Below are 144,179 nucleotides of genomic sequence, written 5' to 3' on the forward strand. Positions count from 1 at the left end.
ATCAGGAAGCTCTATGCTCAGTCACTCATAACCCGGGTACCTCCCATATGGATTTTTGTACTGTGGTCTACATGGAACTGCCCTTGAAGAGCATGTGGAAGCTTCAGACGCAGTCACTATTTATTTACTTACTTATTATTTGTTTCCTGCCTTTATTATTTTTATAACCAATCCAAGGCAGTGAACATATCCAATACATCTTCCTCCTCCTACAGAGCCAACTGAAAGGGCATTTGCAGGTCCTATCTACAAATGAATGTCATTTGGCAGGACCCAGAAGGAAAGTCTTTTCTACCTCAAAACCACCCTTTGCAACACCATGCCCTCAGGATGAGATTGGCCTCAAACTTGTTGTCCTACCAAAAGAGCTTGAAGACATGGCTTTGCCATCCGGCATTGAGATCTAGTGACATTGGTGAAGAGCCTCCTAACTCGCTATATTTCTAGGAAAATGACTAGTGCTCTCCCACAGCACATTCTGGTTATAGACCTATTGCAAGGCTTCTGTCCTATTACAATGCATTAAACACTGAAACTAAGCATGTCATGTAAAAGAAACCATAATGCTAAGTCAAAATGTAATTTGGTTTTGCTTCTTAGTTGTTTGAATATAGCCAGTGTGGTTAAACACTCTTCAAAAGCACATTTGAATCAAAGTGACTTAATATGCAGTATGCAGAATATGCAGTAAGCTTAGAGCTTTTGTTTTATTTTAAATAAAAAACCAAACTCTCATAATTTATTTTTTTCAAAAGAGCTCAACAGGCAGAACACAAACAAAAATGTTTTTAAATGAAGTGCGGTTTCAGCTACCAAGAAAATAAATAAACAAATATATATATAGTTATAGTTATAGTTATATATACATATATGGTTATATATATATATATATATATGGTTATATATATATATTAGATAGTGTGCCTTAATCTTGCTTTCAGAGTTTGTCCAAAAGATATTTAAAAAACCCAAAATGTTGAAATTATTCCAGAAGGAATGTGTTAATTGTCATGGCAACAACTTGATATGTGTCTGAGGTGACTGTGCATACAGCAAATTCACTGTGTTACCTTGCTTTCACCTATCTGAACATGCAGAGCAGTCTAGTCAATTGCAGTTCCACTGATTCATATTACCAGTATTACTATTCATCAGTATTAGCTGTCTTAGCTCATCAGTTTTCTTGGCAAATCTATTGGAGATGTAAATAGGAGATTCTGAATCAGCATCTCAGTCTCTTCCCCTAATTTGGCTTGCTTTGTTTTGTTACTTTTATCTACAGTAGTAGATTTTCAAAGCTGAGAAGACAGAGTTCAATCCACCCTGGATTCATCAAGTGGGTCCCAGAAATTGACTAATCTCTAAAGTACAGGAAGTGATTACAGCCTGGAAGATGTAAGAATCAGACCATTTGTCTACATTGCCTCCCTCTTCATTCCGCACCATGGTGCAAGATCAGAATAAGTGCCACAATGAAATCACTCCAGAGAATTAAACCCATTATACATTAACTCCAGGGAGACTGAGCCAAAGAACATAATTGCAAAAACTCTACTGTGTTTTGTGCTCAGTGTGAACCCATCTTAACCATTTGCTTTGCATATGTGACACAAAAATCTATTGAGTGACTTTTTCATGAATTACAAGGCGAGCAAGAATTTCAGCTGCTCGAAAAAAAGAAAAGGAAAAGAAAATATGGGTTCCTCTCCATTGCCTTCCAGGTTTCTTTTTTAATGTTTTAACTATAATGCCTTTAATAGTTCCAAGGCAAACTTAGACACAGAACAGGATATGCTGTAGGGTATCTCTACTACCACAGACTTCAGCGTTCCTTCCAGTTCCTTTCTCCTCGTTGATCTTGGCAACAGATCATACATCTCAATATAAACTGTGTCCATTGTTAACTTGGCCTAATATTTCTTCATGGCTAGAACAAGACTTCTCTTCCCTGCCACAAACACCTTCAGCCAAACTGTTGCTATACCTCTCAAAAGTTGTCAGCTATTTCTCTTTTCTCTGTATGTCTCTCTCTGTGTGTTTCTACATACAAGCACGTTCATGCGCACACCCACCCATGTGTATATCTGCATACCTCCTTCTCCTCTTACCCTTCCTCCTCTGCCTCGTTCTCTCCCCTCCTCATCCTCCCTCCCTTCCTTCCCTCTTCTTTCTTCTTCTTCACTATCATCTATCCTCATCATCTCTGTCTATCTAAAACCAGGCAATGTGATGGGAAATCGGCAGGATCACTGTAAAGATGACAATAGGAATGAAAAATTCTGAGTTTGTGGGGGTGGATTTGCTTGTTTTGAAAAACTGTGAATCCTATTTTGGGATTTATATTATAATTCATGAGTCCCCCAACAAGGGAAACTGTACCACCATATTTCAACAATGCAATCACAGTTTGTCTATGAGCAAGGGATGAAATTTTGGAATTTAAAGGTCTCTGAAATTGAGTATTTGATGAGCCCAACATGTGGCATTTGGTAAACACAATTGGGTGCTCCTACAATAAAAATGTGATAGGAATATTTATTATGTATTTATGTATTAAATGTATATCTTGCCTTTTCTCAGGAATTCATAAGGTTCTCCCTTTTTGTCCCCACAACAATTTTCCAGTGAGGTAGATTGACTGTCCCTAAATCACTCAGTGGGTTTCCATGGTAGAAGGTGGATTTATACCCGAGTCTCTCCAGTTTTATCCTCTCATTTTAACTAATATACACTGCTCAAAAAAATTTAGGGAACACAAAAAAAGAAGACATCCTAGATCTGAATGAATGAAATATTCTTATTAAATACTTTGTTCATTACATAGTTGAATGTGCTGACAACAAAATCACACAAAAATGATCAATGGAAATGGATTTCCGGTTTGCAAGGCTGTGGAGGCGGCAGGAATCTGCGATCGTGCGCGGTTCCTGCTGCGCTCACTGCCGAAGTGCCTCCGATCCAGCTGGATCTGGAGGATATGGTTGCCCCGTAGAGGCAACCGAAGAGAGAGGAGATCCGGGTAGGGGTTTGGAGGTATCACAAACCCCCTCCTCAGCCAGCTAAACTCCTTTTTCCCAAGGCGGTGGAACTTCGGTCAGCAATGGCCGCCACAAAGAAGCCTGCAGCTGGGTAAGATTGTGCAGGAGGAAGTTGGAGAAAGTGAAAGTTTTCTGGCTGAACTGGGACAACAAGGAACTTTTAAACACCCTGGAATTTTAATTGCTTGAATGATACATTGTTTCCTAAGAAGACTGGAAAGCGGCGGAAGAAAATCGAAAGGGAAAGTAATTTTTTCTCACTCTCCCTCCCCATGGAAATAGCTGATGGAAATCGGAAAAACCTGCTTGAGCACAGAAGGTAACTAAACTTGAAATTTAAAGCCAAGGGGATAAAAGATTTCTGAACATTGGAATTAAAAACTAAAACCTTTTTTGCTATAAGTGGGAGGGAAGAGGTAAAGAACTTATTTTAAGATTGTATTGAAGGAGACTGCTTGGAGTTTATAAGACCAGAAATAAATGGCAATAAGACTTCTAAAAAATTACTTTGGAACTGTGTAATTGAACTCTACCCCAGGAAGAGAAAATATAAAAAGAAGAAAGTACTAAATGAAACAATTTGTTCTGATTTGGATTGCTTTGTGACTTTGGGATTTTTGGGAACTATTTCTTGAAAGATTAAAAACATTCAGGTTGTTCTTAAGAAAAAAAATGGCATTATCTGTTGAAGAATTGCAAATGGAATTTCAAAAGCTAAAAGAAGAGGAACAAGAAGGCAAGGGCTCTTCTGGATCTATTTTTCACTTTTTAGAAATGGTGATTTCTACCTACCAAGAAATACAACAACAAGAAGGCTGGGATGAAGGAGAAGAAGCCATCTTTAATGGACAGATAATCTCACTTGAGGAAGAAAAGAGAAAGGGGGGAAAGAAAATGGAGAATTAAGAACTTAAAAAAGCAACCAAGAAAGGGAAAAATAAGATGAAAAATCGATACAATGTCAGAAAGCAACAGAAAAGAGAAATACAACAGAGAGGGAAGATTAAGAGAGTGGAGTTTGAGAGGGGGGCAAAAAGGCTAGAATTGATAAGAAAGGAAGGGAAAAAGGAAAGAGAAGTCATAAAGGTTTAAAACAAGATGTTAAAAAACAGGTTTTTTTCAGAGACAAAGGGTAAATTATAATTTTAAAAATGATTCTGCAAAAGTACATAAGATTGTATTGTAGATATTAGTATTTGAAATAGAGTTAGAAAACTGAAATATTATATGAGTTAATAATGCATTAAAGGGAATGTATAAAAATGTTTAAGATTTAATAATAGAGTTTAACTTTCTATGGAATATTGTTTTTACTATCTTATAAACTTAATTCTCTCTTTTTTAAAAAAATTATTCTAAAATGTGATACTTAGAATGCACTAAGCAGAATCAGTATGGAAAGTATGTATTATTTTAAGTGTTAAATTTAGGGGAAAGATAAAAAGTTGTCATACTTCAGCCAGTGATTACAGGAGAAATATTGTATTAGAAAGAAAAGATAAATAGATAATTGAAAGAGAACGGACAAAAGATGCAAGTATAATTATCTAAACTGAGATGAAATAAATAAAATAGAATTAAGAGAGTGAATGAAGAGAGAAAATATATAGAAAATATAGAATGCTAAATAAGATATGAAATAGTATATTAAGTGAGCATGAATTTGATTTATGTCTGTACAAAAAGATGTAACCTGGGGTAATCCGCTTTCCAAAAAGAAGTTTTATGTATTTATGTTTTGTGTCTTGTTTGTTTATGTTTGAATTAACAAAACGCTAGAAGAATGTTGGAAGAGAATAATGAAATTGTAAATAAGACAGATGGATACAATGAATATATACAATTCAAGGCAAAAGAAATATAATTGAATAGAAGGAAAGGGAGAAATAAAGAGAAGTTGGGAAAAGATATGAAGTTGAACAGGTAAGATAAATATACATATTAAACTGTGTTTGTATAGAAATGTGATAATTTGGAATTATCCTCTCTTTAAATAAGATGTTTTATTCGTTTTTCAGAAAAGATGTCCTATGTTATTATATTCTATGTTTTGTTTGTTTGTGTATTGTTTTTAAAATTAATAAAATTTGTTTTTTAAAAAAAATCAATGGAAATCAAATTTAGCAACCCATGGAGGTCTGGATTTGGAGTTAGACTCAAAATTAAAGTGGAAAAAAACACTATAGGCTGATCCAACTTTGATGTAATGTCCTTAAAACAAGTCAAAATGAGGCTCAGTAGTGTGTGTGGCCTCCAAGTGCCTGTATGACTTCCCTACAACACCTGGGCATGCTCCTGATGAGGTGGCGGATGGTCTCCTGAGGGATCTCCTCCCACACTAAAGCATCCCCCAACTCCTGGACAGTCTGTGGTGCAATGTGGCGTTGGTGGATGGAGCGAGACATGATGTCCCAGATGTGCTCAATTGGATTCAGGTCTGAGGAACGGGCGGGCCAATCCATAGCATCAATGCCTTCAACTTGCAGGAACTGCTGACACACTCCAGCCACATGAGGTCTTATGCAATGATAAGGTTTAATCCTTCTACCTTTTAAAATTGAAGATAACACTTGATCTTTCATAGTTTTTGGATGTAAAAAGGGCAATGTTGTCTTTTTTATCTTAAAGCATAAACATAGCTTTTAAAAATTGCAGCCAAGAGGTCTGATCCAGGTACAAAGCTGTTGGTGTGTGTGTTGGAGTGTGTGTGTGTGTGTGAGAGAGAGAGAGAGAGAGAGAGAGGGAGGGAGGGAGGGAGAGAGAGAGAGAGAGAAATGTGAAAGAACAAAATCTTGAATATTAGAGCATAACAGAGAATATTAGAGCATAACAGAGATTATTGGTCATTCTGAATTTCTGTTGAGAATATCCGCAGAACTGAGGAACCAAATGTAGTAATGCAAGTTGGATGCTACCTGAGGAGTCCAAGGCCACAATTCTCTTTGTTCTCCAGCCTGAAAGCCATATGCTCTCTGCACTCTCTGCCTACCCCCGCTCACTCATTCCCGGTTGCTGCTTCTCCTCCATCAGCACTAATGAATAATGGAGGAGGAAGAACAGTTTATAGCTAAAACAGATGAGCCTCCCAAGATCTTTAAAAGCTTAGTGATAATGACTTTGCAGAGAAATTGAACATAGACTTCTATAAGCTTGTTTTGTAACTAATTTCTTAAACAGACGTCTATATACGCTGAACTAGCAGAGATTTCAGTGCAACTTGCCTTGCTGAGCAGATTTCTTAGACTTAACAAATAGGTATGTTTTCCAATGTTGAATTAGTTTACAAATAGCATTGGAAGGATACATTTTCCAAATACTAAATACTATTTGTCTTGATCACTTATACCACTCAGCCAACTCTCAATTCCATTTGTAACTCCTTGGTCTCCCTTTCATTTGGAAAACATCTCCAATAACTAGCATAACTTCCTTAATGTGATGATCTCTTATTCATTTTCCATAATTCTTACCTAGAAAAGGCCTTCTGGTTGAGGAATATAGATACTGAAGACCAAAACATGTAATTATTGCTACACCTGGTGCATTTCTAATTACAAATCCATAAAGTATCTGGTTACGCATATTCCTAATTATGTAGCATCTTAATATGCATTTTGTACATCATTGTTAGAGTTAAATACTTTAATTTCAAAAGATAGGCATGAATTAAAAATACAAAAATAAGCCCCTGTAGGCAGAGAAACATCATTTTAGAGATTTTTCTAAAAGAAAAAAAAGAAATCAAGATGCACAAATAACTTTATTTGTTAAAAGCTGTGCTTTGGAGTCAGTCTCCAAAAGATTATTTGGAACATGTGGGATTGCATCCAGAACACCTTTTGCAGATCATTAAAATAGCTATGTTTCTTTATGCTACATCTTTTGGTGATAAAATCAGAAGCACTGCAGAGAAGAGTTCCATTATTTTAACTTTGAATAAAACGATTCTGAATAATATTGTCCCTGCCTCCACCCTCCCCATCTGTAAATTTGATCATAATGTTTACAAGTATTAATTTATATATGTTTATGTATAATTTTTTATGGTTAGGGTGGTAAGATGGGCAGCCAATAAATTTTATAAACAAAATAAATATTCAACATGAAAACCAAAACATTAGAAAAAATAAAACAAAACAAAATGCTTCATAAATTGTACAAAATATAATCGGCAAGATGGGCTGTATAGCAGTTTAATAATTGAAAGATGGTTTTGTTTGTTGTTTTTGTTATAAAAATACAAAACTTTTTCAAAAAAGTTTAATAATGGATTTTTAAAAAATGTGCAACTATTGATTGTTTAATGATAAAAGATAATACTTCGTATCAAATATTAGCCCTTATGTTTCATATATACATCAGTGTTGTTTTCCTGGCAACGTGGAAGAATGTGACTACTGATTTCTAGGATTTTTTTAAACTTTCTATTTTAGTATATGAATCTGTTAGCTTTTTAAGATAAACCAAAGCGTTGTATCAAATCTAAGTATTTCAGTAAAGTTAAGTTTTCTGAAATAAGAACATGTCTCAAAGGTGCTTTTTCAAAAGACAACTGGATTGTGCTTTTTTTTTTTTTACTTGGGGAAGAAGAATAAGACATTTCACTTCTCATCCAAGAAGCTTCATCAGTTTTGACTGGATGGGATATGTATGGAAGGAATCTTTGCACCACCGTCCAGTCAGAACTAATGAAGCTCCTTGGATGAGAAGTGAAACTTCTTCCTCAAGGAAATAACACAGTTCAGTTGCCTTTTGAAAAAGCACCTTTGAGACAACCATGACCTAGCTGACTCAGAATCTCCATAGAAATAAGAGTATCTTTTGTATTCTAAAAGAATATTTACCCAGTTTTCCTTTGAAAAAAATCAAAGTTTATATAATACAATTAGAGATCTGTTGGGTTGCTAACTGATTTATTAATATACAATTTCAAAGAAAAACTTTAAAATCAGTGAACTTTCAAATATTCCCCATGTAATTCTTTTTAAAAGGTCTTTTATCCCACCTTTATCATTTTTATAAATAACTCAAGGTGGCAAATATACATTTCTTCCTCACAATTTTTCCCACAACCACCTTGTGATATGAATTGGGCTGTAAGAAAGTGACTGGCCCAAAGTCACTCAGCCATCTTTCATGCATAAGACAGGACTAGTACTCACAGTCCTGGTTTCTAGCCTGGTGCCTTAATCAGTAGATCCAACTGGTTCTCTTTTTGTGTTCTTAAGTGGACATCGCAATATTCTAGTAATGTTCTCTGTGCATGTACAGGAAACTCAAGAAGAAAATTAAATGTTCTTTGGATGGATTTATATAGCATACAAGGTCATAAAGTAGTTTGTTTGGTCTTGATAATGTTGTGCAACCCAGTTATTATAGTACACTGTATAAGCTTTAGTTAAGCTGCTGTCTTTCTTGTTGCATGAGTAGTTCATGTAACTTTCCTAATATTTTACATTCTCAGAATGAGCAGCTTATTGAAATGTGCTATGTCCCTAATATACTAGCTGAAAAGTGTTGCAGAAATTGGTGAGAAGCTATTCTGTCAGGCTGCCTCATCTGTAGATCACTCCAGGTGCACAATTGTTATTTTTACATCATGAAGTTGCTGGTTTGCCCTATGTGACTGTGAAGAACCTTCACTTCAGCCCTTTAGCGAAGTGATACTGAAAAAAGAGATGAAACTCTCCAGAGGCTGAAACATCTAAAGTGCATCTGTGTATGATGAGACCCACAAGGAGATAAAAGTGCACTATATGCCACCATAGGTGCCATTAAAACTAAGCAGATCTGCCACAGTATCTCTGAGCTTCTCTGCCTAAATTTGGACAACAGACAATGTCAATTTCTGATCAAATATACCCTTGCACTTAGTTGCCTCTGCTAAAGCAAGACTGTTCTTCCAGAAGCAGAACTATGAAGCCATTTAAAGAAAGAGATTTGGCAAAATACAAGCGATAGCTAGATGTTAGCGCAGGATAAGATGCCACTGTTCTTTGGTCTTTTTGAAGACCACTGTAAAACTGACTCAAATTGGCCTATGGGTGGTCTTGGGAAATTGGATGCAGGTTCCAAGTCAACTATAAACAATCCCTTCTCATTCAAATATTAAATATTGTTTGTTTGTTTGGTCAATGATCAATATTAAACAATATAGATAAAATTGTGTCCAGTTTTCCTAGCCAATTAGTTTTTTAAATTAAGTGGATGACTAGCTACTAAGTTATTGTAAAGTGTATCAGTCTTATAATACTAGGATCACATAACATTTTAGTTTCCATATAAACATATCATCCCTCCTTTGTTAAAGAAATTATGGGGGTTGATCCACGTAGTCTGAAAAAGTACATTGTACACCCCTTTAGGATCACATTTTTCAGAAAACAGATTGAAGTAGTCATGGGGAAGATAGTGGTGATTGAGACTGTAGTTTAAATTATGAAAAACTTCATATTTTAATATTGCTCTGATGTTTGGTTGCTTCTTGAATAAGATACAAGGTACAATGCATTTTCTGTGGTATAGATATCCTATACATTATACCAGTTCATGTATTTGGATTCTATATGTACATTTCTGTAAAGAAATGCTAGCCTGTTTTATTCCAAGATACTTTGGTGGGACATTTGGTGCAACTTCTCAAATATTTCTGATTGATATGTCACCTTCCATCAGTCCTTTAAAAAAAGTATGCTCCAGTTGGAATTTGATTGCCCATATTTTGCTAAGAACAACTTCCATAAGACTGGCAGAACAGAATGGCTGCCAGATTAGTTTACCTGCATAAATTTGACTGCCTCTCCCTAAGCAGTGTGAGCAACTGAGCAAAGAGATCACAGTGCACAGTTCAGGGGAGTCAAGCAAAATCAAAGATTTAGAAATGTGATTCTAATAGAGGAGGGCAGGAAATACATGCTCTTTAGTGGTAAGTTTGGGTTACTTCTTGAATATCTGGCCATAGTTAACAAGCAAGCTTTATGTATATTATATATTTGTAAATAATCAAATTTTAGTTCCCAGATCCCTAAATTTAAGAGAACATTAACTCTACCCTCCTTTTAATGTATTAAATGTAAATGTTGCTAGTTAATGACAAAATAAGGGACTTCTACTACAGATCTCCTGTGATAAGTTATGATTGTTTCTTAAATGTCTGACTATAATTAATTTGAACAAATACATTGTTTTAAATCAAAAAGTCTATTCAGTTCTGTGCAATAAGTAAATTATCCAGATATTGAGATGGTTTTAAAAACAATGAGGTACATTTTAAAATCACTGTAGGGTTTTTTGTTCGTTTTAGTAGTAATAATGATAGTGATAGTAATAGCAGCAGTAGTAGGAGAGTTCCCATCCCAAGATAAACTGCAGGAGAATAATAGTTTTGTTAGCATTCCTCATTTTGGATATTTGCTCTTCTAGTAATCCTGTTCCTCCTGGTTTTGTAAGCTCTTCAATGTAGCATTCCTAAACCAGTTCTTGCTCAAACTTGTCTTAAAATACCAAAACGTGGGAGAAAAAGATATAGTCAAAATCTATTGTATTCAGAATTCAAGAAAATGAAGCTTTCATTTAGCAATGATATCCCAGATTCCACTTCACAATTAAGAGGATCATGAAATAACCTATCATACCAAAGGACCAAGGAACATGGAAGGCTACTTTACATTGCATGCAATTTAGCCCGCTACCGTCTCTGACACATTTGATTTTATTAAGCAGAAACCTTAAAATATATGCTTGAGTTCTGAGGTGAAGTTCATCCCCCCATTAGTTTAAAAATCCTGCTGGCTACATAATCCTTCATCCTATACAGTATAAATCCTCTCAACTGAGAAAAGCAGAAAACAATTGGAACTACGTAAGCTTTAAGCGTGAATGTATTATCCTGGTAACTGGAGGCTGTGAGGGTCTGGATGGGGAACAACAGGCTTCAGTTGAATCCTGGCAAGACTGAGTGGCTTTGGATTTTCAGGCCCACTGGTTTCAAAACTATGCCATATTTGGTGCTGCCTGGGGTGGCATTGCCATAGACCCGGTGGGCAGTTGGGGAGCACATCTCCTGCACAGTGAGCAGGTGGCAATCATGGCTAGGAGGGCCTTTGTACACTTGTCTGCCAGTTACACATTATTGGATCAGCAGGCCATTCTCACAATCACTCATGCCCCAATTACCTCCAATTTGGTCTAGTGTAATATGCTCCACATGGGGTTGCCCTTGAAGAATATCTGGAAGCTTCAGCTGGTACAGAATATAGTGGCACAGGTGGTTATGGGTGCTTATAGTATTACTGTAAGTTGCATTGGCTGCTAATTTGCTTCTGGGTCCATTTCAAGGTACTGGTTTAACCTTTAAACCTTTTCATGGCAGAGGTCCATTTCTCCCCAATTGCATTATACCTTATTAGATCTGACAGGGCATGTTGTGTATACCATCAACTAGGGATGTACATTTGGCAACAGGCCTTCTCTTATGGAACATTCTTCTCCGTGAACTAAGATTAATTCCATCCCTTTTGACAATCCTCAAGCCCCTCAAGATCTGATTATACCACCAGGCCGGGGACTCCCTGGCAACTGGACATGTCCAGATGTTTTCATTGCTGAGGTAGATACTTTCATTCTCTATTTTTGCCTGTGTATTTTACTTTTAATAATATTTATCTTTTAATACTGAGTCTTACATTTTTACACTGTTTATATATATCAGATTGCTATATGCCACCCAGAATAACTTTTTGTGAGATAGAAAATTTGGTTAATAAATAAATGAGTTTTTTTTAAAAAGGTATTATATTGCACACAAGAGGCACAGGTGTCTGGTGAGGGTGAGAAATATCTGAATGGATCCAAACACTAAATGCCTACAGTAATTCTTTGGGCTCTAAGAAAACATGCTGTTATGCAATTTATTTGTTGATACAGACATGGCTCTGGAGTCCTAGTCTGGAAGTGAAGAATCTAGCAGATTTGGGGCACTGAAAATCAATTGGTGTAGAAATTGTGTTATTACTATTAATTCAGTTTTTGATAGGATTTATCTTTAAAGCTGGTGGAGGCTTCATAGCAAACCTGTATCTACCCAAGGAGGTAAAGTTTCAGGAATATTAAAACCAGGAGAAGGCCTACAATACATAAGAATCCTTCTAATCAAAGCAGAAAGGTTTTCAAAGATTCATTAATAGTACTGAAGTCTATTGCTCTCCTGAGGGTTAATTAATCTGGTTGATGAAAGTACATAAACATACACAGAGAACAACAAAAGGCCAAAAGGAAGACAATGTATCTAAGTTGATTGGGGAATGGATTTACTATACCTAATGGGAAAACAATTTGGACTGGATTTTGGGGGAGAGGGGGAGATAGATCGACAGCATAAGTTTGTGATTCTGGAGAATAAGATATAATTGCTGGGAAAATTCTGAACTAAGAAGTCTGTAATAAGTTTTCTTTTTGTTTTTAAGTTCTGAATCCAGATTACTAAAATTTCTTTGCATTCAAGAAAAAAACTTCATTTATATTTGACATGAAGGCTCAGATTCCTTCCGTTTTTCCCCTTGTCCTTCCAAACCTAAAACACCACAGGTGATAAGGAAGACATTTGAAAAGCACTGTTTCAAATGTTATATATATCTATAATGAGGGAAATAGTTTCATTAGGCTTTGGAAGAAAGCAGTATTGCAATACAAAATAAAATTACAATGGCAACAAAATTGAATTTTGAGAAAACTCTTTTAAGTTGCATAGAAAAAAGACACTGCAGCTGTGGGAGTAGAAAGTTGGGTGTGATTAGAGATTCCAAAGCATTCTGAATACTTAAGCAGAGTCAGGGCAAAAATTTCAACTACTAACATTGTTATAAAATGCTTTAATAAATAGTTTTCGTCTGAAAACTACACAAGAACATGTCAAACAAAATGTACTGCACAGAAGTTTCTGCAAAACAATTTCTGCGTTCATGTATAAAAAAGTGGTTCCAAAATGGCCAAGACATTGAAATATTTGTATCCTTTGCAATTATAGGATAGCCCACTTAACATAGGGTTTTATCAGTAATTAAAAAGGTATAGCTCATTTCTTTAATAATAAAGCCTTTTTTAAAAAAGAAAAGAACCCCACAAATGATGCATAAGCTTTCTATTAAGAATAACAATTTCTCCTGAGATTTTCCATCGTGTAAGATGGAACCAGATGTTACAACCAACATAAAGCTGAGTAGAGCAGGCCTCTATTCTCTCCACATGCATCTAGCGACCCCAAACACATGACATGATGCTGCTGTGCTGTGGGTTTACCTGCCTCCACAAGTAGCAGCTAGTGAAGTGACACAGAGACAGGAAACACAATTCAGTGGCATCACCCCATCAAACTTGAAGAAACACTAGTTATCAGGGATAAAGGAAAGAATCCCAGAGCTAATTGATAATTGGCAGGTTTCTGCTGCACCACCTAGATCCAGCATGTTTGCCAACATGTTTTCTAGCATGAATAAGCATAACAAACAAAAAAATGAGAAGAATATTGTTCCCTTCATTAGGCCTGTATTTTAAAAAATGCAAAAAAGCAATACCACATGTAATAGAGACATTCACAAGAAAAAGAATATTGTCCTGTCATCTTTATGCTGTACAGGATACTTACTCTGTGTTCTTGAGATGCGAGGAAACACCTTGGATCTATTTACATGTGAAATGGTTGCGATACATTGAAAAAAAGTACAAAAAGTGACCAACAGTTTCCCAACATTAATTATAGTAACATCATTTTCTAATATGAACATAATACCAAAATAAGGTTTTTGTATCTTTTTTAGAAACTGCCATAAAACTTCCCTTTCTGAGACATAAATTAAAAAGGAATGACATTTAAAAAGATCAAAAATATTTTTAAGTTATTAACTCAAATATACAGAAGTGATTCATTTAAATATATACATATTTACAAAAATGCACTTGCACAATCTGAAAATAAACTGTATCAGTCCGAGAGAACCAAATATCTTCTTGTGGTAAACTTAGATGGGCATGGCAGTCTTTGACAGTTGCTATTGAGACAGAAAGATGATATTTCAAGGCACTTGGTATGTGCTTCAATACTGCATTTCTAAAGTAATTAAACCAAATTGACAGATTAAATTAAAAAGGCCACCTTTTCTAACCAATCACAGTTTGAAAGATCTCTATAGATTTTTTTTTTTGTTCAGAGAATAAGGCAATCTTTTTTTCAAGGGGACAAACTTGTAGAGAGAAGTTTTTAGTAAATATTAACAAGAACACTTCATGTTTTCTTCCTTAAGTTCAGCAACGTCCTCAACCAGGAGGATTCCAAGTCACTGTTGTACAAGTAAAGAAAAGCAAAACAAAACAGAACAACCCTCTCTCTGTTTTGTAAACAGTGTTGAGCATTCTGTGATAAACCTTATGAATTGAAAATACAAACTTCTCTCCTCTGCCTTACAAGTGTATTCTAAGTAAAATTTACAAAAATAGCAACTATCAAAGATTACTCTATCATCTGACAGTCATTGAATAATTTATACAGGGCTAAAAGAAACAAAGTTTTTATTTTATTATTTTAATTTTTTTATTCAAAATAAAGTAACTATGAATATTTGACTTCAGACAGTTAAGTCCTTTATGCACAATGGAGATGCCAATTTCTCCTTTTTTTAAAAACGTAAGTAATATAGTCATGGTCCAAACACAGATTTAGTCTCTTCTACCTTCAAGATTTTTTGTGTTCACATTTTTTACAGATCTGTTGTCCATTTTGGTTGTCTGAAGAGTGTTCTTAACAGGACTATTCTCTAATGAGTCCACTGCTACCTTTGTTGTCAAAGGTTTAGAGAGTTTTTGAGAGAGGAATTTGTCCATTTCCATAACCTCTTTTTCTTCTTCTTCTTCTTCCTCCTCCTCCTCCTCATACTCTGTGTACTCCTCTACCCCATCGTAAGTTCTTTTTTGAGGAGATATAAAATTTTTCTGTTCATAATGAATGCCTTTATGACTGTAAGGTCTATCTATAGGATTCCAAATAGGATTTAGAGGTGCCCACTGATTATTTGTAGCCTCTTCTCTGGATGGGCGATTTCTTTCTCTCTCTTTTCTTCTTTTTCGTGTCCACCACACACAAATTATTATGCAGGTTATCCATACAATACTAAAAACTGCACAAAGGATTGGAACCAGATAATCTAGAAAGCAAACCAAACACAACTTAGAAAAGGAATCCTGAAACTACATGGAGTGCAAATGAAATCTTTAAAAGGCATCGTAAACGCCATTTGCAGTGAAGCCATTCAATTAAAGAATTGTTTTGTAAAACTAACGAGTCAGGACATAGAAAGCAACTATTATATTTATATTGAATTTTTTAATAAGGACTGCTTTGAGATGGCATTAAATGTGTTTCAATTTATCAACAGTCACAAAACATCTATCATTATCTGAACAAATACAGTATAAAATAGAAGAGCACATAGAACTTCTTAATGGTCAAGATGTTATTTAAAAAAAGAAAATGGAAATCTGTATTACACTATGTATCTAATTTGTTTGTCATTTGAAATACCTGTGTCAGTCATTTATGACACAGCGATTTTAAACACATTTGAACATAGAACAGTCTTTCAATGCAATATATTGGGATTATTTTTTTGAACCAACCCCCTTTCCCCCCCACCAAGAAGAGTGGCTGGAATGTTATTCCTGTCACTGCTCCTTGCAGAACAGGAGTGAAATAATTATGATTTGGGGGAGGGGGGCATTCTTCACTTCTACAACATAATACAACCAATAAATTTAAAGTGGAAAGTTATCTGGCTAAACATGTGGAAAAGGCATTTATTTTAGTACTTAGACAATTTCCTATTTATAATTTATTCCTTCTTTCTTTTGGCAAGTACAGAAGGAATATGGGTAAACACATTTCAATAAAAAAGGAAAGATGTAAATAAGCATCACTACTATAGAACATAAAAAAAATCAAAACCAAATCTCAGTGCTTAAAAGATGTCCAAACAAAAACTAAACACAATAGCCAATTTTTATTTTACATTCTATGTAAATATTTTTGTTTTTTGTTTTTAATGAGAAACAATTTGCAAGTACAGATAGTCCTTATTTAATGACCACAATTGAAACTGACAAGTTGGTTAAGGGAAGTGGTTGCTAAGTGAAACCATGATTATGCTGACAACGTTACTTCAATTTTCCTTTGCCTTACTGACCTGCAAAGGTTGTAAATGCAAGGGTTAGTCATAAAATTACTTTTCCATTACCATTGTAACTGCAAACAGTAGCTAAACAAAGCAGTTGCTAAACAAGTAGTACCTATACTATGAAATCAGTATATTCTGAGATAGGCACTCTGTCTCAAATGCATATTTTTATCTTACCTGATGAAGAAGAATTCCCAACTACTATGGTCTCTACTTTGACTTCTGTTACTGCAAGCATAACTGTGCTGTTTTGCCGCCTTGTAATCGCATTTACTATAGTATTGGCAGCATTCTGTATGAGACTATTATCCGTCTCATCCTGATGCAAGATGAAAGACTAGAAAGAAAAGACAACAGAAAACTTAAATTTAAAAGTAGCGACTTTCTTGAGATTGATGATGATGGAATTCTTGAGAATTCCAGTTGGCTGCTATATCATGAAGATTGGTTTCAAGCCAAAATGAAAGTAAGGTAAAAGGTAAAAGTTTCCCTCTCCAGTCGTGTCCAACTCTAGGGTGTGGTTCTTATGTGTTTTTTGGCCGAGGGAGCCGGTGTTGCTTGAAGACATTTTCGTCATATGGCCAGCATGGCTATACACCAAAGGCCAACAACCTTCCCAACAAAGAAGTACTTATTGATTTACTTGCATTTGCATTCTTTCAAACTGCTAGGTGGGCAGTTATAATATGGAAGTATTATACTGATATAATACTTATAAGTATAGTACTATACTTAGGTATATTCTTATACTAATAATCATATTCATTCATTCATTCATTCATTCAACCAGTCAATTTCTATAGTAGCCTCACTGACTCAATTGGTTACATATTGAAGTTTTCTTATTTGCACAGCAAGTTAAACTGAATTAACATTTAAAAGCTTTTGATGTATTATCTAGCTAGATAGTTGCATTAATGATATAATCTGATACATATATAACACAAACTTTCTTCACACTATAATAGATGCAACCATACTTGAAGTGGGCAACTTAGCTAAGAATGATCAACCAATATTCGGCCAAAACAATGTCATCAAGCAGTCTTCAGTGCCTTCAAACCACTTTTCCTAGTTTCTAGACCAAACTAATCTTATTACCTTTCTGGTATTCAAGGCACTTTAGTTCATCCAGAAAAGAAAAATCTGATTCATATAGCTTCCCATCTTGCAAATGTTATTCTGGTCAGTTAACAGAATTTTAAAAGGCACAATAAATGAAATAAAAAGCAGCAAAAGGAAAGGATAGACAACATATAACTGAGAAAACCAGCAACCAATCCAGCTAGGCTCAGTTAACTTCCCAACCCCCATGTCTGGAAAAATAGCTAGGGCTCAACAGCTTTCAAAAAGGCTAACAGGGTCAAGGCTAGCCTAATATGTAGTAAGGTGTCCCACAGAGCTGGCTCAACAGAAAAAAATATGCTTCATGGTAAGGGTGGGCTGCTGCGGGTTTGCATGGGTTTAGGCGATCTTCTAGCTAAGATTCTGCACAGTTCAGCGAACCCGCAAATCCCACCCCCACGCGGCCTGTTTCGGATGCCAGGTAAGTACAGGGCCTGAGTCCCCACACAGCCTGTTTCGGATGCCAGGTAAGTACAGGGCCTGCGTGGAGGCTTGGGGAGGGCGAAAAATGGGCCCATTTCCGGAGGCCATTTTGGCCCTCCCAAAGGCTTGAGAAAAACCTCCAGAGCCTGGGGAGGGTGAAAACACCATGGGGCAGGAGGCTGACTAGACCACACCCACCCAGCAACCAGGCAGAGAACCAGTTGCTAAAATTTTTGCAGCCCATCCCTGCTTCATGGGTTGCACACAATGCTATTATCTTATCAATATGGCCTGGAACATCTCTCCTGGCAGATTTGGGACAGACAGAGGCAACTGGAAAAGGGTAGAACACAACTGTATACCATGAAAGCTTTATAGACCAAACAGTGCATTCTGAATTGCACTAAGAAGCCTACTGGAAGCTCCTGCAGTTGCAAAGTGAAAATATAACATGGCCATATTTAATTACTAATTGCTTATACTGCTGAATTCTGGATCAACTGCAACTCCTGGATGTTCTTCAAGGACATCCCTATGTAGATCACACTGCAGTAATTCATATGGGAGGTGACCAAAGCATGAGTGACTATGTGCAGTGCTTCTCCAGAGATCATCCATCAGCATGATTAATGCTGTCTCAGTCCCACACTAGGGACTAAAACATGAAAGAGGTCTAGATAATCCACTTCCTCAAGGTTATGCTCTGAAGCTGCAGCACAACCAACCTATGAACAATTTTCTCTAAAAAGGGAAGACTGGAGATGGGATGAACACTATCCAAAATAATGGACAAATGGCAATCTGTTTTTTTTTTAGTAGATACTTTTTGGAAAGGAAACTTCTCAAGTGTCATTGGAATTTTCACTTACCCTCTAGTCTTGTACACTGACTAACCTAGTGGAACCCAGTGGAAAGGTCAGCCTGCCATTGTATTTTATTAATTAAAAGCAAATCGAACTTCTCCTATATTGCTCAAGTAGTAAATAGAAACACAGTTTAGCAGAGAAGCATCTAGCTGGTTTATGAGTACCCTATGATATTATAAGAACCTTGCTTTTCCATTGTCTTAGCCATGAAAGGACCAAGTTTTGATACACTAAGTTCTTTGTGTTATTTTATTATTCCAATTATGGTATTCAATTCTATTACAAGTAGTGCTCAACTTATGACCCGTTACTTAACGACTATTCTAAGTTACAATAGATCTCCCCATATCTACCTAACAATATATTCCCAATTGTTTTATGGTGAAATTTAGAATAATTTTTATAAATGCTAAAAATACTTCCATTTCTATCTTTTGGCCTTGAACAAAAGGTATATAAAGCAGGTTAGCACCAAAATTAGTTAAAAACAGGTGACAAATAATTAAAATAGCAAAGAGTCATGCTGCAAGCAAATCTAACACCCACACAATCTCTGCATTTTCTTTCATCTCTTAAACTGAATCACACTCAATTTCTATTTGCATAAGTCACACATCTGCCTTCAATAACTGAATGAACATTCACTTTACATGAATCTGAGGGATTCTCTCTCACTGAAGCAAGAGTTCCTTTCTCCTTCTGGGTCATACCAACACTTACATTCTTTCTTTGTTCAACGTTCTGCCCTTTTCTTGGACAGGTTCACTCATAACAATATGATATATATTATATAATAATAATAATCAGCTTATTATCCAAATTTTGGGTAACTCTACTATATCTACAAAGCAAAATACAGCCTGGCATTACCCAGAAAGGATATTCATTTTAATTTAACAAAAATGTAATACTTACAACAGCAACTTCCATTGCATTCTCGATGGAGTAGGATAAGTCACACAACACTAACAATATTCTTTCACGAGAAACAGATCTAGTTGCTGGTAAATATCTTATTTCAGAGCATACATTTTCAACAGTAGTGCCCTGTGAGGAGAAAAATGTAACAACAAGAAATAAAAATTAAAGTGCATGACATTTTGACAAATGCATTCTATTTTCCCTATCTGTGTAACAAAAAGGAGACATAGTGGCCAGAAATGAGGTTCTGGTAGTCATCTGAAGAAGATGTACCCTTTTCCCTTTTCCCAGAAAACAAAATATTAGTGGTTAAAGATGCGGGCCTAGAAAGCAGGAGATTGTGAGATGTAATCTAGAAAACTGGCTGGGTGATTTGGGGCTAGTCATCTTCTTTCAGACCAATCCACCTCACAGGGTTGTTGTGGGGTAAAAAGGAGGAAGGAGTATTGTGTTCACCATTGTATTAACACATTTTGTTAATAAAAGTGGGATGAAAATCAAATCAGACCAGATCAAATTATAAATAAAGAAGTGTAGATGGTGGAGATTCTGAAAGTAAAGTTTGCTGAACTGGAGGCAAAGCATAATTCTTATAACTAATTCCCTTAAAATAAATACTTTCCAAATAATACAGGTAATCCTCAACTTACAACAGTTCATTTAGTGACCATTCAAAGATACAATGGCCTGGAAAAAAGTGATTTATGACCACTGCAGCATTCCCATGGTCAGGTGATCAAAATTCAGATGCTTGACAACTGACTCACATTTATGATTGTTGCAGTGTCCCAGGGCCACATGATTCCCCCCTTTTGCAACCTTCTGACAAGCAAAGTCAATGGGGAAGCCAGATTTACTTAACAACCATGTGACTAATTTAAGAACTGCAGAGATTCACTTAACAAATATGGAGAGAAAAATTCTAAAATGGAGCAAATTCAGTTAACAAATTTCTCACTTAACAACATAAATTTTGGGCTCAGTTGTGGTCGTAAGTTGAGGACTACTTGTAGTGTGAATGCCACTACTTCTCATACACAGCACAGTAATATGAAATCTTCAATTTCAACAAAGGAAGAGAATGAAGATAGCTGGCAAAGTTGCTATCACAAAGAAAATTAATATGAAACAGAATAGCCTTGGTAACCATTTTCAACCTCCTTTGAAGATGCTTTTAAAAACAAGAGCAAGCTACAAAAGCTATAATTTTGTCATATGATTCAGGTGGACTGAATCTTTACTACCAATCACCAAGAAGAGTAAAAGAAAGGAGATGATTCTAAACTATTCCTTCTGACACATATACTATCTGCCAGATGCCCAAATCCAAAATGCAAGAGAGTGCATTAGACCTGACACTTACTGATCCTTCTTACTTATCCATGTGAGCACAGAAAAGGCAACACTTCCAGCATTTCAAAAGTGAGTTCATGGCTTTGAGGAATATTAAGTATTAGTGAAAAAAAATATAGGACACGCATAAGAAGAAGGGATTCATGGCTTGAAAATGGAAAAAAAAAACTTGTGTGTTGGTCAGCAACAAGCCAACTGCAACTAATGGAAGTTTTAGGCTGCATTAGAAGAAAGACTATTATCAGATACATAAAGGTCTTATTCTCTTCTATTCTGCATTGGTGAGATCAAATCCAGAATACTATGTACAGTACAATACGGGGTACTGCATTTCCAGTATACTGATGAGTCAGTACACGTTCAGAGGATGGTGACAGACATGTCATTTCCTCTATAAGGGCAAGAGGAAGAAATTTAGGCTGTTGCATTTGAAGAAAAGAAGACTGTGGGAAGACTTTATATCAATGTGTAGGTACATTAAAAATGGCACAGGAAGATAGTCAGGAAGTTGTTTCCATTATCACAGAATCAGGATGTTGATTAAATTGATCAAAATCGGCATATATGAAAAATGCCAGAATTCTCAATCACAGTATTTTCCTCACTAAAGGATTCCAATTATTCAACAAAGAAAATATTTTCAAGAAATGCACCTGTCACAGAGTTTTGCCTTCTACTCTCTTGAGTATCACAAGAAATTCAATTATTAAGAAATTGGATTATCTATAAAGTAATTCCACCCAAAATGTACTCAGTGACCATGGTGGGCATGGATGGGAAAATGTGATGAAAGAATAAATTGTGATGAGGGTGGAATCCAAAATCTTTGTAAAATTGGGCCTGCTTCCAAAATTGATGCATTTCCTTTCCAACTTATACAGATGGAATGGTAGCACAAGGAAGCTACACCAGCTGACCAAATAGAACCTATCCTGCCAAAAAGCTCATTCTACAAAAGGCCAAATAGCAGGCAATTTTTGAAAAGATGTGCAAGTAAGGTCATTCCCAGTAGATTTCTGGAAATTTTGAAGTCCTGATATATTCCAGGAAGACTATATAAATAATTTCCCAATACTTGCAGCAGAAGCAAAATTGGAACTGATTATATATTTACTATTTTTCCACACATCAAATTTTTTATATTAAAAACTGGTAGCAACCTTAAATAAGACACATGGAATCCTTCACACATAGAAAAAATGATTTTATAAAGGGAGCTGATCTATATTAACATTCCACATAACCAAACAGGAATATTTTCCTAAGAAAAAGATCAGTAGACAATACCAACAGACTTCATAATAAAATAAAACTTTCTCTCTCATTGCCTCCAAAGCAGAGAACTGTAAACAGAAATGATGAAAGTGATATATACCAATTAATAACTATTAGGATTTTGCTAGCAATGTGATTAATTATAAAATAAAACGCTGTGTGAAACACTAGCAAAATCTAACAAAACTTAAATATATTACCTGGGGTACTTTATCTCTGTTAAAAATCAGAGTAATTCTTGCACAGCTGTTGTCCAAGTGGCCTGAATTAGGGAAGCACTTGATGTTAACAGGTAGAGGTTCTGATTCACTGCATTCTCCCCAGTCAGTGCAAGGTGGTTGGAAGCATTTGATGTATGAATTTTCTTGGCATTCTTGGCCTCTAGGACATTGGTAACTAGAACGGCCCCCATGTTTAGTAAGCAAACAAGATTTCTTTCCACACCATACCTAGAATTTAATACATACTTATTGATTTCAATGGACTATAAAAGGAAACACTAAAGGAGATTTACAATTAATTCCTATCACTGTCTGTTCATGTCATTCAAACAAGTTTTTCTAGGGTTATACTCTTACCTTTTCCTTGTTTCTTATCTACATGCAATCCTCAGTTAATAATGGTAATTGCAATTGAAATGGTGCATAGGCGGGCTGGTGACATATGGCTCCAACCCAGTTGGGGTAGCTCTGCTGGGCAGGGGAAGGGAAGGTGCACGAGCAGTGGTGAAGTATGGTATGGTTGCTGCTGGGCAAGTGAAAGTGTGTGGGTGGCTGACAAAGTGCAGGTTGAGTGTGGTGGCGCTGGCTGTTGCTGGGCAGGGGATGTGTCAGTGGTCATTGTGGCATGAATACAGTGGGGTTGTTGCTGGGCAAGGAGAGTGTATAGGTGGATGGTGAGGCAAGGCTGGAGGTGGCTGCTGCCAGTTGGGGGAGAGTGCAAGTGATTTGCCAGTACCTGCAACTTTGCCTGCTGGCTTCCCCATTGCTTGTGGGAAGCTTACAGAGAAAGTTAAAAATGATGTTGCAATTTTCATAAGTGTGAGTCAGTTGCCAAGTGTCCAAACATGACTACATGACTGCAGGGGTACTGGGATAGCTGATCACAAGTACCACTTTTTCAGTGCCATTGTAACTTTGAATGATGGATGAATGATACTTGTTAAACTAGGACTACCTATATGATGAAACCAGAAGCTTTTTTTTGTGATCCAACAGCTAGAAAAAAGCCTTGGAATTTTGTTTTTATATATGACAACCACAGTGAGATTACCATATGCTCAAAAGTAGAAAGATCTGACATTACCACAATAAAGGAATGATTAGTGAAAATGATGGAACTTGAAGACATGGCTAGACTGACTTCTTTGATTACAGAAAACACAGTGTGTACATTTATGGCTGACTGGAAACCCCTAATAGAATTTTGTGCAGGAAACTAAGAAATTCAGTTATGACTAATTTGATGATTAGAAAAAAATAGTTGTGGTATTTTTTGTAATCATAAAGCAAGAGATACCTTTGTAGGCATTCTTATATTTGCTACAAAGGAAATTGGAAGGTCTTTTTTCCTTCCTCTTTTTTCTTTCTATCCGTCTCTTTCTTTTCTGTATTCGTCGGTGTTAGTTTTTATGTTCTCTTTAAACTTTTAATAATACAATTATTAAACATATAACACAATCAATAGAACTACAGTATTATGATTTAAGGACCCAAACAGATGGAATGAAAGTGTGGTTCTGTACCCAGACAGGGCATATTCCTATTTTCACATTTGAGGTAGGGCTGCAGCCTGCTCTTCCTTATTTGCCTGCCTTAGCCCTAGCTATGATGGCACCTTGATGTAGTCTTACAAATGTAGCAATCCTTCTACCAACCCTGTTCAGGTACAAAACAATTTCATCTCAGCATGAGGGAGGATCCACAGGGCCAAGTAAGCTGCTGCTATACTTCTGGCAATCACATATTTTTGCTGTTTGGGTGGCAAGCTGAAATTATTTTGTCTATGTCCATCTAGCTTGCTCCCATTTTATTTGCAACACCCACTGAAATTGACAGGTAAGAAGTAGTTTAGTCCTTGCAATAAGGAGATGCATACCCCATATACAGCTTGCTTTCTCCTAAACAATGTTGCTAGTGATAGAATATGGTTTAGAGGCTTGCACTGTGGTCCAAGAGCCATGAATTTAAGATCTCAATTTTAAAGTATCGTTTCATCAGCCCTAGCCAAAAATCTCTGGCCATTGAAAGAGTTCTCACTTTAAAAACATTCCGAGGAAGGTTGCCATAAGGATCAATAAATTCATTTGTCATTGTTTAAAGTGGGAGAAGAATTCACTGCAAATTTACCTTGGTACAATCAATGTGGCCATCCAGACAATGGCAACTGTTGCATTCTTGATCCCATCTACTCCTGTGAGGAAAGGACTTTCCTTTAAACCAGCAAGATTTTCCAGAACCTATAACTAAGGAGAAAGAAGGGAAGGGAAGGCAACAATTTAAGAACAGGTAACTTTAACATAGGAAGAAAATGCCAAGTTCAATTTGTAGATCATGTCTGGCAATCACTGATATGCAAGTTGTAAACTTCAATATCTAATTTCTTATTTTAGTTTACAGCTTTAAATTACCTTCTTGGCATCTTGTTCCAGCTCGCCCAGCAGGACAAGTACACCTGTAACCATTTATTTCATCAATGCAAGTAGCACCATAAGCACAAGGAGAGGACTGGCATTCATCAATATCTAAAGAAAAGAAAAATTCAAGGGATTTAGAAAAAAACAAGTGCTCAGTGCATGAGTGGTTACTGATATTAGCAACTTTTACTAGAATGTATTCAGATATTGTATTAGCAGCTGTTTTCAAAACTTATGGCTTTGAGATGCATTGAATTAGATTGAGCCAGCATGACTTAGTTATAGTGCCTGAAGAAGATGGGTGCCACAATCCACTATATATAGAGATCTGATGCTAAGAAACTTTTATTTTTTTAAATGCCTCTTTATATTTTGTTCCTCCCATCATTTATCTTCTTTCACCATTATAAAATTTCTTTCTCAGGTAAATTTCTCAGCAGGCATCCATTTTCTTTGAGACTATCTTACTAAGGCAGAAAATGTGAAAGTTGGTTTTACTTAGTTAACCACCTCCTCCACATGGAATCCAACTATTTGTAAGTATTACAAAGTACTGAAAATCCAACTCCTAAGAAAATCAGTAGGGTTTCAATTATGGCAAAGAATAAATCTCTGAGAACCCTAACCTGCTTTCTTTTGAAACCAGTACTCTTAGGTACAAAAAGAGAGATAATTAAAGTGTGAGAGAGTGAGAGACAGAACAGTATTTACCAATCACTAAATTTTCAGAAATCTGTACTGTGCTATTTCAAAATTTGAATATAAGAATAAGAATGTTGTGTGCCAACCCACATTGCTTCTAAGTATAAATTTTACAACATCTCTCATTGTTTATTCAGCTCCTCTTTCCTAGACACTTTTTAGCATCAGATTGTCACTGAATTTTCTCTAATCTTAATTAATTTCAAACTCTTAAAAAACTTCTCTAATTCCCTATTCAGTTTTTGAATGCAACTATACTCATTCTTGCTGTGCTTTTAAAGTTAACTGATCTTAATTATTTGTAAATATTGGAATATATAAATTTATAAATTATTAGTACTGTCTCAAGTGAGTAATATTTACTCAGACTCTGGGACTTAAAAGCCTAATTAAGAAAAGTCAGAATTATTTTTAACTGTAAAGAAAGTTCAGAGACTTTTTGTTCAAACACAAATAAAAACAGGTTGCCAGAAATTCTTATATAATGCAGTAATATTGCTGAGCATTCCAGAAAGAGCATTCTGTTCAAAATATAATCTCTCTCCAAATGGGATCAAACTTTAATTATAGTCATAGAAGTTGGTCATCTGTGAATGCATAAATACAGAATACACAGAACCCCATTTGTATCCACCTGGAATTAAGATTTCTGTCTGTACTTTTTAATTTAGTAAGCCTTGGCCAAGGTATCTCCAAACACAGTCTATCATTTCTGCCTCATAGGGAGTCTAGAGTAAATGGGACTAAAAATCCTAGGAATTAGTTTTGTCTGATTTGGGACAAAACAAGTATTTTATGCATTAGAAAGCTTAAGTTTAAAACAAAAATAAAACATGTTTGCTGGTAATAGGTTAAGAGGCAATCACCCCAATCTATAAAAAAAAAGAAAGGAACCCAAAATTATTAGCTCTATCTACTCCAATTTATTATGTTACTCGCCACATCCATGTTAATCCCTGACACGGTAGGAGGAAACATGATTTCCAAGCAAATAATTGTTATTCATCTCTGCTCTAAGATATTCTACCCACTATTTCCTCTTCAGTTACGAAACTATGGATCTGAAAGTGAAATAATTGTGATACCAACTGATACCTAATAGGATATATTATTTGTATTCATAAATAATGAAAGAACCCATTATATCAAACAACTATTCTTTATAATGGTGTCACTGATTCATAGATATTAGAGTACTTAATTAATTACTTCAAGGAGAGCAAAAGGAGAGCAAAAGATTCTGTGAGATTATTTGAACTGCTCTATTAAAAGAAGCTCACAAATCAGGTTAATGATGAGGGATGAATGATATTTGCCAGATGAAGGTTTCTGAATTCTATCAAGAACACAACCCCCCTTTAGATTAAATAGACCTTTGCCACTGCAGTTTCCATATACATTTGAACCATTCAGGCAAAATAAAAAGCACTCAAGACCACCATTAGCTCTAATTGAAAATGACAAGCAGTTTCAAATAGTTGCACTTCATCCCAATATACTTTTGCATTTAATACATTTGCCAGGTTTCTTTTACATTTCAGAAAGTGAATAAAAAATAACACTACTTTCAAAGAAATAATGCTTGGCCATAAAATAGGCCTTCTTCTTGCCTACTACACTTTCTGTCTTTCTAATCCCAAAAAGCTGAATTTTGTTTTAAACATTAAGAATTTTCTATGATGATAAAATGGAGAGAAAGGTGCTTAAGAGGAAAACCCAATCAACCTCTTGAATCCCAGAGAGCTTCTCCACCTTTGGGAGACGGGTATCATGGATGGAAACTTGGATTCTGTACCTTTGTGCATAAGTATGATGTTTCCTTGAATCTAACATGGGCTGGACCAGATGCCACCACCAGGTCATCTAGAACTTCTTAGAACTCAAAATTCTAGATTACTTGGTGGTGGCAGATTCTGTAAATCAAGGGTTCCCAACATGTGGGGCCACTATTTGATTGCGACCTGCTGGCCACCAGGCTGTGTGAGTGTCTGGTCAATGCTCATGTGTACCCCTCCCATTTGCGCTAGCATGTGTGCGTAAAGGCACCTGCCCCTCCGCCTCTGGACTGCCAACCCAGAAAAGTTGGGGAACTCTGCTGTAAATCAGAGATCTGCTACCTTGAGTGGGGATCCCAAAGGAGTACACAGTTGTGGAGTTTGTTGGTGCAATTAAGAGCTCTCTCTTTGTCTTACTAATTTAACAGGTTGTAATTATTCTTACCTTCTTGAAAACATTTATAACTTTTAATTAAAAAAAATTCTAAGATTCTAACATTTTAATTTTTATATATTTTATATTTTGATGCTTTATTGTACACGGCCCACAACCCCTCTTTGAGGGAGATGGGCAGTTCAGAAATGTAAAATATAAGTAAGTAAAATAAAAAACAAAAAGACCTGATACCTCCTCAGCAGCTATCAACACACAGATAAACAGGGATTAACAACTAAACAAACAAGCAATGAACCCAAATCAAGAAACAACCATTCAGGCTAACAATCAAGCAGTAAACAAAAAAAAAAACCTGCCAAGAAGAAAACAATACCTCCACCAACGTTGACAAGGAAAGCTATTGTATAAAAACAGATACAAAAACTCACTCCCTTCTAGCACTGAAGGTGTTACCTAGTCAGTTAATCCCAAAGGTGCTGTTCAAAAGGCAACTGGGCTTTGTTGTTTTTCCTTGAAAACTTTTCACTACTCATCCAAGAAGCTTCTTCAATTCTTGGATCAGAAGTGAAACATTTTCAAGAAATTTCAAGAAAAAAACAATCAAGGAAGTCCAGCTGCTTTTTGAAAAGTACCTTTGGGACAACCATAGTCAGATAATGAAATGTCTGTAACAGAGCGCCAAGGATTCCACAATTCTAAGCTGAGCTACATATATTCTCTTCTATAGTTAATATAGTATGCTGGCAAGAAATGACAAGTGAAATGATAAGTGCTAATAGTCATACTTGATGTAAAATACAGTGTAGCAATTTAAAGTAATATTTCATGATTGGTGTGTTACTAAAAGATCAGGGCTTCTCAAGACCTTAGTAAGGCCATAAACAAGTTTTTAGAGTAGAAGCTATCTGAAGCTTTTGGTCCCAAAACAGGGGAGAAATATTTTAAGAGGTGTGTATCCCAATATAAACACAGAAAGGACAGCTGAGAGAAAATTGTAATTAGTAAAAAAAAAATGGAAAGATTTGAACTGCAAATAACATATGGTCATTACTATGGAAGTTGAAAAATAATTTAAAAGAAACAGAATTTAAATTAAGAACAGGAAAAGGTTCTGACCATCTTAATTCTGGAATATTCTGAATGGTCTTTGCAGAGGTTCATAATCCATGTATAAGTCATAAATACCATAGTGAAGAAATATATAGAGAAATCTACAGTAATAATAAACAATTATATAAACAACATACTTGAGTTGAATATAGAAATTATCTTTTAAAGTTTCTGAATGGATATACTAGTATCATACATTTGTTTAGAAATAGCAGATAAATACAATTTAAACCACTTTATTTACAATTGCATTTATAAAATATATATTATAATTTATCAAAGGTTATTTATAAAAGGATTCTTTCTAATAACTAAGGGAACACCATTTTGTAAGATAAACATCAGCATCAATGAATTCAATTGGTTGCTGCTTCATTATTTGAGATATAGCTGACTTAATGTCTGGGTAAGGGTAAGATATGACACGTGTGAATTTTTCAGTCTTTTCCTATACAGATACTTACTAATTCTGCAGTCAGGACCAGCAAACCCAGGTGCACATTCACAACGAAACCAATTCACACCATCAACACAGATGCCTCCATTGTAACTGTAAAAATGATAAATCTATCATCGCAATGAAGGCTGTCAACAGTTTTTCAAGTTGAGAGAACATTAGTTTTTGTATAAAATAATGTGCTGAAATTCAAATTTATTTCTATCCATAGTCACTGTATTATTAGTCAACATTGCAAAATTCAAGTAGTATAGTTGATGTACAATGTATGCCTATTTAATAAAACATTTGTGTTTTCTTAATTTGTTAATTTAAACTTAGTTAATTAAATCTTCAATCACACTGAGCAAAGGACATAGGAGCATATAAAGAATGTTAATAATGGGTAATAACAACTTTGATTTAAACTCCCTAAATTCTATTAAAGTGGAGGAAAAAAATAGGCAAGTACATTACATTTTATAGGAATATATATTTTTTTATTATTTCAAATGTAAAAGACATTTTAGTAATGTGACTATATAATTCAATGGTAACTAATCCAGTCACATGATTTAGATTACTTCAAAGGATATGAAGTTTTAAAATTTAATGACTTAACAAACAGAATGTTTTGAATGCAATTATATTAAATTGTACAATTTAGTAAATTCTGTAACCTCAAGGAACTGAGAAAGGTATGAAAAAGCCGTTTAAAAAGTGTTCATTTTTGTGGTTAGGGTTAGTGTTGACAATGACTTAATGGCACACAATCAAGAGTACTGACCCATAACGGGACATTGGGGAACTCTAATAATGAAGATGCAAGTAAGAAATATTTTCTCAAAAATCTGGAAAAATACTGCATGTAAAGCTATGTAGATAAAGCTGGAAGAAAATGTTCAATTATGTATTTAAGCATTTAATGCTGATGGAGAAAACCAGAAAAGTTAAAAAGGAAATTTGCAAAGAGGCAAGCTAATACTGAGGTAGAACTATGATAAATACATTACTATATACACAACCCAAATTATTATAAATAAACATGAAATCCAAAGAGACTTATCAAACAGAACACTTTTTTCAGAGTAAGCTTAATACTGTGTGATAGTAGAAAAAGCAAATGTATTGCCCTCATTTATATATACAATTATTTACAATTTTATCAGTTCCTTTGTAAGTGGCCATAGAAGGATGGATGTTCCAAAAGGTAGAATAGAAACTGAATGAAAAATTGAACACATGATAAACCCATACCTAGGACTATTTACACTCACATGCTTGCACTTATATCTCTCTTCAAAACCAATATTATATAAAAGGTATAAACAATGGCCTGCGCTTCTTGCCTTAAAAGCTAATGAATCAAGATTCACAATCTTTTTATGTTATTTGCAGCAAGGGTACCTACTCTAGTCTTTTACACTGTGTGAAATACATAAGCTTGTTTTTTAATTGTAGAAAATTTAGACATGAAAAATCTTGCTTGCTTTCTCGTCATGTATAAGCAAGCTATCGCTTCACTGAATTATACAAATGTAACCTATAGCTTCAAACAGAGAAAATAAAATTTATTTAAATGACTATAGATCCTTTTTGGGTTCTAAATCAATGGTTAGATCAAAATGGATATAAGAATTTTTGGAACAATTTAGAATAACCTCCCTAACTTGATTACTTCCAATTAAATTAAATTACAATTCCCTGATAACTTTAACAAATAATATAATAATATATTAATAATATAATTGCATTCCAAATATAATTGGAAGCTGCATTCAACATATCTGGAATTATCAGTGTCTGAGGGAGTGAAATACTACGTTAGGTTTTCACAGATACAGGTAGTTTGCAACTTATGACTGGTCATTTAACTATTTTCCAATAGTTATTTATGTTTTTGAAGTTATGACTGTCGCACACTATCCCCATGGTCATACGATTGAATTTTTGGCACTTGGCAATTGGCCCACCTTTATGGCTATTTGTAGTAGCCCAGAGTCAGCTGTTTTTTTGCCAGTTTCCAGTGATTACTTCTGGTTTCCGGTAAAAAATGCCCATTGGGGAAAACGGAATTGGTGAATAGCCACAGCTTCACTTAACAATTACTACAAAGTATTATGGTCATAAGTCGCAGACTATATGTATTATAAAAATCTGCACTGGTATTATATCAATATTTATCACTACTAAGATTGTTATCTTTCTTTAATTTATAGCATGTTCTGTTGTGGATAGGTACACAAAGTACGGTAGTTAATAAAATTAAAAAAATAAAAATTGCAAAGTTAGAAATGCAAGCTTAAAATAATAATTAAATAAGTACTAAAATAAACTGATAATTAAAATCTGGAATGAAGGGTGCCTTAAAGATTTCATATTCAACAGAAAGGTTAAGTGACTGGGGGAAGAAGGGAAGTCAAGCCCAAGTTTCAAGGGATCATATTCCAGAGGTAGGAACAACAATTACCTTTTTCCTACTTCCTCTTCCATTCTAAATCTGGGCATCGAATAACTAGATCCAAATAATTCTATTTTAAATTGGGTTGTCTATTGAGCTAATTTGCCTTCACAAAAAATTTGCAGCTACCAATCTAATAAAACAGATTTCTTAGAAGTAGAAATCAGTTAGTAAATAAGTATAGGAAAGTTCATTTGGTAACCTCAGCACAATTGCTTAAGATGGATGAGAAGATTTTAAATCAAGATAATTAATTTTTATTGCTGTATTAGGGTATTTTGAAAAAGAATGATCACTGAATACTCACCATGGGTGTGGATTGCAATCATTAATATCTAAAAAGAGAAAAGTGAAATAATTATGCATCTGAAGTCTATAAATGGTATTAAATGTAGACTATATCTAAGCAATTTCATCTAATTTTTGTGCATGTACAAAAGTTTTTGTACAGTATGTACAAAAAATTTCCCCCCAACAACCTATGATAGTAATGGCAATTCTATGCCTATAGGCCAATTTATTTTTATATGTAATCACAGTAGTATCAATTCTAAAGCTACAAGAAAGTGTTCTGATGAAATAATACCAGTGCATTGTTAAATATAGAAACAGGAAATTCTTTTTCATATTGAAACATAAAACTGGATGATGGGAGTTAAAACCCTTGTTTGCTAGATTTATATTCCAATTTTTCTCTGGGGACTCTAAGTTGATTCTCTCTTTCTTAACCTAGAAATAAGGTGAAACTTTCTTACAGTGAGAACAATCAACCAATGGAACAGCTTGCCCTTGGAAGTTGTGGGAGCGTCATCACTTGAGACTTTCAAGAAGAGATTGGACTGCCATTTGTCAGAAATGGTGTAGGGTCTCCTGCTTGGGCGGGGGGTTGGACTAGATGACCTACAAGGCCCCTTCCAACTCTTATTATCTGTTATCTTCATTACAAGAGGCGAAGGATGTTGGCTTAAGAGTTTGTTACTGGTCCAAGTTAGTTTCACAGTTAAAGAGGGACTTGAGTCTGGGTCTGCTCAGTCTCAGGCCAATATATGAGCTTATGTAAAACTCATTTCTTCCCAAGCCTCATTCTTTGCCTCTAGTTGGACTTGTTTTCAATATCAGAATTTAGAAAAAAGTAGTTTTAGAAGTTAAACATTTTAATATTATTAATAAATAAAGATTTCAACCCTCAAAGTAGATTTTCTAGCCCTACTTTATAGATACAGTACATACAAAAATTTTACAAGAAATCCAAGTTTGTTTTTGACCTTAGCACACTGGCCACAAAAGTATTTGAGATGACTTCTAGAGGTTTTTAATCAGTTCTTCCACAACTGGGATTCTTCAAATGCTCCCTTTGCTTATGAGCCCTGCCCAGCATATTTATTCAACATAGTAGATAGAAATGATGAGATATGACAAAATGAGAAAGTATTGACTTGGGGAAGCAGATCTAAGTGTACATCAGACTATTCATACCATTAAGGTAGGAATATTCTCTTGTTGCTTTCCAATAAATAACTGGCAGAGATTATGGTACCTTTATCTTTGCACCAATTAGCATAACAAAATGTTATGCCACAATGAAGAACCACAGTACAATATAATTCATAACGAAGTCAACTCTCTTATCTACCATTTACATTGAATAATGCTAACAATCATCACTGTTCCTACTTTACAAAAAAAAACCCAAATCAACAGTTTATTAAAATAATTTCAATGCAAAATTAGAAGATTTAGACCAAGATATAAAATTTTAAGCAAGTTTTGTCTTGAGTCAAAAACAAGCTCAACCACTCCTAAAAAACCTCAGTACGAGGTATCAAAATGCTAATAAAATACTCAAATATAATATTCAACTAAGCTTTTTTCATAAAATGTTTAATTCAATATGTAAAAAACTTTGAGTACAAAACTCTACTCTTTAACATCCATCATAATAAATTATCTTGAGTAAGCTACAAGACTAAGAACATTAATACAAACAATATTTACACTTACTCTGGGTACATGTGCGTCCTTCCCAACCTTCTTTACAAATGCAAGAAAAGGAATCTCCACTGCCAACACAAGTTCCACCATTCAAACAAGGATTAGGAATACAGCTGCTGTTCTTAGCTATAATAGATTTTTTTTTAAAAAAGGTTTTTTTCTAATCACAGGGACTTTCATTCATAATATAAACTGACATGCCAAATAAGAATCTACATTGTTACAATCATTTTAATCTAATCTCTCTGTGTATGTTGCGTTTGTTTTTAAAAACTGTTAGACCCTATTTTAGAACTTTTCTTTTTTTTTCTCCTCCCTCCCTCCCTCCCTTCCTCCCTTCCTTCCTTCCTTCCTTCCTTCCCTCCCTCCCTCCCTCCCTCCCTCCCTCCCTCTATATTTATATATTTGGCACCCATCCAATTCTGGGAGGCTGAAAGCATAAAAATATGAAAAACTTCAATTAGAAAATAATGAAGCAAATAAAATAAAATAATTAAGACAAGATGGAGTTGGATTTTTATACATTTCCTGCCTCAAAATAGTAAGAAATGATACCTTTCATTTGGAATAATGACAATTAAAAGAGCTTTGGAGCCACAAAAAAGGATTGGTATCCTTACGACTGATTATTCAATTCTACCTTAATGGAGGATAACCAGCTCAATTTCCGCTCCCCCCCTTCATTTTTATATCAAAACAGCCCCTCAAATATAATCAACACTAGTACACTGTTCTACATAACAAGACTTTTTCTAGATCACAGAAAGAATAGATGATTTATATTAGCGTCTCAGCCAATTCATTCTCTCGATTTAGAGACAATATAAGATTAAACACTTACCAATATTGCAAGTGCTTCCTTTCCATTCTGGAGGACAAGAGCATCGAAAAGTGTCACCATCATCATAACATGTTCCTCCATTTGTACAAGTATTTGCATCACACTGGTACTTACCTAAAATATTACAGAAACAAATTAAAGCAGCCTATCAAATATACTATAGAATTTATTGTTATAGAAGGTAGGGATATTTTTTGTTACATGGGATTATGTACACTATTAGACCTATTAGAATTCAACTAAACTTTCTATTTCAGGGGTGCAGTGCTTCACACATTCAAAGAAAAGAACACCTCTCTTCTTGGGATGATGCTGTAGCTATGTATGGCAGCTGCATAATCCCAGGAAAATATGGAACTGTTTTAAGGAGCTGCAGAGAGGTGCTAGTCAAGTGCTCCTACTATATGAAGCACTATTTTGTGATTAACTGATGTGAAGCACTATTACGCTGCATTGCCCTTTCTAAATAAAATAATCTGTGAAAATCATTTCAAATGGCATTATTTTATAAATTTTAATTTTAAATGATGACTATATAGAAGCTATAATTTATAATTTGGTATTTTATTATACTCTTCCCTATATTCAGATTGTTTCATTTGTTAGACTTAATTGTAGATTACTTTTTTATCACAATTTTTTTGTAATTCTTAAAAATTTTCAACTTTTGAATATTTTAAGCAGCAAACTACCTACAACACACTTACTTGAATGGCATGTTTTCCCCTTCCAGCCATTTTTGCATGCACAATAGAAGTCATTCTCTAAATCAATGCACTGGCCTCCGTTGTGACATGGATTTGGTGAGCAGTCATTAAAATCTGCAAAATTCATAAAGAATTGAACAAAAAATATTTGTGAAAAGAATCTTCATAAATAAAGAACAATCCATTAAATGAAACTTAATCTAATCTCATTAATGCTATAGATCCCTGGATAACTTTGAGTAAATTAATGTGGGTAACAACTTAATCTGTATGATGCAACTCCAAATTCTGTTAATTAAACTGCACTGAACAAATAACAACTGCTGGATTTGTAAAGTATATTAAGTTAAAACCAAACTGAAATACTTATATCTTTATAGTATAAAGATACTGGATGAGAGCGAAAAAGGACCAGTTTCAAGTCCTCACTATTCACATGGTTATTCAAAGCCAACTACTCTATACAACAAAAGTTCACAAAATAAACAGCCTATTATAAAAAAGACTGAGTGAAGATTCGCAACAAAATGCTATCATTTTTATTGATGCAAAATTTATTTGAAATTTCTATTTTGAGAATTGTTGACTTGAGACAAGTATATTAGTCACAAACTCAGGGGTGTGATTCAACCAGTGTAACAACTGGTTTGATGAGTGCGCGCTTTGCAGAATAGGCAGGGGCAGATGGGCGGGGTCAAATCATCGCTTGTAACTATCAGTTCGCCCAAACAGGGCTGAACTGGTAGAATCCCATCCCTGCACAAACTAATCAGAACAAGAACATATAACCATCCAAAATTTAAGTTTTGCTTAGTGTGAGATTTTAAAATATCAAACTCTGTCTGACTGGTTTTCAACATAAGATTGACTGTCTCAGATTAACTAGAAATTCTTGTCAGCTTTGTTTGATAATTTTTTTTATTTTGGTTGACTTTTATTGATCTTTAACTTTAATAAATGTTTTAAAGCATGTTTGATACATGATTATTTTTAGGATATATAATCATATAATAGACGAATGGTTTTTCTTCTTAAAAATGCACATTCTTATCTAATTTTTATAGTCTTTAAATCCTTCTTTATATTTCTTCCCCCAGTTGTTCTTACGCATCTTTAAATATAAACTAAACTAGTTATAACATATCATGACATGTGCTTGAAAATTAAGAATACAAACCCAAATTTTTTTTTCACTATCATAAATAAAATCCCTAAATACTACAAGGGATGAAAAGATTTCAATGGCTAACTTAAATATATTAATATTCAGCTATACTCACTAATGTCACACAATTTTCCTTCCCAGCCATTCCGACAGAAACATCTGAAATCATTGACTTCGTCTATGCAAGTTCCACCATTCTTGCAGGGTTTTTCAAGACAGTCATCAATATCTAAAGTACAATAATACAAAATTACTAGATTACTATCTGTTTGTTTTACAGTGACTGTTTGGAAGAAACAGAAACACCTTAAACAAAATTCTTCAATAATCGCTCAAAATTAATAGGCATAAAACAAACATGAAATTAATGTGAGGAACAAATGTTCCATTAGTTTCAAATAATATTGTACCCCAAAAGATCCTTTCTAAATTAATCTGGTGCTTAACTGAGATCAATGTGTTGAGTTTTGCTTTTCTACTCCAATGAGATAAGTCTGACTTGATTTCTTTTTCTTTCAGTCAAAAAGCTATCATGTAACAATGTTTATTTAAACAGTCTAAAAACTAGCTACGTTTAAGATGCTATATAAGTGGGCTCTTGCTTTGTGAAATCTTTATTACTTTGTGGGTTTTTTAATAATCTGAAAAATGTTAGTTTGTTACAGAACAAGAATCAGATTATAAATGCTATTTTTGTCTCTTAAAAGTGTTACTACAAAACTTATTTATCATATGTGGCCAAGTATAAAATAGCAGGTCGTGGGCCAGGAAACCAGATACCAAGCTGCTCTGTTTCTTATTTCACTCTGAGCTCTCTTCATTCAGGAAGGATTTTATCATTGCTGCTGTAAAGCCAAGACAAGCTGGAAATTCTGGCCAAAAATCAACCAGAAGATTCTGATCTATTCATAAACATTGGAGATCTTATATACAGAGTAGTATAGATCTACAATTTTCTGTGCCTATTCATCTATATCCTATATCCATGCAATGTACATTTCACTACATAGTGCTTTTTTGAACAAAACCTTGGTATCACTGAGAAAGAACAAGAGTGAGCTATTTGTGCAGAGACACCTGCCCATCTCCCTATTCATAGAAATAGTCATTCATGATCAAGTCTTCAACTTAAATCCTCTAAATCCTATTATGAATCATTTTAAACAGTTAAGAAATAATGTTTTCTAAATTAAGCCCAAGTACTTGAGCAATGTTTTTTAATAATATTTTTTACATACTTTCATGACAGTATGCTCCAGTAAAGCCTTTTTCACAGGCACATGTAAAATTTCCTCCTGGTTGACTGATGCAGCGTCCATGAGGCCCACATACACTGGACGAGATTAAACGAATGCCATTCTGAGTAGCATTTGTGAAGACTTCTATTGTGCAGCTGTCTATTACTAAAAATAAGAGAAATTATGCATATAAGCTACTCTCTAGGAGAGAAGGCCATCATAAACCTGTGGTTTCTTAATTCTGACACAAAATATTTCATTGTCTTCATATTTAAGTTGCACTAATATTTAGCAGAAAACCAACAAAAAAGTCTCTTTGTGACACATCCTTGCATGGATTAGAGAGCAGATAAGATTCTAAATATTATTTGCTAGTACTAAGTATATGACATATAATGCTCTTATAAAATAGTAATTGGCTAACCATTGTCATATGAAGGAACTTTGAACTGTATCAGAATTTACTCTATGTATGAGCTTTTAAATCTGCTCTAAATAGTTCCCAGTTTTCTGAGGCTAGCAAAAAACAGAGAATGTGATTCACTACTATTGTCTATTTCACTGACACTCAAAACAAAATTCAATATACTGCTAGGAACCAAGTTTGATAATGCAAAAAAGGTAAGAACAAGTTACCTCAATTTTATCTAAGAAAAAATGATCTACAGATCCTTTATGGATAAGTAAAATAATTCATGTTCAGCTTGTACAGTATATTTACTTTCTGTGGAAGGACTAAGGCTTATTATTTCCCTTTCTTCTTCTATTGATTTTATTTTAAAAAAATCAAATTTACATGGATTTAAGTTTGTCCTTCATATTGTTAAAATCTGTAATACTAATTAAGAAAAATCACTGAACATGATTTTTCCTGAAAGAATTCTATTATTGTAAGATTTTGTACATTTGGCTACACAATCAACATTTCACAGGACAAAACAGTACCTTTACAAGAGTTATTTTTACAGTGATCCTTGAGGTGAGAGCAGTTCTTTCCATCGTAATCATCAGAGCAAGCACAATAATAGTCTTCTCTCAGATCATAACACTGAGCTCCATTTTGGCAAGGGTTAGGTTTACAGAGATCTATATCAATCTACAAAAGATTTAAACTGCATTATTAGTTTTGCAACAATATTCCACAAGATACTCTAATTTTTACAGTTTAGTTATGGACTTAAGTGGTATATGACTGAAATTAAATTCTAATTTATATCAAGTATTCAATCTCTAGGTAAATATCCTGACAACTGGAACTCAAAGTGATTTAAATGGGGATCTCCCTTCATTGTATTGGCATAATAAACTTGTGGATTAAGTTTGGCAGAGTGTGAATGAGAGATCCAAAATGTTGGAGCATATTTTCATGGCTAAAGGCAGTCTTGAACCTGTATCTTTTCAATCCTAATCCAGTTTATTAATGATTAAAGCACACTGATTGAATGCACTACTTTTGCTAAGAATTTCAGTTCAATAGATTAATGTTATTAATCTATTTCTCTAACATACAATCTCTGATACACCTTTTTTAATGCATCAAACTAAGCCTAAATTCTAAAACATAGATAGGTAGACCCTAATTCTTACCTGAAAGGCTTCTTATAGAATTCCAGCTAAAATGCATCTCACACTTAAGATGTATTTGGTAGTTGAGCTGATTTATGTATGGCTTGACTGCTATGCATTTGAAACCACTACAAAGCTAATTTGTTTTTATAAAATCTGAAGCTCTGTGGAGTTTGTGGGGCCATTTGCAGAAATTCATTTACATCCTATTTCTCATGTGGCAGCTAGCAAGTTTTCCAAGGAGAAAGGTAGCTTGATTGCTTTTCAATCTGTCTCCTCAAAAGAACTGCTTGGATTATTTTTTGTAGAAACAATTGTTCTCAAACTGCTATGAGATTCTGGGGGGTGAAAAAGGTGCAGAAAATATTATAGGGGGTGGTGGTTCTTTGAAAATATTTGATTTCCAAGCTAACCATTTTAATTACTTTCTGCCAAACAGATGTAAATTTGAAATTTATTTTGCTCATGAGAGATGGACAAGCCCTGTTACTCAATTGACAGTTCATCTAGCATTGGGGTAGAAATATGTTATTTATCCTTGTTGTAAATGAGAAGCAAAAGTTTGTTTAATTACATTATGTATATATTTAAAGCATCTTGATTTGTTACTCTCATGATGAAGGTGGCAAATTTTAAAAATCCTGCAACTACAAAAATTATAGAATTACACTTATAAATCATTCTAAGGAATTGTAATCTGAATGTCATCTACAACTGTTTTAAATAAGCATCTATTTGCTTTTTCACAAATGTTACCTGTTAATCAAACACATAAAACACAACAAAACCATATTATAGCATTAAAACAGTTAAATAGCTGGATAATGGAGATATGTTTTTTCCACTAAAAGATGTGGGAACTTGGATCAAGCTTAGCTGTATGGCACAATGTCTTCCAATCTGAGATAGATACTAGTTGTTTAGGCATACCTGAAAAAATGGTCTCTAAAAATGAAGGTGACCTCTTCTACAGTTCTTAATAAGCCAGGCGTTATTTTAGTACTAATGTTACAAACCAGCCGAAAGCAATATAAAGATAAATAATCTAGCACCATTTCTCATTTATGTCAATAAAAGCAGACTCAATTCCTCAACAAAAAGGAAACCAATCTAGAACACATAGCAGCATAGCCATATTAGAATGTACATTATCCAGTTATAAGACAATACACAACAATTCCTTTCCTCCTACACCAAATGAGTACTATAGGATTTTCTCAGAAAAAAAATACCTTGGCCTGCTATGTACCAATATATTAATTGAAACAGAGTGACTGGCGTAATGGTATTAGATGCCCAGATTTTTGCATGAAACAATTCCTTTGCCAGACAAGAGACTGGTCCTAGCAGTTCATTAGCCTGTACAATTTTGAAGCAGATTATGACCTCCTCCCCGGCAATAGAATTTAGATCAATACTTCCAATCAATAACTCTATTCCTGATTGTACTGGAGTGAAATACAATGAGCACTGATGTACAAATCTGCACTTCAATAATGCCCATTAAACACTGGATTCATAATTTGATTTGTAGTCTGTAACAGTGGTGGTAGAAAATATGAAAAAGAAAAAAGGGGAGGAAGGAAAGGCAAGAGGAGAAGGAAAGAAAGAATCAATATTTATTGTTGTATATTTTAAATATTCTACTACTTAAAAAATAGTGCTCTCGGGAGGGAAAGATGACAGCTTGAGAGTATCCTGAAGAAGTGTCCCTCCAAGTACTTCCTTTCCTCAATTGTAACAATAATTAACTTCTATGCTGTAGGTGACATATGCTATGAAGCAAAATCACTTAATTGGGATCTAGAAGAATTTGAGGGAAATGAAAGGACAGCTTTCTGTTGTATCCAAAAAGAAAAAAGAAAAAACAAAAAGGAAAAAGAAAATAAAAATAAAAATAGTGATGGTGAACTCTTAATGGGCTCTTTCTTTTATGTGTCCCACTATGCTTAAATGGTAAGACTTTTTTCCACCAAATTTGCCGTTCCTCTGGGGCAGTAAATGAACTGTTCCATTCATCCATAACAACAAGCACTCAAGTTCCTTTAGAATTCAGACCATCCAAGTATTCTAACAAGTCTAAAGTATCCTTCACCTCACAGAATTCTCCTGAGAAACCATGAGGGCAAAGACAATGGAATCCATTGACGAGGTTAGTACAGTGACCTGTATTCTGACATGGGTTGCTCATGCAGTCATCAACTTTTTTTTCACAGTTCTTGCCTATGAAAGCAGGAGGACATATGCAATGATAGCCATTCACTTCGTCCTACATGAACAAATTGAAAAAAAATATACGATCATTTATAGAAGATACCAGAAAAGTCTTAATGGAAAAATATTACAATTTTTAAAAAATTCCACAAGTTTACTAAAAAGAATGACTGGGACAATGGATCCTCTAGGCTGATTCTCTTATAACTTTAAATCAGGGCCCATGGATTAAAATACTCTAATGTCTACTTGACTATGAAAGTAAAGTTCTGTCTTTGTTTTTAAAAACAAAGCTGATAAAACACATCTGTTTAAAGAAGAAACTATTAGACCCACAAGAAAATTGTTTGGGATGAGTGTGCTAAGCAATTCAATGCCATTAAAGTTTGATGTCTAGAAAGAAGTAATTTAATGGCTTCCTTTATACTTCGGATTCATTGTTTTGAGTATTAGGCTTATTTATTATTTTAAAACAACGGTTATGGGTTTTTTTTAGAAAAAAAGGTGCCCATCTGAATATTTCTGTTTTACTTTATAGAGACTATGACACACAAAAGGCACAGAAGGAAGTTAAGTTGCCCAATAATTTTGCATCTGAATTTTTAGAATTAGTATACAAATGCTTCATAGTCAGTTTGCTCTAACACTATCTAATGAATATTTTAGTAAGATTATTCCTAGTTAACCTCTTAATGTTCACTTATGGATTTGAACTGAGTTTCCTTTTTAACAGTTTTTAAATCTTTATTTGCATTTCTACTTTGTAGTGTCATAAACATTAGGAATACATACCTGAACTTTTCTGAAGTACTTCAGAACTCTTCCTTATGGTCTTATTTACATTGTGAGGATAATGTAATCCTCAAAATGTAAATAATCCTCTTATTTATAAAAAGGGGCAATTTAAGAGTCAGACAGTATCCTATACTACTACTTTTGGTATACCTAGTCCACATTATCAAAAACTTGGATTTAAAGTATCCCTTTACCTCCTTGATTTCACTGGATGAATTTATTTATTTATATGACTCCTTATGGCTGCTTATCTGATACAGGTAGCCCTTGCTGAACAAATATTTGTTCAACAACTGTTTGAAACTATGATGGTACTTAATGAAGGGACTTACAACCTGTGTCCTACTGCACCATCAGTTTGTGACTGGGTGGTCCTCTCTCAATAACTGATGGGATTCAGTAATCAATAGCAATAGAGACTGTGATTTCACTTAGTGATGGAAATTCAAGTCCCAATTACTGTCACAATTCAAGGACTACCTGTACATTACTGAAAGTATATTCTTGAATGGCTGCCAACTATCCATTTGAATCTTGAACTTTATACTGTATTGTCCATACATGAACAATTGGTACAGCGCTATCTGTCTACAAAGATATAAAGAATTAAAAGGGTGAAATTAAGACAAATGCTGTCAGGATCCAATTATGACCGTCCTAATAAATTTTAAAGGTTGCTCAAAAGAATCATAAAATAACACAAATTACCTTGCAAGTCCCTCCATTTTGGCACTGCCCATGACAATAATTAACATCTAGGGATAAAATAGGAAAATCATTAAAATAATGGAAATAATAGACTGAAGGATAATTAATGATATTTGTTGATTTCAAATAGTCAAACTGATGTTTTCCAGAGGAAAGGAAATAAGAATTTTATAAGTGATGCAAATTTGAAGGAGTCCAAATCATAAAGCAAAGCTATGTTTAAAACAAATAATTTGAATAATTTCTCAGAAACTTTCAGTTAGTTCATTCCACAAATCAAAAGCTAAGGCTTTAGATGCAAGGAAGTATGTGATAAAAAGTGTCACCGTAAAGACTTGTAGAAAAGTTAGGTTTGGAAATGATCCATAAGCATTAATTTAAGATTGTCAGCTTTTAGTCCATAAATAAGAGACCCTTAGGCTCAAGTGTATACACTAAATATTAAATACTGACTGATATGACAATTTACTCCTTTCCATCCTGGAATGCAGTCACAATAATATCCACCAATAAGATTTTTGCAAGAATGAGCATTAAGACAGGGTTTCCCTTCACACTCATTAGCATCTGTGAAAGAAGAGAAGAAAAGCAGAGAGTGAAGAACAAACCCAGAAAGAGACTGCCCTTGCACCAAAGCAAAGCTTCCATGCTTTCCAAATATCAGCTACATTTCATTCACTACTTTGATACTGTTTGCTGATATTCGCAATATGATGCTGCATTCTTTGCCCTAGGAAAGCCTCAGTGACTGTTTAAAAAAAATCCAGGGAAATAACTGTAATAAAAATTATCTGAAAGATTACTTCCAACTTTTTCAAAAAAACAAACTAAATCAAACCAAAGCACATCACCCTTCTGGAAGCTGCATTAGGAAATTTTCAATTAACAACTTAATTGTGGATTAGATGCAGAATAGCCAACAATGTGGACACCTGGGATAATGTATGGCTATGCAGCCTTTTTAAAGAAAGGTTAGATATCAGCATCTATTCTGCTTCTTACGCAACTATTCAATCACTTGTTCAACAGAAAATTGATTATAATATCTGGGGCATTAAGATCAGATTAAGATCTGATTCTCCTCTAATGCTATTACCTATTTCCCTGGCAAAACAGTAATTGTGGGGTTGGTTTTTTTTTGTTAACTCCAGGCTGAACTATGCATTCAAAAAGAATCTGCCCAAACATATGTACAGAAAGCTCCATGTTTCTGAGTAATCCTGCAGCATGCACACACCACAATCATAAAATGAGTCAAGCAAATGAAGCAATAAGGAAAACTGAATGGCCACACATCAGGAACAAAAAACTTTCTGCAGTGAAACACAGTAGCTTAAACATTTACACATGCCTAATTTAACCACTATTGTTTTGCCAAAAATAATTATCTATAGCAGGAAGGAATGCTACAGATGAATTTTGATTAAATGTAGTACAGTATATGGCTCCTGCATTCAAAAGATAGTAATGTTTTACAACCTGTTTCATAAAGTGATATGAGCAGTAGCGAAATAATAATTCAGCAAAGATGACAGTAAAATCTTTTAAAAATATTTTTGAAGTAATAATTTGAGATACTTCTAAATGTTAAGACTTACCAAGATGGCAGGTTGCCCCAATCCACTGCTGTGGACATATACATTCAAACCCATTAATGCGATCAACACAAGTACCACCACTAGCACAAGGATTAGATGCACATTCATCAATATCTGGGGAAGGAAACAGTTGTCCGAGATAACTTTAGAACTATAAAATATCTTTCAAGTAAAGAAAGATGGTAACTTAATTTGACATATAATTTTAGAACTATCTACAATTGTCAAAACTGGCAATAAAGTAAAAAATAAAAATAAAAAGAGGTTCAAATCCTAAAACAGGATTAATGTAAGTTTAAAAACAAGCATCTCAATCAAATCAGAAAAGGGAAAATACTGGCCTGTTCATGCATGTGCGAAGTTCCACACATTTTGCATCTTTGTTTTATCTATTGTGGTTCTCCCCTTCATCATTACTACTCATTCTCTGATAAACTATTTTATTACACACATTTTTTTTAAAAAAATATATTGCATCCAAACGTTTTGAACTTATGGGCATATTTAGAATTTTGTTAAGGACTGTATAATGCAACTTCATATACTGCCATTGGGAAAAGAAATTAACTAATTCAGAAAAAGGCTGTATGCAGGGGTGAGATGCTACTGGTTCTGCTCGGTTCTATAGAGCCAGTAGCTCTGAAGAGCAGCAGGCACTGAACTGGTTCTGTGTTTGCTGTTGTTTGGCCCACCTGCCTGCACTTTTACCTGTCCTTTATTTCCTGCTTTTTCAACCTCAGCTGCTTTGCACAGCACAGCTGAGGTTGAAAAAACAGGGAAAAAGAGGCTTTTCAAATGCCATGCACCTGCGTGCAGCGCTTTTCAGCTGTCTGGGCGGCACAGCCTAAGGTTGTTTTACATGCGTGCACAGTGTAAAACTTAGTCACCAAACCAGTAGTAACACCGGCTGAATCCCACTCCTGATTGTATGTTGAGCATTACAGTATTTTCTAGTAAATAAACTGATGAGAATCCTTCCTATCAATCCTAAAATCACTTCTTTCTCTCATTCTCTCTCTCTCGGATAGATTGCTACCATTATTATGCACTGTATTGTAGCCACATACCATAATAATTTTAAGGCCATTAAATTTCTGGGTGGAATTTTAGTTAGTTTTAATTGGAAGAATCTAAAAGAAAATGATATGGATAAGAATGGCAAAGGAGGGAGTCCATCTGTGAACTACAGAAACAGGCACTTCCTTCAAGATATCTCTAAGAGAATGGCAATTGAGTTGCAAGAAATTTTTGAGCACCAAAATGAGTTTTTCATCAGCAAGGTACAAATATTATGACTTAGACAGTACCTACCAATTGCACATGTTGGTCCACTCCATCCTTTAGGACACTGACATTTAAACCCAGATGAAATTTCATGGCAAATTCCACCATTAGCACAAGGATTTGAAACACAAGCATGCTCAGCTAATGAGAAAAAAAAAAAAGTTTTAAAATCCAGACTGAAACCCTATTTATAGTTTCTCTGTAAGAAGTCACCATTAAATTTTCTACATTTAGGGCACAGGTGTCAAGCTCGCCGCATCACATTGCCATCATGTGATGCTTCATGACATTTTCCCCATTTGCGGAGCCGGGATGGACGTGGCCTGCATGTGACGCATCTGGCTCGCAGGCTGATTTACACCTGTGTTTGACACCCCTGTTTTAGTGTGATCCTATATCTGCCAATTTCATTTTCTCTCAGTTTCTTATTTTTCTACCCCACTTTGTTTCTTAATCATTTACATGTTCAACAGGACTGCTTAAAAATTTCATGTATGTTCATGAATATTCTGTAAATTGCCAGCTTGCTTCTGGATCTAACTCAAGGTGTTGATTATCACTTTTAAAGCCTTTCTGGCATAGGTCCAAGATATCTGAGAAATTGGCTCAATCCACTGGGATTAGCCCAGCCCACATGCACTGGCAGAAAAGGCATTCTGCAGACCCCATAAGTCAAGAAATTTTGGCTGGTGGGGTTTAGAAGAAACTTTTCTGCCATGTTCCTACTGTGTGTAACATCCTGCCTCTCCCAGGGTGAGATCTGCATTCCTTCTGGCCTTCTGAATGGGCTTGAAAACCTGGCTCTGACAGCTGGCCTAGAGTCTCAATGGGGGAGTGGCATCCTGGAAGTGGTTAATTGATTGGAGAGACCATAATTATTACCCCACTTCCACGAACTTTGCTCCCTTCTTCCAAACTTGATTAATTGAATTTTAATTGAATTTTAACTGAATTATATGTACAGTTTGTACTGTTTTAAGGTTTTATATTGTATTTTAATGATACGACTGTATATTTTCCTATTGTTTTCATACTGTATATATTCTTAAGATGAACATACTTCCAACATTTCTCTATTACAGCTTTAGTGTATTCCCTATCATTATTTTATACAGTTTGGGGGGTTATCTAAGGCAACGGTCACCAACCGGTGGGCCGTGAGAAGATTTTGGTGGGCCGCACAAAAATCTCACCTCCCGAGCACCCCCACAAGCAATTAATCCAGGCTGCACAGAAACACAAGGCTGCACCGCCCACATGGCCCGTAGGAACGCTCCCCACCCACTCACTCCTTACCCGGCAAACTTGCCTGCTAAAATTGCTATTTTTCCTTTTTCTGACCATCATCTGTTCTGCTGTGCCAGATTTAGATTAGCTAGTAAGTAGGAAATGGTTGGATTTCTTGCTTTCTAGCTAGTCTTTAGATCATTGGCTCTGCTTTAAAGCACAACTGAACCTCCCTTAGGACTGAAGGTACTATTATTCAGTGCAGACTCATGGCAAGCAAATTTGAGAGACTGAGCTAGCCAATGGCAGATAGATAGATCACTGAATGAATCTGTGATTCTGTGAGCAACTCAATCTGCCTGCCAGCTTTGCCTGATTTTGGGTAAAAGTTGCTCTCTCTTTTTTTTAAATAAAAAATTCAATATTTACATATATGGTGTGTTGTGAGTTAATTTTGTGAGTTTGCTTGCTAGCAATTTTTATGTGACAGACTGAGCTAGCCAATGGCAGAATGAATTTGTGATACTGTGAGCAACTCAATCTGCCTCCCTGCTTTGCCTGATTTTGGGTAAAAGTTGCTCTTTTTTAATAAAAAAATTCAATATTTATATAAATATTTATAATATTTACATACAAGCCATGCCCAGCCAGTCACATGACCACCAAGCCACACCCACAAATTAGGCCACGTCCATAGAACCAGTTAGTGGTCCCTGGGATTTAAAATTATGAGTTTGGTGGTCCCTAAGGCCCAAAAGGATGGCGACCCCTGATCTAAGGCATAAATGTCATTCGTAAAAAGCCAATTCTAGCTTGCAAGTATGTGCTAAGTTATCTATAAATTCTTGAAGCATAGATTAATGCTTTCATAAAAGACAGTGAAGAGAACAGAAATTCATTTATTCCTAATGCAGACAGGAAACAGGACTTGCCAAATTTTTCCAAGACTGTCACTTATTAATAAAATTTCTGGAGTAGAAAATGTATGTACCAATTTCACAGTTCTTTCCAGAGTAACCATCTTGGCATGCACAGCTATATTCATCTGGTTCTGTATTCATGCAGGTTCCCCCATTCACACATGGATGATGATTTCCACAGTAGTTTAAATCTAGACAGAAAGGAAGGATTAAAGTTATATAGCACAGGGGTCCCCAACCACTGGGCCGCGGACTGGTACCGGTCCGTGGATCATTTGGTACCGGGCCGCAAAGAAAATAAAAATAAAATAAAAATGGCGGCTTTCTTCGCCTTCGGTGAATGCTGCTGGGATCAGGGATCAAGGACACAAATGAAAGAAGGGGAGGGAGGAAGCAACCAAAGCCTGTACTGCTCTCCGGCTCAGCGGCTTCGGTTTCCTCCCGCCTCGTTCCTCTCTCAGTCTCTCTCCTCCCCTCCACCAGCCCAGGAAGAAACTGCTTCAAAGAAGCCGGCAGGGTGGCTTTTCCTGTCGGCGCAGCTCCTCCGAAGCGCCCGTTCACCCCCACCCTGCTGCCCGTGGTTCAATCCAGTGCTCCGTTCTGCCTGCCTTCATTTCTGGTTGTTTCGGAGTAGCTTTGGCTGAGAATAATAACTATTCGCCTCTTTTACTTAGCCGAAGCTGCTCCGAAACAACCAGAAATGAAGGCAGGCAGGCAGGACGGAGCACTGGATTGAACTGTGGGCAGCGGGGTGGGGGTGAACGGGCGCTTCGGAGGAGCTGCGCCGACAGGAAAAGCCACCCTGCCGGCTTCTTTGAAGCAGTTTCTTCCTGGGCTGGTGGAGGAGCGAGAGAGAGCGACTGAGAGAGGAACGAGGCAGACACCTGAGGCAGTTTTGAAGGCGCTCCTCAGCCCGGCGCAGTTCCTGAATCTGCAGCTGAAACTCTCCGTTTTAAATGTCCCAATAGAAGAGAATATCTGTCGCTCAGGGTTGCAATGAGGCGGCACTGGCGCTCCCTGAACTTGGTGGTTTGCTGGCAGACGTTTTATTACCCGACTAGGTAACAACATCAGATGTTATCTAGTCAGGTAATGAAACGTCTGCAAGCAAACCACCAAACTCGGACTTCTTCCCCTCCCTCCCTCCTTGAAAAAGTGTCTCCCCCCACCCCCGGTCCTTGAAAAAGTGTTTCTGCGTGAAACTGGTCCCTGGTACAAAAAAGGTCGGGGACCACTGATATAGCACATAAGGTACAACATTTCATACGAAGGTCTTTTCAAATATAATGTTAAAATGTTTTTTTAGCTCTAACATACATACCCATATCTATATTCGCCTTTAGTGCATCTGATTTCATGTAAGTTATTGCATATACTATCATTTTTGTGGCATTTATGATGGCAAATATAGAAAAATCCATCAAGCTATAGAACTATAGAATGTTACAGGGAAATTACCTGATGCAAACCAGATTCTGCTGAATGCTCTTAAGTAAACATCTTTACAGAAACAAGTGCTATTAGATTTTTGTTAACCTTGAAGTTTTAAAATATTTTTTACAAGCAGAAGTTTGATACCTTTGTTGCAGAGCAGGCCACCCCAGTTGATTTCACATCTGCATTCCCATGAGTTGCTGCAACTCCCATGAGCACAGCCTGGGTAGGGGACACATTCATCGCAGAATTGCCCCTGCCAACCATAATTACACCTAGACATAAGTGCATATTAAATGTTAACAATATGTTGATTAACTACAATATTCATACAATTTTAAGCTGCAAAATTTGCATTCAGTCATGTTGTGTAAGCAGTCTTTAACAACAATGAAGCATCTAGCCACCATGGATTGTTGTTATCTTAAAATGTAAGTATCTCTTACTATACCTGACATAATGACATATGTCAGTGAGAAGTTACAAAACTACATATATGCAGGGTTTTTTTTTTTAGTATCAAAGGCCCTTCTAATATAAATTAAAAATATTTTGGGTTGCTAACAGCCTGCCTGATTTATAATTTCAGCATTCCTGAAGGCAATTCATTTCCCTCTTTATTTCCAATCTTTGAAAGCTTCCCATCAGACAAGAGGTTCATGATGTCCACTGTCAATTATATTGTTTATTAAATTTACTGGCTGCCTATCGTACTAAAGGTTAACTCTCAGCGGCTTACAATGTTAAAAAGGATAAAACTATAGGAAGCACAACACCAATAAATATATAAAACTATAAATTATTAACTAATTTGTATCATTTTTATAATATTGGGTCCAATGCTACATACACATTAAAGTAATATATCGCTGATAATAATATATTAGTTTATACCAGACTATAAAATGGAGGCATTTAGATTAATCAGGAAACAGTATTTTTAATTAAACAATAGAAGCAAAATTACTGTGTTTTTACTGACATTCAAATGATCTACCTGTCCATATAAGTTTGATTATAGCACATTTCCTAAATTTCTGCAGGAACCAAATAAATGTATAAATAATTTATTTTTTTGGATTCCACATCATGTAGATTATAAAGATAGTTCATACTGCACTATATAGCTATCACAAGGGAAAGAAGATTAATTTCTTGTTCATTCAGTTTTCATTCAAGTTCCCCACATTCATTGGATAACAAGCTAAACAGCAGTTGCCAAAAGCCTTGTTTTTTAATCACATTATAATATCAAATAGCAAAGCTATTGAATTCAAAATAAAAATATGCAAGAAAAAAAGTTTATGCTAGTGATTACTATTAAGTAGGTTGTAACTTGAGATTCACACAAAAAAGGTAAAAATATCAAGATTACCTGGAAATACTTAGTTTTTAGCTCTTAGGTGCATGAATTTGCTTGTTCTATGTATGTAAATGAAACACTGCACTTGAATACAAGAGGGCAGTGAGAAATATGATGGTCATGAGTTCTGTTTTCTGTGTTACTCTAAGTTTTATTTCATTTTATTTTATCTGAAGCCTGCCCTAAATGTTCTATTTGAACAGACAGATGGTAAATAAAACTATTTTAATTTATACAATTGACAACAATTTATTTAAAAATATAAAAATATGTGCCAAATTTATTGCTAAATTGCTTGCAATACATTTTTGTAAAAAGTATCATTTCAAAAATATAAACAATTTCTCAAATTCAGCAATGTGTTTAGCAATTAAGCATCTTCCCCACAAAATTACTATATGCCCATAAAAATGCATATAAGCAATGGTCTGGCAGTTAAAGAGTTAGATAACACAACAAGATCCAGTGTCCTTAGCCAGGGAGACTCACTAAGTAATTTGGGGCCAATCCGTTTTTCTTAAATCCAATCCACCTCACAAGAGAATTGTTTAGGTGAAAAATAAGTGAATCATATACACTGCTTCAGAACAAAAGACAGAATGTAAATCTAATACATATATCAACATAAACTTCATACTGACAGGAGTATTACCTCTTTTTGAAAGAGGTGATAATGAATCATTTCCCAAGAATCTACTATTTGATCAAGATATGCTGAACAATTATACTCTCCAACCCTCCCTTTGGGAGAAGATTATGGAAAAAGCACCTGAACTGCAATTATAGAGAATCCTGGAGAAAGTAGTTTTCAGTACCACAGAACACAATATCCTTCTGAACCACCTCCAAAGGTTACAAGGGCTATGTTTCTCCACCTTCATGAAGTCACAATTCTGAGGTGGGGGTGGTGAAGGAGATTGAATCATAGACTTAATGGAGAGTCCTGCAGGGCTTGATGCTCTCCCACTTTTATTCAGCATCTAAATGACATTATTGAGTGAAATCTTCCAACAGCATGGGGTAACGTTACATTGGTAGACAGATGATATTCAGTGTTGTATTTTGACCCCTCACTGAGTAGTTGATGTTTCTGAAATGTTGCTCAGGTGCTGGGAGGTTGTCTGGGATCAGGTAGAAAGCCAGTCCAAGGAAGATGTTTTCAGTGAAATTCATTATTAATTAGTTGTACTGCCTCAGGAAGAGCTGGTTTGCAGTTGAAAGAAGCAGGCACAGCTATGGTCAAGAGGGCATTTGCAAACTCCATCTTGTATGCAATCAACAGTAAATTCTCTTGGAACAACAGCCATTGCTCATTGTAAGCCTGTTACTTATTCATTTGGCTGTTGTAATGCATTTGACGTGGGACTGTACCTCCAAAGAATGTGGAAGTTACAGATGAACTAAAACGAAGCATTCAGTTAGTGATAGGTGCATCTGAAAATAGCCACATAAGCATTTTATTCTAGGAACTGTACTTTGTTGCTAACTAGCTTCCAGATGCAATTCACAGAATGGCTGCGAAGTCCTTAGGTATATCCTTGTAAGATATCTATGGAGTTTGGATGTCTAAGGGACCACCTTTGCCCTGCCTGTTAAAATCGAGTTGGGTAGGCTTGTTGTATTTCCCTCAATTAGAAATTGTTAAAGGGCAATAGAAGCAGCCCATTTAAGTTGCCATCCAACTCCTTTGGAACAGCACCTTCTGCCCAATTGTGTAATTTGCCCCTTCCCTCTGGCTTCTAGCAAACTGGTGAAAACTTGGTTGTTCTACCAAGCCAGGAAAGCTGGTTTGCTATAATTGTCTTTCAGTCATCAGATTGGATTATTCAAAGTTGTTAATGTTTTTATTCCTGATTCCACAGGAATGTTTCTAGTTATTTTTAACATTTTATGATTTGAATTTGAATTACATATTGAGGAGTTCTGTGCTACTCACAGTAAGTAAGTAAATAAGCAAGCTTACTTGCAGTCCCCAGGTACGCTGCATCCTCCACGGATTAAATTACATCCCTGCTTACATACAGCTGTGAAAAGAAAGAATTAAACATCAGTTAGAATCAACTCTTTAGAAAAAGTGATTACTGTAATTAAATCATTTTATGCACTGATTTTTTTCCTGAAGGATAGTTTTAAGAAAAAGTGGAAGTTTTAGCTAAAACTATCAATTACAATGATCATATCCATAACCTCCTGAATAAAAAAAACAAATAGATTTTTTTGTGATTTTTTCCTGTCTAAAAATATCTATTTCAGGAAACACAAAAAGATACAAAGAGGAAACATAAAGCATTATAAAAGTATCCTGTCCAAAGGCTATTCTTACAATATATAAATATAATATCTCAGATGCTCTGCCAACATTCTAATTTTGGAATGGATGCAGATTAACCTCTACATTTTAATAAAATAATTAGCTTCACTGAAGTAGGCAGTTGGTTCAAGAGCTTCTATGGTTGAAACGTTTTGTGATTATGTGCTTTTTAAAGACTTGCTGATTCAATACAGTATATCTAATAAAATAATATTAGTTATTTTAGAGGAGGCATTATTCAATGATGGACATTATTTTGCTTGTAGCTCCTGTCTTTTTCCTATTTAGAAAGGATTCCAAATCTTAGAGTCAAGTGTTAACTGGAATAGACAACATATGGTTTAAAGCAGGGGTATCCAACCTTGGCAATTTTTCAGCCAGCAAAGCTGGCTGAGGAATTCTGGGAGTTGAAGTCCACAAGTCTTAAAGTTGCCAAGGTTGGAGACCCTGCTTTAAAGGTCCTGACTACCTTATTCAGATATGGCATCAACATAATAATAGTGCACTGGTATTCTATGCTGGAGAACAATAACTATTTATTTATTTTGATCTTCAAATGCTGCAGTACATGGCTTGATGATATGAACTTATGAATGCCAGAGACTTAATACACTCAGCTGGGGATAGGGGGGTGTTAACATACATGTGTGTATAAATAAAACGAAGAAAATAGAGCCACTTAAAATGGATAGTTTGCTACTACATTTCAGTCACGAGTATATCTAATAGCTACAAAAATAGGCTTAGGGAGTAGTCAAAATCCTTAGTGTGGCCACTTCTCCTCTTTTGCCATAAAAACATGTCACAATTCAATATAACTGTTGCATTATAATACATGAGAAATACAGTACCTTGTTTACATTCATCTCCTATCCAGCCTTCCATACAAGCCTTATTTCCATTTTGGTCGCATGTGTAATGGCCCACAAAGTCATCACGCGGGCCACAAAATTTATTGCACTGTGGTCCATAATAGTTTTCATCACACTTCACTCTTATTTGTGCTTCAAAATGAGCAACATGGCCATTCAACTGTAGTGTTGTCCATCTATCCTCTGGATTGATCATACCCGCAGATGATACTCTGTCAATTAATAATTTTTCATCTAAAAATTGAAACATGAAGAATTTAAATAAACATTTTAATATAGAGCATGTTAGCAAAGGAGAGCACTATAGTTGCAAAAGGACAAAATGTGTCCAGAAAATGTTGATCAGCACACCCATTTAAGAATGTACAGTAAAGCATTTCTAGGTTTCCTCTTGTTTTAGAAAGCAAATTATCTGAAGAATGAAGGAAGTCATGTGGTTAAGAGTGTAGGGAAACTGCTGCTGGTTAGAAAGGGATTCCTAACCAGAAGAAGGTTACGCACGAAAAACAAATAAACTGAAAGAAGTAACCAGTGGCTAATGAAATACAGAACAAGATTCCTGCATACCCCAAAACAGAAAGGTAAAATTTTGGGTCAACCTTCTCTTGTTGCACTAGTTTTTTGCCTTTCATCTCATATTTTTCTATAAATTGGGAAGATAGTTGAATTTATGTTGTTGTTTAAAACAAAACACTATAGAGTTCAGTACTTGCATTGAATTCCCATTGCTTCCTATACAGAAATTACCAATGTAAAGGCCTGGGGGAGGAGGAATCTTGAGCAAAAAGATTTCTACTGCATTATGAAATATTTCCTCAAGTTTCCTCAATGCTTCTTCAAGTTACCTCAAAGCTTCCAGAGATTTATTTGGAGTATTATTTGGAGTTTGAGATCCCTGATGTCAGCTATTATATTTTTATTTCCTGGGAAGAAATGTATTTAGATTTTTTTACTCGAAACCCAAAGATAAGTTAGCATATTTCTGTTTTCAAATATCTAAGATACTAAAAGAAATGATTAGCCAATAATACTATGAACAGTATATGTAAGCTAACACGTGCCTTTATAAATATATACAAAACATAAGGTCAAATATTATAATAACTCTATTATTATAGATTAATGATTCAGATGTGATGATAACAATATTTAAATAGCTCAGAAGAGTACTGCCAGAATTAGTTGAGTATATATTTTTCATATACTTTTTGCACATATTTCAGAATCTACCTGTATATATATATCTGAGAATACAAAATACGGGTTAGACTGACTATGTCTCTTAATCTTCATCTTAACCAATATTCCCAATTTAATGTTCGGTGTACAGAAGGAACATATAAACAAATCTTTGTTTTAATTTTATCTGCCAAGCTATAAATTCAAAATGTTTCCTACAAGATGTCTATTTCCTCACAACTGTCAGCTCTGAGAGTTCAAATTCTTTAAGAATATACTCACCTGCTTTTGTTTCATTATCCCAGTCCCAGGCTTCTATTATTAATGTAAATGACCTCTGAAACAAAGCATACAAATCAGTTACTGGAGAGGCTAAATCAATATCAGAATCCTCTGAAAGTGACACACAACATAAATCAGATTTAACACTACCACCATGTATCCCAAAACAATAGCTTGTTTTTTCCAGAAATATTTAATTCATTTATGCAGTGATTTGACCTGTTGCAAAGCAAATTTACAAGACTTAGCCAAGAAATATCTGGTGGCAGATATTAAAAAATCCGATCACTACTAGCAAAAGTACTATTTAAGAAAAATTCCCCAGGATTGTACCTGTGTAATTGTTTTTTTTTTTAAATAATTATAAGTAATTTTAAATTTTAAAGTAATTGTAAAGTAAATTTTTTCTGGCTTTATTGATTTGATTGTTGTATTGATTGATTCTTATATTTATAATTTAGATCACCCAACTCATTAGCAATTCTGGGTGACATAAACATTAAAAAGAACATTATTAAGCAGCTGCTATTTGAATGATAACCACAAAGCAAATAAAGCCAATTCTGCTTGTCTCAAGTATTGTATTCTTATTAATTGGATTTACAATAAATAGCAAACTTGTACTTTCAATGGTGTGCATGAGGGCACAATTTCTGTTCTGAGAAGTAATCCCATAGGAACATAACTCATTTAAAGTTTATTAAACTCAAATATAAACTCTTCAATATTTTAATTTGTCTACAATGTTGATGACTTAAGAAGAGAAAATGATTCAGGAAAAAAAAACATAGAAAAAAGAAAACCACTACATATTCTTTAGAACAGTGGTTGCCAACCGGTAGGCCGCGGCCCACTGATGGACCGTGAGAAAATTTTGTGGGCTGCAGCATGCTGAGGCAGGGAGGTGGGGCAATCCTGCATTCTCCCTAGAAAACCCGTGTCATGGCTGCTGCCTCCGCGCATCAAGGAGGCTGAGCAGCAGCGGGAAGAGCGTGGACTTCCTGAGCCGCAGGAAGCAGCTGCCCTCAGGTGAAGATGTTGCAAGGGGGGAGGCTTGACCCCCTCTTCCTCCTTGCCAGAAGCGCTCACATGCTCAGCAGGAAGGAGGAGGCTTGTCGGGGGCCAGAGGGGTAGTGAGCACTTTGAGTGTCAGTGCTTCTGGCGAGGAGGAAGCGAAGCTCCTGGGGGGGGGGGGTCAAGCATCCCCCTTGCGACATCTTCCACTGTGGGCATCGCTGGCAGCCGTTCAACCTCCTCAATGCACGGAGGCAAGAGGCAGGAGGTAACACCAGTTCAGAGGTTCTTTTCCCCCATCTCTCTCGCAGGCCAGGCCTATGCCGCGATATACCACGCATATGAGTCCATCCACTGCCAATATCACCCCTATTGCCCCACCTTCCTGACAGCCATCTGGTCTTCAGCACATGGCTCGTCAGCAGAGTGAAGGTTGTCCACTGTGCTGAACCATGCACGCGCACGCCCGCTGCTCTTTCTGGCAAGGGGAAGCGACCCCTCTTGGCTTGGACTCTAGGTTTGTGACTGGCATGTCTTAACTGGGACCGGGATGACTTTGCCTTGCCTGCGGGACCACCAAGTAGCAGCTGCCAGCTCCTTTTCCACACGCCAAGTCTTACGACAGGAAAGAGAGCAGCTGAGGTATCAGTGTAGCCGCTTGGTTAGTTCATAATTGCCCTACCCAGAGAAGGAGGTACTGGAGGAGGAGGCAGTAGTGGAGAAGCAAGCCAGGTGTTAAAGACCCAGGAGGGGAGGGAGGCTTCCAGGTGGGAGGGAAGTTTCCAGCTAGGACCTCCTTCCCTCCCTCAACTCTAGGTAGCCACACCTGGCAAAGGAGGGAGTTTCCTCTGATTTGGGGGATATATGAAATGACAGGAGACCAGATTGGGCCGGGGTGGGTGGGGGCGGGGGCTGTGTTTTTCTTGTTATATTTTTTTGTTATAATAATTAAGCATTTATATATATATTAAATAGTACATTTATATGTAATATAAAAATGAAAAATATATATTAAATATATTATCTTTTAAAAAAAAAAATTCATGTTAGTGGTCCTCAGGATTTAAAAGTATGAGTTTGGTGATCCCTGAGGTCCAAAAGCTTGGCAACTCCTTCTTTAGAATATGTAGACCATACTTTAAAGAAATATTGTCAAAGTCAATGAGATGACTTGATTAAGTAAATTGGGGTAGATTTCAGGCTCAGGTCTAGAAATATTTTTTCCTGTTTTGAAATCAGAGAAATAAAAGATTAAAGTATGCCATAGTCTACATTCAATTCTTTGTTGGTTGAAAATCATCCCTAATTAAAACATCCTAGTTTGTAGGAATAATCTGAGCAGACTTGGGATAAAACTAGATTTTGATTGGCTTTGTGGCAAATATAAAATGTGTGAAAATTTAACCAGACTGAATACTACCTCAATTCGATATAAATAAGGATTCCATCTAGCCTATTCATCTATTATGTTTATAAAACTTTATACAGAAGTTCCAACTGACCAAGCTGAGCACCCAAAGTCAGTATCTATGAGATCATTTGATGACTACAGAAGATGGAATATTCTGACCTAAAATGTAAGAGATTAAATTGAAATTACAAATGAATGAATGAATGTGTATTTAAGAAATTAATATAGAGAAGTGTAGGTCAGAAAGTATGAACTGGAAATCATCTGCTGTGGAATGTTTTGAATGCACATGGAAATATAAATAATTTATTGCTTGTTGACAGTTGCATGTTATGCTCTAGAATGCTCTTTGTAGATGATTCCTGCACCTCTCCTAAAGAATATGTAGTCAGTTACATCCACGCTACATTCACTTGGGGAAATTAATCAAAATTCACTCTTCTGAATCATTGTATGCAGGCCCTATTTTTCTTAGTTCCTCCTTCTCTGGATGTCACACTTTCAATGATAATGAAGATTCATAGTTGGCAGAACAACTGTACTGAAAGAGTGCTGATTAAACTTGCCAAATAGACTTGGAGGGATTTGTGTGATGCTACTGGGCACTGCATATGCCTAGGCTCCATTCCATTGAATATTTTTATCAATGGCTTAGATGAGGGAGTTGAAGGATACTTATAAAGATTGCAGATATTATGAAACTGGGAGGCACAGCTAACACAATAGCTGAAAAATTACTACTAGCTTGCAGTATCACATTTACAGACGATACCAAGCTGCAGGAATAGCCTACACTCCAGAAGATAGGTTCAAGATCCGGAAGGATCTTGACAGACTTGAACACTGGACCTTATCCAACAAAATGAAATTAAGTAAGGAAAATAGGGATCTATGCTTAGCGAAGAAAAACCAAATGGACAGTAGAGAATAAATGGCACTAGTAACTGTGAAAAGGATCTTGGAGTCCTAGTGGACAATCACTTAAATGTGAGTGTGCAGCCATCAAAAATCTAACACAGTCCTAGGCTGTATTAACAGAGGGCAAGAATCAAGATCACAGAAAGCGCTAGTATGACTTTTAAAAAAACGCCTCAGTAAGATCACACTTGGAATATTGCACCCAGTTTTTGTTGCCACAATATAAAAAAAGATGTTGTGATTTTAGAAAGAGAACAGAGAAGAGCAAAAGATGATTAGGGGACTGGAGGCTAAAACATATGAAGAATGATTGCAGGAATCTATAATTTAATGAAAAGAACTAAAGGTGACTCTATAGCAGTGTCCCAATATCTAAGGTGCTGTCATAAACAAGAGGCAATCAGCATATTCTCCAAAGCACATGAAGGCAAAACAATAAGCAATAGCAGAAAACTAATCAACCTAGAAATAAGGAGAAATTTCCTGAATTAGACCAATTAATCAGTAGAACAGCTTGCCTTCAGAATTTGTGGGTGCTCTATTACTGGACGTTTTAAAGAAGAGATTGGACAAGCACTTGTCTCAAATGGTATAGGGCAGTGGTGGCTAACCTTTTTAGTCTCCTATGCAGAAGGCAATGTGCGTGCCACCCCCACGTCCCCTGCGCACGGGTGCGCGATATTCCCCGCCATCCCTCCTTACCTGCATTGCCTCCCAGCTGATTTTTGGCCCATTTGAGGCCTTTTTTTGGCTCCCAGAGGCTCAAGGGAAGCCTCTGCAGCTTTTGGAGGCTGAAAAACAGGCCAATTTCGTCACTTCCAGTATTTCCAGAAATACAGGAATTGATGATATGGGCCTATTTTTCAGCCTCCAAAAGCTGCAGGTTTCCCTCGAGCCTCTGAGAGGCAGAAAATCAGCTGAGAGGCGCGTGCATGTGCAGTGAGAGAAGTTTGGCTGGGACTCTCATACCCGTATAAAATGGCTCTGCGTGCCACCTGTGGCATGTGTGCCATAGGTTCGCCATCACGGGTATAGGGTCTCCTGTTTGAGAAAGAGTTGGATTAGAAAACTTTCAAGGTCTTTCCAACTCTGCTATTCCAAAGTGACCTGGCATCTTGTTCACTATAAATTAAATATGAACCATCAGTTGGATCCAGATTCAAAAAGAAAGCTATCTTGAGATGCATTAGCAGAGCCCAGATCATATGAGAGGTTTGTTCTATTATGTGTCCTGATTAAGAACTTTCAGACAGAATAGGGAGGGAACCAATTCTCTATTAGCCAGAAGATAGCATTACAACCAATGCATTAAAACTGTGAGGATGGAGGTTTAGGTACACATGAGAAGAAAATTCCAGACTGTATGTGTATGCATAACAGGCTTACATGGTATGGTGACTTCTTCCCTAGAAGTCTTCAATGAGTTTCTGGATGCTCAACTGCCAGAGTTTTTCTAATAGATGCGGCAAATAGATGATATATAAGCTCACTTCCAACTTTATGATTTTATCTATGTTGACTCTGCTCATCAACTGACATCTCTACTGACACAATGGAAAGACTGATCACTATTACTATATGATTAATATTGTGTTTAAAATGGAGTATTTCACATGTATAGCACTTTTTTTTTCATTTCTGTGCATTAAAGCAAACAAATGAATAATGTATGTGAAGATAACTTTCTTCCCAAGTAGACATAGCAAGACCAAATGAAAATTTTAATCCACAATAGGATCAAGGGAGCTGACTATAGCTGAAAGCAGTGGGGAAGGGGAAACTTAAGGAATATGAGTGATAAGAAGAGAGAATGACTGAGGTGCTGACTGAATGTGGACTGAATACAAAATGAATGACCAATACAATTGAGAGGTTATTTGGTCATACAGAGAAAATGAGAAATGAATTACGTAACATATACATATAAAAGAAGAACAGCAGCAAGGAAAGATTTAAAAAGTTATACAGTCCTTGAATGGAAGTAATGAAATCTTTGAAAAAAGAATAGTGAGAATGTTAAAGTTTAGAACAGTAGTCCTCAAATTCTGCACTACCACATAGTCTATAAAAAGGTATACCAGTTGATCAATATATACCGTTTCCCCAAAAATACAACCTACCCTGAAAGTAAGTCCTAGCTTGATTTTTACATATACCTATATAAGCCCTATCCCCAAAATAAGCGCTAATTAAGATCCTACCCACTCCAGAGTGTACGGGTAAAAATTAAACTAGGGGGGGTGGAGCTGCCCTACTATTTACCTTTGGACAGTTGTAACATGGCCTTGCACACCCCAACACCTGCCTTACCAGCCCATTTCTTCTACAGCCAGCAAGGCTTTGCTAAAGACCTCTGTAACTGATAACAGAACCCCAGATCAATCTGGAGCTGTTATCGGCTGCAGAGGCCTTCAGAAAAGCCTTGCCAGTCACAGAAGAAATAGTTCCCAAAGGCCTCTGACAGCGAAAAGGAGCCCCCCCCTGGGGGAGCAACATGCACAAGTGAGGTTAGTCGGTGGATGATTTCCCCCCAAAATAAGACCTGGTGTCTTTTTGGTGGCAAAAAATATAAACAGAAAAATATAAGATAGTGTCTTATTTTCGGGAAAACACGATTATCTATCTATCTATCTATCTATCTATCATCTAATCTATCTCACTGCTATATAACTCACAGTTCCTGACCGGCTCAAGATTGACTCAACCTTCCATCCTTCCGAGGTTGATAAAATGAGGACCCAGATTGTTAGGGGCAATCTGATGACTTTGTAAACCACTTAGAGAGGGCTGTAAAGCAGTGTGAAGTGGTATACAAGTCTAAGTGTTATTGCTATTTGTATTGGATCAAGACAATTGCATCAAGGTGTCCTTGTCATTGAGACCATAATGCAATGCCTGGAATCGACAGGACTCTTAATACATATATACAACCCAAAATATAGATCCAAAGTGTATATGTGACACTTTTGTCATAATAAAAATGGACCATCAATAGAACAGACACAAAACTATCAACATCTTCAAAGGAATAAAATTTACTAGGGAAGAAGAAAACAGCTAACATGCTAATCCTTTCTGGATATCCTCAACAACAAAGGCAGTGGTGGCAATTAGAAACACAAGTTTATCATAAAATCATCACACCAACCAAGTGATCCACTACCAAGGTTACAACCCAACCTCCCACAAGAGAAGCTATGTAAGAACACAATTTAGAGAGCACAAACACGCTGCAGCAACCCTGAACAGTAGAAAAAGGAAACAGAGCATCTATATAACATTTTCCACATTTCCACCAAAATGGATATCCATGGAACTTTGTCAAAAAGTGCCTAACCAGTGAACCCAATACAGCACAACCAACACAAGCTCTGAAAAGGGTAACGTTGCCATACATCAAAAATATTTCAGAAACATCAACAGACTATTATAACACATAGCATCACCATAGAACACAAACCAACTAAAAGTCTCCAAAATATCCCAAGTAAACCAAAAGATCCAGCAGGCTTAGAAGAAGAAAAACTAGGAGTCATCTACAAAATAGAATGTAAGGATTGCAAGAGCTACTATATAGGACAAACAGAGAGAAGATTAGCAAAGTGCATCCATTAATACCAACTAGCAATTGGAAAACATGATGAAAGAACCTCAATTTCACAATACATGGACATGGTTAATCATATTTTCAACAGGATTAGAGTTGGGGTTAATTCAGAGAGAACCAAGGATCCACAAGTTCAACCCTGAGGTACAAAAATTCTCTTCTAATGTATTCCTTTGCTAATAATTTTTAATCTTTATCCGTCTCCTTATGTAAGCAGCTACAGTCAGCCAAATATTAAGTCAATTTATTAGCATAGAATTTTAAAAAACCAATAAAAGTATAACTGGAAAATATACAAGAAACTTGTAAAAGAAAATGGGCGTTGGTATTACCTGACACGCCATTTCTAGTTGAGCTGCGTAGAGCATCCAGAGAGTGGGAGGTGCTCTAGTCTTCACCAATTGCAGGCTGAGCTATAATTTGAGGAATGCTCCTCCCACCATGTGGCTTCTCCATGCGTTCCCCAGTTTTTACGAAGATGAGAAGACAAACAACTATCCCCTCATCTTAACTATAAACAACACTTAACCACAAAAAAACAATATGCATCGTTGGCCGAAACAGGATTCCCCACCAGACGGACCAAATAGGGTGGGGCTGGATGCTCTACACAGCTCGACTAGAAATGGCGTGTCAGGTAAGTACCAACGCCCATTCTCAATCGAGCTGCTCTGAGCATCCAGAGAGTGGGACATACCAAAGCATGGCCTGTCCTACGGGGGGGACTCCGTCTGGCTCGGAGCATGTTCTGGATCTCTCACCACTTGCTGAAGGACTCGTCTGGCAAAGGAAGCTTCTGCCGAGGCAAAAACATTGATTTTATAATGGCGAATAAATGGAGATGGAGACGACCAGGTAGCCGCTCTGCAAATATCATGAATAGGAGCCTGAGTAGCCCAGGCTGCAGAAGTAGCAGCACTCCTTGTAGAGTGAGCGGTTACTCCACTGGGAACAGGAAGCGCCTGTAACAAATAGGCCTTGGATATTGTAGCTCTAATCCAACGGCCAACAGTAGATGGGGAAACTTTGCAGCCCAGCGTCTTTGGTTGAAAAGATAAAAACAAAGCCTCCGACCTCCTGATAGGCTGAGTGCGACTGATATAGATACGGAGCGCCCGTCTAACATCGAGAGTATGCCACTGCCTTTCTCTCTCTTGAGAAGGACTTGGACAAAAGTTAGGAAGGACAAGCTCCTGTGATCTGTGAAAGGCTGAGTTTATCTTGGGCATGAAGGAGGGATCTGGTCGCAGGACCACCCGATCAGCGTGGAAAACGCATAACGCCTTTCTAACGGATAGAGCTGCTATTTCAGATATCCGACGAGCCGATGTAATTGCCACAAGAAAAACCACCTTGAGCGTGAGGAGTTGGAGTGACGTCTCTCTTAGAGGCTCAAAGGGGGGCTTAGTTAGCACTGAGAGAACCTTGTTGAGGTCCCAGGTCAGGCATCTGTGAACTACTGGAGGGTGCAAATTAGTGGCACCTCTAAGAAAAGCTCTAATGTGAGGATGGTGGGAAAGCGGGTTCCTTGAGCAGACAGCGAACGAAGGTGGGCCCCCCAACCTGTTAGGCTGCCGTCTGTTGTGAGGGTGACTCTCTGGGGTTCTTTGAACGAATGCCCTTTGTTGGTAGTGGGTCTGGTCCACCAGAGTAGCGAGGTGAGAACCTTTGGAGAGATCCTTACTACGAATCTTGAATTGCTCCTTCTTGAGCGTTGATAAGGTAGCAGGAACCATTGAAGGGACCTGGAGAGAAATCGGGCCCAGGGAACAATGGATATACATGAGATCATTTTCCCAAGCAATTTAGATAGGTCCTGCAATGAAGCTTTCTTTGCTCACCTGATGGCCTTAATCAAATTTTGAATGCTAGCAAACCTTTCCAGGGAGAGGAAAACCTTTCTCTCAACTGAATCAATCACCGCCCCTAAATGAACTATTCGAGTGGAAGGGGTAAGCTGGCTCTTTTCCCAATTTACAAGGAAACCATGATCCTGAAGTACTGAAAGAGTGGTTCTGGTGTCCCTCTCAGCTTGGCTTTGGGATGGAGAAAGAATGAGAATGTCGTCAAGATAGCAGTAAATACGGACAGGGAGTTGTCTGAGGTGAGCTGCTAAGGCTGCCAAAACCTTGGTGAAGGTCCTGGGAGCCAAGGCTAACCCAAAGGGAGGGGCTACATATTGATAACGACAGCCATTGTAATAAAATCTCAGATATCTAGAAAAGGAAGGGTGAATGGGTATATGAAGATATGCCTCAGAGAGGTCAATGGAAGTGAGCCAATCTCCTTCTCTGGTGCCCTGTAGGATGGACTGAAGGGTATGCATTTTGAATTTATGATGAACAATATAACGATTGAGCCTTTTTAAATCCAAAATGGGCCTCCAACCCCCAGAGTGCTTAGGGACTAGAAAGAGGAGAGAATAGAATCCCTCTCCTCGTTGAGAAGGTGGCACGGGCTGTATGGCCTTAATATCCAACAGATGTTTAATGGCGGTCTCTAGGAGAGCGCGCTTGGTATGATCCCTGGAAATGGGAGAAACCATGAAGTGTTCGGGTGGAGGGACTTGGAACTGAAGGGAGAAACCAAATTGGACCGTGTCTTTAACCCAAGCATCAGATGTAGATGCTTCCCACTGGCTCGCAAAGAATTTAAGGCGACCGCCAATGGGTAAGGGGGCTGAAAACCTATCTTGGACGGCGGGGAGTCTTACCTGCCGAACCCCGGGTCTTCTGTAACTACCCCCCCTCTGGATCTGTCTCCCGAATCGCCCCGGTCTCAATAGGCTGGGCGAAAGGTTGGAGATCTCTGATAACGGGGGGAGAAGGGAGTTTGAAAGGGGGTACGGAAGGAGCCCCTTCGAAAGGGCTGAGAGGATCTGGACTCTTGCCTACGAAAAAGAGCCAGAAGAAATTTCTTTTTGTTCCGGCTCTCCATCAACAATGGTTCCAGGGCCGGACCAAATAATTTATTTCCGGAGATGGGAACTGAGGCCAGTTTCGACCTGTTTTTAATGTTGGCCTGCCAATGCCTAAGCCAAAGCAGCTGTAGGGCCGTAACATGAGAGGATATGGCCCGAGAGGAGAATTTCACTGAGTGAAAATTTGCATCGGCCGCAAACTCAGCTGCTGCTGTTAGTTTTGCAATATCTTGATGGGCCCTAGTATTAGATGGAGGAACATGCTGCTTCAGCTGTCGAAGCCACCTAATAGACGACCTAGTAAAAAAGGATGAGGCGGTGGCAGACCGAATGGCCCAAGCATCAAACTGGTGCGCCCGTCGCAGCGCCATCTCCGCTTTCTTGTCCTCCGGCCTTAAGGCTTCCAGAGCATCTGTGGGGTTAGACGAGGATGCCAGTCTGATAATAGGGTCATCCACCTTGGGGGTGTCTAGCATAGTGGTGAAGTCTGCATCGAGATTAAAAAATCTCTTGTCCTGCCCTGAGGGGGCGGAGGGGAGACCGGAAGAGGCTAACTGTTTCGCCACTAGATCGGAGAAGATTGGAGGGCCTGGCACAACTTCGGCCTCCACCGCTGGCTGCCTGAAAATGGCATCCTGTGGAGCCCCAGAGGCTGCTGGCGAGGAATCAGAAGATGGCTGGGGAGTTAGGCCTGAGATATTCTTTGCTTTGAACAGCAAGGACTTAAATAAATGAGGCTTGAACAGGCCTAAAAGGGAGGGCTGGTCGGGGGAGATGCCCTCATCCTCTGACATGTCCCCTTCCAGCTGTTCCACTTCAGAAAAGGGCTCAGAATAATGGAGAGACCCCCTCTCTGACCCTTCCTCTGCCCCATAGGGTGCACAGGCCATTTCCTCTTCCTCGTCCTCCTCTTCCTCCCCTTCTGGGAAAGGAGGGTCCCCTTGGGAAGGTACCTGTCTGTGAAGAGTCACCGGTCTGGGTAGAGGTTCTCCGGAGGCAGAATCAATCTCGGGTGCCATTGCTTGAGAGGCTGTCTTGGACAACTGTTGCATACCTTCCGCGATCCCCTGGCGGATGGCAAGCTGCATCCATTCCTTAACGCTGTCAGGGATGATCCTAGTTGAAGGGTCTTCTGGGCGTAGGCCAGCAGCGATTGGGGTGAAGGTCGCCTCTGAAGTTCGAGTGGCCCGGGGGCTCTGGACAGGTGTGTTGTGCCTGGAGAGAGAAGGTTGTTCTGGCAAAGGGGAGGTTGGTTAGAGGTAGAGGGAATAGAAGCTGGAATTACAGAATGAGAGTCCCTGGAGCGCCTATCAAACTCCTTTTCCAGAGCTCTGTGGCGCCTCAGGGCGTCCCTTTCAGAGGCTGTGGTAGGTTCCTTGGCCCTTTTGCGCAGATGGTGAGTTTTAGACTTAGCCTTTAGGGAAAGCCCTCTGGGATTTTCCTCTGCCATTATAACCAAAAGGTAGAAACAAGGTATATTGAATATGAAGGCGGTTGGCATGCCTAGGAATGCGGTCCACAATGGGAGCCGGGTATCCTACAGTTGAGCCACGTCCCCCTTTTGGAAATTTTTTTAGATAGCGATATATATATATATGATTATTTATTTATTTATTTATTTGTTTATTTATTTATTTATTTTTTGGGGGGGGAGGAAAAAAAACACCTCTAAGGGTATACAATAAAAAACTGCACCAAATGACCAAAAAAGGAACTAAATTATTAATAAAATATAAATGGTTTGGTTTTTTTTTTTTTTTTAAATAGGGAAAAATTAAGATGAGAAAACTATCTCTAAATAACCAAATTTAACCAAATGAACACTGAGGCCAAACTTAAAACATGAAAAAATATACCAGGAAAGAAATTGTAAAGGCCTCTGAGGCTGCCTCCCAACAACCTGGGAAGTAGGTGCCTGTCTTCGCCTCTGAGCAGGCTGCGGAATGCCAACAATTAAAATGGGGCAACAGGGCACAAAGCCACAACACCCCTTCTGAAATAAAAGCTCCCACAGGCCTGTAGGGCCTGCTATGGGGCTCTATCAACTTCGCAGCAATTTGAGCCTGGGCAAAATGGCGCCCGCCACGAGGCACGCCTAAAAATGGCTACCGGGCTGGAAGCAGGGCTCAGAGACGGAATAGCCCTAAGAAAAAGGCAGTCAGCTAAAAAGATTGAGCTGGACAAATGAGGGCTAGGAAAAGGCGTTCGTGGGGGGAAGACACAATGCGCGCTAGGAGAGCACGATAGCAAGCCTCTGCTTAAAAGCAGGAACAGCTTGAAAAGGCAGGAAAGTGGAAAGGGGGGGTGGGGGGAGCAAAGACTCTAAACCCCCTCTATCTCCCCCCTGAGGGGCGAAACTTCGCTTCTTTACACACAACTAAAACTCAAAAGCGCAGGGACCAAGGAAAGAAGCCAAAAACGAAACGATCAAACCTGAAAGTGAAACAGAAATCCTGAAACGGCCAAGGAGAATGATCTATAGCTGCCTGTCTCTCGCGAGGCTGAGCTAAAAACTGGGGAACGCATGGAAAAGCCACATGGTGGGAGGAGCGTTCCTCAAATTATAGCTCAGCCTGCAATTGGTGAAGACTAGAGCACCTCCCACTCTCTGGATGCTCGGAGCAGCTTGATTGAGAAAGGGCGTTGGTACTTACCTGATACACCCGTTCTCTGTGAGCTGTGAAGAGCATCCAGAAGTGGGAGATGCTTCAGTCTCTTCTGGAAAGGCTGGGCTTTTACTCCGGGACTCTCCTCCTCCTCCACGGGACACCTCCCCAGCGTCCCCCAGTTTTGCGAAGACTGAGTGCCAAAGTCCGGAACTCATCACCTAATCCGGATCCCTGACTGGAACGGAACCCCCCAGATGGAAAGTAATGGGTAGGGCTGGATGCTCTTCACAGCTCACAGAGAATGGGCATATCAGGTAAGTACCAATGCCCTTTCTCCCATGGGCTGTTCAGAGCATCCAGAAGTGGGACATACCAAAGCTTGGCCTGTCCTTAGAGAGGGACTCCGTCTGGATCAAAATCCACTCCTAAACTCCGTGGACCCTCTGCAGGATTCTTCTGCCAAATGAAGCGTCTGCTGAGGCACAGGCATCAATTTTATAATTTCTGACAAAAGGGAGATGGTGAAGCCCAAGTTGCCGCTCTGCAAATTTTGTCTATGGAAGTCCGTGTGGCCCATGCTGCTGATGTTGCCGCACTCCTTGTTGAGTGGGCTGTAATGCCCTTAGGAACTGAGATGGACTGGCATTCGTAACTTTTAGCTATGGTGGCTCTCAGCCATCCACCGATGGTCGCTGATGACACCTTTTGTCCTAAAGTGGATGGGTTGAAGGATAGGAATAGAACCTCAGATTTTTGAAATGCTGCCGTGCGGTCTAGATAGATGCTTAAGGCCCTTCAAACGTCAAGTCGATGCCATTGATGCTCCAGTCTATGAGATGGTTTGGGACAAAAATTTGGAAGCACTAGCTCCTGCGCTCTGTGGAAGGCTGAACTTACTTTAGGAGTGAACGATGGATCCAATCTGAGAACCACTCTGTCCACATGAAACATGCACAGGTCCTTTATCATTGACAATATTGCCAATTCGGAAATCCTCCTTGCTGATGTGATTGCAATTAGGAAGGCCACCTTATATGTCAGGAATTTAAGACTAGCGGTTCTTAAAGGCTTGAACGGGCCAGTTGTCAGTGCAGTTAACACCTTGTTGAGGTCCCAGGTGAGATACTGGTGAATTACAGGAGGTCGTAAGTTTGCAGCACCCTTAAGAAAGCTGCGGACATGTGGATGGTGCGCTATGGAATGGAGATCACCCCAGGCTATCACCGAGGCTAAAGCTGCCGCCTGTCTGCGTGAAGTATTTGGAGATAGGTCCTTGGTCAACTCCTCCTGTAAAAAAGTCCAATAATTGTCCTATTGATAGGGCAGTTATGGTCGATCTTAGACCCCTGGCACTAGCGACAGAAAGCAGACCATGTGGCCTCGTATATACGATTTGTTGAGGACCGTCTGGATGCTTGAATGGTGGCAATAGCATCCTCTGAAATCTGTTGGGCCCTTAAACGGCTCCGCTCAACCTCCATATGGCTAGACTGAGCCATTGTGGGTTCGGGTGAAGTATCGACCCTTGGGAGAGGGAAACCTTTGACGGTGGAATTTTCCAAGTTTGTTCTCTTGACAGGTCCTGTAAGTCTATGAACCACGTTCAACTGGGCCAGTAAGGGGTGACCAATATCAATTCCGCTCGTTCTTCCAATAACTTCTGGATCAACCTGAGTATTACTGGGAGTGGAGGAAATGCATATAGAAGTCCAGGAGGCCACTAACATCACAAAGCATTGACAGCCTCCACCCCCTGAGTCGGGTACCTTGAAATATACCGGGGCAATCGGGCATTGAGAGGAGAGGCAAACAGATTGATCACCGTTTGTCCAAACCTCCGCACTACTTCCTGGAAGACAGACGGGTATAGGCACCACTCTGCCTGATCTATCGTGGCCCTGCTGAGCCAGTCTGCTTGTGAGTTTAAGGCCCCTGCTATGTGTTCTGCCTTGAGCGAAAACAGATTGGCCTCAGCCCACTTGAACAACTTGGCCGTCTCCAGCATCAGAAGCTTGGAATGGGTATCCCCGTCTGTTTACGTGGGCCGTGGTTGTGATATTGTCTGTCAAGACCAGAACGTGGCGTGATTGGAAAAGGGGTAGAAAAATGCGTAAGGCCAGGTGAACTGCTCACAGCTCCAACAGGTTGATGCTGTGTGATTGTTCGGAAATAGTCCAAATTCCCTGCGCAGTGTGGGATTGGAAGTGAGCTCCCCATCCTACCAGGCTGGCATTGGTTGTGATTGTTGCCCTGTAAGGTTCCTTGAAAGGACACCCCTTGTTTATCATTTTTTTCGACCACCAGCGGAGCGATCGGAGAACATTGTGTGGTACCTTTATCCGGACGTTGGAAGTGGCTTTTCCGGATCGCTGGAAAGGTAGCAGGAACCATTGCAGCTCTCTAGAATGGAATCGAGTCCAAAGCACAATGGAAATACAAGAAATCAGTTTCCCTAACAGTTGAGACAGCACTGCCAGGGAAACCCTCTTTAAGGCTCTGATCTCTCTGGTCAAAGACTGGATACTGTTTAACCTGTCCTGAGAGAGAAAGACCTTGCCCTCCACGGTATCTATCACTGCCCCTAAATGAATTAACCTAGTTGAGGGGATCAAATGGCTTTTATCCCAAGTGAGATAGGCAGCCAAAGCCGCTACCACCTTGGTAAAAGTCCTAGGGGCCGAAGCCAGACCGAATGGCAGGGCAATATATTCGTAGTGCTGATCACAATAGCAAGATCTAAGATATTTGTAGTAAGTAGGCCTAATTGGTATATGTAGATAAGCCTCTGTCAGATCTATAGAGGTCAGGACATCGTTCTCTCTGATGCTGAGCAGAATGGACTGGAGAGTAGTCGTCTTGAATTTTCGATAAACCAATGATCTGTTCAGACGTTTGAGGTCCAGAATTGACCTCCAAGCCCCCAAACTCTTTGGGACCACAAACAATAGAGTAACAGCCTTGACCCCGCTGTTCAGATGGGACCTCTCTAACGGCCCAAATATGTAGAAGATGATTGACAGCCTCCTGCATCAACGCCCTCTTAATGGGGTCCATGGACCTAGGGCTCCTAATGAAAAAGTTCGGGGGGGGAGGATTGAAACTCTAGCGCCAAACCAAACCTAATAGTGTCCTTGACCCATGCATCAGAGGTGGAGCTGTCCCATTGATCAGCAAACAATTTTAGCCGCCCTCCAATGGGAACTGCTGTCAAGGACTCACTTGGGGCGACAAAAAAAATCAGCCTCCGGTGCCTCTGGGATTTTGGCCTCCCCGCTGACCTCTATTGGAAGATTCAGACATATCCTGTCTAAAACTGGGCCTGTAGCCTGATGTTCTGAGATCTGGGAAGATATGGGCCTTGATAGTAGGACCGAAAGGAACCCCTTCGAAATGACTGGGGCGTTCTGTTTTCAGACCTCTGAAAACACTTTTTTCTTGTTTCTATTCTCTATAAGGAGGGGCTCCAAGACACTGCCAAATAATTTATCCCCCGATATTGGAGCTGATGCCAACTTGCATTTATGCTTGGTATCCACCTGCCAATGCCTGAGCCATAGCAGTCTCTGTGCTGATACGTGAGATGCTATGGCCCTAGACGAGAATTTGACTGCATTAAATGTGGCGTCGGCGGCAAATTCTGCTGCTGCAATAATTTCAGCTATGTCCTGGTGGGCTCTGACATTTGACGCTGGCAATATATCCCTCAAGTGGAAGAGCCATCGTAGGGAGGACTGTGTAAAAAAGGACACTACTGTAGCTGCCCTAATGGACCAGGCATCAGAAACGTGCGCCCCATGGAGTGCCAACTCTGCTCTCTTTTCTTCCAGTCTCAGTGCTTCCTCGGCCTTGTTGGGAAAGATTGAAGAGGCCAGTGCCACAAGGGGCTCATCCACCTCTGGCGTTTTGAGAAAATTTGAAAACTCTGGTGCCAAATTATAACATCGTTTATTGTACCCTGTTGGGGCTGGGTATGACGCTGCTGATGCCCATTGATTTTGTACTAATTCAGCAAACATACGAGGGACAGGAATAGTTTCCGCCTCATTAGCCGGTTGTGAGAATATTAGATCCTCGGATTTGTCCTGAGACCTTGTTGACAATGGATGAGGGTTTGATGTGCCTAGTTTAGCAGTATTCTTTGCCTTGAACAGTAAGGATTTAAAGAGGTGTGGGCGAAAAAGGCCAGAAAAGGTAGGTTGGTCCGGAATGAGGCCTTCATCGTCTGACATTCCCTGTTCTAGTGGGTCAGCCTCTGACAACTCCAAGTCCACCTGATGGATCGACCCCATCTCCATGGGAACATCCTGATCCTCAAATTCCACCTCCTCCCGAAGACCCTGGGCTGGTATGTTAGGAATATTGGGGAATACCTGAGTTTGATGTTGTCCCATATGCACAAAGGATCGAGCGGACAGGGATCCCGCATCTGAAGCGTCCGAGAAGTGTCTGGTCCTGGTGGATTGCTGAACTCTAGCCGCAATGCCCCTTTGAATTGCCATCTCCACCAATTGCCTCATTTCGATGGGGATAGTCTAAGGTAATCCCTCCTCCTGTCTTAGGCCGGCGACCGTAGGGGTGAAGGTTGCCTCTGGGATTAGCCGGGCAGTGCTCATTGGAGGAGATGTGCCTATGGGAGGTTGTCAAGAAACAGCCTGCCTGGGCTGGGTAGATAAGTCCAAAGGCCCCAACAATGGACTTGGGTCCTGATCAGATTGCTTTGTCATAGTCATCTTGTGTGCCTCCCTGGCTCATTTCTGCAATTGCCTTTCCAAAGCTAGGTGCCGTCTATGGGCATCCTTCTCCGCCGCCTTAGAGGCCTTTTTGGGGCCCACTGGCTTATCTCGGGACTTATTTGCCTTGGAGTGGAAAGCGTTGTCACCTTCCATTGTGGATGACTGATTCTCTTGCCTCCGACTTTAATTTTTAATTATTTTTTAAAATTATTATTATTATTGTTGTTGTTGTTGTTGTTAATATTTGTACTTTGGGGTGATGCCTTCCCCTGTGGTTGAAAATAGAACGCTCCTCCAGGACAGTAAGTCTATATACATATATATCTATATATACACGCCCATATACATATACATATGCCTATATCTATATGTAAAACTGTGCATATGGTAAACAGTATCTAAGGGTCCCCAACAAGGGAAACACCCAAGTGGTCTAAGCGAGAACTTTCTGGATCCCTGGTCCCCAACAAGGGAAACCAGCTATACAGGATCTGAGGTGGATTCTTTCCTGTCAAAACAAAGTGTCCCGCTGTTTAAAATGGCACTTGCAGCTTCACTCCAAAGAAATGATCCAAAGGCAATTGCAAGGAAATTCCTGTTTAATGACTAGCCTGCTTATCCAACGTCAGCCAGACAAGGGAGAGCTAAACCCAGGGAGAACGAAGTGGGAAGGTACTGCCCCGGTCCTCCAAAAGGGAAACCAGCGGGGAATGGCGCCTTGCAAGTTAAATGCTCCTGTCAGACGAAACAGCAAGGCGAAGTGAGCCGCGGCTGCAAGCGCTCCGCCATGATTGGAAAGTTAGATAAGATGCCTGAGGCAGTTGCCTCAGGCTGCCCGTGGAGTGGCAGGCTCCGCTAATTACAAAGAAACTGTTTTTAAACTGATCGAGGCAACCTAATAGAGGCACAAGCCTGAAAAAAGCCAAATTAAATGGGGAAGATTTTTACAAGCTGAAATAACCCAAGAGCAAACCTGAATCAGAAAACCATTCCAGTCAGGGAGTGCACAACTCTTACCATGAAGGCTGAGCTAAAACTGGGGGAAGCTGGGGAGGTGTCCTGTGGAAGAGGAGGAGCGTCCTGGAGTTTTAAGCCCAGCCTTTCCAGAAGAGACTGGAGCACCTCCCACTTCTGGATGCTCTGAACAGCTCATGGGAGAATTAATAGTATCCTATTTTGTCCAACAGGAACATTAGATGTTTTTTATTCCTTAAAACAAGAACAACAATAGAAAAAACACTCCATGTTTATTGGAACACTGAATAATAAAAGTAGTTAGCTATCATTCTTTTAATACTGGAACTGTAATTCACAGTAAATGACAAAATTCTGACCACTGCATTCTCCATTACGTTAGACTGCTCTTGAAGCACCGGGCCCAGCACTGCGCACTGAATTTTAAAAGTTACATGGAGAAACTGGATTTAGAAGAGAACCACCAACCTCATAAAGCATTGGAAATTAAGCTCAGAGGAACAGTGAAAGAGGTGGAAATATTTAAGTTAGAAAGGAAAAGACTGAAGGGAGAAACAATGCAGGCAGTCCTTGCTTAACATCCATTTGTTCAGTGATTGTTTGAAATTACGATATGATACTGAATGAAGGGACTTATGAATTGTACTTGAAGTTCTGGCTCTTACATCATTCCTGCTATCGCAAAAACAAAATTCAGACCCACCTATATTTATGTCTGTCTCCCAGCTGCCGCCAGCTGCCCCTGCAAATACCATCAAATGCCACTGCTGTACTTGGGCATTCTTCATTCCACCTTTTGCGCATGCTGCCAAGGCTGTTCTCACCCCTGAAAGGACCTGATGTAAAGACTGCAACGACGACACTATTAAAGCCAACCTGTTTAACACATTCTTTGGCTCAGTATTTGTAAACAGCAATGGATCAAAGGCCAGTACTTCCTAGTCGAACCACAGACAACTACAATGATCTAATACATATCGATTTTACAGAAGACATTGTTGAAAAAGCCCCGTGCAATCTAAAACCATCCCTATCTATTGGACCAGACGGAATATGTGCCTACTTCTTTAAAAAGCTATCCACTGCCGTAGCCGAACCTCTAAGCATAATCTTTGAAAAATCTTTCAGGACCAGCTCCTTGCCAAAACTATGGTCACAAACCACAGTCATCCCCATCTTCAAAAAGGGAGACCCCAGCCTAGTTGAAAATTACAGACAAATCTCCTTATGTTGCATCATCTGTAAAGTCATGGAATCAGTTATTAACCAATCCATTATCCTCCACTTAGAGACAAACAACCTACTCTCTAATAAACAATTTGGTTTCAGAAAAGAACTATCCTGTAATCCACACTCTTACACTGCAAAAACATATGGACTACACAACTCGATCAGGGCAAAGCAATAGATGCAATCTACATAGACTTCTGTAAAGCCTTTGATTCAGTCGTATGCGACAAACTACTACTAAAACTAAAATCTTATGATATCTCTGGACACCTACATAACTGGATATCCTCTCAAACAGACAACAAATGGTCAAAATTGGGAGTGTCCTATCAAATTCTGTACCTGTCAACAGTTGTGTCCCCCAAGGCAGTGTTTTAGGACCAACTCTCTTCATACTCTACATAAATGACCTCTATGATCGTATTAAGAGCAACTGTGTTCTCTTCTGATGACATAAAGCTATTCAACATCAGACAATACCATTACGCTCCAAAAAGACCTTGACTATGTATCAGGATGGTCAATCAAATGGCAACTTCAAATCTCAACAAATAAATGCTTTGTCTTACATATTGGCAAAAAAAATATATCAAAAAGTAAAATACAAGCTAAATAATCAAGACCTTGTTGAAGATCCAAACTTTGTCAAGGACCTTGGAGTACTCATCTCTAATGATCTAAGTGCTAGAGCCCACTGTAACTACATAACCAAAAAGGCATTAAGAGTTGTTAACCTAATCCTACGTAGCTTCTTCTCACACTAACTAGAGCATACAAAACCTTTGCTAGACCTATACTTGAATACAGTTCATCAGTCTGGAACCCATATCATGTATCTAATATTAACACAATTGAGAAAGTCCAGAAATATTCCACAAGAAGAGTTCTCCGCTCTTCTACTCACTGCAGAATACCTTATGCCACCAGACTTGAAACTCTAGACCTAGAAAACCTAGAACTACGCCACCTCTGGTCCGATCTAAATATAGTATATAAAATCATACATTGCAATGTCCTACCTGTCAATGAATACTTCAGCTTCAACCATAACAATATAAGAAGAGCACACCATAGATACAAACTCAAGATTAATCACACCAAACTTGACTGCAGAAAATACGACTTAAGCAACAGAGTGGTCAATGTTTGGAATACTCTACCTGCCTGTGGTTTCTTCCCCAAACCCCAAAAACTTTAACCTTAGACTGTCTACTATTGACCTCATCCCCTTCCTAAGAGGCCTGTAGGGGGAATGCATAAGCAAGCGCACCAATTGTGCCTACCGTCCCTGTCCTAATGTTTCTTTTTATTTTTCTTATAAGTATCTATCTCACGTATTCAAAACTATGTTTATTCTTATACCTGTATTTTGTAAGCAATTGATAAATAAATACTAAAAAAAAGAAATGCTCCCAAACATGACTTGAAAACAAGTATAATGCAAAAACCTACACTGTTACAGTGTAAGAGCTGTTTAGCTGTATTGTTTATACTACAGGGCAGCTGAACAAGTTTACAAGTTCTGAATGGGCTTGGTGTTGTTACATAATCCATGTGTGAATCACAGAGACATAGCTATTTTCCTTCTAAATAAATATTTAGAATATTTAGAGAACTGCAGATGGTAATAATGATGTAATGCCATTCAAAAGGACGGACTAGGGTTGTTGTTGTTTCTAAATGTCAAGCCTTTAGGGTTCGATGCAATTAATTTACTTGCTGTAAAAAGAGGCAAAAAAATTGCATTGCCTAATTTCACCAGTGGAATTTAGAAATGTTCTGAGGATTGCAATACAAAACAAACGAAGTCACATATAGTCTACCCATTTCTTATGTTTTCTTAAACAAAGCTTCACTACTTATATAAAATAATATAACACTTCACAGACCAAGACACCAAATCTTAAAATGCTAATTATTATTATTATTTTGTAAATTTTATTTCAATTTTCACAAAAAGAAAAAAATACAAATAAAACATCTTTTTTGAAAGTAGCGTAATCCCAGGTTACATTTCTTCGTAGACACAAATTCAAGTTCATGCTCATTTTTATATTCTATTCCATATGTTATTACTATTTTACATTTTCTGCACAGCTTCTTCCCTCTTTTAATTTTCTCAATTTTATTTTAATTATCTCATCTCAATTCAAATCATTTTATTTGTATTTTTTGTCTGTCCTGTTTCAATTATCTATTATCTTTTCTCATTAAACAAAATTTCTCCTGTAGTTACTGATTGGAGTATGACGCCTTTATATCTTTTAAGTTTATCCATTTAACTCTTATTTAGGCTTCAATATATACCCTAAAGTTATTATATTCAATATAATACATAAATTCCATTCGGATTCTGCTTGGTACATTCTTAAAATACACACTATATTCTTAAAAAAAAATAATTATAAATGTATGTAATTAAAACAACACATTCCATTCCAATTCAATTCTATCATTAATATTAATATTCATTAAAGTCTTAACATCTTTAACATTACTTTTCAATTAAATATCATACTTCTATGTAAACAATTATAAGCTTCCCATAATTAATCCCCCCTTCACTTATATTTTATAAAACATTAACTAATTAAAATGTTCCCATTCCTTCCTAATTCAATTTTCTCATTTATTTTATTTCTTATTTTATTCACAAACATTTCACTAAATTACACTATTTTATCCCCCATTTTAATCATACGTTGTTTCCAATTTTCTAAAATTATTTCTATTACTAATATAACAATACAATCTTATATACCTTTACAGAATCCCTTTTTCAGTTAGATTTTCACCCATTACCTCTAAATAGGTCCTGTTTCTCTATATCTTGCTCCGGTCCTTTGTAACTTCTTTTCCTTTCTTTCTTCCCTCTCGTCTTCTCTCTCCCCTTTTTACCCCCTTGTCTCTCTACCTCCCCTTTTCTGTTGCTTTCCAGTATTATACTTATTTTTCGAATTATTTTTCTTTTCTTTGGTTGTTTTTTTAAGTCTTAAATTCTCCATTCTCTTTCTCCCCCTTTCCTTTTTCTTCCCCACATAGAATTACTTGTTCATTAAAGATGGCTTCTTCTTTGTCCCAGTCTTCTTGTTTTGCAGACGTTTCTTGTTGTTTCTCATAGTTCCAAATCTCCATTTCTAAGAATTGAAAAACGAAGCCAAAACAACCCTTCCCTTCTTGTGCATCTTCTTTGTACTTTTTAAGTTTCCATTTTCAATACATCCAGAAGTGGTGCCATTGTATAAATTTTTAAACAACCACCCGATTAATTTTAGTCATTCAAATGTAATAACCAAGAATCCAAAGTTCACCAAATAATCCAAATACACTCAAGCTGTTTCTTTTTGCTCTTTTTTTTTCACTTTCTCTTCTTGGGGTTACTGTTTAGTTACAAAGTTTCAGTTAAAATGTATCTTTTAGAAGTCTCGTTGAAGTTTTACAGTAGATTCTTTTTAATTCCAGGCAGTCTCCTCCCTCTTCCAGATCCTGCCCTTATTTTTTTCTCTCCCTTCCTGCTTATGAAAAAAAAATTTTTTAGTCTCCAGAAATCTTTATTATCCCTTTGGCATTTTATTTTATTTTCAGCTTAATTGCCTATTGATGTCAAAGCGGATTTTTCCAATTTCTTATTTAAGTCTCTTAGTTGTCAGTATAGGGAAGGAGAGAGAAGAAAAAAAGAGCCAAACCTTTCCCTTTTCACTTTCCTTCGCTGCTTCCGACTCTTCTTTGGGAGCGATGTTATTTTTTTGTAATTTTAAATTCCAGGGTACCTTAGTTGTTGCTTTCACAATTTAACCCGGTCAGCCAAAACTTTCACTTATCTTCCTCCTGCACATTATTTTCCGGTCGAGTTCTTCTTTGTGGTGGCCATTTCTGACCACCTCTGCAACCGCCTTCGGGAAAGGGAGTAATGGCCAGCTGAGGAGGAGATGCGGCTCTCCTCAGCCCTGCTGGCGGTCTCCCCCCTCTTCACCACCTCTACGGGGTGGCTTAGCCCCGAAACCAGCTGGCTCGGGGCGCTCCAGCGACGAGCCCAGACCGAAACCACGGACAATCGCAGATTTCTGTCTGTCACCGAAGAGACTTCAAACCGGAAGCTACAATGCTAATTATTTTTAATTAAAGGTGTATTTATATAAACTTCCTTCCAAAACAGCACATATGTTCTTTGACTTCTAAAACAATGGAGTATTCTGATGACATTAATTTTATGTCTTCTGGTCTTTACAAACTCTCCCTGAAGCTTAAATTATTACCACAGTTCTTTAGTTCCTTCAATGTGTAAATAAGATAATAATGTAATGAACAGATACTCTACCTTGCATCATTTTATTCAAGCTAAGGGCAGATACCGGAAAAATTCTAGAAAAGATAATCAAGCAGCATATTTGTGAACATCTAGAAATGAACAAGGCGATTACTAGAAGCCAACATGGTTTTTTATAAAAACACACTTGGAATATCACATTCAGTTCTAGTCACCATGGTACAAAATAAAGGTGAAGTCCTAGAAAGAATATAGAGAAGGACAACAAAGATAAGAGGTCTGCAAGCTAAATTCTATGATGAACAGTTGAGAGAACTAAGTGAGTCTAGTCTAATGAAGAGAAGGAATAGTAGTGACATGATAGCAGTCTTCCAGTACTTGAGGGACTCTGGCAGAGTAGGGGCATTGGTCTTACCTGATACGTCCTTTCTTAGGGTGTGGCGATAGAATCCAGGCATGGGGATGACTCCTGTCACACTGCTCTTAGACTGAATTCAAAAACTGAGGACATGCCACTTGCCAACGTTCCAGTTTTGACGATGCCATAGTGGTTCAATTGTTCGACCTCTGCTTAACTATATTCGCTCCCCGACTCTGGACTAGATGGTCTAACAGGTGGGGCTGGATTCTATCGCCACCCCTGAGAAAGGGAGTATCAGGTAAGATCAATGCCCCTTCTCCAGTGTGTCGGCGATAGAATCCAGGCATAGGACATACCAAAGTTGGCTTGTCTTATGAGCAGGTCTGTGTCTGGTCCTGAGTCTCCAATGCCATCCTTCCCCGCCAAGCTTAAAGAGGGGGGAAAGGTCCATGGGGGGGGGGTGTTTAGGCAGATGGAGTGAGAGTGCCAGACTGTACAGCTGAATGAGCCAAGACAGTCTGCTTGAAGAATGCAGGTGGGAGAAACAGACTCTGACGAGACCATGACCTGAAGTAAAGCAGGGTGCCGCTGCATCCATCCACCGAAGCCCGAATGACTCATCGACCTGCAGCACGTTGTCGATACAGCCACCGTCAAGCAAAGTGATGCCCCTGCAGAAGGGCAGGGGATTCTCATCAGCGGTGGAGTGTGTCCAGCTGCTGTGGCAGCAATCCGAATGCGGCATAAGCCATGGTGAGGTCAGAAGGGAAAGTGATGGCAGTGAAGGAAGCGGCAGCTGACGAAGGTCCCATGATGCAAAGTGCACCCCCACCACCGCCATCCAGAGGAATTCATATTAACTTTATCCTCATCTAAGGAACACCTCTGGGTGAACTGATTCAGCTATTGTGAAGATCCTGAAACAGACAGTTCACGCAAGGAGCTGAAGTTGTGCTTTCAAGAGGAATGGGCTGAGATTCCTTCAAAACAATGTGTAGTTCTAATCAACAGTTATCAGTCAACAGTTATCAGAAAAGTTTAGGTGCAGTTGGTGTCCAGCAACCAGTTACTGAAAACAAAAATTCACATACTTTTGCCACCTACAAATACAGGTAGTCCTTTGTTAACTATTGTTTGCTTTAGCAATTGCTCTATGGCACTGAAAAAGTTGAGCTCACCGTTTGTGAGCTTCACAACCAGCTTCCGATGAGCAAAGTCAATAGAAAAGCTAGCACTAAGTCTCAGGTCATGATTATGTCATGCTGTATTTAATGACTGCTTATAATTAGCTTAATTACTACAAAACCACAGAGGTCCTCCCTAACTGACAGAGCTGCCAGCTCCGATACCCTCCTGGCCAATGTAATGGCCATGAGGAAAACCACTGTCACGCCCCTGTCAGAATCTGATTCGGAGGGGGAGGACAAGCAGCTGACAGGGAGTGGGTGTGTGGCTCCATTGGCTATGGAAGAAACTGGGGAAGGGCAAAGGCTGGCTGGGCAGAGCAGGGGAGAAGTAGAGCAAGGGAGAAGTAATTCAGAGGAAGACCCACGTCCACCCCCTCTTCATCCTAGGGCACGCAGTGAGGAACGAGGAAGAGCACAACCCGAGTTGCATGGCTTACTGGGGAGGAAAGGGCCCTGATTCCTTTCATTAGCTGCAGCTGGGAACACTGTTTAAAAAGGGACGCTGTGCACAGCAAAGTTGCTGGGAGCAAATCATGAATTATCTGGTATTGTCGAGGCTTATCTGGGTTCCTGGTGTCTTCCCAACTGTGTATGTTTTGCTGGGCTTTCAAGTCTGCAATTCCTTCTCCTGCCCTGTCAAGTTAATTACTGCAGCATGGTTTGTGTGGATTTTTATTTACAGTTTGTATGTATTTTGTTTTTGGACTGAATTTCCTCCACTTAAAGACTATTCTTGGGAGTGTTTTTTCTCCAGACGAAGATAACCTGGACATAGAGGGCAAAGTTGGAAGTACTAAAGGGACTCTTCTTGCTTATTTGACTGTGTTGCCTTTGTGCCACACCCCGGGCCACCACAACCACCTTGTACATTAGAAACTGTAGGCAGACAGTTCTCAAAGGTTCAAAAGGTGCAGTTGTTTGAAAAAGCTGTTCAAAAAAGATGCAAAAAAATCCAAAATCGGAAGACCAAATTGGTCCAATATCTCCTTAAACAGAGCTGGATGCAGGCGCCACTCGAAATGGTCTACTGTGGACCTACTCAGCCAATCTGCCCTCACATTCTTCACTCCCAAGATGTGCTCTGCCTTGATGGAACCCAGGTTCTTTTCCGCCCAGTGACACAGCCGTTCTGCCTCCTGCATGAGGGGCTTGGAGTGGGTACCCCATGCTGGTTGATGTGGGCCTTAGTGGCCATATTGTCTGTGAGAACATGCTGCTCCATAATCCGATCTTTGAACTCCCTGAGAGCTAGGTGAGCTGCTCGGAGCTCCAACCTATTTATGTTGTGTTTTATGTTGTGTTTTAAGTCTATGTCTCACCACCTGCCTTGGGCCACTTGGTCTTGAAAATGAGCCCCCCCCGCCCAATAGGCTGGTGTCTGAAGTAATTGTCAGACGACCCTGCTCTCTGAAAAAACACCCCCTGGACAACACTGGGGATGTCCACCAAAGTAAAGATGTTAAAACTTTTGGTGGTACCCCTACCCTTGTCGGTGAATTGCTCCATCCTGATCTCTGATAAGGGAGCAGGAACCACTGCAAGTGCCTTGCATTCACCTTGCCCAGGAGTTGAGAGAACTAAGGATACTACTTTGTCTGATCATATTTGACACGCCAGGCCCTTGATGTCGGTCAGTTGCTCTGGTGAGAGGCAGACCATCCTGGCTGCGGTGTCTATAATGGCCCCCAGGTGTAATAGGCAAGTGGTTGGTGTTAAGTGACTCTTGCTGGTGTTGATCAAGAAACTGTGAGCCTCAATGCCTGCATGGTAATTTGTAGGTTCTCCTCCTGTCTGATGATGACTGGATTATAATATCATACAGGTGGCATTGTATACAGAACAGAATGGTCCTGAGATGGACACTCAATGCTGCTAGAATCTTGGTGAAGGTACTGGGCGCCGACACCAGGCCAAACAGGAGGGCTCTGTATTGAAGATGCCTGCCCGCATAGCAGAATCTCAGGAACCAACGGTAAGCTGGCCGAATCGGTATGTACAGGTACACTTCTGAGAGGTTGATGGATGTCAAAAAATCTCCCTCCCTGACACTTTCTAGAATGGACTGCAGTGTGTGCATTTTGAATTTCTGGTATATCATGTAAGAATTCAGTCCTTTGAGATTGAGAATTGTTCTCCATCCCCCCCGAGGTCTTCAGAATTACAAATAGTATTGAATAAAATCCGTGCCCCTGCTGGTCTTCCAGATCTGCCTCTATGGCTTGAATAGACAGTAAATGCTGAATAGTGGCCTCCATAAGGCTTTGCTTATTGCATCGTCTGAAATGAGGCAACAGATAAAGAACCCCAGGGGAGTGGATCGGAATTCTAGGGAGAGGCCGGACCTCTCATCGTGTTTCGTACCCAAGCGTCCATTGCTGTCTGCTCCCATTGGTCTGCAAAAATGCTTAGTCTGCTACCAATTGAAGCTTTGATATGGTAGTCACTTGAAACAGCAGAAGGAACTGTTGCCTGTCCTTTGAAAGGGCCGCTTATTTTGTTGGGGCTTTTTCTTGTCTTGGAAGCCCTGCACTGCCTGACATCCCTGCCTTTGGCCGAATAACCATTGAGTGTATTGAAAATTCAGCCTGTAGTAAGGAGCAGGAAAGGGCCAACGAAAGGATGGTGAGAAAATGCACTGAACTCTCCTTGAAATGGAAGGCAGAATTTTCCACCTGTCTCTGGCTTCTACCAGGATTGGCTCCTGGGGCTTCCCAAACAGCTAGCCACGTTTATATGGAGCTGACACCAACTTCCATCATCGCTTGGTGTCAGCCTGCCAACACTTGAGCCACAGGAGGTGTTGACACATCACTGCCGATGGCCCGGGAAGTGAACTTCACAGAGTTAAACATAGCATCAGCTGTATACTCTGCAGCTGCAATCACCTTATTGAAATGCTGGTGAGTTCTGATGTCACTGGTAGGCACCCACTCCTGCATTTGGCATTTTCTGGTGAAAAATGACGCTGCTGTAGCAGTCTCCACAGCCCATGCCACAGCCTGGTGTGTCTTGCATAGGGGCAGCTTGGATATCTTGTCCACTTTAAGTATGTCATCAGCATCATTAAGGGTAGCTGAGGATGATGCAAGCACCAGTACCAGTTCGTCAACCTCAGGGAGCTGTAGGGTGTCTGCAAGAGGGGTGGCCATATTATAAAATTTCTTGTCAAAAGATGTGGCACTTGGGTAAGTGCCTGGTAAGTCCAACTGGCACTAAACCATATTAAAGAAGACTTTTGGAGATGGAATCACTTCCACCTTCTCTATCAGTTCGGCAAACAGAAGATCCACTGGGCTCAGACATGCCCAGAGAAGCATCTGGTAAGGCAGTATCCAAATCCAGTCGAGTAGTACTTTTGGGCTTTAAAAAGTAGAGACTTAAACGTGTGAGGCTAAAAAAGCCCTTTAAAAAGGGGTTTGTTTGGGGCTCTCTTATCATTCTTGGGCAAGTAAATCTCACCCTTCTCTACCGAGTTCTCTCATTGACTTTGTTCAGAAGAGACCTGTGAACAGGGGCCCTTGAACTCTGAAAAATCTCTCTGAGCCTGGCTTGGAATCCCCTACCTGTGGGCAAGAGGCGGCCATGGCAATACAGGTACAGGTTGGCGGTACTGCTGAATGCCCCTCGCATAACCTTGTTTAACTGCCTCAGAAATCAATCTTTGCACCTCATTTGGCATATCTGGGCCATATTCCCTCCCTTGGTGGAACCCTGCCGCAGTGAGAGTAAAGGAAGCCTCAGGGAGAGGAACCGTTCTCATGCCGGGAAACCCTGCCTTGGTGACATGGTGATTGAAATGGAGACTGTCTAATAAGGCCCATCATAGGTGCAAAGATTGTACTATACCTAGTTCCACTGTGCCTCCTGCTGGCCAACTGTAGGTCTCTGCCCTGCCCCTCTGACCCATCAGGGTAGAAAGATCTAAAGGCTGCCCTAAAAGGACGACTTAATCATCGTATTCCTCCCTTAGGGAACTAAGCTGTCTGAGCTTCTCTGCTTCTTTGGCCTTTTTTGTGACCTGCTTCTCCAAAGCCTTCTGAAGTCTACGTTCCGCCTTTTCTTCAGCTTTGGAGACTTTCTTTGTGGAGAGAGCCTTAACCTTAACCTTGGCTGCCACCTCCTTGGCTGATCTCCCAGACTTTGCAGAGGCTCTTCTGGATTCCCCAAGACCTACGCTAGCAACCTGAGACATGTCAGTAGGTTGAGAGGCGGCCAGTCTGTTATTTGAATCCGCCATATTACTATTCAACCCCCCATGAAGCAATTTTTTTTTTAAACAGACCTGCTTCTCACAAATCCCAAAGCTCTATGCTATCCTATGATAGGGTCCAGAAATAAATCCTGGATTAAACTGGGGTCCAGTGACCTGTCTCTAGGCTTGGGAACAGGCCTCTGCTGCTTTTAACTGTTAACAAAAGGTAAAAGGTCACAGTCTAGCCACTCTGGAACTGCGCTCCTTACAGGGCAGGCAGCCAGAGAGCTTCTGATGCTGTCCAGTCAGAGGGCTTCTGAAGCCGCGCCTCTAATGCCCCCTATGATGCAGGGCAATTGCACCAAAAACAGTGACTTCAAACCTTCACTGTTTGCACTCTGCTTGAAAACCACTTGCCCAGCTGATCCTCAGAAGGACGAAGCTCCGTGAGCTTGTTGCTCTGGGACTGCTCTCCCTAAAGGACAAGCAGGACAGAGAGCCTTCTGAATTTGTCGATTATGCCTTTCCAAAGCTGCACTCCCTCCCAGGACAGACAGCAAGGCAGGCACTCCAACTGTCTTCAAGCGTTGTCAATCTGCTCAAAATGATGTCCTCTGCCCGATCGCTGTCAAGTGGCCAAAATTGTGGTGAGGGAAACCACATTGAAGCACAGCTGTGCAGAGGTGAAGAGAAGGGGCGTTGGTACTTACCTGATACACCCGTTCTCTCTGAGCTGCGAAGAGCATCCAGTAGTGGGAGGTGCTTCAGTCTCCGCATTGTTAGGCTGAGCTTGAATTGAGGAACACTCCTCCTCCACGTGACTCCTCCACAGCGTTCCCCAGTTTTGCAAAGACGAGAGGAATAAGTGCTCTCATCCTTACTACCTAGAAGAGTTCATTGGCCGAAACAAGAGCCCACCAGATGGAAAAAAGGGTGAGGCTGGATGCTCTTCACAGCTCGAAGAGAACGGGCGTATCAGGTAAGTACCAACACCCCTTCTCCTATGAGCTGCTCAGAGCATCCAGTAGTGGGACATACCAAAGCTTGGCCTGTCCTACGGGAGGGACTCCGTCTGGTTCGGAATCTCCTCAGGGTCCCTAAGAACTCATTGCAGAACCCATCTGCCAAATGAGGCCTCTGCGGAAGCAAACACATCAATTTTGTAGTGTCTAATGAAGGGAGATGGGAGGCCCAAGTCGCTGCCCGACAGATTTCAGTTATTGGTGCCTGAGTGGCCCAAGCCGCCGAGGTCGCTGCACACCTAGTTGAGTGAGCAGTTATGCCTCTAGGCACCTGCAAGGCTTGAGCCTGATATGATCTAGCTATTGTTGCTCTTATCCAACGGCCTATGGTGGATGGAGACACCTTGTGACCCTGTGTCTTGGGCTGAAAAGAAACAAATAGGGCTTCCGATTTTCTGAAGGACTGAGCGCTTGATGTACGTTTGCAGAGTGCGCCTAACGTCAAGCTTGTGCCATTGCCTTTCCCTCTCCTGTGAAGGCCTGGGACAGAAGTTTGGGAGGATGAGCTCCTGTGCTCTATGGAAAGCCGAATTGACCTTGGGCATGAATGAGGGATCGGGACGGAGAACCACCTGATCGGCATGAAAAACGCAGAGGTCTTGTCTGACAGACAAGGCTGCGTTTTTCCGATATGCGATAAGCGGAGGTGATGGCTACCAGGAAAACTAACTTATATGTCAAAAATTGGAGACTTGACTCCCTCAATGGCTCGAACAGTTGTTTGGTGAGAGAAAGAAGGACCTTAAGGTCCCAGGTGGGGTAACGATGTACTGCTGGGGGACTTAGATTGGTAGCTCCTCTAAGGAAGGAGCATATGCGAGGGTGATGAGAGAGGGAGCTGAAACTTTGGCAGGAAATAACTGGTGTTAGCGCTGCTACCTGCCTCTTCAGGGTATTAGGTGAAAGTCCCTTATCAAGTTCCTCCTGCAGAAATTCTAAAATCTGAGCTACAGAAGGTGAAGTAGGGTCTATTTGAGATTTACTACACCATCTAGAAAAAATGGACCATGTGGCATTGTAAATACGGATGGCTGAGGGTCACCTGGCAGCTAGAATAGTGCTAATGACTTTGTTGGAGAGCACCTCGCTCTTCAATCTGCTCCGCTCAACCTCCAGACGGTCAATTGAAACCATTGAGGGTCCGGGTGTAGGAGGGGCCCCTGAGATAGTGAGATCTTGTCTGGTGGAATCCTCCAAGGAGGGGCTACTGAGAGGCTGTGAAGGTCTGCGAAACACGGCCGCCTGGGCCAGTGAGGTGCCACTAGGAGTAATTCCGCTTTCTCCTGTAACAATTTCTGGATAACCCTGGGCACCAGTGCTAGCGGGGGGAATGCATACAAGAGCCCCTTTGGCCCTGGGCAGCATAGGGCATTGTAATTCTCCGCCCCGTGGGATGGGTATCTTGCGAAAAATCTCGGGAGCTGAGCATTGAGAGGGCAGGCAAATAGGTCCACCACTGGTTGTCCAAATATCCTTGCTGCTTCTTTGAACAGCGACAGGTGGAGGTGCCACTCTGACTGGTCTATGGTGGCCCTGCTTAGCCAATCTGCTTGTGTGTTTGCCAGGCCGGAAATGTGCTCTGCCTTGATAGAGAGAAGATTGTTCTCCGCCCAGCGACACAGGCGCTCGCCTTCTCTCATCAATGGTATGGATTGTGTGCCCCCTTGCTTGTTTATGTGAGCTTTGGCTGTCACATTGTCTGTTAGGATGAGGATGTGTTGACCTCGTACCTGGGGAAAGAAGCTGCGGAGGGCAAGGAAAACAGCGTGAAGCTCCAGCCAGTTTATGCTGCACAACTGTTCTATGGCAGACCATCTGCCCTGGGATGTGAGCGACTGAAGGTGGGCGCCCCATCCGAATAAGCTGGCATCTGTGGTGATAGTAATCCTTTGAGGCTCCTTGAAGAGGCAGCCCTTGTTGATGACCAGTTTGGCCCACCAAAGTAGGGACATGAGGAGGGTAGGGAAAGTAGGGACCTTGGGAGATACCCTGACCATGCGTTTGGAGTTGCTTCTGCCAGATCTCTGGTACGGAAGCAGGAACCATTGGAGGGATCTAGGGTGTAGACGGGCCCAGGGAATAATAGAAATGCATGATATCATTTTTCCTAATAGTTTAGATAGATCTAGTAATGACACCCTTCTAGAGCGCCTAATCTCCCGAACGGATTTTTGGATGCTAAGTAGTCTATCTGAAGACAGATAGACTTTGCCTTCCAATATGTCGATAACAGCCCCCAAATGAGTTATTCGAGCCGATGGAGATAATTGACTCTTTTTCCAATTTATGAGAAAGCCATGCTCCTGGAGAGAAGCTAAGGTGGCCTGGGTGTCCCTTGCTGCTTGGAGATTAGAGGGTGACAGAATTAAAATGTCATCCAGGTAACATTGAAGATGAATGGGGATATTCCTGAGATGAACAAGGAGTGCTGCGAGGACCTTGGTAAAAGTTCTGGGGTAGAGGCAAGTCCGAAGGGAAGGGCCACGTATTCAAATTGGTGATTGTTGTAACAGAACCTTAGAAACTTAAAATGTGAAGGCCGAATGGCGATGTGTAAATATGCGTCCATCAAGTCAATGGACGTGAGCACATCTCCATGTCTGATGCCTAGCAATATAGATTGTAGGGTATGCATTTTGAAATTTTGATAAATTAGAAAATGGTTAAGCCTTTTTAAATCCAAAATAGCTCTCCACCTGAGTGTTTTGGAACAATGAAGAGATGAGAGTAAAAACCCCGCCCTCTTTGTTCATAAGGAACTGGTTGGATGGCTTTTATGTTTAGGAGGTGTTGGATAGCGGAATCCATTAGATTACGTTTGATCGGGTCTCTGGAGGGGGGGCATGACAAAGAAATTTGGGGGAATGGTGTGAAAGTCAAGGAGACCAAATCTAACGGTGTCTCTGACCCAAGCGTCAGATGTAGAAGAGTCCCATTGACTTGCAAACAGCTTAAAGCGACTGCCAATGGGGAGAGTCTCCCTTGACCTATCTTGGTCATCGGAAGGGCCTGCTTCCTGTCCCTCGGAAAGGCCTCTTGTATTGGCTGCCCCTTCTACTTCTATCTCCCGAATCAGCTCTGTTCTGGGGTTGACCTGATCTGAAGGAAGGGGGCCTCTGATACCTGGGGGAGAAGGGGGCCTGATAGAAGGGCCAAAAGGAGCCTCTCCGAAAGGGCTGGGGGGGTTCTGAAATCTGATTTTCGTATAAGGGAAGGAAGAAACTTTTTCTTGCTGAGGGTCTCCATAAGTAAGGGGTCCAGGGAGGGGCCAAACAGTTTATCTCCCACAAGGGGGGGAAAGGCCAGTTTTGCTTTATTTTTAAAATCTGCCTGCCAGTGTCTCAGCCAAAGTAAGTGGCGGGCAGTGTGTGATGTGATTGCCTGAGAGGAGAACTTGACTGAGTGGTAAGTGGCATCCGCGGAAAACTCGGCAGCAGCCGTAATCTTCGCGATGTCCTGGTGTGCCCTGATGTTAGTCGTGGGTACATGTTGCTGCAGTTGGCGAAGCCAATGAATTGATGCTCTAGTGAAAAAAGATGCGGCCATAGCCAATCTGATGGCCCAAGCGTCTGACTGGTGTGCCCTGCGCAGGGATAACTCTGCCCGCTTTTCCTCAGGCTTTAGAGCCTCTAGCGCCTCAGTCGGGGTTAAGGAGGAAGCTAAGCCTACTATGGGCTCTGGGGTACTCAGTAACTTTGAAAATCCTGGGTCTAAATTAAAGAATATTTTATCGTGAGCAGATAGGGCCAGATTTACTGCTGTAGAGACCAGCTGCTTTTGCACTAAATCAGAGAAAATTGGTGGGACTGGTATAACCTCGGCCTCAACTACAGGCTGGTCAAAGATTAGGTCTGCTGGACCTTCCGTTGAGGGTGCAGGGGTGTCACCTGGTGATTGGGTACTTAGGCCTGAGATGTTCTTGGCCTTGAATAACAGCAATTTGAATAGGTGCGGTTTGAATAAACCCGCGAAGGCAGGCTGGTCCTGGATAAGCCCCTCGTCCTCCGACATTTCCCCTTCCAAGGGGTCCGCCTCTGATAGGGGCTCGCTATCCCGCATGGACCCTATTTCGAGTTCATCTACCTCCATTTCTCTTTCGTCCTCCTCCTCCTCCTCCCGGCCTTGAAAGGGGTTCTCCCTCTGTGAGTATACCTGGCGGTGGTCCGACCTGGGCAGGGATCTTAGTGACTGAGACTCGAGGTCAGGAGCCACCGGATAATGACTAGACCTGGTTACTTGCTGGAGTCCATCTGCGATCCCTTGGTGGATGGCCAACTCCATCCAGGTCCTTAATCTCTCTGGAACCTCCTCAATGAGGGAAACCTCTTGATGAAGGCCAGTGGCTGTGGGGGTGAAGGTGGCTTCTGGTGCCCTTCTAGCTGGAGATCCAGGAACCTGAGCCTGTTGACCTTGTGAGGGCGAGCTGCGCCTGGATGAGAGGGAAAGATCTAGAGGGGGGGGTTGAGCAGAGATAGATGGACTGGAAGGTGGCAAAACTTGAGGCACCATGAGGGCTTCCTTGGTGCGCTTATCGATTTCCTTCTGCAGGGCCTTGTGGCGCCTTAAGGCATCCTTCTGGGAAGCTTTGGAGGTCTCTTTAGCCTGCTTGCGCAAGTGATGAGTCTTGGCTTTTGCCTTCAATGAAGGACCTTTAGCGGTGTTACCATCTGCCATGTTGATAATTTGTACAACGCAGTAAAAAATTGGAAACAAAGTGAGGCGGTTGGCACGTCCAGGGGTCCAATCTGACAAGACGGTTGCCCTGATAAGTACTTTACGCCCCCCCCTTTTTTGTGGCTATATAAGATTATGTATGTATGTGTATGTATATATGTATGTATGTATGTATATATGTATGTGTGTGTATGTGTGTGTGTGTGTGTGTGTGTGTGTGTATATATATATATATATATATATAGATCCTGATATAGTATGAGTCATATCTCAGTGATAATATTATAATAAATCATAATATTATACTGGCAAGAATATATTATATCATTATTATTAGTAGTAGTAGTAGTATTATAATTAATACTAATATTTTTGTGTTTGTGAATAATACCGCAAAGTTGCTGGAATAATTCTTGCGTTATTGAGGATAGAGGAACAGTCAACCAATCAGCCAAATTTCAAAATGCCTGAGGCCCAGTTAAAAGGAAAAGGGGGCCTTTAGCAGCTTGCTTGCACAGGCGGACAAGGCCTGGGTGCCTGCTGCTGTGCCTCTGAGGAGAGCTGTGAGGGTTAAGCCAACTATACTTAATAAGGAGAAAATAACCTCGAGTGCAAGCTTGCCAAAAACAAGGTTAAAAGACTCTTGGAGCCCAAAGGGATCCTACTAATTTGAGTCTACCTCACTCACAGCACAGAAGATTACAAAAGAAAGGCTTCAGCCACAGGTTGCAACCAAAAAAGGCGTAGCCAGTAAAGATTAACTGCTGGGCTACTCAGCGGCGTCTTCCCTCCAGGAAAAACAAAAGCGAAACTTTGGATAGAGAGGCAGCAAGGGGAAAGGAGAGATTATCCCTTCTCAACTGAAAACAGCGTTTGAGGTGGGGGGGGAAATACCGATACCACTCACAACGGAGGAAAAACAAGCCGCTAAGCAACGAAATTGAATACAAATGAAGTAAAAACGTAGCGGCAATAAATGGGGCAGAGGCAATTTTCCGGCTATGAGGTAGCGCAAAGGCGCTACAGAGCCTCCTGCCGCCTTCCTGGGGCGCAACAGCACTTCCCCCAGTAAATCAGGATATCAATCAAGCAATTGCGCAGAGGCTAAAAGAGAGGGAAATGAGTCAAACCTGAAAGGAAATTTCAATTTGGAGTCTTTAAGCAAAGTCGAGTTTCGGCCAAGGAGCAAGCTAAAGCACTGCCTGTCTCGCACAAGGCTGAGCTAAAACTGGGGAACGCTACGGAGGAGTCACATGGAGGAGGAGGAATGTTCCTCAATTCAAGCTCAGCCTAACAATGTGGAGACTGAAGCACCTCTCACTACTGGATGCTCTGAGCAGCTCATAGGAGAATCTGTCTGTTATCCTTAAGAAATCAAATTCCACCACTTACAATCCGATTCCAATTTCCTGAGGAAATCAGAGTGATGCAAAAAAACACATCCATAGAGCTGTAGACTGAGTCGAAAACTGGGGACCGTTGATGAGCAGGAGGCGTGTCCTCAGTTTAAACAACTCAGTCTAAAGAGCAAGCAGACCAGAGTCATCCCATGTCTGGATCCTATCAACACCACTCTGGAGAACATACACAGCATCTCTGAAGCATTTATTTGTTTGTTTGTTTATTTATTTTGTCAAGCGATTATAAGATAACAGGTATAAGAATAAACATAGTTATGAATACATGAAATGGATACATATAAGAAAAATAAAACCAAAAAATAAAATAAGCAATAGGACAGGGACAATAGGCACATTGGTGCGCTTATGCATGCCCCCTACAGACGTCTTAGGAAAGGGGTGAGGTCAATAGTAGACAGTCTAAGGTTAAAGTTTTTGGGGTTTGGGGAAGAAACCAGAATCAGGTAGAGTATTCCAGACATTGACCACTCTGTTGCTGAAGTTGTATTTCCTGCAATCAAGTTTGCTGCAATTAACCTTGAGTTTGTATCTATTGTTTGCTCTTGTGTTGTTATGGTTGAAGCTGAAGTATTCATTGACAGGTAGGACGTTGCAATGTATGATTTTATATACTGATGAGGATGCTAGGGCCACCATTGGACCATCTACCTTTGGCACTTCAATAATGTCTAAAAGGTCTTGGTCCACATTAAATAGGGTCGACTCTGACCCACTAGGGCAAGTGTACATCCCAGGGGAGTCCCACTGTCTTTTAATCACATCCAAAAATATCTGGGGCACAAGCACAATGTCCACCACTAATGTTTTCTCAGTGAATAAATAATCTTCCTGATCCTCTCCCTCTGGGGGAAGATCTCAGGTGACCATGTCCTTTGGATGGCTGTGCTCTTAGCCTTAACCAGCAGAGTCTTAAAAAGAGACAGCTGGAAAAGGTCCTTAAATGGGGGTGGGGGGGAAGGCTGCTACCTCAGACTCCTCTTCCGAAAAGTTCCTTTCCGGTGGGAGGTCCATTTCAGAAACGTAAGACTGGCTCCTTACTGATGGAGATGTAGAACGATCTCTGTGGTAGATCAGCTGCTCTCCTGAAGATTGCCAATGCCCTTGAGGAATGCCTCTGTAGCATCCAAACAAGGCAACTGGCGCTGCTGGTTGACTTCTGCTTGAAATTCTTGTCAAATTACTTGGGAGATCCATGCTCTCATGAAGACTGGTATCTCTTGCATCTGGGCTTCCTCAGGTCACAATCCCACCGCTGTAGACGTAAAAGTGGCCTCAGACGCAGCTCTGGTTCTGCTGGAGGATTGGCCTCCTGGTCCAGCAGCCATAATCCTTTCTGATTGTTCAGAGACAGTATGAGCAACCTCTGCCCTAATTTGGAGGTTTCCCTGCAAATCTTGGATACTTGAGCCACCAAGTGACCAGGCAGTCAAATACTGTCTATCTGCCAATGAGCCTTGCTGCCTGCTATCATGGGGAATCAGAAGAGAGATGGCCCTGCTGTCAGCCATCTTGGATTCCCTCACAGCCTTGTCAAATTCTTTATCAAGGCCTTCTGCCTGTGCCTCACCTGTCTTTCCTCTACCCTAGAAGGTCTTTTAGGGGCTAGGGCCCTGGCTCTAATTCTAGCTGTTGCCTCTAAGCCAGCAGACCTGGTCTTAATTGATCAGGCAGTTCAAAAATTAAAGAAAAAAAGTTGACCTTTTAAAACTACAACAAGCTCTGACTGATCAGCAACCTGTGAGTTGAAAGTGCTGGCTGCACCACAATTAACTCCAGGCAGACTTAAGCGTCTTGCAGCTGCTGCGGTGCTCTGGTCACTGTTAAGGGGGTCTGGATCTAATATCCAGGTGGCAGACAACCCCCAGCCAAGAAAAACTTAGAGCGAACTGCAGGATTGTCCCGAATGGTCGGAAATAGACACCCACGCAAGAGGCAGTGTGAAGTGCCTCGCAGCAGCCGAGGCTATAAAATCAAAGGGGAAATGGCTTTGGAGACACCTAATTATCAGAGCTGATAATGAGACCCCACACGGGCTCTCATGGGCACCCTCCGCCCTCAATCCGCCCAGAAGTCAACAAAAAAACCAATAACCAGCAAAATGAACAAGCCAAAAATAAAAGGAAAATAAAAAGGCATTAAAAAAAAACAGCTAAACTGGCAAGGCAGACAGTTGTCAAACCTCTCTCCTAATGACATCGAAAAACCAAATATCCAGGGAGTAGAAATATTCTTCTGAACTTCCAACAATTCCTTCAACAATATCAACTATTCAGAGCCCTGTAAGGGTGGTCTGATCGAACTGAGACCTAGTGAAGAACTGGGGACCATTACTGGGGGTGTGTGTGTGTGTTAATCCTCAGTTTTTCACCTCGGTCTGCAGAGCTAGGAGACTAGAGACTACCCATCCTGGATTCCCCCTTCGACTCAGTGGACAATCAACCAACATTGTGCCAAATGTGACTGCTAAACCAGGACTACCTATTCCTCTTAAATCAGAACCAGTTGAAATCCTGAAAGAATTTTACAAATTTTAAAAATTTACAAAGATGAAAAAATTAACTATATATTTCACGTCATACCTTCTGCCAGAAATATTTAAAGCAGTTAACAGTCAAATAAAAAATATGCACACCAATAAATTAAAATAACCCAATAAATAATGATTTAATCACCAGAGAGGTGAGATGAAATATATCAAAACAAGACTCATTCTGACGTTCACATTAAATTAAAAATATGAAGGGTTCTACAATAAATTTAAAAACAGTAAGGAAAGGTTTTTTTTAAGAAATCTTGTATGGAATGGGAAGTTTATATATTACATCAAATGGTAATTTGTTCCTATTTGAGGAAGAGCAATACAAATATAATCATTTGAAACGATAAGTACATACCTAATTGAACTGCATGCATACGAGCATGCCCAGAGCATGCCCTCTGTGTGAGTGCATATGATCTTCATTTCAACATTATTAATAAAGGGATATTATTGATTAAGTGTATATATCATCCATCTCACTTGCATATACAGGTAGTCCTCAACTTACAAAAGTTCATTTAGTGACTGATCAAAGTTACAGTGGCACTGAAAAGTGACTTAAGATAGTTTTTCACTTACAACCATTGCCACATTCCTATGATCATGTGATCAAAATTCAGAAACTTGGAACTGAGTCAAATTTATGCTATTTGCAATGTCGTATGGGTCATGTGATAACTTTTTGCAACCTTCCACATTTATTTAACAATCGTGTTTACTAACTTAACATAAATTTGGGGCTTAATTGTTAATGTAAGTTGAGGATTACTTGCATAATACAACAAATATCATACACCGTTTCCATTTTATAATCCATTATATAACTTAAATAAACATAAGAGCAAATTTTGCATGTAAAAAGAATAAATACATTACCTACATTTAGCACTACAAATTCATAAAATTATCAGAACAGGTGCACATTACTAAAATATCATTAGAGAGAATCAGGAAAGAACCTTTTTAATTCAAATTTCTCGCATTTGTAGCTTGATTTGCTCTTTATTTTTGAAGTGTGTCATATCATCAAACCTAGATCAAAAGAGCTGTCTGAGATCTTAATAAAGGTAATAGATGTCCAACAATTTGGACATCTTTCACTCTCTAAAAAATCATCTAAAATTAGACATGATTTCAAACAACTACAACCTCCACAGGTCTGGACATTCCTAGAAGTTCCACTGAAGAGCAGAATGAAAGATGTCTCTAGAAAACCAGAATTTCATCACATAACCTATGGGTAGAACTCACCACTACTGAGTTTACACTGAGTTTACACTAGAAAGAATCTGCACAAATTATTCTTATTGAAGGTATGGAAACCTTAGCTGTCCAAAAAGAACATCAAGCAAGATCTAAGTTTGCTTATAACATCTAGGCAAAGACTAAACAATAGGATTTGACTCAGGGGTGTCAAACACAAGGCTGGCGAGCCGATCCGGCCCGCAAGGTGCTTAAATCCGGCTTATGGGGCTGGCCTGCAAATAGCAAAGGACTGCCTCTGGTGCCTCTCCTGTCAAAATGGCCTACAGGCATCCAAGCCAAAAATGGGTGTGTGGGAGCTGCCTGTAGCCTCCTGTGCCCCATTTTGGCTGGCAGGGTGCTGCAGAAGGGCATCCATCCCATCTCCACCCACCCATCGGCCCATGGAGGACATCTACAATGCTGATCTACCCTCCAAGAAACAACCCTGCTCTAGATATATGAGACAAAGATAGAGTTATCTGGTCACAATACCAGAATACATGTTTAGCAAAAAACAAAGAAAACGTATTACCAGGAGAACCTGATACCAACTGAAAAGCATAGTGGTGGAAATGCATTGGCTTGAGGATACATTTCTGCATCAGGGCCTAAGTAGCTCAAGATCATAAGAATCCACATTTTAAAATTGCAATTAAATCAACAAAAGTCATGTATGTCAGATACATATGATTTTCAGGATGGAATTTTAGTGATATGTTCAGAAACAAAACAGAATGTTCAAACACCTATGATTGTGTACCACAGTGGTTCTTTTTGTCAACATTTATGTTCATCTTTATTACATACCAAAAGTGTGGAAGCCAACAAAAGAAATAAATACTGTATTTGGTTACAATTGCCAAAGAGCTTATAATACAAAGATTAAAGAGCTTTCCATCAGTTAAATAATGGTCTTGATAACTTACATTTTTCTGTATCTGAACAAACATCCTATCATCAGGAATTTTGACAGCAAGACTATAAATCTGATTTGTTTTGATTTAACTACCATTGTTCCTCTTTTCTAAAGATAACTACATTGATAAAATACCAATAAAGATTGCATCTAGCCAACTCAAGCCTACTTCAGCAGATTCAACCTTCAGTTGTCCCTTCAGTTGTCCCATAATTTTTGTTAACTCAAGGAAGACATGCTATGATTAAATGTCCCCCCAAAATGACTTATGTCTAATTTTTCTTAAATTTACTGATAGCTTCTCTATGAGATTTCTCTTAATGGCTTTGATTTAAAAAGCCATTAAGATTTTTATATTTTATAAAATGATTTTATAAGATAAAAAGTTTGTAGTAATGATTAAGGTGCTGGCCTAGAAACTGGGAGCCTGACTTTTTGCTGTTTTGTTTGTAAATAAGGTTGGTGGTTTTGCTGTTTTGTTTCTAAACAGATTGCTGGAAGAAAAATGGGTGCTTGATATTTCATATCTATCTATCTATCTATCTATCTATCTATCTATCTATCTATCTATCTATCTATCTATCTATCTATCTATCTATCTATCTATCCTTTTTCCTATATGCACACCTGTCATCTTAACCCCTTTGGGATTTTTATTGTTATTTGGGTAAGCTAAAGAAACTGGAGACAAGTTATAAAACCAAAGGTAAGGTAAAGTTTAGTTAATTTTCCCATACTTTTCCAAACTTACTTTATTTCTCCAAACTGTCTTTGCTTTCACTATTTAATCTCTGCCTTTATTATTTTTAATAAACAACTCAATAGCTATAAAATGCCTTGTCCTTATCATTATCTGACTTAATTCTATAATCCTAAATATTATTTAAAATATCACAAAATCGTGTATCTTTTTTTAAAAAAAAGCTCAAGTTAATAATTTTTGATGATTTAAACACATTTGAATCTCACACCAGACTGCATGTGAATAGTAAATGCAAAGCTTGACAAGTCAGGGTTCTAGTAATCTTTATATTTACTGAATGTAAATCAACAATTGCAATTACCTGTTTGCAGAATATAGCACAATATAAATACATAATCTATACGGTTTACCTACATGAACTCTAACTTCCTCAAAGTAGATTTTCAAAAACAGCAGTAAACTTCCCAAACAGACTGGTAGACAAGCAGCGATAAATAATCACCTTCTATCTAGCCATACAATTAACTATTAGTTTCCAATCAACATCATAAATTCTTAAACAATAGCCTAATCACAATGTTCAGATCACTCCTTAACAGTCAGCTTCTGTGTCATATGGAAAGCAAACTTGGGAGGAATTCAAGATAAAATCAAAACCCCAAGTTTTTCAGAAAGAAAAACTTTCCCCTTCCCTTTGGAAGTTTTCAAATAGGAGATATTAAGGATACTTTCTATTTTTGCCTTGAGAAAAGAGATGGATGACTCATAAAGTGCTTCCCAATTCATATATAAGATTAAAACAAAAAACAATCTTCAATAGAAAAAACATAGTCCTTAAAACTTTGGTTGTGCTCAAATATCACTCAGATTAATTTGGTTATACCAATTTACGCAAAAGTAATCCTTGATTATGGTCACAGAAATATTCAGCTACAAATAATGAGTAGGGAGCTAATGATTTCGGATTTACTAGAGCAGGGAAGAAGCAATCTGACAATCGGGTATCTCTAATAAAGAGAACCAAGATCAAAATAACTCCTTTTTGTTGTTTTAGCAGCTGAACAAGACATCCATTTCATAAATAGTGGTCACTATTAGTGGTTACATAAATCCTAACCCTGGTTCTTGCTCAATGGTTGCCACAAAATATCTGGTAATGCCTCACTAATGAATTATAGGCAAAATTGTCTACAGCTATTCATATGTAAGGTAGAGGAGAATTTTTTTATTAGATCTATGGAAATAAGTATACAACTAATATTGAAAACGGGACTTTTGTTTCCAGAATCCCGTTTAGAAATCCTGACTTATTATAATTGATTTCACATCATCTAATGCAGGGGCCGCCAACCTTTTGGATCTCAGGGACCACCAAATTCATACTTTTAAATCCCGAGGACCACTAATATGTTTTTTTTAAAAAGCTAATATATTTAATATAATTTTTATGTTAAATATAAATTTTATTTACACACACACACACATATATATACATACATATACATATACACACACATACATGATACACACACACACACACACACTTACTTATTTAATTATAACAAAAATGTAAATGCTTAATGATAACAAAATAAAACATTGCAGGCTGGAAGCCTCCCCCCACCTGGCATCTTCCAAAGAGACAGAAGAGCGGGCGGGGGTGTATGTGTGCATGTCTGAGTTGAGGGGCCTCGTGGCAACTGCCGCTGGGAGAAGCAGACGCAGAAAGGGGGCTTTGCTCTCCTTGGGGGGGGCAGCACCCCTTGGCTGCCACTCCAGGGCTTCTCAGCAGGCATCTGCCTGCAGAAGGACTGCCGCTCTTAATGATTAATTGGGGGAGGGGAGGGAGAGAAAGTGGGAGCTCCTTTCAGGTCCCAGGTGGAGAATTGAGAAGCTCAGATCTACAGCCGAGGAAAAGCTGGGAAGGGGCTTTTCCAGTGTCACCTGGAGACAGGCAAGGAAAGGTGTCCCTGGGGACACTTCGCTCACTTTAGCACTTTGCTGCCAAACCCAGCCACAGTCAGTCATTATTTGGGAGTAGGGCAGAGAGAGAAAGCATCTCTCGCATTACCAGGGGAGGAAAGGAGACAAAACAAAGCTCACTCTTTTATTGAGACCTACAAAACGCCAATCTACTGCGTTCCAGTTGTTCTTTGAAAACATCAAATGCTCCCACTTGCAGTTCTCGCACCTCCCAGGTCAGGTCCCTGAGATGCACACTCCCACACACAGCGGCAGCAGCAACAACAGTCCCCTCCCCCAGCGCCCGCTGTTGGCTCTCCCCATTAGTTTTCTAGCTTTGAATTGCTCCCGGTTCTCTCTTTCCGCTCCCCCGCCCACGTGCAGGCAGGAAAGGAAAGGGAGATGGAACCGTGTACAGCTCCCCCCTTTTCCAGCCCTTGCTGCCTTTCCCAGCATCAAAGCCTCGGAAACGCAGGCAAAGCTGCCACGGCAGTAGCGCCCTGAATTGCTTGCTTCTCCACTACTGCCTCCTCCTCCTCCAGCACCACTTCCTTCTCTTGGTAGCATGATTCTTAACTAACTGAGCATGCTAAGGCAGCTCAGGATGCTACAGCTGCGGCGGCTTTGCCTGCATTTCTGAGGCTTCGATGTTGGGAGAAGCAGCAAGGGCTGGAAGAGGGGAGAGCTGTGCATGGCTCTGTCTTCCTTTCCTTTCCTGCCTGCATGTGGGGGGGAGGAAAGAGAGAGCCGGGAGCAATTCAAAGCTAGACAACTAATAGGGAAGAGCTGACAGTGGGCGCGGGGGGAGGGGACTGCTGTTGCCTCCGCCGGGTGTAGGAGCTGGTTGGTGCGTGCATCTCAGGGGCCTGACTCCAGGGTCCCTCGGAGAGCCGGGAGGCGCAAGAATTCCACAGCCCAGATTAATTGCTTTTGGGGGCCATTTCTTCTGCGGCCCACCAAAATTTTTCCATGGCCCACCAGTGGGGCGCGGCCTACTGGTTGGTGACTACTGATCTAATGGACTTCAAATCTACCTAGAGCATTTACAAGTATGATTTCAGAATCATGCTGAATTATGCCAAATTTATGCTGGTTGATTTGAAATAGAGAAAAGAACATGGTCATACTATATGGAGGCTTCAAAGCATTTTGTATCTACATACAAACATCTTATTTACCATATCTCTAAACAGAAGTGGTACACAGGTTAAGTTTAAATGGCTCTGAGTGTCAGATGTAAAAGAGCAAGTTCACACTTGAAAATAACTTATTCCTAATTATGCCTACGCATAGGAATCTTCCCAACAAAGAAAACTGGACCTGATCTTTCACACCTAACAGGGATCTTAAAGGAGGTGATGAATTATTAAATTTGTTTGTACAATACTTGTTGGAAGGTTGGAAGTTGCTTTTGTCAAGCATGGGAAAATCAGGAAAGTTCAGGCAGTTCAAATGAATATAAAGGTTTATTGCAAGCTTATGCTCTCTACAAGGATCTGAACTATTAACAGTCAAAGCAAAGTGACAGTAGATAAGAGTCAATAGAATTCAAAGTAGGTTGGACTTAGATCTCATGGGCATGAAGGAACTTGTCATTGATTGAGCCTGTCTTTGGGCTCAGTGTCATCATCTCCCTACAACTTCTTTATTTATTTTCCTTTTCTCTTTTCTTGAACTTTTACTTCTTTCTTTCCATTCTTTTCTTTAAGTTTAGTTATACTAGTTCTTATTGTAATTAAAATACATTTTGTGGACCTGAGATCAAAGGAAAAGGAGTGAGAATTTGTTTTAATAATCCCCACTGAGTTTTCTTCTGCCATACAAAGACACATTCAAAATGGTTTTAAGGCATTTGGTGTTGCTATCTTTCAACACTCAAACCAAACATTTTTTTTCACTGCTGCCTACCATCTCCACATCCAGATAGCAAAGTCCTCACAGTCTAGTTTGCCAAGATCACGCCATTCTCTCAGAAAGTGGAAATGAGATCTGTTGGAAGAGTGCTAGCAAATAATAACATGAAAGGGATCCAGTTTTTCTTCACCTAGACTAAATCAGACATAATTGGAGTAATATTGCATTTAAGACTAATCTATTGCAATTACATTAATTTGAAACTAACTTATAGAACTCCAGTCAGAAAGTTCCCACCTGCATACAGAGCAAACATGAATTATACTCATCTGAAGCCTGTACTTCGAATTCTCCACAGGCTTCCCAATCTCCACAAAAGCACATGAAATAAACCTACAAGGTGGAAAGAGCAACTGAATCTTTCCACCTATTTCACTTTCCAAGTTGTCACTCTCCCCAAAGCTTAGCAACATGGGAAAGATTTTATAGAATAATAATATAGAGATAGTATTGAATGAAGTTAAATATTTTTTTTAAGAGGTACAATGTATTATCCATGCAATATTACCTTGCAGCAAATGCAGATAGCTCTCAATTTGAAACTCTTTCTTTCAAACCTATTCCCCTTCTTAATTCTTTCTGGACTTCTCAGCAGTATTCCAAATCACTAACCTTGGTATTTCTCTTGACTGCCTACAAGAATTGATGAAGGAAATGCATTATAATATTGGATCCTTAGGGGGAAGTTTCAGTCAGTGGTCATAGAAGGCAATCTTGTGGCTATAAATTTATGAAATATCATAGGGCCATGATGGCAAACCTATGACATGCGTGCCACAAATGGCACGCAGAGCCATTTGTGCAGGCACGCAAGCCCCAGCCAAACTTACCTGTACTCACATGTGCGCACCTCCCGACTGATTTTCTGTCCATTTGTTTAATACTAGTACACTACAGATACAGATACTAGAAGTGCCCATTTGCAGCCTATGGAGGACCTCTGAAGCCCAGGAGAGACCGTTTTCACCCTCCCAGAAGCTCGAGGGAAGCCTCTGCAGCCTCGGGAAGCAGAAAAATGGGCCTTCCGGAAATACCCGAAGTGCCGAAACAGGCCTGTTTTCAGCTTCCTGAGGCTGCAGAGGCTTCCCACAAGCCCCCAGGAGGGCGAAAACAGCCTCAAACAGGCCGAAAGTCAGTTGGGAGGTGCACACATATGCAGTGCAGGTAAGGGGGTGGCGTGGGGGTATTGTGCATGGGGGGTGCATTGCATTGTAAGTGCTGGTACGCGCGCATACGTGCTATCGCATGTGCTCTTTCAGCACACCACAACAAAAAGGTTCGCCATCACTGCCATAGAGCTTAATATCTGTCCCTTGCACTAAATTGCTGGAAAAGCTCATCTGATCATTTGAATGAGAATCATCAGCATGTTTACTACCTCAGAGCATACAGGTGATACTGGAAGTTTTGCTCCAGTGTCTAGAGGCTATTAAGATCTAGATAGTATTAAGCTGTAATTAAATTCAAGGAAGATGTGATTACTTCCTGTCCAATGAGGAATAAAATTCCACGTTGTTGCTTGAGCAGAAGGCACCATTCTTCAGGAAGCCATAACAGTAATTTGGGGATCCTACTGGTTTTAAAGTTCTTGTTCCAAGTACCCCAGTTGTGGATCTCCAGTTATAAATGAACATTACATTTTTAGGCCTTTGAGATGTAAAAAGGCTCTATGTGATTTGGAATCAACCTCTCCAGGTTCTATTTTTTCAGACACATCTATTGCAATCAAATAGGGACAGGTTCTTAAATGTCTGGCGTTTTCCTGAGATTAAACTGGCTGAGGTGAGAAGGTAATGCCTTTCTATAATGGTACCAATTTGTGGAAAGTCTTCCTTTACATAACAAAGCAATGAAGACAGAATTATTCCAAAGAGCCTTAAGTAGACATCAAGATGGACACATTGTATATATTTTGATAGAAATTTTAGTCATGACTTGTTTTTTTAACATTTTAATACATAAATTTGAAATTAACAGAGCAGTTAATATGTTAAAATTTATTGTAAACAGAATGGTTGATGTATGTTGTTATTTTAACTAGTGCTCGTGTGGATTCAGTTCATCTAACTGTAGTAAGAGGGGAGGTTAAAATATAAAAAAGCTATAATTTATGACCTGTAAAAAGGAAGAATTAGATTCAAAAACTATACAACTACTAATGTGGTTTCTTTGGTTTTTTGGTTAGTATGCTTCCAGAATTTTGGCTTATAAAACGTATTTTATGGTTTCCTGTGTTGTATCACCCAGCCATTTATAGTTTATCATTTTAAAAAATCATGACATAATGCAACGTCTGAACTAGACTACAATTTTGTATTTACTATTGATACTTAAAACTAGTTAAGAATGTTCATAATTATATCTTTCCTTATACATGAAATTGATCTAAAGAAAAGCTTTCAGAGAGCACAATTTTGTTTCTGGCCAGACAATATATCCACTTCCTCCAGTCTTCAGTTTCTTAGCAACCTCATCAAGCAAACCTAAATTTGCAATTTTGATCAGTTTTCTGTGACACACATACACACACATATTTTTTATATGATGAGCTATGGGCTCAAAATCTAAGTTCCCTCATCTTGCAAACTAATATATCAAATGCTAGATTGTTAGATATTCCTATTTTATTTTTGCAATCAGTACTTACTTCTATAGAACTATTCGAAGTATCTGAGGTATGCTTTCAATATCAAAGTGTCCTTCATGAAGAAGCTACCAAATTTTCAAAGTAGAACTAAAATATATCTATTATTTTACTGAATTAACAATAGTTTGGGTATAAATGCAAACAGTACTCATTTCATGTATTCATAATTATGTATACACTTTTACTTATTATCTCGTAAACAATTGACAAATAAAATAAATAAATAAATAAATAAAACATTGTATATGAATGCAGATCATTCAGTGATCTTTTATAGGTGCAACTCAACTTGCATATCAGTCCTCTACATGTAAAAACAGTATTGTGCAACTTTAAGCATTATGTAACTGCACCAGTCACTTTCTCTTCGTCCATTATACCCCATAGAGTTATTGCTGGAGGGAAGCATACTATGTAAACCTACTTGAGTTGTTGAATGAAAGATTCAATACAAATCTAAATAAAAAAACCTTTAAAAAGTAACAATAACTCAGCCATATATAATTTAGGAAGAAAAAAAAAAGCTCCAATGACTGGTGACCAAGAGATATAAGCAGTATTTTATTCAAAAAATATTAACACAATTAAAGTTTTCATAAATGCAGTCATATTGGGAGAACCATTGGTGATTCAAAATCTAGACTACAGCCTCTTTTAACTAGGAACCATAATGATTGCATAGAAAAAACAACCTAATGCTTGCAGACACAAACTAAGCAGGAATCCTCAGAATCTTAGCCAAGGCTTGTATAATGTATTTATATATCTCTACATAATACAGATATAAAATCTATAAGTCAAGAAAATATATGGCACAAAGTACTTTAAAATTCCTTGAAAATAAAATCCTGTTTTTAAATTTGCTTTGTTTTGCAAATATTTATTAAATCAAAAGAGAATTACAGAACACTTAATATTTTATATACCATTTATAGCATTCAAAAATGATCCCAATTTCTAAAAAGTGACTCTTAATTTAACTTTGGTTCAAATATTTGAACCTTGGTTCAAACAGCGCCCCCCACCTTTTGCAGTTTAGTGGCCAGGCTGGGGGGAAGAGAACTGGGGCGCATGAGCTATGGGCCAGCACATACTCGTGGATGCACCTGCAGCTATATTAGTGGACCGGCCCACAGCTTGACTTGCATGAGTGCCTGCTGGCCTGCTAATTGTGCAACTTGAGCACACGCATCTGGCTAGTCACTTGTGTGGCCCAATTCCAAATAGGTTATGGTCTGATAATGGCCGTGGCCCCTACATTAAGACAATAGCCTTGCTATAGTGGCAAAGTATGTGTATGAGCATGCACCTAAATTAGGCAAAGTAGCCCATGAATTAACATAATATAGTACACATCAAAATCCAAGATTACATAACATAATTTTAAAAAATAATCCCAACCATCATAAGCTAATATACATTGATTTCTTAAACACAATATCTCCTAGTTAAATTGAATGTTCTGTAGACATCAATAGAACATTGCTACTTTCCCTACTCTTTTACAGAATCCATGCTAGAGTGAATGGGAATGGAAAAGGATATAAATAACCGCTGGTTTCCTTTCACAGTAACACATTTTCATGAACAGAAAGAGTGAAGTAGGCAATAAGAACCAGATTTTTCATTATTATGTGCCATTAAGTTGTTTTCAACTTCAAGAAGCCTCCATGTTAATCTCCTCTAACCTGATCCTTCAGGTCTTCCAATGGTACATTCTTCACCACTATAACTAAAGCAATCTATGTTTTTGATGGTTGTCCTCTTCTCTTTCCTTCTACCTTATTCAGCATTCAAGCTCCATTATCTTTGCATAATGTGTCCAAAGTAGGATAATTTGAGCCAGGTCATTTTTCCCAGAGTGAGAACTCTGGATGGATTTGTTAAATGTCTGTTTTCTTGGCTATGAATCCTCATGAGTTTCTCCAACACCAAAGTTCAAAGGCATCAACACATTTACAATTCTGTTTTTTCAAAATCCAACTCTCACTTCCATAGTTTCATAGTTAATACCATGATTCTATGATTCTTATTTCCATTGGTATGGTCACAACATGCCATTTGAGTATCTTACCCAGAGCCTTCATGGCTGCTAGAAGCGACAGTCTGTGGCATATTTCGTGACAGTTTGTTCCTTTACTGTTGAAGATTGATACTAAAAGACAGAAACTATCCATTCTATTTTAAAATTTCTATATTATCAGCTGAATTCTTACATCAAATATGTAACTTAAAAGTTTTCATAAGAGGAAAAAATAGTATTAATACTATTAAATAGTATTAATATTATTATTGCTTCTATTTTGCTGTTTCATCAACTGAAATAAAAATCATTTTAATGAATTAGTTTGATTACAATACTCTATACTTTTTAAGCCTTAAAAAGTTATTACAAGTATTCCTGTAATATCTGTAGCAACCATAGTAAGGCCAGGCAACTTGATCTTTAAGAGAAAGTCACTTCCACTTCCTCAATGGCCTTAATTTTTTGGTTTATCAAAACTTTACAAGGATACAAGGCAGTCCTAATAAAAGGATATTTTGTTAATTCATATGAAATAATAGTCTTTAAAGCAAATCTGTTTTGAAGACATCATTACAGTAACAAGCTAGACAACTGACCAAGTCTTAACCTGACTCACAAATCCTCTCTCATGCCTGACTTCATGATTCCTTTTAAGAATTTAGGGTTTTGGTTGGTATATTTAGTTCCTGAACAGCAGCCTTTCACCATCTACCCAGTAAAGGTAGATATCCTCCCCATCTCACAAAATAAACAGTGCAGAGTTACTACTTCAATTAAGAACCACTTTTTGAGCAAGATGAGAGCTTCAATGTAACCAAACAAATATAACATACTCTTTAATCATGAGTAGTGATAGATACAATTTTGGGAGGCTGGGGTGAGCTATCTCCTAAGAGTGCAAATGTACAGGACTCATTGCCATGATATGTTGTTGAGTTAAGTTTCAGACACATTCACACATGCTCTGGAATGGTTTCAAAATAATATTTAGTTTTTGTAGAAATTAACTTAATTGGTATATTTTAAAAAAATACTAATTTGCTAGAGATAGTTAAACTTCACATAACATACACCCATGTTTCATTTCAAATGTCTTAAGACCAATATTTTACAAATATTGCTTAACTATATATTAATCTTCATAATTGTTCACCATCCTGACCACTTTCCAAGATTTGTTTTTTACCCATTCTATTCTAATATTCTATTAATTTACACTATCAGTCCTATGCAGAATTGAAACTTGAATTTGCTCTAATAAAAAATAAAGTTTTTTAAAAACATGGGAAGAAAAGCAAATCATAAGCGAAATCATCATTTAAAAATAAGCAATTAAGTACAGTAATTAAAACTATGTAAACAGATGTTGTTTTAATTGTATTTGAACCATGGCCCAATACAAAACTTCAATATATTATTATTCTTACTTACTTACTTACACAGTCTTCTTACTAATAAACACAGCACTCTGAAAATACTAAGATTCTTTCATCTTCATATACAAAGTTGGTTGCAAGTAACTGGTTTAGTAGTGCAAATCAAAATTCTAATTCCAGTTGTACCAAGGAGAAAACCAAATTTGTCAATAATTTGTATTGAGCAACAATTTGATCAGATTTTATTTCTATAAAAATGGCTGCAAAATAATCTGCAAAATACAGGTAAAAATATTCCTTTCAAAACTACAGCAACATTATCACAGTTGCAGTAAAAGTAAAGTTATTAGTCTAGAAAGTCGAAAATGTGCTATCAAGTTGGTGCTGCTCTTTTTTAACCATTTTTTTTCATTCTAATTTGTACATCATCTGATTCTTTGTGTATTTCAATCATGCCCCCATCACTATTGTAACTGAGTCCATTCACCTTGCTGTAGGTTGCCTTCTTCTCTACTCTCCTTCCACAATGTGTCAAAAGTAGAAAAATTTGAATATGGTCATGTATGTCTCAAGTGAGAATTCTGAATTGAGTTCTTCAATAATCCATTTGTTTTCTTGGTTGTTCATACTATTCTCAACAGTCTTCTCCAACATCAAACATCAACATTCTTTCAATCCTAGTTCTTATTTCCATCTTACTAAAAACATTACATATATTATGACAAGCTATATACAAGCATATACATGAAAGTCATGCCAAAACAAAACAAATTGTAACTCCTTCATACACAGCTGTAATAGTAAAATATCTCATGTGTCTTATAGATTTCAAGAAAATGTTTCATTTAACAAATTTATAGTCACCCATCTACCAAAATAATTGTATTTTTCCTACTTCTTACAGCAATTAACAGTTTTTTAAAAAACTGATGAATTACATTACAGGATAGATATCTCTACTGCATTCTACACATATCCTAACAAATGCAAATATTCACCCATGTGAAAATACTATTAGTTGATGAAAACTCAGCATCACCTTAAGTGAGAAATTTAAGCCTAGTCAGACTTTCTTAAATAAGGTGAGAATTTAAATTACAGACGTAAGATTGAAGATGTATGTTTAACTGAATAATCCCAAGATAATTATGCTATGTCTGATCCATTTTCTTAATTGCAATATTATGTATATGAAAAAGATTAATAGGCCATTTACATTTTAATACTCATCGGTAGGAAAGAACAAATCTAAGGTTAAATTTATGTTAATCACCATAAAAGACAATAATTCACAATATTTTATCAGGAAAAGTTGCGGAAAGTTGCATACAAAAGTCTTATCTTCAGTACTACAGGAAGCATTTTCTCATCTTACTTTGCACAGTGAAAGATTCATGTTTTCATTTCCACTGCCTTTCCTCGGGTTAATTTGACAATTTGCAGACTGTTTATCCTGTGGCATTGTGGCTTGAGTAATATGGTTTTGTTAAAACATATCTGTTACCCTTCAGACAAGTATGGATGCTTCTCATCTTTCTTCACTTACTACCATACCCCCAAGTCAGCAGATTTGGTCTGTTGTACCATTATTTTTGAAGAGTGATTTCAAAGAATCCTATAAAGACTCTTTGTCACACACTTCTGTAAGTAGTGATATATATTATGGAGATTAAGAATGAAATATTTTAATTTTCATTCTTGAACAATTGTGCCTAGCTATTATTTAAGAAAAATTACGTATAATTAATACTGCAAAGTCAACAGGTTGAAAAGATGCTTAGTCAGATCTGGGAAGCAAAGCAATACATTGCAGCATATATTATCATTAAAGAATACATGAAGTGCTTTTGCCAAAATTAAGTGTTTAAGATAAAATATGACTTTTTCAAAATGTGACTAAAAACTAAGCCAGTTTACTCAGAAGACTGTTTTGGCATCCAAATATGTATAAAGGCATAATATACTGAGCAATGACTGATCAGTCTCTATTCTTTCAATTAAACATGTATAATATTTAGACCTTAAATATCAAGATAAGCTAAAAATAGACCCATTCACTAAAAATCAAAAGTATTTAGTATTAGAAACTACTTGCAAAAATGACCAGTTGCCAATAAAAACTGCCTAGCCTTTAGACCAAGGAACTTTTCTAAAATTCGTAACAACTTGCATGGTAGGATGTAAGAATTGCACCTCATCAATGAAAACAATTACACAACTATATTTCATAGAGAGCATTCTCAAAGTACTGTTTTACTGTTCCAATTTAATGTTAAAAATCTATGAAAATATGAATTGCTAACTTCTAATAGCAACAAAATAGATTTGATAGTGAATGTAACAAGTAGCCAGCTATCAAAGTGATCCTCACAAGGCACTACAACTTGCTAAACAAACTCCATTTAAAATTGAAAACAGGATGGATTGTACTGTATTTGATACCTCTAGAATCTTCGTTTTGTTTTCTATTGCTATCTATTATTTCAAGACTGTACCTATTCCTACATAGGTACCAATAGAAACCATTTAAAAAGTACAAATGACAAATATTCATATACACCTGCTGTATTGGTAGAATTTAGCATCTGAGTTTAGAAAATATATTTCCCTTTTAGTAAACAAAAAATTTAGAGAAATCCATTACACCAGTTACCTTTTGCTAACCAACCTACTAATTCTTTTGAAGACTTTTTTTGTTGAGCACTTTAAGGATCTCTCATCCCTTCCCATTTGTTCCCTGTGGTACATACTGTATTGTTTTGCAAACAATTATACATCTAACCATACTTTGGTAAACAGCCAAAGATTAAAGTACATTATATAGTCATACAAGCACTCATGAGCAGAAATCAAATGCAGCTGCGGTGAGGGTGAAAACAGTTGTGCATTTGATTTGCATGCTTTGGAAGTACTGTAAAAACTCAGACAACTCCACAATTGGTAGTTTTATATTCTACCCAGTGAGATTATATCAAAATCAGTATGTGCTCTACACATACACTGCAAGCCCATATCATTCTTCAGCTGAACAGAATTTTTTAAAATATGTAAGTGTAATATGTATAAGTTTTAATATGTGTAAGTCCACCCACTGTGGTTTGGAACCGTGGTTAAGATTAACTTGTACTACTCCATCCTATCATGATTAAAGTCAAAAGTGAATTTTAAAGCCACCACTCAGCTTAACAAGTGAATCCAAACAGTCAATTATATGTCATGATAAACAGAAAAAGAAAAAAAAATGGAAGAGGAAGGAAGAGGGAATGCAAAAAGCTTTTTTTATAACTAGAAGTTGAAGTGAGAAATGAATCCCTAAACAATCCCTAAAATTATAAATTTTCCCTCTCTTGAGCTTTTGGTTTCTTAGCCTTTTGCAGTGAATGTACCACACTTCACACGTACTCAACAGACTTTATACCACGAATTAAATTCTGGTACACATTAAAAATCGACTGGACCAGTTACGGATTTCCTAATAGTGAGGAGAGTTGGAATTAAGAAAAATCACGAAGGCGAGAAAGAGGAATGCTCTGGAAAACCAGGATCGGGTTTCCAGCTGTTCCCTCCCCCATTAAGCCCGAGGAGACGAAAAAAAGAAGCCAGGCTCCTACACGCTTCGCCCTTAAACGCTCTTAGCCCAACGGTCGCTGTTAAGGCGCGCGCCAGGAGGGCGAGTCTTCTCGCCACGCCTCCTCCCTCCCCGCCAGGTCTAGTCCCAGGAGCCAAGCCGCTCGCGCCTTTCACGAGCAACAGCACGCGCCTCGCGCTTTCCCGTAGCTCGGGGCTAAGAGCAGCTGCTTGCTTTGCAGCGGCGGCAGCCACCGCCTCTTTCCACGCCCCGCCGGCACAATTCTCTTCTTTTGCGCACACGCCCTGTGATACACGTTTAAATATTTATTTTAAAAAAGAAAAACATAAAGGTTAAAAAAAAAAACCCCAAGGCGCAGCCACGCGAAAACTAGCTAGCTACACGCGCCCTCTGCTGGAAAGGCGCTTTTGCAAATCCAACAAGCTTTCAGGAAACTGGAGGTGTATGTAATACAAATATATATTAACGGAGGCAGCTGCACTTTTCTCCAGAGAGAGAAGATGGAGAATCTGAGAATATGCAAGCCTTAAATATCTTCATCTATGGGGGAATCCAGAGCAATAACTAACAGGTATGGCGCAGAGGTCAACTACTCGCACCTGGACTTGCGAAAAGACGCTATCGCCCACCGGGCTTCTACTTCTCGCCTCCCCCGCTCCTGGCAGCTGCTCCCACCAAGCGTAGACACGCCCCTATGAGATGCCTCTAGGTGCGCCGTTTTCCATTTTTCAAAGTAATCCCCTCTTTCACTCGTACGGTTTTATTGTACCCATCAACTGGCTCTTGGAAACTACCCCGCGCATATCCACCCTACAAAAGCGTGTGGCTGGATTTCGTGGGAATTAAGAGGGAAAACTTGCAGTTTTATAATGAAACGGGAGAGATTGAGATGCTTTTTTCCCCCAATCTCAACTTAGTTACTCCCCCCCCTTCCGCGTGCTGAGGGAAAGAGCAAGAAGGAAAAAAAGGCGCCCGTTAGCCACGCTATTCTCCACAAAACAGAAATGGCGTAAGAAAAACCCAACTCAAGTTATAGTTCTGCAGTTACCCACAAAGTAATAATCAATTTATTATTGGGGAGTGGGGGGGGAGACGACTTACCGGCCAAGCAAACTGAAAAGGTATTACAATCCTCCCCATGTCGTGGTTTTTACCCTGATGAAAATTTCGGCTGTTCAGATAAAAAGTATTTCCACCAAGAACAGGAGTAGATCCGGAGCCGAAGCTGCATGTCCCAATAGGCGTGATTTTAGCCTGATATTCCTTCAAACAGACTTTTACGTAAGTATCGCACTCATCCCGAGTACAGTCCACGTTCGTTGGGGGTTTCATGCCATCACAACATTCCCCATTCAACAATTCGCCGTTTACATTCTTTACCGAGTTAATCTGCAGCTCGAAATAGCCCGTGGACTGGGAGACCTAAAAATAAAGAAGCAAAAAGGGAGAACCTCATTAACGGTAGTGTCTGGGAAAGCGGGGGGGAGTGCATGGAGATTTACAAGCGGCCACTCGAGTTCCCAACCTTCTTCTGATAAAACTATTAAAAACTATAGACGCCCTATTAAAAGAGGCGTCGGAGAGAGGAAACACAGTGCCGCAATTCCGGCTTATCGCAGTAATAGGAAGGCTGGTTGCAAGCCGCGCAAAAGACCTGCAGAAATGCTCCATTGGCAGCTAAAATAGGCGCTTCGAAATTATTTGATGCCAGCCGAAAAGTAATTGGAAACGATGCAAACCGTGTTGCTTTTTAAAATCAAGGCGTTCGGGAAATGGATTAAAAACAACGCCGAGGGTGCTCCGCGCAAACGTGCAAGTTTGCCTCCGCGTTCTTCCAAAGCAAACATACAGTTGGAAGCACCGAGTTGTTAAGGGAGCTTTGCAGAGAGACATCAGTGACGCCGTAAGCTTTCCAATCTCCCCCCGAAGCAAAATCGGGTTTCTTTCTTGTTAGTTTCACAAAACAGAATGTGTATTTCCCCCCCCCCCCGCTTTCTTTCAAAAGGAAGGAGCGAAAAGGTACTCAAATCTCATCACCGGGTTTAAGTGGCAAGGTAAACCAAACGGCACAAAAGTCGTCCCCGATCGTTTTCCGCCCCAAGCTACCCTCCCCGCTCTCCCCTTTTGGAACAATTACCACCACCGCAAGCCAAACCTGCCGAACCGCAGGCAGTTCTTTTACCTGCGTCCATAAAGTTAGGAGCAGCCACAGCCTGAGCGCCGAAGCAAAAAGAGCCCAGTGCCGCCCGCCACAATCCAGCATGCCTGCTGCTCCGAGCTGAACGCCTTTGGATCAGGGAAGACAGGCAAGGACTCGACAAGCCATCGACCAGCCGCTGCTCGGCGCATCGGCGGCAGGAAGGCTTTCGCCGGGTGCAACCTGAAAACTCTCCCGAGCCTTGATTACCCGCCCTCCCCCGATGCTTAGCCGAACAGCCTGGGACCCGCGGGAGGCGCAAGGCAGCGCTCGCCAGCCGGGATCCACCTAGATTCGAGCACTCCGCAACAGAAAAAGGGAACGGTCTGCCGGCGGCGGCGGCTGTCCCTCGCAACTCCGCTCGCTCCTCTGTGCGCCTCTGCTGTGCGAACACCCAACAAGTAGGTGCCAGAGTGACAGCTTCATCGCCCATTAGTCAGCAGCGCCTCTGCCTTCATATTAATGAGGGGGAAGGGCCCAGAGCAGCAGCGGACGGGTGTGGCCACGCGACTCCTTCAAGGGCGGGGGGAAGCGAAATGAAAAACGCTGGAGCGTGCGCAGCCGTCGGAGGTTTTTCCAACCTGTCATTTATCTCCCGCCCGGCGAGGGCCCTGCGGCGGGGAGTTGCGCAAGCGGTCTCTTGCGCGTGGGCAAGGCCCTGCCCAGTACGTGCGCGGCGCTGTGGGGGTAGGAAGGGACGTGTGCCTTCTTGCCCCGTAACGTGTGCTAGACTTCCCTTCGGTGCCAGTAAAGGAGTGGTATCTCTTGTGCTCAGCAAGCGTGGTGTGCCTTGGGATGGCTGCTTACAGTTATACTTGTCTGTGCGCGTTCGGAGATAAATTTCTCTGAATTAATCTAATTTTGAGTGCTTTGTCGATTTCCCCCCATCCCGGAAACCATGCCCCACTCTTCGATCCTACTGTATCCAAAGGAATCGGAGAAAAATATGCTCAGGCAGTTTACTTCTAGCGTTTGGAACTGAAACATGAAGGCCCGTAAAAGAAGTTTTGTAATGCTCCTTTACGGATAAGTGTTCCATCGATAAGGAGAATGATGTTTCTTTTCAGTTTGTTATGAGAGCAGCAACCAAAATAATGGAAATCAAAGACAGTATTCCTAAATTACAAGTCTAAATTACAATGCCTGTGTTAGCTGGGAGGACATATTGAGAAATTTAACCCTTCACCTATAGTACCAGATTGGTTGAGTTAAATCTGTCTTATCATCCAGGAGGAATAATGAATAAATGCCAATGAGACTTTTTGCTCAACATGCTAGGCTATGATTTATGGAAGCCAGTCTGAAATTACAAAATCATAAACCATACTGCTTGAACTTGTACAACACAACCAGAAACTAACCTATACCATTTTAGCCTAGCACGTTTCAGCAACCTGCAAGTTTTGGTTCTTATCATGTGATTCATCCAGTCTGACCATTTCATGAAGATCCTTGTTCTAGCCTTGGTTCTTTTCTCTGTAGAGCTCAAGATTGGTTCAAAAATTATGCCAAGCCATAAATGGTTTGCTTTGTTGTTGTATAATGCCATCCAGCAACCAGCCGCTGAAGTTTATAATGAGTTCTTGGTTAATGATTAATTGCTAGTGGTTATAATAGCACAGCATGTGTAAATGTAGCCTATCATGGTTTAGTGAACAAAATAAACTGGGTTTGCATACTGAATCTAGTCTATGACTGGATTTCTTACCTAAGCCACAATTAGCAGGGTTTACACAAGCTAATTTAAATGCATCTGTTAATAGACTATAATGTTGGATTTATACAACAAATATATTAAGTCTTAATGTACTTTGGGTTTGACATTTGTGTGAATCAGATATTTGTGAACTATGGTTATGGCTTAGTTATATTGTTGAGCATGTTCATTTTTTTTTAATGTATATAGTCCCCCAACTCACTCTCAGTGACTGCAGGCAGCTTACACAGATAAAGGCCCATTGACAAATTAGGCCTTCGGGACCTTGCAAAAGAATGTAAAAGTGGGAGCCAATCTTATATCTGTGAGGATGATATTCCATAGGGAGGGGCCACCGTGGAGAAGGCCTTTCTTCTTGGTCATGCTAGATCATGGGTGTCAAACTTGCAGCATCATGTTGCCATCATGGGGCATTTTGCAATTTTTTTTCCCTTCATGGAGCTGGGATGGCCGTGGCCTGTGGCACATCCAGCCTGCAGACCGCCAGGTTGACACTCCTATGCTAGGTGTATCTCCTTAGGAGAGGGCACCTGTGGCATTTCCTGTCTCTTCCTCTAATGGATTGGGTAAATGTGACTAGGAAAAGCAGTGCTTCAAATAACCTTAAAGCCATGTAGGGCTTTAAAGGTGGCAACCAGCACCTTGTATTGGATCTGGCAAATTGGCAGCCAATGCAGCTCTTTCAGGAGAGATAACACAGGTGAGTTTCAAGGTGTGCTGCATTTTGAACCAATTGAAGCTTCTAGATACTTTTCAAGGGCATCACCATGTAGGATTAGTTGCATTTGTGGCTGAGCAATAAAAATCAGCTAATGATTCTGTTGTCAGAAAGAGATGAAATGAAATTCCATTTACTGAATGCATTCTATAAAAGCCTTGTCCAAGTGGCATCTTCCATATGGTTTTGGTCTCCAATTCCAGTATCCCAATCTGAACCATTGAGAGGCACCAGAATGACAATTTAACAAGTAAAATCAAAACCAAGTCCTACTATGGCCATTTCCATGATGGGCCTTAAAGTTTCTTCATTGCATTATATAGCTATCACTGAAGTAATACATATGCCTTTCTTCATTTGCTACAAATTATTTTAATTAACAAAATAATGGTTAGATGACGCTAGAACAGGGGTGTCAAACTTGCATCATAAGGTATCATACTTCCCCCCTTTGCTAAACGGGGTGGGCATGGCCAGCGCACAACTCATCCGGACTGTAAGTTTGACATCCCTGCTCTAGAACACTGGTTGCCAACCGGTGGGCCATGAGAAAATTTTGGTGGGTCACAGAGAAATCTCACCCCCCAGAGCACCTCCCCAAAGCAATTAATCCAAGCTGTGCAGAAACACAAAGCTGCACCATCCACATGGCCCGCGGGAACCCTCCCCGCCCACTCCTTACCCAGCAAACTTGCCTGCTAAATTGATATTTTTCCTTTTTCTGACCATCAGCTGTTCTGCTGTGCCAGGAGATTTAGATTAGCTAGGAAGCAGGAAATAGTTGGATTTCTTGCTTTCTAACTAGTCTTTAGATCTTCGGCTCTGCTTTTAAGCACAGCCAAACCTCCCTTCAGACTGAAGGTTCTATTATTCAGTGCAGACTCACAGCAAGCAAATTTGAGAGACTGAGCTAGCTGATGGCAGATAGATCACTGAATGAATCTGTGATTCTGTGAGCAACTCAGTCTGCTTGCCTGCTTTGCCTGATTTTGGGTAAAAGTTGCTCTTTTTTATTAAAAAAATAAATATTTATATAAATATTTATAATATTTACATGCAAGCCATGCCCAGCCAGTCACATGACTACCAAGCCACACCCACAAATTAGGCCATGCCCACAGAACCAGTTAGTGGTCCGTGGGATTTAAAATTATGAGTTTGGCAACCCCTGCTCTAGAAGATGTTATAAAGGAAATTACCATTGACTACAAGATACTGAGCCATAAGCCATTTAATCATAATTTAATCTAGCATGTTGTATAAACCTACCCTATAACTTATCAAGATTAGTTGTTTATAAACTGATTTGTGTGAACCAGACTTCTGTAAAACTAGGATTTAACTTGTATGAATCTAAACTAATGTTTGGGCTGATACTTAAGGCACTTTTTCACATAAATGCTTACTATACTTCAGTTTTGGCTTGGAGGGTACATAAACTCAACCAATAAAACAGATGCTCCATGTTAAATTGATGTGAAAAATGAGATCTACCAAAAAATCTCATCTCATCTTAACAAAATTGTTCTGAGTGCCAGCCAACTAACAATGATATCCTTCAAAATACCATTAGTTGTGTTGGCTGGGGGTTATGAGAGTTTGTGCAGTACAGCTGGAGGGCATCAGATTGGAAAAGGCTCTCTAAGCCAATAAATTCCCACTCACCTTATTCCCTGTCCTGCCTTCCTCTTCCCTATAATATTTCTTTAATATACAGTATAATATGTAATAGTTCCCCTGACTGACCATTGGGTGCTCAATTTTTTTGACATTGGAGAAAAGGCAGAGATAACATGCATTTCTATAAATCTTAAGCCTTCCCAAACTATAAATTCTTGATACTTTTTGTTTCAGTTTTTTGTTGTATGAAAATTTCTATTTGTATAAGGCTGGCTGGATTCCCAAATTGCACTAATTCACGCTTTGCTAGGTAAACCCCAGTGTAGCTACAAGCCAAATACCTGCATGACCCCAATTTGATCTTGTGGCTAGAAACCAGGAAACCGAATTCTCATTCTGCCTTAGCCATGAAAGCTAGCTGGGTGGCTTTAGGCCAGTCCCTCTCTTAGCCCATCTCACCTCACAGGGATGTTGTGGGAAAATGGAGGAAAGAGTATTATGTATGTTCATTGCCTTAAGCTATTTATAAAAATAATAGATGCAATAGAAAACTAACACTGAAAAAAAATGCAACCCAAACTTCTTGCAGTTAAGGATGATCACATCATTACTGTAAATCACCTGTAGCAAAACATTCATTCTTTTCCAGCTGTTCTGTGAGTGCTGAGGGTATCAGTTGATTGATGTCAGCTGCTTGGGCATCCACATAGTTATATGGTGTACTCAGCAGCTTCTAAGCCTCAAAAAACTATCCCTTTATCATTAACCCTTTCATCCTACTGCTCTATTAGAGAGGCTTGTTGGGAACAAATAACCAAGAAGTCAATGGACTGTAATCACCCTGCTGGGCTTGGAAACATTTCATAAAGCAAGCCCCCTGCCCCCCTTTTCAGAAATCCAGCCTGATTCCTCAGCTGCCAACCGGCACACCACTCTTCTGCTATTCATGGTCAGCATATAGCTGAGCTACAGTACCTCCTTCAGCTGACACAAGAGCAGCTGCTAAATGGGAGCCAGCTGGCCAGCTGCTCACCCCATTTCAGCTGCTTCTGCTGCACTTCATCTGTCCCATTACCCCTTATGACTCCTGTCTTTTATCTTCAAGCAGTGATGGGCCTACTTGTATAGTTGTGGATCCTCACTTTGGATGGTCTAGGAACCATCCCTGTCAAAGTGGGTTGGGGAAAGGTGAGAGGAGAGCCAGGATCGGAGTTCACTAAGATGTACTTTAACCATGGTTTGCTAATTAAGTAAAAGGCAAAAGAGGTATGTGAACTGTAGAGTAACCAGAGCACAAGACAAAATAGTTGGGTTTACAACAGTAAACAATAGGTTAGATTGGTTTAGAAATCACAATGGCTGCATTCATACATTGCATGTAGTGTAGCTTGTAAACCAAATCAATGATTTAGTTTCTGTAACATAACAAGCTGTGTTGTAATCAGTATTGCTACATTTTCTGTTCCTGTGATTAATTGGGAGGCAGTCAATACTTTGAAATGATGGTGTGTTTTTAGTAAATTTCTTTGCTAGTTAATTAACTGCATCTTAACTACTATTGAGCAGAAAGTGTTTCTTTAAAAGGCTACTTTATCCCTTTCTTCACTGCAACTATCAGGTAGTCAGGAGTTCATGTCTTCCAAACACTGCCTACCTGCAACACTTATTCCTCTTCTTCCAGGCCCAGCCTTACTCTTCAGTCTTCCCAAATAGCAAAGAATGTCACAACCTGAACATTGCATATCATTTGTTCCTCCAAATACTACCTTATACCCATTAATAAAATCTTAGCTAAGGAGTGTACGGTACTTGTCTATCCTATCATTTCATTGCCTTTTCTTGTGCCAGGGTAGAATGGATTCTCTAGCATCTATGCCATCCATGGCTGGTAGGGAGAAAAAAAAAGATTTGGAGGTATTATCATTCGTGGTCATCCCTCTTCTCTAAGGACCTGTCATCTCATTTGTAGATGCCAACAGGTCAAATACCATTCATACAGGAGCTTTAGCTGGCATATGCCCAGAAATAGCATGTCAAGGATTGATGCCATTGGATACTTCATAAACCTCTCGGTCAGTTCAAAAGTCTATTAGAGCTCAAAATCTTTATTCAGAACTGAGGCTGTTATGTGTAGAAGTTCAATAAATGTAGTGTGCTTAATAAATGGCCTGGAGGCGGGCTGCGTACTTGCTGGCCTGCATGCTATTAGAGTGGGGATAGATACCACCCCAGGTAATTAATTGTAGTGATGGAATTCTACACTAGTCTTAAGCCTGATGCCTCTAGGGACCTGGGAAACATCTGAATCTTGATTTCTCTTATTCTACAAACCGAAAGGGTTTTCTGTAATTGGAAGGTGCTATGGACAACGATGTAAGACTTCAAATAATGGAATGGTCATTGCTTCACTACCACTTGCTGTATTATACCTGTGGTCTCGAAGAAGAATATAATTAGATATTGTACTATGGCCATTGGGAAATATTTGAGTGAGTAAAAAGAAAAAAAACACACTGGTCCTGACATTGAATGTTGCCTGTTGCCATTGAATGTACACCTCTTTGCAGTGTACTTCACATGAAGAAATAATGTATCAGTGAGTAGGTCCATCGGCCATGTCCAGTGAACTCATATCAAAAGAAGCTTCGTGGCAAGAAATTCATGCTATTCCCTTTTCATTCATTGGGTTTATGTGGGTCCATTATCTACAAATCCAGTGCAGTTAACTGACAGAAAACCATTAGTCTCTTGAATGATATATATGATTTTCAGTCTTATGTTCATGATTGCAAATATAAACTTTGGGTTGCTAGTCTTAATACCCTCTTTCCTCCTGTAGCAGATGTGGGATGTATGTCTTTCTGCATCATGCCCTTTTCACTACAGACCATGGAACCATAGGCTTGGAAGGGACCTTGGAAGTTTTCTGGTTCAATCCCCTGGCCAAGACAGCCATCTTCAGACCTCTCAAGGCAAAATGTCTGAACAACCTTTGTTTGAAAACCTCCAATATTAAAGCACCCACAGTTTCAGAAAACAGGTGGTTTCATAGCCTATTTCAAGTTTGGGTCTCTTGGTAAAGTTTCTACCCATTGCTTCTTGTTCTGGTCTTGCCACTGTTGAGAATAAATCCACATATTTCCCCCTGCATTTCAAGTATTGGAGGACTGTAATCACCTCTTCCTTTTAGTCTTTTCTTTAGTCTTAACTGTTCTTCACAGCATTTAACTTCCCAGCTTCTCACCATATTTGTTGGTCTCCTCTGCATACTTTTTTCAATATCATTACTCCAGTGGTTGTTCAAAGGAGTAGTGCAACCTTAGATCACTAGATGAGTGCAGGAGAAAATAAAGAGAGAAAAAAATTAAACATTGATGATTCTTTGATTAGTTATTGACTGTAACTTAAGATAGATACATAGCCATGGAAAATGGCCACACTAAAAATATTGGACAGCTTTGTCATCAAACATACAGATCCAGGATGAAAGCAAGTTATTGTGTCAGAATACTTCTGTTCAGATTCTGCCTACATCCAATTCCTGTAAAGAAGCAACTATTAAAGAATATGGTATCGTGTTTCTCCAACAATACGGCCTCTACCAATAGGAAGGCCCAGCATGTTTTATCAGCATAAAATCAAATTAAGCCCCTCCCCCCCAAATTAAGGCCTATATTAAACATGCAAAATGGGGGGGAATGGCAGGGGGACTTGCCATTAAGAAGTACTTTTGTTGATACCCGGATATGGTGCTGCCTGCATTGACTTTGGTGTTGGTGGGGCACTTCGTATCAGGAGACCCTCCTCCACTGTTGCTTTCCCTTCTCCCTTGCTGGTGTTTAGAGCAACGCTGCGGCATTTGGCGCAGCCACATGCAGCCAGCCAGGGCTCCTCTCTGCAACTGGAGCCCGGCGGAGATACTCAACTTCAGGCACTCCTGTTGCCGCCTTCCCTTCGCCTTCAAAAGCAAAGCCAATTCTTTTAAAAACGACACCCTACTACTGGTACAACAAAGCCTCCCCTGCCCAAGAGGGCAGCCCAACCCCATGTGGGGAGGTGAATCTCCTGGGGCCGCAACACAGGATCAGCCCACCCCAGGAGAAGTACCAGCTGCCATCACTGCCTGGCGCTGGGCAGAGTGCGAAGAACTTCACCTGGGGCACCCAGCGCAGCTGACAGATGGGCCCTCCTGCCCGGTGGTGGAGCTGTCACGAAGGCAGCGAGCGCCTCCCCACCGGACCCTCTGCTCATGCCGTCAGGGCTGCACCAGAGCCACGTGGGCTGGGCAAAGTCAGGAAAGCAAGCCACGGGTGTGCGCCCGCCTGCCAAGAGAAAGAGCCAGGCCGACCCAAGCTTGGCTTCCTTCCCAAGTCCCTCCAGCCCGAACCCAAAGGGGCCACCGGGAGAGGCCACCCGAGGCAGTGATAGCGCCCACCCATCCATGGACAGGGATGCAAGGTGACAGCCTGTGCCGTGTCCTTGGAGCTGAACCCCGCCGAGTCAGCGCCTCTGCCTGATGCCCGTTTCGCTGCAGCATTTGGAGCTGCCAGTGCATTTGGAGATGTGTGGGGACGGGGACGGGCTGGGCGAGGGGTGGAATGGATGGGCAGCTTCGGGCTCTCTCCGCTGGCCAGGGAAGCAGCGCTGCCATCACCTCACCTCCCTGTCCGCGCGCACCTGTGGCTCATTTTCCTGGCTCTGCCCAGCCGCACGGCTCTGGCACGGCCCTGGTGGGATGAGCGGAAGGTCCAGCCGTGAGGCGCTCACTGCCTTGGTGAGAGCTCTGCTGCCAGGAAGGAGGGCCAGCCTGTCAGCTGCACTAGGCACCCCAGGCAAAGCTCTTTGCGCTCTGCCTGGCGCCAGGCAGAGATGGCAGCTGGGCGCTTCTCCTGAGGTGGGCCGATCCTGCGCTGCAGCCCTGGGAGATTCGCCTCCCCACGTGGGGTTGGGCTGCCCTCTAAGGCAGGGGAGTCTTTGTTGTAGTAGGGCATCATTTTTAAAATAATTGGCTTTACCTTTAAAGGCAAAGGGAAGCCGGCGACAGGAGAGCCTGAAGCCAAGTGTCTCTGCCGGGCTCTGGATGCAGGGAGGAGCCCTGGCTGGCCGCACATGGCTGTGCCAAAACACCACGGCATTGCTCTAAACACCGCGGCAGCAAGGGAGAAGGGAAAGCAACGGTGGCGGAAGGTCTCCCTATACGAAGTGCCCCACCAATGCCGAGGTCAACATCCAAGCTGTCACTGCCCTCCCACCCAAGGATGCAGGGGGGGAAATTAAGTCACCCCTGAAAAGACAGCCTAGCCGTTTTTTCGGGGGTCAAAAAAAATAAGGCCCAGCCTTATTTTGTGAGAAACACGGTAGTAACCACATATCCTTTTGGTGCTCTCTCTCTCTCTCTCCCTCCCTCCCTCCCTCCCTCTCTCTCTTCGCTCCCCTCGCTCCCCCTTTTCTTCCCCTTCTTCCATCTTCTATCTATGGATTCTGATATACATCTGAATGCATCACCTTAGTCATCTACCTGATTATCCAAAGGATAGCCTCTTAATTTTACTTAATTTTAATACTTTAATTTTACATTAATACTTTAATTTTACATACACATTTAGAGCCAAGTATTTCTGGTGTTTTTGAACTTTGGTGTTGGAGAAGATTCCTGAGAATACCTAGGACAGCCAAGCAACCAAACAAATGGATAATTGAACAAATCAACCTTTGAGACACAAATGGCCAAACTCAAATCCTCCTTTGGGCACAAAATGCAAGACCTAAATCTCTGGAGGAGGCTGTATTGCTGAGAAAGGTGGAAAGGAAAGAAAACAAGGTTGACTAATAGCAGATTAATTTACAGAGGTCAGTAGTGATGTGTTTGCGGACGATCAGACAGATCACCTTAGGGATAGATTGTAATGGAGAAAATCATAACTAGAAATTAAAATGATTTGATGGCACATAATTTCTGGCAGGCAACTGCTGCTGTTTGGGCCATTGTATGAAGTTGGGTTGGTCTCCCCCTTCATTTATTTATGTAAACATATTTGTATCCTGCTACAATCAAAAACCCATCTGGGATGGCTCACTTCTAAGAGTAAAGAAGGGCAAACTAAGTGGCCTTCAGTCCCCTGGTCAATGGCAGAGTTGAATATATGTATATGTTGTCCATAAAAAAGCTTCTTAGGGTTATGGCACTCTTGGCCCAAATCTAGGTTCACAGCCTGGAGAACTGATCACTGGAGGGCCCGCTTGACTGCAGAGCTGTACCAAATTTCTTTGAATAGCTCAAACTCTTTTGAAGTCAGTTTTACATTTCCCTCAACTTTTTGATTAAACTGTCACAACATGTTCTGTTTGGGGCCACCCTTGAAGATTACTTTAAAAACTGGAAATAATTCAGTGTATGATCAGTATATTGCTAAAGTGCTTTTGGTTATTGTAGCACATCTGGCTAGTGCTTAAGGAATTACACGGTATGAGGAGATGTCCCCACAGGGAAGTGCAAGTGGGGCAAACAACAGCATGTGTATAGGGAAGTCATCAATGAAATTATGAGATTTATATGCTTGTTTGTTATCAGATGTCAGGGAAATATTACATAATTGTGTATTTTTGTGTTTGATGTCATCACATTACCATTTGGCATAATCTTTTGCTTGTTCTAGATGATATTGCCTTCTGATCTGCTTCTGAACATAATTCCAAGTGCTGTTACTTAGCTACACTGGTTTACATGACTTTAAATCTAGATATCTGCCCAAGGGATAAATCTTTTCCCTCATCAGCTTGCCTTATACTTTAAGATCACCTTTGCACTGACTAGTTTTGCTGCTATTGCTGTAACTGTGCTACTATCATATTACAACTAATGCCCTCAAATTATTGCTACCTTTTATCTGTGAAGAATGCTGATGACTCAAGTCTCTTCTGCCTTAACTTTGCAAGATGCTTAATTTACCTGTCTACATAAGTTTCTACTGGCTGGATTAACATCTATTGTGCTATTATGGTTTGTTAAACTGATTAATTGGTTGATTTAGTGTGATATATGATACCAATCTTTATTTGAGAATTATAGAGTGACCTCATTCAGATACATTGCTGTTATTTTTTTTTAAATTTCATGTTGAAAGATTCCACCTATTGTGGTTCAATAGTACATACAAACCAGGTCATTATGGCTTGTTCAAAATATGGTTTAATAAAAAAAACATTTAAACTAAAGTTATTGGCTTTATATATAGCACAGTAGATGAACCCGGCAACTATCTGCGAAACCTATAACTGAAGAAAAATGAATAAGGACCATGGAATAGAGAGAAAACATCTTAAGTTTTACAAACTTCCCACATGAATTTCTGTTAATCATGAAATGCAGGCATGTGGTTATATGCAAAGATGACGCATATCCATTTTGCAAACCAATAGAATATGAAGCTGAAATTATTAGTATGGATGCAACTCTTTACCTGTGAGTGAACTGCTTTGATCTAAGTGAACTTGCACCTGAAAAATTGTCTGAAATTGTGGTATTCTGTGTCTGATCTATTACGTTAAGCTATCCCCACAAGATTGATAACAATGCAGAAGTGTTTGTACAAGGCTAGAATGCTGGGGAAATGTCAGCATGTAGTAAGAGAAATGATTAACAGTGTGCAGCACCATGGAAGAAACAGTCTGCTGATAGCAAGAAAGAGATTGCTTCACCTGCCAAACACTAAGTATACTGAAAAAGCATTGTAAATCTCTGGCAGAAACCCAAGATGAAAACATAATAACTTGCAGTAGAGGGAACCATTCAGTGATTCATATGAGGTTAATTTCCAGAGGGCCTCGGGGCTTTTGCCAAAGGCAAGCTGTACTTGGATATTGAGCTTCCATCCAGAAACAGAACTACTTTGCTCTCGATGGCAAGCATCTGTCAGTCTCTGTGTATGCAGCTGCAATTTACTGCAATGTTTCATTCTCCAATAAATTTTCATAGGTGCTTAAAGAGACAACAGTTGTTATATCACTGAGATAAAGTGCTACTTTGGAACTTTTACAGAAGAGTCCCATGAAAGCAAATTTTCTTTTTCTAAAATAAGGTAAAAATAAAGATCTTCAAATTGCTCTCACCTCAAAGTAACTACAGTACATAGACACTTCTATAGTGTTTTCTTAGCAATATTATATATATCATATGCTATTGTGTTCTCTCTTTTTTTCTATTTCCCAATTTAGCCTAAAGCCCTGGCATTCTTAGTGCTCTCCCTGCAAGAACTCCATTGATTAAATTGGAGGAAAATTCATAACACATGAAAAATCTGTGCTTGCTGAATAATGTTACAGAATTTATAGCCACAAGCCACAGTGATGGCCACTGACCTAGATGACCTTGAAGGAATCAGACAAACTATAGAAAATGTTTATTAATATTTGTTTGGTGGTAATAGTTATTTTATTTTTAATTGACTTTTTTTCTCAATGGCAAGGTTAGATCCTCTGTTACAAAACGCCACATGTGGCCCTGTGTTTATGTGTGTAGTCTCCAAATATGGTTGAAAGCATCAATTGGACAAAACAGTGCATCATAGAACAACGACTTTTGAATCAACATACCTTAAATGAGCTAACATACAGAATATATCCAAAATAGTTTAATAGTCAGAGAAAAAGTAACAGGAAGGACCTGCTTTAATGGTTCAGGCAGGGAAGTTTATGTCTTCAGATTTTGTAAGGTTCTATTAATATAATATAATCTATATATAAAAGTGTGTGTGTGTGTTTGTGTGTATATATTCCAGAGCTATGGAATGCTTTGAGCAATTTCCACTGAACATGGTAGACAGATGACTTACCTCTGGAAAAAAATACTGTAGGGGTAAGATACCATTAATACCCGGGGGTGGGGGTGTATGTGCCTTAGAACGGCTTCTACTGTACAGCACAATGGAGTTGCCATGGTAATGGCTTCACAGTACTCCATAAGGGAGATATCTCTGACTTGTGACGCACAAGAGAGCTACCACATCTAGAACTTTAGAGACAGTACAACAGCGTGAGGCCCAACTAAAGAAAGATAAAGCTACTACAGCTAGACCTTTACAGACAGTACAATAATATGTACTGTATGTTTGTATATTTGCAAATAAAGAGACATTCTATAGGTTTCTGTCAGTCTCTAGCTTGAATCCTGCCTCTGGATAACATTTCTTTTAAATCACATCACTTTTAAATTTGAATAGATAACTGCTGGAGGTGCATTAATTCTCTTCATATGCTTCCAAAATAGTTTCTTTCTTTCCACTGAAATTGCTCTGAATTTTCTCTGCCTCTTTTAATCTTAACTATTCTTTACTCTATTTGAGCATTCTACAACTTTTTCCATTTATATGCATAATATAATATTTCTCTCATAGTATTTTGCAGAAATCATTTTCTTACATGTAATTTTCCTCACTTACAAATGCTCTTTCACATTCTCATTCCACCAAGCACTGTTTTTCATACTTCCTATTAGTATAACTCCACCCACTTCTATGGTGCTATACAATGAATTGCTTTTCACTTTGTACCAAATAAATTCCACATGTTCTTTCTTCCTTGCCCTACCAAAAATGGTCTGTCCAAATTCAAAGCACTTATCACCCTTGTGTCCTTTGCCAATTTCTTCAGTCCTTCATCATAAAAATACCCAAATCAATTTGTGCTTTTAGATTCATACTTATTTTTTACTATGTTTAAGAAAATCACGTATTTGGAACCAACAGATTATTTTCTAAACAAATATTCACCAAGCTGTTCTCATTCATTCTTGGATTTCTGAATGACCCCCACTTTTCTGCACTTTTGTCTTCTTGCTCCCATTTATTCATCCACTTCATCCAGCAAAATAATCCCTCCTGCCCGGATTGCATTATTTCAGAATGTTGCCAAGTGTACAAGGTATTGTAAGATTAAAAAAGAGGAGGCTTGGGTCTACCTTATTTGAAATTGTATTTTGCAGCTTACTTAGTTTGAATGAAGCAGTGAGTGATGCTTGGAAACAGAAGGTTATTAGAAGGGCTTGCTTTAAGATTTGGTTGGCATGGCTACTTATTTAAAGTTCAGATTAATGTAGATTTCAAAGATAATTTTACTACCCATACCATATAGAGAGTATGGGATAGATATAAATGTAGGATATCTCAGAAAATACCTTTATGTCTGTCACTACAAGAAGCATATTATAGAAGATAATTAAGCATAAAAGGTTAACATATGGTGGTGTGTTGGCATTCTTCCAAGAAAATTTTAAAATCAAATCAAAAGAGATCTGATATCAGAAGGATATATAGCAGTGGGATTCAAAAAATTTTACTACCAGTTCTGTGGATGTGGCTTGGTGAGCGTGGCAGGGGAAGGATACTGTAATATTTCCAGTCAGAGGTAGTATTTGCCGGTTCTCTGAACTACTCAAAATTTCCGCTATCGGTTCTCCAGAAATGGTCAGAATCTGCTGAATACCACCTCTGATATATAGCACATGTCAGTGGTTTTCCTATGTGCAACTAGTAGAAAGATTCAAATTAGATAAAAGGATTTTTGGTTTTGAGCAAAGTAAGATGGAATTCAAAATGCAATGTTGAAACAAATGACTAACAAGTGAAAGTATGATAAAATGGGCAAACAACTTTGAGTATAATATACACATGGGAGTCTATGTAGACCGAAGGACTGAAATTCACATTGGATTGCAATCTTAGAGAAGTTTTATAAAATTATGTACCATTGGTATTCAGAAAAATAGTCTGAAAAGTATCTCAAATATATGCTGACAATGTGAACAACAAGAGGTGTTTTACATGCTTGCTAAACATTAAAAAAGCTTTAAAAATGGATTCAAATACTTACATTAATTCAGAAGAGATTTTAAAAATATACAATAATATTCAATTGAAATCAGAGACAATCCCTTTGTTACTGATGGATAAACAGTTGGAAAAAAACCTAAGGAATTTTGTTTATGAGCATGATTTTAAAACTGGAGTGGTAGGAACGTGGGAAAGATACTGGGAATCATAAACTTTAGCATGTGAAAGACTATATCTGTTCCAGACTAGCAGGCTCGAAAGCCTGCAACTCTGATTGGCCCGCTGATAGCCGATCGTGATTGGTCGCCATAGACTGATGCAATTGGCCAGTAAACGGGCTGCCGCGATTGGCCCTGCCAAGAGCGGCAAACTCAAATCGCCTTCATTGGCTACCTAGCTGCAGCTAGCCCTATATAAGGGGCTGCTGCAGCTAGGATTAGTTGCTCAGATCTGAAGTCACTAATAAAGAGCTGTTGTTGCTATCTGAGTCTTGCCTCCGTTCTTGAACCATCCTCCCAGATCTAACAATATCTATTAGGTTACAGAGTACCCTAATATAGTATATATTAAGTGCCCATTGACTTTCGTTTATAATGTTGACCATGAAATACAAGCCAGAAGTTACCATCTGAGAATGTTGAATGCTGCTGCAGAGAACCTGGCAACATTGTATGTTGGAGCAGATTTAGCATCTGAACCCAACAGCATGAAGTAAAATTGTCCTAGCTGCTAATAATACAAAAATTGATACCAGTGCAAGTGTAGTGTGAGCACTGGAGAAACACGTTCTCTGTTATTTTTATGCACCTAGAGATGCAAGGGCATTTTGGTTCTTAAAAGTAAATATGGCACACCATCAATTAATAATTCATAATTATATAAAAACTTTTACGTTTGTGTGCAGTCATCATTTCTACTCTTGATGATTTGATCACCTACCTTCATATATATCCTTATTTTAATATAATTTAATAGCTGCATAATATATTTTTCCGTCTTTCAGTTGTCAGATCATGCTTATTACATTTAGCTTATGTTTCATTCCAAGTCACAATTTCCTATCATTAGATTATCATTGGATGGACCTTAAGATTCTGACCTTCACCACTCATCATGGCTTTAGTCAACCACAATTTTTGCATAATGTTTTTAGTAAGGCAGAGGAGGTAGAGATTCTACCCTGAATTACTTAAGGGATGAGAGTTGTAAATTAAACGGACCCTGTACTTGCGGGAATAGGAGGAGGAGGAGGAGGAGGGGGAGGGGGAGGGGGAGGAGATAGAGACTAGGTTAACAGTCTTAATTACACTGGTGCCATATGCATCATTCTTTGGTAATGGTGCAGACAGCACAGCCAATGTCCAGTTTTGTTTCAACCACAATCATACACATCTGTGCAAGTTAGGATCATCTATCTAGAAGTGGTGGCTGCATCTTGCCACATAGGATCTAGATGCAGTATACTGACACCTTCAAGGTTGAAATAATTTTGATTTGTTCCTTTTTATCATTCTATAATAATTTTACTCCTTATGAACAGAGAATATCAAACTTCCCATTTTATTTTGACAGCAGCTTGCTCACTGTTTTGCCTTTTCCTTCTTTTCTACTGATAAAGAATCTAGAGTGCACTTAAAGATTCATACCATACCGAACTCTATCTTCCTCCACATACAGTTTATAGTAGAGGAAGAAACAGCTAGGCAATTACCATTTTTAGATGTATTTTCAACAGACAAGAGGATGGAAATCTAGAAATTATAATTTATCGCAAGGCCACTAACACCCCATGCATTCTGGATTTCAACAGTAACCATCCACTGTCACATAAAAAGAGTTGCACCAGAACACTATATGGTAGGCTGAGAACCCTCTGTAGTACCCAGCAAGCCAAACAGCTGGCAGCAGGTACCTACGTGAACAAGCAGAATGGGTACCCACAATCATTTGTCACATCTGTGCAACATAGTGGGGAGAGAAAGGAAGAAACAAGGTACAAGATCAACCACATGGCGCACCCTGACATACATCAAAAACATTTTGGAAGCTGTAAAATACAGATCTGCAAATGGGCATTGTGCACCACCCAGAGGCTACAATGCAAGGACAAATTATGCTTTGTAAAGATTGCTTGGAGATGGGAGATACTTCCAATGTAATCTAACCCATACCCCTGCATGGGTTTCCCTTGTGACTATGTAGGACAGACAGGAAGGAAGCTAACCACCAGGTTGCAGGAACACAAATGAGCAGTCAGATGAGGAGACCTGAACTCATTGGTTGCCTCATACTGCAATAAACAATCACACACATCCAACTTTGCAGTGACTAAGATTGTTGGATGAGCAGGTACAAAAACAGCCAGAGAAGTGGTTGAAGCCTGGGAAAAAGGGCAGTCAACAGGAGTGCTGATTTATTACCAGCCTATCAAGTAAGGCAATGGCTGGGCAGCACAAGCAAATGACAGCTAATGACATAAAAGTGTGTGTGTGTGTGTGTGTGTATCACACCTATACATGTGTGTGTGTATTAATACATATGCATATACATATACCTGAGTCCTTAGCAACTAATGAATAAACATTATTATGAATCTGAAATAAATGGGCATATATATTCTGAATGGCAAAAATTTGGATCTGCATCCCTCAAGGGCACGAGATAAAAAATTTCGCTTCCCACAATTCACCTGGGGCTTTCTATGATCATTGCTTATAAAAAGGGTAGAATAAATGTGATAGGATCATTGCATAGTTAGAAGAAATCATTTTCTATTTTTAAACATTCCCAGAAGTGAAAGTGAGAAAGGTCCAATTAAAGCAGTACAAAAACTGTAGTTTGATGTTGGTAGGATTGGCAACAATCATGCTTTAGTTTAGTAGAATCTGAGGAAAAATACTTCCGACATTATGTGTGTGGAATATTGGCTAAGCTTTGGGAAAGAGGTGGTGGAATGAAAGAGATGCTGGAGTCCTAAATAGAAGCATTCCTTCTTGCAGCATTGCCCCACCTGCAATCTATTTTTGTGGCTGTAGCTTTATAAATAATTCCAAGAAGAAACTAGAATGTACAGGAATATGGGTTACAGCAAAACAACAATCTTTTTTTAGCCACACCTACAGGCCAATCCACTATAATGTGCAGGATCTACTACTGAAGGAGTAGATGAGGAGTGAAGGAGACCTTTGGTGAAGAAGTCCTCCAGTGCAGGGGTCTCCAACCTTGGCAACTTTAAGACTTGTGGACTTCAACTCCCAGAGTTAACTCTGGGAGTTGAAGTCCACAAGTCTTAAAGTTGCCAAGGTTGGAGACCCCTGCCCTAGTGAAGTCCCTAATGCTGGGAAAGGTGGAATGAAAGAGAAGAGCAAGCTGGATGGACTCATTTACAGTGACAATGAGTGCACTGTTGGAAGATCTGAAGGATAAGGTTAGGGATAGTTCACCATGGAGAAAACTCCTGTGATCACTAGGAGTTAAAAATCACATAATGGATCAATTAGTGAAGAAGGATTCATTATATTTTGTGACAGCCTGTTCCACTGACTGACAACTTCATTTAATTTGCAAACTCCATAAATATTCCTTCATCAAAGGCATTGATTATAAATATGCTGAGCACTACAAGGCCTAGGACAGAGCCATGTGACATTCCACCAACTATTTACTTCCAAGTTAAATTGGAGCTGTATTCTACCATTCTATGAAGGAGAATATTATGAAGTATTATGTTGAAAGTTTTGCTGAGGTCCAGATATACTATGTCTATGGCATTCTTTTATTTAAATTGATAACTGTCAAAAAACAATAAAACTAGTCTAGCATAATGTATTTCTACAAATCCATGTTGACTCTTACTGTGTTTCTCACAAAATAAGGCCGGGCCTTATTTTTTTTTGACCCCTGAAAAAACGGCTAGGCAGTCTTTTCGGGATGACTTAATTTCCTCCCCCACTTAGAGCAGCCCATATGCACGTACCTTGCCACGAGGCCGCTTCTATCAGCCAACGAAAGCTCCCCAAAGGCAGAGTCCCCAGCCACTTCAGGGTGAGGCGTGGCTGTCCATGTCCCCTTGCCTTTAGGCAGTCTCTTTCGGGCGATGGAAGCTCCCCAAATGCAGTCAACAGCCACTTCGATTGGCCAGTAGAAGCGGCCTTGGTGCGAGGGGAGTGTGTGTGCGCGCTTGCCCTGAGGCCACTTCAATCAAAGTGGCTGGTGACTGCACTTGGGGAACTTCCATCGCCCGAAAGAGACTGCCCTAAAGGCGAGGGGACACGGGTAGCCATGCCATGTCCTGAAGCGGCTGGGGACTCTGCCTTCAAGGAGCTTCTATCAGCTATCGGGGAATTCTAGCCTAGGCTACCTGCAGGGCACTCCTAAAGGCAAGTTTTCTCCCCATCCCCCCCACCCTTCCCCCTATTTCTCTTCACCTTGTGTAGTTCTAATGAACAATGTGAGAAATGGCAGGGAAACGCATGGTTTAAATGGGCCTAAATTTTGGGGGCGGGGCTTAATTTCACCTCATGCCTAGAAATCATGCTATTGGTGGAGGCCGTATTGTTGGAGAAACACGATATTAACTGTAGCATGCCTATCTGAGTATTCACAAACATGCTGATGATCTTTCTCAAAATAGATCAGTGGTAGTATTCTACCAATTCGGCCCAGTTCTGCCAAGCCAGTAGCGGCGATGAACAGCGGAGACCGAACTGGTTCTCTCCACTGCTTTGCTGTTGGGCCCACCCGCCCACCTGGGCTCCCATACTCACCTTTATCCTCTGTTTTTGTAATGCAGCTGCTTTGCGTGGTACAGCAGAAGCGACCGGGAGAGTGCAGGCTTGCAGGAGGTGAGTTGGAACACCTCTACACCTGCGCAAACACCTCTGGAAAAGGTGCATTTGGTGCACGCATGCATGCAAAGTATGTGCACCCACCAAGCCACGCCCACCGAACCAGTGGTTAAAGTTTTTGAATCGCACCACTGATATAGACATCATGGTGATAGTAGTTTCTCAGGTACGCTGTTTTTCCCCTGAATCTGAAGACAGAAATACCAGTAGTATTTATTTATGTCCAATATTTTGCGGATCTCACCAGTCCTGCAGGAGTTCTTCAGGAATGCTGGGAATAGTTCTGGGATCATCTGTGGTAGATCTTTCAGTATCCTGGGATACAATCCATCTAACTTTGAAGATCTGGATTTATTTATTTAATTAAATTCTTTCTTAATTCTCTTTTATTCTAAGTGGCATTTCTCTCCTTTCTCAAGTTGCACAACAATGATTAGTCAGGTTTCCATTTCCTTTCTGATGTAAAATACGAGCTAACAAGGAGATAACCTGCCTTTTCACCATCATCCTTTGCTGTTTTACCATCTTCTTCTACAATGGATTACATTTCTTTTGGCTTTCCTTTTGTTTTCGATATATCAAAACAATATTTTTTTGGTTATTTTTGGTACTATGTCTCAGACTTCGATTCATCCCGAGGTTTACCTTTTCTGGTGGAATCTATGAAATTTTTGAAGATTATTTTGTATTCTTCTTTGGTTATGATAGTCTTCCATTTCCTGTATATGTCCTTTTTCAAACATCAGTATTTTAGATGAATGTTCATCTGTACACACCAGTCTCATTAGACTTCTCTGATTTCCTTTTTCATGACAATTGTTTGTGGTTGTGCCTACTTTATAATCTTTCCTATCCTTCAAGATTCCAAATCATTGGATCCAATTTATTTTCACATGGAGTTCATGAAAATCTCTTCTGAAGTCCAGTATGCAAGTCTCCCCTCTTCTGGATATTACAAATTCAAGGATAATACAATAACTTTTTTCCCAAGGAATAAATTATTTTCACTTTTTCAACAAAATATTCCTTGGAAAGGATTAAATTCAGAATACCAGATCCCACAGAAGTTGTGAGTGAGAGAAGACAAGAATTTGTTGAAACCTCGGACACTTGGCAGAATTAAATTTCCAGGAGATGTCAGAATAATTAATATCCCTGCTGATCACTATTCCACACATCTTTGAAAAATTGGTCATTTGAAGTAGAACCTCAATGGCTGCTTGGTGAAGAATGCAGTGGGAGACTTGCTGCCTAGCGAGCCAGCCCAACTGCTAAGACATAGACAGAGGTTGCAACAGACAGATGAGAAAAGTCAAAATAGCTATCATCCTTAAGCTATGCTTAAAAACTAATTTGTCCAAGGAATGGTCAAGCAATGTAGCAGCAAAGCCAAGACTACTGCAAGATAGCTTAAGAGGTAAGGACTATCTGACAAGGTTTGCTGCTCAAGACCACAACAGACCCTCTATCATTACAGTAGGAGAAGAGGGTTTAGGTAACTCAAGGAAGCAGTAAGAATCAGCTCAGTCTAAATTAGACAGCTTTGGTGTCTCCACATAGGAAAGAAGAGCTTTTGTGCGGTGTAAATCGCTCACCTTTGATCCAATATTTTGCTTTCTGCTCTTTTAAGCTGCTGAATACAAGGACCCTGTCTCAACAATTTTGTTTAGTCTTGGATCATACAGGTCCTGACACCACCACTGCTGGTGCACTGAAATCAAAATGTTACCTTCCTAGGAACAAAGCACTGGCAGCAGGATTCCCTGAAGGAAAAGAAAACATCCCAAGATCAAAAGGCATCCTCAGGCAAAGGATGATTCATTTTTTTTCAAAAAGTCTCAACACATAAATTCCTGGAAAGGAGGAGACTGTGGAAAGAGTGGAAATAGACAGTGGTTTAAGTGCAGAGGTGTTCGTAAAAGGGGGAGGGGTGTCAAAAACATCGGGGTGGGGACATGACTAAATGTCTCTGTCACATATGTTAAAAAAGAAGTAAGTTTCAATTGCATGGTATGGGCACACCTTGATTTTGATTTATCTCCCCCCCAATTGCCTTGGTTTGTAGGCTGAGAACATTGCATGGCTTAAGGAGAAACTATATCTTTCGGGAAGAATGAGATAAATTGGTGAGGACCTTGTTTAAGAGGCAAGATTGCTACTTTTTTATTAATATTATTTTTCCCAAATGCAATAAGTTGCATTAAGATCAGGCTTTCATATTTGCTTGAGTGGTTCTTTTTTGTTTCAATATGCAGTTTATTGATCTTATTAGATATATTCAGTAAATGTGGTCCTTCATATTTCTTTCTATCCATAGTTCTCCAGCACAAGGAGGCTATGAATACAGAGGTACAATTAAAAAGTGCTGTCACCTTTCAGCACCTCAAAGATGGCACTTATGAAATGGCTTGACGTTAAGATCCAACCCATTAGAAGCAGCCATTTGCATTTAACATGATATCTGAGAATATTCTCATCAAGAGAAGGGATGTAAACAGTCCTACTTCTAAAAGGCTTTTAACTGCAACCATCCTCTGTAACAAAATTACACTGGCGGTAGTTTCCATTTTAATAGCATTCTGCTCCTTGGTAACCTTGTTTTGATCAGGGGCTAATAATTCGTAGGCCATGAGTAATGCTCTATTCAGGTTATTCCAGGAAAAGAAAAAAAAATCTCTAAAAAAATAACTCTATAAAAGGAGATATTCACGAGAGTGAGATTTGAACAGCTTGACACAAAGGTTAGACACGGGAGATTTCATGCAATACTGTACAATGACCGTCTCTGCATTTACAGAACGGCAGAAGTAGAGGACCTGGCTCACATCCTATTTGACTGTTGCCTGTATAAGAGGATGAGAGACAGGTATCTTGGTCTATATATCAGACGAATGACCCATTGGGATACCCATATCAAAATAACTTATCTTATGTCCGGCCAGAACTTGAAAATAACATTTCAAGTAGCACAGTATTTAAACAAAATGATTCAGTTGAGATCTGCATATGTGGGATTGATTGGGGTAGATTGCAAGGGCGACTCTGAAATAGGGGTAGATTGCAAGGGCGACACTGCTCAAAAAAATAAAGGGAACACTTAAACAACACAATGTAACTCCAAGTCAATCACACTTCTGTGAAATCAAACTGTCCACTTTGGTAGCAACACTGATTGACAATCAATTTCACATGCTGTTGTGCAAATAGAATAGACAACAGGTGGAAAGCATAGGCAGTTAGCAAGACATCCCCAATAAAGCAGTGGTTCTGCCGGTGGTGACAACAGATCACTTCTCAGTTCCTATGCTTTCTGGCTGATGGTCTGGTCACTTTTGAATGCTGGCAGTGCTTTCACTCTAGTGGTAGCATGAGACCGAGTCTACAACCCACACAAGTGGCTCAGGTAGTGCAGCTCATTCAGGATGGCACATCAATGCAAGCTGTGGCAAGAAGGTTTGCTGTGTCTGTCAGCGTAGTGTCCAGAGCATGGAGGCGCTACCAGGAGACAGACCAGTACATCAGGAGACATGGAGGAGGCCATAGGAGGGCAACAACTCAGCATCAGGACCGCTACCTCTGCCTTTGTGCAAGGAGGGACAGGAGGAGCACTGCCAGAGCCCTGCAAAATGACCTCCAGTGGGCCATAAATGTGCATGTGGCTGCTCAAACGGTCAGAAACAGACTCCATGAGGGTGGTATGAGGGCCCGACGTCCACAGGTGGGGGTTGTGCTTACAGCCCAACACTGTGCAGGACGTTTGACATTTGCCAGAGAACATCAAGATTGGCAAATTCGCCACTGGCACCCTGTGCTCTTCACAGATGAAAGCAGGTTCACACTGAGCACATGTGACAGACATGACAGGGTCTGGAGACGCCATGAAGAATGTTCTGCTGCCTGCAACATCCTCCAGCATGACCGGTTTGGCAGTGGATCAGTAATGGTGTGGGGTGGCATTTCTTTAGGGGGCCACACAGCCCTCAATGTGCTTGCCAGAGGTAGTCTCACTGCCATTAGGTACCGAGATGAGATCCTCAGACCCCTTGTGAGACTATATGCTGGTGTGGTTGACCCTGGGTTCCTCCTAATGCAAGACAATGCTAGACCTCATGTGGCTGGAGTGTGTCAGCAGTTCCTGCAAGATGAAGGCAGTGATACTATGGACTGGCCCGCCTATTCCCCAGACTTGAATCCAATTGAGCACATCTGGGACATCATGTCTCACTCCATCCACCAACGCCACATTGCACCACAGACTGTCCAGGAGCTGGGGAATGCTTTAGTCCAGGTGTGGGAGGAGATCCCTCAGGAGACCATCTGCCACCTCATCAGGAGCATGCCCAGGCATTGTAGGGAGGTCATACAGATACGTGGAGGCCACACACACTACTGAGCCTCATTTTGACTTGTTTTAAGGACATTACATCAAAGTTGGATCAGCCTGTAGTGTTTTTTTCCACTTTAATTTTGAGTGTAACTCCAAATCCAAACCTCCAGGGGTTGCTAAACTGGATTTCCATTGATAATTTTTGTGTGATTTTGTTGTCAGCACATTCAACTATTTGATGAACAAAGTATTTAATAAGAATATTTCATTCATTCAGATCTAGGATGTCTTATTTTTGTGTTCCCTTTATTTTTTTGAGCCGTGTATAATGTTATTATATTTTATCTATATTTTAAATTATTGTACATTATTACAATTTTATTTTGGATTGTATTTTATTAACTATTTCATCTTAAACTGTATTTTGTCTAGATTCCATTTTAAATTGTATTTTATCAAGTTCCATTTTAAATAGTATTTTATCAAATTTCATTTTGAATTGCTTTTATTAAATTTTAGTAACAAATTGTTGCTGGAACTTTGCACTTTGATATGGCTCAAGGGATAATCAATAAAGACTTATTACAGTGATTATTACAACTCTATAAAAAGTACTCTTTCAATCTCCTTCATGAAGTGTCTTTTGCATTTTCTATGCATACAATATCAAGGATCCAGTACAGTGACAGAAACTATTGTTGGAGAGATATTGAAGCTTATTAGAAAAAAAAAACAAGCATGGAAAAGTCTGAACCTTCCTATAACTGTATAAAGTAAGGGAATATCAATGTCACAGTCAACCTGCTTAATGAGCTGGATCCCATATAGTTAATTGTCTGATTGAATCATATTGTTGGTAGGACTAGCTTGGTGAGTCTGTTAATATTGTGGAAGGCATTTCTATTGTGGAAAGTATTTGTTCTGCAATAACACAGCCTCTGCTCACAGGTTCTGTTTCTGATAATGTTGGCAGTCCATGTAGATAATAAAAGTATAAAATAAGCTTCTAATTGAGATCAGACTATCCAGTTTTATTGATTACAAATACATACTGTATCCTTGGTAGAATAATGATATCCTTAGGAAAGTGTGAGACTTAGAGAGAATAGAAATCAATCCTATAACTGTTGATAACTTTAAATGCCTTAGAACAATGTTTTTTTTTCACCTTGGCAAGTATGGCAGCCATGCTGGGAGAAGAATTCTGGGAGTTGAAGTCTACACATCTTTAAGTTGCCAAGGTTGAGAAACACAACCTTCAAATATCACTGAATAGCACTTAAGGGATGATCTCTATTGTCAAGTTTAAAAGAAAGCAAGGTGTTTATTCTAATTCCAGACGCAGCCCTTCCACTCCCTAGCTCCAGGGGAACTTATCCTGAAGAGATGCATTTTATGAATACAATTATCAGATCAACAGAAACATAATCCACCATTTTGTGTTTTGCTGAATACAAATGTACATGTTTTGTTGCAATTACTGTATAACTATTTTTTGAGCAAACTGCCCACAACTTGCACCCTGGACTTCTAAAAAATGTGGTGGCATTTTTTTGCTCAAGAGTTATACATAAGAGGCTTACAAACTGATGTAAAAATTGAATGGACCAGACCAATGAAACTGATAGGGATTGAGAATTAAGACATCTGCTCAAGATTTACATGTGTAATAAATACATTTTTTTACATATATAAAATGATGTGGAAATTCATGTAACAGACTCACAAACAAAAACCTGATTTTTTAAATACTTTTTTTTTGAAAAATCTGCTTGAATCTTCCATCCCTAAGTATGAATTAAAGTGAATTCTCCAATATGACACAATCATACAATGATTTAGGTGGCAACAAAGCAACATAACAGACTGAAGGGAACTCAGGAAAAGCCAATAATATGTCCCTTTCTCCTGGAGCAGGTGTTCTGTTTTGGCAGAATCTTTTCATACGGGAATTCTGCTTGATCAGTAAAGGTGTTTCACATAGCCAAGTGGCCTCGTGTCATAAATTCTGTTAGCTAGAACTCCCTGTTCTGATTTTTTTTCTCTCCCTAATCAAACTCAAACACTACTATCCCACCCCAGCATGTACTTTGCATTTGTTTCTCAGCACCCTGGGAATCTGATTCTCAATCTGATAAATGCTTTTTCATGGTTATCTTCTGGTTCTGCGAAGCATGCCACCCATCTGTACTTCGTTCCATTAGCAGTACTGTCACCAGCAATGAAATGACATGAATACCAGTCTATCATTGCCAGTATGATTGCTGGAAAACATTAATTAGCCCTCATTTGCATTTGTCACTGCCACTTTTGTAGAGACAAATCTGTCATGGCAAAGACACTTTCACAAACAATTGCTGTTTATGTGATAAGTGGAAGTTCCACTCTATTCATGCAGCTTTAGTTAGTTAGTGTCAGAGAGCTGGACTTAACAGTTTGCAACTATGTAGACAAACTTTCACTCCCATCACCTGTTCTGAGCAATCACCAGTAGCTTATTGAAGGTTATTCCAGTGGTCTCTTCACCCTCCATTCTGCCATTTTACATACTGTTTTCAGATATCATCTTTATTCCATTTTGCCAAACATGCATCATTTTTTTTCAAACTAGCAAAAAAAAAGGTCAAGTTAACCATGCAACACCCTACAGATTCTAATATGGACAGTATAATCAAACACACACCAGGTAGAAATAGTTCCCAAGAGGAGAAAGATAGACTCTGCCGGAATTGTGCAAATAGTTACCTTCTATAGAACTGGATAACTGAAACTGCCTAGGGAAGCTTAATCTGGGAAAGTGATTGAAACTGAAAAACGTAAGACAATTGGCAAATAATCAACAAAATCCCAGTTTGATATTCCTATTATTTCCAGGATACTACAGTGAGAAAAAATAGATATTGCATTTAAAGGTGAAGACTGTCCTATAATCTCATGTCAGAATTGCACACATTCTTTTCTTCCGTAAATATAGAGTAGTAGCAGAGATTTAAAAGCAGAAAAAATGCTCTTGCCAAATGAAATATAATAGCCATTTCCTTTTGCTAACCAATTTTCTTCCCCAAAATGCCCCCACTGCTTATCCCAAGTATAGATTGAATATATATTTATATGTTTCCAAAATTGTTTGAAGTACCAAAGATAAGGAGCATCATAGTAGTCTCTTCTGAATGAGATGTTTGAAGAAAAATTATAATAGTTATCCACAGGAATCTATTAAATTACTATACTGTAAGCTTTCCAGATAGCAGGTATCATAGAGTGAACAAGTCCAATTCTAAAGATGGCTTCACAAGAACAAAATCTCAACCAGACAAACTCTCAAATCCTCACCTAACAACATGATGTTGAGAGATCTCCAAAAACAGAAAGAAGACTCCTAAAATTAAACAAAACTGACAAATATCTAGATGGGACTTGTACACTACTGTGAACTTCCAGAGAGAAAGCAGGAAATAAAAGTAATTGAAAAATATTAAAATAGTAAACATTTGTATCTGTGGGAGAAGTCTCAGTTAAGAACGGCACTTTTAAATTAGGGAATTGATAGGAATGGATGCAAGCTGAATGCTTTTGTTTCCTAGGAAATCCAGATATAAAGCATCTCTTTGCAACTGTCTTTCTAGGAATTGGTCTGGATTATAACATCAACAGATACAAGTATAGCTAGAGTTTTCCCCTGAAGGCAGGCATATCAGTGAAACTCTAGCTGCAGGCTCTTGAATCTGCACAAAAACAGTAAAAATATACAAATCAGGAGTCCCTGGAATAGACCGGGTTTTACAAGGGATGTGTACATACATACATTAGGCTCTAAAGCCTAATATGGACAGTCTTTACCATTTGTTTAAAGGGCTGATAATTTATGTTTTTTCACATCTTAGTGGGGAAGACTTCTTTCTTTTTGTTTATGTTGTCACTTTTTAATGTGCTATTTGTACATTTCGGCCTGGCTAAAGAGCGATATGCTTGAGAGTGAACTTTGGATAGATGAAGAACAGGCAGCAGACAATTGTTTATCTCCATGAAACAACCACACATTCATAATGCATAGCAGGAGAGGCATAGAGGATTGCTAGCAGGTGGGCTGAAACAAGAAGTTAAATATGTCTCTACACAAATGCTGGTTTTCTAAACAATAAGTGAACATGCGCAGTTGACTCACCCACATGTGAGCACAATTATTCTGCTTTCTTAAACATGGGAAAATGATGGTCTCGGGCCTGTAGAAGTTGGCAGGCAAATACTTCCAAGAAGAGCACAAGTTGGTTGATGGGGATTATTGAGAAGATTATTGATGTTATAAATGTAAGTGAGCAATCTTCCTCAATTCAATTGTGTCTGATTCTCGAAGACTGCCTAGAAGAAGTCATTGTAGTTTTCTTGGCAAAGTTTTTCAGAAGTGGTTTGTCATTGCCTCCTTCCTAAGGCTTGGGAGTAAGTGACTGGCCCAAGGTCACACACTGGCTTTATGACTCTGTAAACTCATGGTCTTCCAGTTTCTAGCCTGATGCTTTAACCACTACCCCATTTTTATTTAAAAATTGTTTTTCAAATATCCCACATTTAACTTAATTTGGACCCCAAAACAATCTTAGCATAATGTGTAAACCCAATAGCCCTTCAAATATTACAAAAGTATTCTTTTACAAGCAAAACATTCCTTATTTACTCAATCAATTTCTATAAAATTTGTTATGCTCTGATTCAGTTTCTTTATATCCGTTGTCCAGAACGAAATACAGAACTTGAGATATGATCTGTGGTTTAACTAGTATGGCAAAAATTTGAAGCATTTCTAGGGGGACCAGAAATGCAGTTTACTATAATGTTTTGCAATCATATTATATTGCTTACTCGTATAGCAGAATTTCTGCAGCAAGCATGCTTTGATGTGAAATTAGATTGTGTTGCCGGCCATTACTGACGATGTTTCTTGTATGGTAAACAAGTGCTGGGCAATCTATGAAGGGTGATAACTTTCTGAAACATGCAATGCAAAGTATACGTGCAGTAAGAAAATACCCATGTGTCCCACTCTTTCAAATTAGAAATCTGTAATGTGTGTAAACCATCACTGCTGTCTGTTCTAGTCAAGCCATAAACAGAACAAAACTTAGAAGGACGCTCGCTGAATAGATGTAGCAATGAAACACAGGCAGCGTGTTTTAGATAACAGATGCTGATTCAGCAGGCAGCTGTTTCTTTGATCTTGGCTATAGCCCAAAGGGCTGGCATGCTGAGTATTTCAGCTCAGCTTGTCAGCCAAAGACAACCAACAATGGCCTAAACTCTTGAAGCCAACATCCTTAGTTCTTTAAACTTTATGATTATGATGGGCTTATTATTAGGCAGTGTTTTAGGAAGAAAAGAGCTAACATAAAGGCCAGGATGAGTTATTTCATGTTCTTGCTCTAGGCAATGCCTAAACCATATCTTGAGCAGCCTGGAAAAATATAGGACCTTATTTAACCTCTACAAAATATGACTGAAGTCATTTGGTAGCTGTTAGTATCATTGCATTCAAACTACATTAAGAATTGGAGCAAACATGGAGCAACAAGCTTTGGTAGTAAGTTATCATGTTCCAACTCAACCTTCCTCACTTGATGGTGCTTTGTGAAACATCTTGAGTTCCTGAAACAAAAGTGGGATGTAAAATAAAGTAATAAATATAAATTTAAAAATAAACCAATGTGCACCAATTAAATATGTTTAAAACTTTTATGTCTTCACTCTATAACTGAAATTGAAATTCAATTTTCAATCACAATTTCACACCATGATTAAAAATGGCAAGACCATAAAGAAGATGTTTTTTCTTTTTTTTTAAAAAAAAAGAACCCTTACTGGGAGAACTGCTGACTGTTCATCAACCCCAGTTCAAACTGTTTTTATTTTCTAGTGTATCACCAAGGAGCTCATTGCTGAATTAGGTTTTTTGTTGCTGTCAGAAATGATGAAAGTATTGTTTTGTACTAAAAAGCCGAAGTGTCAGTTTGGGCATGTGGAGGCTATAGCTAAAAAGCAACTCATGCATTTGATTTAAAAAAGATTTAAATCTCTTGAAACTAGCAAAAGTGGTATGCCATGCTGGTCCCTCTCCACACCCCTCGGGGGACCCAGAAGGATGGGGTATTCTCTTCTCCTGACATCTGTAGTTGTTTTCCTTATCCCAAATATATGAGTGGACTGATTACAAATGGGGTCAGCAGAGCTACTTTTCTCCAGACTTTTTACAAGAAAAGATTGCAGTTTGCCTAATATGGCCTGCTTGATGTACCCTTTGCTTATAACTATAATTTTAAACAGAAGGTTCATGCTTTCTACCTCCCTTTTTCTACAAGCTGGTTCATTTCATCAAGAAGAAAATGGGACATTAACTCTTTCTTGAGTTGTTTAGTTCTTAAATGATTAACATAGCATGAGCTAGAGTTTTTCCACCGTTTCCTGCAGTTTGCAGATGAATTTGGTTTAATCCAGAGTCAACATCCTTGCTGCTTTTTAAGTACCGGTTAAAGGTGTTTTTATATACTATGTTTTGACTTGTGAGTATAATTCATATATGAATTCAAATCACATATGATTACTTTTAGAGCATGAAAAGATTGTAGGCAACAGATACTGAAAGAAAGAGCCAGCTCGCTTCCTGCGTGACTGAATATGTAAGAGAGAGAGCAGAACCACACCTGTAAGTTCTGAGCCTGATGCCCACATCCTTATTGGCCTTGAGTGTCCATGAGGAGAGGGAAATAACAATACATGTGCACTTAAATGACAGCTTATGTACTTGCATCAGATGTCATAACACAAATACATTAAGGTGCCATTAGTATGATGGTATCAAGTCACATTTGTTGTTACTATGTCATTATGGATTTTAATACATGTCTATGCTATTGGCCAAAGGGACGCAGTGGCTCAGTGGCTAAGATGGAGTGAGCTCCCATTACTTGTCCCAGCTTCTGCCAATCTAGCAGTTCAAAAGCATGTACAAATGCAAGTAGAGAAATAGGGGCCACTTGGTGGGAAGGTA

General features: G+C 39.2%; 1 protein-coding gene across 2 annotated transcripts; it reads right to left on the minus strand.

The window, feature by feature from the left end:
• Positions 1-12,892: 12,892 nt before the first annotated feature.
• Positions 12,893-113,544, minus strand: JAG2 (jagged canonical Notch ligand 2). 2 transcript variants are annotated; one of them, XM_026698596.2, is made up of 26 exons: positions 113,074-113,544; positions 111,993-112,313; positions 55,434-55,488; positions 53,952-54,206; positions 52,753-52,813; positions 49,571-49,701; positions 48,064-48,183; positions 45,873-45,986; positions 44,562-44,675; positions 43,417-43,530; positions 42,964-43,010; positions 41,342-41,515; positions 38,626-38,776; positions 37,681-37,845; positions 36,558-36,671; positions 35,278-35,391; positions 34,571-34,684; positions 33,739-33,855; positions 32,045-32,072; positions 29,305-29,390; positions 24,851-24,964; positions 24,570-24,685; positions 22,422-22,670; positions 19,588-19,719; positions 16,436-16,595; positions 12,893-15,232 (listed from the first exon to the last, which is right to left on the minus strand). In XM_026698596.2, exons 1-26 carry the CDS (start codon positions 113,152-113,154, stop codon positions 14,748-14,750), a joined length of 3,732 nt encoding a protein of 1,243 aa, XP_026554381.1. In that variant the 5' UTR covers positions 113,155-113,544; the 3' UTR covers positions 12,893-14,747. The 2 variants fall into 2 exon arrangements, with proteins under 2 accessions (XP_026554381.1, XP_026554382.1); XM_026698597.2 differs by lacking the exon at positions 43,417-43,530 and having other exon boundaries at positions 113,074-113,522.
• Positions 113,545-144,179: the final 30,635 nt, after the last annotated feature.

The sequence above is a fragment of the Pseudonaja textilis genome, chromosome 1 (genome assembly GCF_049901715.1).
Source record: "Pseudonaja textilis isolate UNSWEBS1 chromosome 1, rPseTex1.2, whole genome shotgun sequence".
NCBI lineage: Eukaryota > Metazoa > Chordata > Lepidosauria > Squamata > Elapidae > Pseudonaja > Pseudonaja textilis.

What these genes read in the sequence shown, in the direction of transcription:
- JAG2 (XM_026698596.2), bottom strand. Translation starts at nt 113,154, where the DNA reads ATGCTGGATTGTGGCGGGCGGCACTGGGCTCTTTTTGCTTCGGCGCTC. An exon ending in TGGGGCAACCTGCCATCTTG is followed by an intron (nt 43,531 to 44,561) that starts GTAAGTCTTAAC and finishes CTTCTTTCACAG; the next exon opens with ATGCTAATGAGTGTGAAGGG. An exon ending in AAAATGGAGGGACTTGCAAG is followed by an intron (nt 41,516 to 42,963) that starts GTAATTTGTGTT and finishes TTGTTCATGTAG; the next exon opens with GACGAAGTGAATGGCTATCA.